At 34.5% G+C, this 144,179-nt stretch overlaps 4 protein-coding genes and 1 long non-coding RNA gene across 11 annotated transcripts in view; 2 read left to right on the forward strand and 3 right to left on the reverse strand.

The window, feature by feature from the left end:
* LOC101896726 (cyclin-Y) overlaps positions 1–4,387 on the reverse strand; it is a 5,505-nt gene extending 1,118 nt beyond the window's left edge. The window contains exons 1-4 of the mRNA XM_005190330.4: positions 3,913–4,387; positions 1,659–2,614; positions 1,192–1,595; positions 1–233 (exon numbers count right to left, since the gene is read on the reverse strand). The exon at positions 1–233 is cut by the window's left edge and continues 1,118 nt beyond it. Of these exons, the coding sequence (XP_005190387.1) occupies positions 1,213–1,595; positions 1,659–2,382 (1,107 nt within the window). The 5' untranslated portion in view covers positions 2,383–2,614; positions 3,913–4,387 and the 3' untranslated portion in view covers positions 1–233; positions 1,192–1,212. The remainder of the gene's footprint in view (positions 234–1,191; positions 1,596–1,658; positions 2,615–3,912) is intronic.
* A 625-nt stretch (positions 4,388–5,012) lies between these two features.
* Positions 5,013–5,627, forward strand: LOC131802053 (uncharacterized). The gene is made up of 2 exons (XR_009342022.1): positions 5,013–5,300; positions 5,372–5,627. It is a non-coding gene; the product is annotated as an uncharacterized LOC131802053 (long non-coding RNA).
* Positions 5,628–15,084: 9,457 nt separating this feature from the next.
* Positions 15,085–84,202, reverse strand: LOC101897534 (dual specificity calcium/calmodulin-dependent 3',5'-cyclic nucleotide phosphodiesterase 1). Of its 3 annotated transcripts, none has more exons than XM_059121337.1 (8): positions 83,576–84,202; positions 42,824–43,144; positions 39,105–39,633; positions 37,610–37,723; positions 32,548–33,030; positions 17,647–17,896; positions 16,383–17,574; positions 15,085–16,197 (listed from the first exon to the last, which is right to left on the reverse strand). In XM_059121337.1, the coding sequence occupies exons 1-8, from the start codon at positions 83,985–83,987 to the stop codon at positions 16,136–16,138; spliced, it is 3,363 nt and encodes a 1,120-aa protein (XP_058977320.1). In that variant the 5' UTR covers positions 83,988–84,202; the 3' UTR covers positions 15,085–16,135. The 3 variants fall into 3 exon arrangements, with proteins under 3 accessions (XP_058977320.1, XP_058977321.1, XP_058977322.1); XM_059121338.1 differs by lacking the exon at positions 32,548–33,030 and adding an exon at positions 36,639–36,701 and having other exon boundaries at positions 83,576–84,200; XM_059121339.1 differs by lacking the exon at positions 32,548–33,030 and having other exon boundaries at positions 83,576–84,199.
* Positions 27,010–29,027, reverse strand: LOC131802015 (polycomb protein esc). The gene is made up of 4 exons (XM_059121344.1): positions 28,845–29,027; positions 28,656–28,777; positions 28,426–28,597; positions 27,010–28,362 (listed from the first exon to the last, which is right to left on the reverse strand). The coding sequence occupies exons 1-4, from the start codon at positions 28,917–28,919 to the stop codon at positions 27,445–27,447; spliced, it is 1,287 nt and encodes a 428-aa protein (XP_058977327.1). The 5' UTR covers positions 28,920–29,027; the 3' UTR covers positions 27,010–27,444.
* Positions 32,338–67,770, forward strand: LOC101898798 (maltase 2). 5 transcript variants are annotated; one of them, XM_059121342.1, is made up of 9 exons: positions 32,338–32,475; positions 64,800–64,961; positions 65,026–65,363; positions 65,429–65,716; positions 65,778–66,164; positions 66,218–66,368; positions 66,427–66,622; positions 67,201–67,344; positions 67,481–67,770. In XM_059121342.1, exons 2-9 carry the CDS (start codon positions 64,811–64,813, stop codon positions 67,554–67,556), a joined length of 1,731 nt encoding a protein of 576 aa, XP_058977325.1. In that variant the 5' UTR covers positions 32,338–32,475; positions 64,800–64,810; the 3' UTR covers positions 67,557–67,770. The 5 variants fall into 5 exon arrangements, with proteins under 5 accessions (XP_058977325.1, XP_058977326.1, XP_058977324.1 ...); XM_059121343.1 differs by having other exon boundaries at positions 32,357–32,475; positions 64,797–64,961; XM_059121341.1 differs by lacking the exon at positions 32,338–32,475 and adding an exon at positions 50,998–51,181.
* Positions 84,203–144,179: the final 59,977 nt, after the last annotated feature.

Below are 144,179 nucleotides of genomic sequence, written 5' to 3' on the forward strand. Positions count from 1 at the left end.
TGATAGTAATTTCATGTGTACTTCTCTACTTTAAAACGTTTCGCTATTGAATTAATACGTATTAATAATATTCAGTTTTGTGTTCAGCAGCATTTTGCTAAGCAAACGCTTTAATATCGAAGAAAATTGTTATGTGCACACAAAAAAAGAATATTTAATTTTGGCAATTAGTTTCCGTTTCATTTTCAAATAGTTTGCAAACCTCAAATGTTGCATCAAAACCATTGTCGAACCTGTAAAATAAATATAAGGTAAGATTAAACAATGTTAAAAATTGTATTATTTGAAGAATAAAATTGCAAGTATGAAATAAGATATTATATTTATTTTTTCTTTTTTTGCAAAAACACATTGAAAATCTCATACCACTTCCATTATCACTAATAGTTAAATTTATCGTGATTGGACATATATCACATAGCATTACACTTTAAAGGGATCAGCTCATTTTGTGTGCATATATAATTTTATATTGTTACAAATTGGCCCCATTTTGCTGTGGAAGAAGCTGTCAGTCTGTCTGGAGAGCAAGTTTCAAATTTTTCAATCGAACAATTAACAGGCCATAACATTGTGTCCATATCAGATCATTTTATGATTATGGATAAACTAAATAGCTATGTCAGACTACATAATAACAATTTGATGCACTCCGCTTACAGTCTGCCGACCGTTAAGGGTTCTAATAACCCCTAATTAACCCTTTCAGTGTTTTTGTCAAATATATTTGACATTTAAAAGTACTCTCTTTCTTTGCCATTTTTTGTTTTTCTTACGAACCGTTAGTTTTGATATTTTTTAATAACAGACACGTTCGCTATTTAAAAATATTGCAGTTATATTCTATTAGTTTCGTTTTCGAATTTCTGAGCACATTTTAGTAAATTAGTACGGAATTTCAGATTTTTATCTCGACAAAAATTTTCATTGACACTGAAAGGGTTAAAAGATTTTAATACAAATTGACAGAAAAATTGTCATGTTGTGGAAATACTGGAGCCAACATATATACAGCTCTGCAGGCCTGACGGAAATATTCAGAAAATAACATCTGTTTTTGGATTGTAAAAATATTCCACTAGTCCTAGAGATATTTAGATCTCAATTCTAGATTACAGTGAAGTGTACAATGAACTATAATGTTACAATTAATATACATAGATTCGGGCTTTTTTATTGCATTATACTTACATCTTAATAGACTAATAAAAATCACGATAAAATAGCTACACTACGCCTAGGTCCACCTTGGCTTATGTTGTCCATAGACGACCATTTCTTAATGCCATTCTTCAAAGCTTCTGCTGTAACCTTATCTTGCATTACTCGTGACATTGCTTCCAGTTTCTGTGCCCTCTCTTTGGACAGAGGCTCAGTGGGAAATGACAGTTCATTGGCTTCGGCCAGAGTTCGCAAGTCAAAGTAGTACTTGGCATATACTGATGATGGAACATTGATGTTAAATTGCAAAAGTTCTAAGAATTGCCTTTCCAGCTCATTCATATCCTCCACGGTAATGTCTTTAAGGATTTGACAGTAGTCTACGTTCCATACCGCTTGATCATCCCATACCTTGGAGGCCAGCAGAATGGCGCCTAAAACGAAAATGAAAGTAAAATAAGTAAACAAAAAATGTGAAGCACACTTTAGATGCATACCCAAAACCATGCGCTTCCAATTGCAAGGAGCTATATCCAGTTCTGCATAAGTTAACAGACGTTCCAAGTAGACTAGAGTTATGATGGCACACTCAGCAGTTAACTGGGCCGCATTGAATAGAGTACGTACAAACTTATATATTTGTCTGTGTTCGGGATTGTGCGAATCATAATCATTGGGAACGGGATCATGTGTCAAGGGATGTAGTTTCTCATCAAAAATATCTAGACGTCTGTCAAATTGACGATTTTTTATGTGATAATAAATGGCTAGAGAAACACATTTGACGGTGTTCTTTAAATTCGGTTGGGACACTGTACTGTCATCCAAGTATATCGTGGAACACGAAGAAGACTTTTTCAAGCCACCGGAAGAATTGTGCTGTGCTATTTGGTGCTGAGATCGTTTGCGTGTAATGCCCCCGTTTTCCACTTTTGAGCGTTCGAGAAACATTGTGGCTGCGGTAGGGTCAACAGAAGGGTCTTCTTCTCCCTCTGTCGCCTCGCGCTCTGATATATGCTGTAGAGTTTGTGAATTGTCCACCATTTCTGGATTGTGGTGTATGGCAGCGGTAGATGCTGTGTGAACTACACCATCTGTTAGATGATGTTGCGAGGTGTGTTGGTGTATATGATGACGTTCCTCATAGACGGGCGGTATATCTTTGGACTTTCGGTCCGATTGTGGACTCGAGTAGGCACAACATGAATTTTTATTACCCATTTTAATGTGTAATCTGTAGCTTTATGTAGTTGTTGTGGTAGTATTTCAGATGTGTTCGTAATACTAAGGATTTAAATAAGTTTTCGATTTTCTTTTTAAAGTTATATCTTAATAGAAGTATTCTGGACTAATAAATGCAATCAATGTCTTTCTTGTTCTCTTTTTTGATGTCAACGAATTCCACTGGACATATACGTGGCGTCTTCTCTTTATTCACACGTGATTAGTGGTTCTAAAAAACAGTAGAATAATAATTATTACATTTTAAAATAAATATAAACATACAAGGAATATTAGTTAGGTCCAAAATATTAATATAAATATACTACAACTACTTTAAACCATAGTATTTTGTTCCTTCGTATTTCATACTACGTTTGACATTCTCAACCTTTTTGTAAAGATACAGTTTTTTTACTACAACCAATCCCTGTATTTCCGTAGTTTCCTATTTATTTGTGTGAACCAAACAGTATTACGAGTTTAATATGCCACCAAACTCTTATCCGAGTTATAGAGTTTAACGTTACAAAGAGTGAATACGTATCCTTATGCAAGCTTAACAAGTTTAATGACTTTGTTCATACATTTTTTAAAGATCTTATCAAAGACAGCTATTTAAAGGAACCTCATAAGTAGCATTCGCTCCTCATAATTACAATCAACCGATAATTTAAATAACTGTATATTGATACAAATGGACTTAGCGACATTCTGCTGAACCACTGGCGTCATAGAATATGTTTACATGAATGGAGATAACTTTATACAGTTTGAATGGGTTACTCGGCGAACATACTTGTAAACAGTAGCAGCTACACACAGCCACACAATTAATTTTAAAAGACTCGCCGACTACCTACTTTTTATGGCATTTCCTTTATATGCTGGAGACAGCAACACTTACAATATATAATCTGCTACTCCAACCGTTCACCCACTTGTGATCAGATGTTTTAAGATGCACAGATGCAGACACAAAAGAGAAAGAACAGAGAAACCAAGTACCAGCAAAGTTAGGTCAACATTGCACACTTACATTAACAATATGTGGAAAGCAACAGAACAGTTGTGGCCACGCAAATAGCTGCAGTTGCTGCAGAATTTTAACTTACATTTATTCTGCTCAAATATAAATTTTAGTTGTTTTAGGAGGCAGTCCTCTGTGCAGGCAGACGTGACTGTCATTAGAAGATTGAAATGGATCGAAAACCATGATATCAATGTACCAATTGATTAACCAATTTTTATAAAGATAGAACAAGCATATATTTAAGCCTCCCTAAACTCTTTTCTTTTGAATGAACGTAACAGCGGCAGAATACGTGTTGTACTGAGACCTTGTCTTAGAGTGTGTACATAACAAGATCAACAAATGGCTGGCACTAACAAATTTGATAAGAATTTCATAATTAAATAATGGAATTAAACAAATATTTATTCATGGGGTACCACGTTGAGCAGAAAACCTGAACACAATGTCATTAGAGAAATTTGCAATTCGCTGGAAAAAGAACATGTGAAACTTACCAGTCACCAAATTTTGTCATCGCTTGTAGGCTTAACCCAACGTCGCCGTCGCCTATGTACATATGTATTTATTATTTGGGTGGGGGTGGGGCGTCTGAACGGTACTAGAATATGATTATTTGGCGGAGGAGTGTAGAATATTTAAAAATTGCAGAACTCAACAACTAGACGATGTTTCTCTCAATGAAAAACAGCTTCTTGGTAATAATCCAGCCTTGTAGGTTGTAACATTTACAGTTTGTTTTCTAAGATTGTTGTAGCTCTTCAATGGTCTCAAGTCGGACACCCACTGATTATTACCCTTTTATATTTTTTACACAGATTTATATCGAGCCATAATATATGCCTTTGATATTACCGACTACTCATGGCGTTTTATACAATCATTTAGTTATTTTTTGAAAATTCTCGTTGAAAAACTATTCTTCGCTTATTTTGTCTTTGGTATTTTTTCTTCGATTCTAGCGGTGTCAAATTAGCGATGAAAAGTCGATAACATTCGCAAAATACATCGCAGATCGCATTGCCAACTATAATAATAATCGGATTTGCGATTATCGATTATTAAACTTACTGGCAGCACCTAAAATTTAAGGTACGTTTACAGCACTGAGGGCTAGCCCCTCTGGATTTAATACATTTAGTTGATTAATCCAAAAATTATTCAATCCCGTCGAAAAACAATCACATGATTGCATGACTTTATCTTCCTAACACTCATTTATAATAGATTCATTGGGTTAACCTAGTGCGTTTAAATACACCCTTAGGAGGATATAAATGCCGGTCATCTGATGTTTTGTAACATATACATAATTATGCATTATAAAAATAATATAGTGATTATTCACATTGGTGACCTTCTGCAAGGAAAGTGATACCTCTTCCAATGTATTATAAGGGGCAAAATAAATTTGGTCTGTTCCAGAACTGCATGAATATTAAAGTTTTTACTACTATAAACGAATTTCCCTTAATGATAACGAAAAAAATTTCAAAACTTGTAGATTCTGGCAGGTTCTGGAACAGAGCTATAGTAAGTATTTGTTTACTGGGAAAATTTCCCCAGTAAGAATTATCCAGTAACAGCAACTCATGGTAGAAATACCAGGTAGCAACATAGGCGAAAATTACAACAAAGCAACTTTTTTAGAAACTTGATATGTCAAAGTTTTAACCAGGGCGAATTTATTTGAAGTATAAAATTTGGGGCAAATTGGTTTGCACCAATCAGAACTCTTCATTCTGAAACATTGGATAAGTTTATTTTTGTTTATTCATATGTATATATTAGTTGAGATTAGTATATTTTTTAACATATAAACTGAAAATACTACAATAACTGGAAGTGTATACGTATTATACCATCAGTCATATCGCTAGAGAAGGTCTGTATAAATTCATATGACCAAAATGTATCTGATCGAAATAACGCCTCTTTCGACGAAATCCGTTTCAGGACATTTGGAGGCGCCCCGTCCGTCTGTATTGCTGGTGCGTACGATAGCTGTAGAATGGATCATCATCCAAACATAGTGCATCGCAAAACTCTTAACAAACATAATGCGGAGATGGGCAATGTCGTCCCACTCCTTCCGGTTCCTCCCTCACGACATTTTTAACAGCACAGAATCCAGTGCGAAAATACAAAATATATGTTATGTTATCACTTATTTTGTATTCTCTTAATAAAATAAATAATTCTCCTTGTAGCATTAGATATAGGTTTTTAAGAAATGTGTAAAGATTCCAAGTTATCCTTTTGTATTAGAATTAGGGTTGATGCTTTGCCATTAAAAGTGAGTAAATAATAAATGTACATATATGCGTGGAACTTGTGAATTTAAACCTGTGTGTAACTACGGTGGATCTATCGGAATTGTGTACAATATAAAGGTCCCCACTGTATTTTAATGATCTTAGTCACATTTACCCACGGAATTGTTTCAAATTTGGTATTTTTAAAACTTGCAGTAGATAGAAATCCACTTAGTATAAATATGTCTATATAGGTTCCTGTTTTGGTATGACTCCAATGTAACGGTTCCACACACTTTATTGGTATTTGAAATCTTTAACTGCATTCTCCTACCGATCTCAGTCGTATTTGTAGTTTAAAGTGGAACATGTTTGAATCCAGATACTTTTTGTATAAAAATGTTTTCTTAGGTAATGGTGGAGGGTATTCAAAGCTCGGCCCGGCCGAACTTAATGTTTTTATACCCTCAGCCATATGGCTAAAGAGGGTATATATCATTTGATACGGTCAAAACGTGCCTAGCCGAAATAACGGTTTTAGACCCTAGGTCTCTTTGAACCAAATCCGTTTCAGGACATTTGGAGTCGATCTAGCGATGTCTGTCCGTCCGTCTGTCTGGCTGGTGCGCACGATAACTCTCGAAGGGAGCATCCGATTCGGTCCTAACTTGGTACATCGTAGTATTTTTGTAAAACTTAGATCGAGTTAGGAGATGGGCAATATCGGTCTACTCCTCCTGGTACCTCCCCCACAAAAGGTCAACATTTTCATTGAAAATAATTTACCGCATATAAAGATAACGGATTGTGGGATTTTCTTCAAACTTTGCAAATCGTAATATTTGCATTACCCCAAGATTGGGTGGGAGAATGGACAAGATTGGACTACTCCTTCTAGTACCTCCCCCACAAAGGGCCCAAATTTGGAACAATTAAAATGCTCATAGAATGCAAAATATACATCGGATTCTAATTAAATTTCACACATACTAATAATTTTATCTTTACAATGTCTGGAGTAAATATGGAGTGTTGCCGGTCATTCCTTTTGGTACCTCCCCCACAAAGGGCCGGAAGCGTGCAGACATATGGCATTTGAAATATCCTCCCACTCCCACTCTACTCTGCTATTGGTCTCCAGTTTTTTGATTTGGCCTTTGCTAAATATGTTTTTCAATGACTTTAGTGCCGAATTCGCCTTCAGGAGTTGCAATTCCAAATCTTTGACTTGGTTTTGGAGCTTCCTTAGAACTTTTACATAATTCTCCGAAACAAAAATTACTGAGCTATAAGCAAAATTATATAAACGAATAATTATAGAAATACGGAGTATCAGGAGGTACATGTACCTACCATGGAAGACTTAATGTGTGTGTGTGTGGAGATGTCCAAACAATGCTTACTCTATTTGTGTTTCGGCATCTTTCATTAATGGTTCTGTGATATGGTAGGGCATAACAATTTCTTTGTCATTTTTATTTATTCCAGCCTCACACTGAAGCATCCCGACTTCTTTGCATTGGGCTCCGCTATATATACACCGTATTTTATATATTTAATGTATATTCTCACTTCTAGCAAATACGTACCCTGGACATTTCTTTTTTGAACCACCAGAATAGAATTGATACATCTCTGGTACAGCGCATGGTAATAATTTCATTCTGCAACTTATGCCCGTTATATACTTTGGGTTGAAGTGATGAGAACATATTTTGGCGTTTGGGTTTAAAGTGATCCCACAAATCGCACTCCACTTCAACCTCTTCGTCTCTTCCTTGGGTACATTGAAAAATGTTGCTTGTCGTTCACTATCCTTTCTTTTGCAAACAGCACAGCACCTCAAATTCTGTTTTTTTATTTGAATTATATCACAAAATTTGATTTTTATATTTTTGTGTTTATTTTTTCCTCTATGATGTTTGAATTTCTGTTATGTATTTATACGGCGAATTCGAATTACAACAACTTGTTTGACATATCAAGTTGACTACAGCTGGCCTGAAAGGGTTACCTTGTAATTCTACCATGCAGCAACTGTTCAATACTCAGTTCTTTTGTAAACAATCTATTTCTGAAGGAAAAAGCTCTTGAATTTATCAACAAAAATGGACAAATAAAACGTAAGTAAAGATGAAAAAAAAAAAAAATAAATAAAGAGTGGATGATGATATTTGGTTCACTTAGGAGAACACCATCACCCACGCTTATATCATTTGGAGATCCAGGAAAAATAGGTATTTGTTGCAGACGGTTATTATTAATTTTTCGTAATGAAAATATAAAAACAATAAACTGCATAAACATATTTATGTTGTTAAGATTTGCTCCAAAGTTGTTTTTATCGAGCAGCTGTTACCTTACAAATGTTCGAAAAAATTCGAAATGCTGTCCGTTTATTTTTTGCATTTTTTCTCTCTCGAGAGAAAGTCGTATTTTTTTTTGTAACTTCTTAGTAAATGTTACTGTCAAACTATACAGGTATATTCACAGTGGAACTGGGTGCTGTAAAAAGGGCCATAGTCCAAGCCAAACAATATATAAAGACCCTCCAAAACAAAAGAAGATTCTAAACTGATATGACAGTGTAAGATCGTCGTTTTCGCCGATAAGATGGTGCAAGAAGCATTGATTAGTACTCATATAGCAGAGACGCCCTGTTTTCATTTCGTCTTACAATATTGACAGTCTTCGTCCAAGGATTAACTTAAATCCAGATTTATGTAGATCCGATTGTATCTTTCTAGCCCGACTCAGGATTGGCAAATGCTTATTTAACACTCGCTACTATTTTGAAAATACAATTCCAGCTCGATGTTCGATCTGTGGTGCGCTTATGAACGTTGAACATATTCTAGTAGAATGTCATTACTCTGCAATCAATTTGGGCATCAGATAAATACTCGATTTCATATCCCTAGAAAATACAATGCTTTCTGTGGTCAGCTTATCAAAGTTGAAAATATTCTAGTAGAATGTCAAAACTCTGCAATCAATTTTGGTTTCAAAAATTCTCGATTGTTCCACTAAAGTGTTTTTACATGGATCCGTTCAGCACTAAATATTCTTAATGTTCGTGATATCTAATTCAGATTCATACAATTTGTATGTTGTAATTCTAACTACATAGAATTTTATAAGACACTTGTTCATATAAAAAAAATACCATACGCATAATGTCGTCTATGTTGTTTCAGGGGAATGAGTGCAAATATTGAAGTCACTCAATCCTAAAGTATTAAAAATATCAACAACTGAAGAATATTTCATATATTCCAGAATAAAATATAACTGTAAATTACGTGATGCGCAAATAATCAAAATTAACTTTCCGTTGTCACTCCGAAAATCATCAGTAAAAGATTTTTTGCGATATTCTAAATTGAATCTTCTTTGCCATAACTATTCAACTTGGGTCTGATTACGGTCTGCTTTTATAGTCAGTGTGTCATCTTAAGTTAAAGACTAATTTTAAGTCATTGATTTTTTTCCATGTGATTTGCGTTTTGAAAATTAAGCTACAGTTTGACAATATTATTTTTATACCTTCCACCAGAGTATGGAGGGTATATTAAGTTTGTCAATCGGTTTGTATCACCTCGAAATATAAATTGTATTAGTATATATATTCTTGATAAGTCCGTCTGTGAAAATCGCTATAGATTCTGAACAAATTAAAGTAGGTAGATTAATTTTAATTTTAAAATTGCCCATACAGGTCCACACCTTCGTATAACTTTCATATAACAGTTCCTCTAAATATTCGGTACTTTGATGATTTTAGCTACGTTTTTTCACCAGTTTCTGTGGCTTTAGAGGTCAACTGTACCTGCAGATATTCGGATATGGAGTAGGATACTAAATGTTCAGTCCGGCCGAACTTAGCTGCTTTTTTAACTCGTTTTAATTGTCAAATAAAAGTCTTTCCAACGTTTGTTTTTATTTTATAAGTAAGTAGTTTTATTATTTTTATTTATTATTCTTTTGGATTTATTATGTATGTATAGTAAATATATAAGTATATGGATATAATAAATGTCTTTTTATTATTTTTTGAGATTTCAGTTGTTAATAATGATTTATATTAGCAATTTGTAGAACGATTCACTTTGTCATGGTGAGTTTCGAATAAATATATAAGTTTATTAAATTCTTAATGTAGCTTTTGTTGTTTGTTGCTGCAAATGTATTTGTGGAAATACATTATAAGTATCTTAAATAATAATTTTGCCTTTTTTTGTAAATAAAAAAATGAAAACTTGAGAAACGTTAGGTGAGGATATGAAAATTTTTACATGGTTAGGAAATTTGGTTGTTGATAGGTGCGTTGATTTGTTTCTATGTTTGCATACATGTATACTATTTTGTGTCATTATAGGATTATTTCTACATTGTTAGTGTATATGTATATTTTTTATTTTTTAAATATTTGTTATTTTTCTTCTTTTTTATTATATATTAAGTTTGTATTTACTTTAATATAATCTAGTTTGTTTCCTTGTTGTTGCTGTTATTCATAAACCAACTAATTTTAAATGATTGCTTTCTTTTCAATGTATTTATTTTTAATTTTTTTTTTTAATTTTGTCGTTTTGTAATCTAGTTGCTGTCTTTGTTTATTTTTTTTGCAGCAGCAGCATTTTATAATTTAAATTAAGCTTATTTTCAACTAATAGTTTTCTACTAAAACTACACATTACATTGTTTGCTTTTGTGTATGCTACAGATTACTTGAATATTAATTAATATTTATTGCAACATGTTTCATTATGCATTCAATTTATATCTATTTTCTTTAATTTGCTTTAAATATAAAGTAACGATATGCGTCAACAGAGCAAAAAATAAAATTGATAGATTTTAGTGTTGCTTGTAGAAGTTTTAAAGAATCAAAAATCAACAATTATTACAAAGTGTAAGTTTGGAACGGCACAAAAATATTCAAAGTAGCGATTTTGTTGTTCTTGTGTATGTTGGAATAGGTATTCAACAGTTTTTTTATTTTTCTTATTATTTTCACAGTCGTAGAGGCACTGAGTGCAGAGAAATAAAAAAGTATTGGACGACAGATGGACAAATGTTAAAGATGGTTTAATATTTTGGATGCGCTTTCCTCAATAGGTTTTTATTATGCATACAAATGTTTGTCGGCGAGTTTTTTTAACATTTCCTGAATATGAAATAAAAAAAGAATAAAAAATCGGTGGCTCTATAATCAGAATAAAAATAGCTTACCCTGTTTGTTTTTAATGTAATAATGTGGCTATTATAGGGGTATCAAAAATGTCATTCTTTTTATCAGTGAAAAAAGATATATTTTTTGTCAAGTTGGAATTCACGACGCTATTTTTTTAATTAAGATGGATATTTACTTTTCTCATTACGAAGAAGCTAATATTTATTCTGGGAACTACGACAGCGAATTTCTTCTATAGCTGACATTAATGAATCATTTGTAATGAAAACAATATCATATTATGAATGCTTATACTCAGTTGTTCTTAAACACTCGAAAAAGAACACGAGCCAAATGCAGTCTATCGAATTCGACTAGAATCAGATTAAATTAAACAAATTGTAACGAGTTAAAAAAATTGCCGTCGAATTTAAAAAACTTTAAAATCATTGGATAAAACAGGAATTTCAACTGTCAGTTCCATTGCTTATCGTCAAATCTGGAATTCAGTGGATTTCATTTGAATTGACAGTTGAAATCCACTGGATTTGTCACACATACATCACATAGATCTTGTAAATCAGACATTCATAGATTAATGTGCCGCATCCACCCACTATTAAATGTGCTGACCAACCGACAACTTTCTCCATTGACTTGTGTGCTTGACAAGTAAGACAACAATTGCTATTTCAAATCTTGAATTGGAAATTGCAAAAAAAATGGCATAGCTATTAGCTTCTCGCATCCACCCACTATTAAGTGTGCTGACCAACCGACAACTTTCTCCATTGACTTGTGTGCTTGACAAGTAAGACAACAATTGCTATTTCAAATCTTGAATTGAAAATTGCCAAAAAATGGCAAAGCTATTAGCTTCTTGTAGGGTCATTTGGCACTTTGAATTTTCCATCGAACTAACAAATTAAAATTATTAATCTTATTCTTCCTCGTAGACGGAATTTCGGTGATCGGATACAGAACCTAAACTAAAAGCGAAGGTTTCAATTTTCATCGATTGGGAAATATTAAGCCTTGCAGGACTTATAAAAGATTTCTTTCTCATCATATAGCATCCTCTGGAATCTTGGACAATCGGGAATGTTTTTCACGAAAATTGTTACTTTAAGTATTTATATACGTCAATTGAAAATATCGACAAACAAGAGTATACAGGAATCTTGTGTTTTCTATTTAAATAATCTTTAACCATTTGCATATCTCATGGGTCGTCAATGTTCTGTTTTGTTTTTGTTTGCTTGTAAAACCAATATTATTTGTTGATGGTTTTGCTATTACTGTATTAATATATCCAATATAGTTCTGTCCATCCATTGTTCAGTAGGATGTTGCGTGCAGTGTTGTTGTTTGTTTTGTTTTTCTTCTTTTTAAAATAAATTGTAGTAGATATTTGTTTTATATTAGTTATATTTGATGCTCGTTTTAACAGTGTTGTTGGTAATGTTTTGCAATACATATATGTATGTATTATTTTTTAAATATAGTTTAAATCGAGTGTGTATTTCATTTGTTTTTACTACCTTAATAAAGCTATGATCCCAATTTCAGCTGATATTATGGTACCTTACTGCTAAGTATATTTACCATTGCTCTGATTAAAACTGAATGTGGGTTCGAAAAACATTAGGAAATAAATTAACATTGTTCCAATGCATGTTTTGCTCCTATTATATTCTTTCTATTTGATCGTAAAATGTGAGTTTGTCTAATTTTATTTAATGTTTACTACATAAATGTTTGTGGCGTTTTCGGCCTGCGAAATACGTTCCTACTCCAATATACTGAAAAGAATGGTCAATTTAACAGAAATAAAGTTTAAATAGATTGTTCAGAGCAATGGTAAACCTTAAAAGACTGGTCCCGCTATCAGACATTTTAAAAAACGTTTTTATTTCTAAACACTTTGTGTGTATTCTCAATTGAGTTGATAACTGTAAAAACCAAAGGATCAACATAACCAGTTTGTAACAAAAAATTCATTCTTCGACACATTCATTCATACGACCAACCAACCTATAAACCTGATTCAAAATTTATATAAAAATAAATAACAATCCTCGATTTTTCTTTCATTCTTTCATTCATTCCATTTTGTAATAGTAAATAGAGTTATAGGCTATATAATAAATAGTTTTCTTAGCATGTAGTATTGTATTTGTGTTCTTTTCAGTTTCCTAATTAAATAGTTAAGATTCGAGAAGGGGAAATTTGCAATAACAAATAAAATTGTTCTTTATTAAAAAAAAAAAAAAACAGAAAAATAATCCAAGTTTAGCATAGATAGAGGCAAAGACAGTCAAACTTATTTACAATTGTTGTAGAATAGAATAAAGACAATCAGTTTTTAGGTACATTTTCATTGTGGAAATCACTTTCAGTGTATGTTTTAATAGTTAGGCATGTATATGTCAATTTATTGTTGTTTTGTTTTCCTTTCTTGCTTTATACACAGTGTGCTTAGGTTAATATATTTTACACATATTATACGCACAGAAATCATTATTTTGCAAGCCAAAGGATAACATGTTATTGTTTGCTTCTTCTTCTTATAAATACAAGTCAAAGGATCACATGTTATTGTTTGCTTCTTCTTCTTATAAATACATTAAATTAAATTGCATTTAAAAAGGAGTTATTTTAAAACCTTGTGATATTGTTTTATTGGACGCTGTAAGCATTTTCAAATACTATGTATGGCGAATCTTTTAATAAAAAAACAAGTGACGAAAATATACAATAAAAAAATAAAAAAATTAGTTGCTTTGGAACAAAATTCATTAATGTTAAATTTCATATCATTTAAGAAAAAGACAAAGGTATCCCAACTGAATTTATTAAAAAAAAAACATTTAATTCATAAAAAGATATTCATTGTGCATCCAAATGTTAAGCTCGAAAATTTTTCGGTCTTGAATATAAAATACAAACTAAACTTTTTAAATATGTGAAAGTCGGGGTAATATGTTTTTATTTTGTTCTTACTACGATGAAACATTTACTTTTTCGATTCCTACTTCAGTAAAAACAGATTCTGAAATGCCGAAAAAATTCAGCGTATTAACCAGGTTGGTATACGAAAATATTAGTAATAATTTTTTTTATTGTAATATTAATATTTCGTATGCGTATTGATGGTACACTAAGGAGGTAAAACAGTTTCGTTAAACTGCTAAAATACGGTTGTTCTTTCGATTTATTTGATATTTTTCTCATTTTTGGAATGAGTTAAAAGCACTTTCAAATATTGTATCCAAACTGTTTAATAATTCACTTCCCTGGGAAAAATAGCTAACATTTTTAAATTTAAATTGTAAGTATTTTATTATCAACACAAGTTAAACAAAATTGTCACACGTTGGGCACGCTCACCAAAAATTGTAATCAGCAGATAGTCATTCAATTCCTTTTTATTGTACCTTGTGGGTATCCATGAAACATTCATTACAAGTTAGGACAGGGCAATTAAATTTGATTATCATAAGAAATGTTTGAATTTAAGTGATTTATCTGACCTACCTTTTAATTATTGTACTATGGCGTACCTATTCATTTTTTATTAAATAAATACAACAATTTTCAAAGACATTTAGCTTTTAATTTATTCTTTGCAGAATATGTATAAATAATGTGAAAGGTGTTCCTGTTCAATCGTAATTTTGAAATCTTGCTTTTTTGGTCTGGTTCAAGTATTTATAAAAACGTTACATTAAAAAAGTTGTTGCGAATAATTGATTCTGCTAGGAAGAGGTTATTAGCCTCGAACAACCAGAATGTATGTTGAACCTAGAAGAACCACAAGATTACATTTGGTTCTAAAGTCTTATTTCGTCAAATATGCTTTTAAAACATGCAACAATTGATTTGTTTATATTAATTTTTTTCTCACATTTCTTAAATTGAGAAAAACACAAAACCTGTGTGACATGTTGGGGTTTATGGTATAATTATTTAAAGATAACTGCATGTGCTGACGTTTTGTTGAAAGTAATATAATTAAAAAAAATACGTTTTCTGAATGAGTCTTGCCCTTAATGCCCAGGAATATTTAATTTGTGGTCTTAGTTGTGGGACTCAGTATTTGGTGAACGTAATTTCCAAATGATATTAGTAAATATTATTTACAACCAACATTTTTTTCTTGTTTCAAATTGTTGTACAACAACAACACCATGGTAGGACTTATACCACACATTTAAATCCGCAATAGAAAGGCAATATTGTTTTTCCAAAAATTGGTTAATTTATTCCCCATTTAAATTTGAACTACATTTTAATTGCTCCCCCTTTTATTCAAAACAATGAACACATATACACGTGGTGTGTGTGTGTTTTGACAGAATATGGGCACAAAAAAGTGATATTTTAAAGGTAGTTTTATTCTACCATTAGTTATTGTACCATGGGTATAACTGTAGAGTTTGCCTTTAGTACCAACCAAAAGATGTTGTCCCTTTCCAGTGTAACATTTAGGAGTGCTTCACAAATCTTTGAGATATAAAGAAAAACGTGTAACATATTATTCCATACAATAACACGTAAAAAAATAATAATTCTAAACAAATCAAAAATATTAACAATTTTGGCCTAAATTTATTTTAATGTTTATATAATAACAAAAAAATTGTACCAACAAAAAAAGCTTATGTTTACCTCATTGTAACAGACATAGCAGCATAAAATTTGATATAAATCTTAACAAAAATTGATTATCTCAACTTAGGATTACTTTGATATAATTGCGAATAATTATTTCTGCGGTATATTCTAATGTTTATAATATGTGTACATACGCGTACATATATATTTTTCTTTTATGTAATATTTACAAAATTCTTTGTTTCCAAAAAATAACATACACAGGAAAATACATACTCATGTTTAAATATATTTTTTATTTAATTCAAGCGTAATCATGTGGTGTTTTTGTTTGACGTTTTTTTTTTTTTTTTTTGTAAATAAGTTTATCTTTTTAAAATATATATGTATGTATTTTTATTTTGTTTGGGTTACTTATCTTTGTGAATGTATTAATAGTTAGTCCTTATAGCAATTTTGTAAAATTAGGTTGAATAACTTGCTGTTCTTATGGCTTTCTTTTCAGGGTCCTTTTAGTAAGTTGTAGAATTTAGTATTACTTAGTATTACTTAATTTGTATTTTAATAATATATTTGAGCTTTCATCCAAATGTATTTTTGCTTAAACTTCAAAGTTCATACGATGGACGTATCGGTTATCATTTTCCTTTAAGTTTGTCTATGATCCGGTTTTTAGTCCTCAGATTTTTTATCAGATTCTTCTAATGCGGCTGCAGCTGCTCTGGCTTCTGCATCTGTAAAAATTAGTAAGAATTAATTGTTGTTCTTGGAAAAAAATATCTCAGAAACGGAATAGAATTTTTTATTGAGATTAGAAAATAGCTCAATTTATTCTCTTCCATTTTACATTTCTGGAAAATCTAAAAGTTTTTCCTTTTCACTTCAAAGAAAAAAATACAGATTTTCTTATGGGACGTACCTTTAATGGCTTGTTCCTTCCATATTTTCTTATTGTCAGTTAGACACGCAACCCAGGGTTTACGAATCGTAAATTTATGTTTAAATGCAGTTGCAGCTGATGAACTCGATCCGCCACCGCTGACAACTCCCTTACTTTGCGTTGCCACTGGCTGTGTGGAGTTGTTAGCATCTTCGGAAGATTTATTCTCATTGTCTTCGGTTATTGCTTCGCAGGTTGGACGATTTTTCAAATTACTTCGACTCGTACTACCCGTTGATGGGGGACCGTCAACGGGCACATCGCCAGCATCTATACTTGCATTGACGTTCTTGCACATCGGAGCTATTGGTGCCAAAACATGCTCCAACATATCCGCCATGACAGACATACTAGGATCCACAATGAAATCGATAAAACCAATCTGTGATTCGGCCACCAAAGTGTTATTACGATCGCACAAGGGGCTGAATGGCAGGCCCAATTCCCTTTCAAGATCACCCTGGCGGAAGAATTCCTCCAGCAACAACATCGTCCAGCGATGATGGAGATTCCAACGTTTGGCAGGATGCGAAATGTCACAACAGTGGAGGACCAGGGCCAAAGCCTTAGACTTATCAACAGTAGCCTCATTGAGTGTGAGTAGATTTTTCATGTTTTTCAGTTGCTGAAAGTGGAAGGACATGTCGGTGGATAGCACCATGTCGATGACGAGTGTTCTCAGTTCGCGGTACTCCTCTCGTGATAAATTCGAAAGCACATTGCAGTCATCATCTTTTAGCAAACGAAACGCGGCGCTTATGTGATGATTTTCCAAGACCGCGCGGTCATTGTACAACAAGGCGGTCTCCGAGCCGGACATCACGTGGAAATTGTTGGTCGTTCCTGTGTGTTCGTAGTCATGGATGAGAGCCGCCAACAGGGTGGCAAATATTTCGAGATCTGTTAGCCAGTTCATTAGGCCCGTTTGGCACAGCATGTGGTGGACCGTTTGGGTGACATCTGCCGCGTGCAAGTTATTGTGATATGGATTGCGATAGCGGCAGTAGCCCTCCTCGATTCGATTTAAAAATATTTCCAGGGTAGCGGGTGCAATTTTGAACTTGTGAATTATGCCGTATCGGTTGAGCAAGTCATAGCCAATGTATTTGACAGGTTGGCCATTGGCAGCCTCTGCCAAAGCGAATACATCAAAACACCAGTCGTCCAATGTCTAAATTTTACCAAAGAAAAAATTCCATTTACATCTGTTCGTTAAACATAATCCGACATTATTTCTCCTTACCTTCAGCACTTTGACCACCTCTGGAGGAAAAGTCATAAGCGCAGTACTTGAAACTCGTCGATAAATGCGGTCCACAAAAATACCAGCCCGTATGGCATGTGCCACTGAACGAAACTTGGGTTTCTCATCGGTTTTCTTACGCGTGGTAGCCAACTGCCGCGTAAATGTGGATGCCAACCATTCCCGCACCTCTGGCGGGACAGCATCCGGCTGCACTTCGGACAGTTCATCGTCTTCATCGGCGAGGCGTCTATAGGGTTTCAAGGACAATTGGTGGGATATTTTGGGAGTTTTAGAAGGACAAAGGAGAAATAAAAATCACAATTATTAGTATTTCGTTGCAAGATTTGTTCTAACGAAAATCCAAAAACAAAAACTCGAACGGAAAAATTTAAAGGTTTTTCAACAAACTTAGCGGTAAATACAAAAAATAAAATGCTAGGATCTAATTTAGGAAAGCAAAAGCCTAAATAAAGTTCAAAATTCTTTTAACAGAGAAACAAAATCAAATGAAATTAGAAAGTCTTGTTATGTTTAGGGAGTGCGCTAATTTCTGTAATTTTTTTTGTTGGCTTAATACAGGCAAGTTAGTGGTGTTGGGGTTTGGTAGTTCGGTTAGTGGAATTGTGCATCATAATTATGTGTGAGTGTTTATTGTTATTGAGTATAGCGTATGTATGTGAAATGTGAGTATTGGTAAGTATGCAAAGTGCAGAAATGTGTTATCGGTATGTGTTTGCAAAGCGGAACTACGCAGAAGTATAAGTTATATCAACGAATTCAATCTCAATGAATTAAGAGTTCACTACTCCAAATTTGTGAGTCGTTGACAGAGAGGTTGCATTGATTTCAGTTTTCTTTTTCTTGTAAGAGTTTGCGGTATGATTAGTTTTCCATCAGTATTTACAATAAATCTAATTAATACTAAAAAGGAAACCAGAGGAAAAACGTATGTCGGCATTGGCATTCACTACATATTGTCTACATTTCATGCGTATGTAATTCTATATTAACATTAAACTGAAGATTCCGATGTTATTGTTATCTAAATTTGCATTGAAAATGAGAAGTAGAACCCGAAAGACACCACATACCCGCCATTGTGTCACACGTTCCGTCGTTACTAAAGCGTTACATTTGGCATATTTGATGTGGATGGTCTTCAAAGCAGCGAACGAAAATAAACTATATGAACAGTATGCAATCGTATCGTTCTGTATTTTCTCGAAGTAGGAAACGAAACAAAATCGATATTAAGATAACGGGACTTGTTGTTAAGTTGTACTGTTTGCGTTGGTGAGTGGAAACGAAAACAAAGCAACATTAGACAAAACAATATTAGAAACGAAGCAGTACAATATAAATACATTGCAAACGTTTCCCTGTATATTAACTCATTCTAAATAATGTACAAAGTAATATTAAGTTAAATCCATCGCATTTTATTTATTTATTTGTACATCATACAACGAAAAGAGGCACAAAAAACAATATTTACAATGACAGCTCTTAATGTTCCAGTCATCGTTTTGCACGGCAAACGTTTGGAAATGTTTCATGGCGACTCGTTTGCAAACGATACATCTCGGCAACCCACAGCCGAATTACATTAAGGCAATCGTATTGTTTGTGTATTTCTGTCATTGAAATATTTGTGGTTCTGTTTTGTTTGGAGTTCAGAACGATGAAAAAATTTAATAGTTTGTGACTTCGTGTGAGCCGTACGATATTCGTATCGTTTGTTTTCGTTCGCTGATTCAAAGCCTGTATTCTGGTATGCATTTCTTAAAAATATGCAACCCTTGTAACCACTTCGCGCCAAAATCGCTTGGCATATGTGAAAAACGTCGAATAATGGTGTGTAAATTTAAGCTACCGATTATGTTTTAGTACCGATTTTTGAGTAATAATTACTTCTAAATATTCTCTTCTGGAGCCGGTAACTGGAGCTCAGCTACCCTACTCCGTTTAAATAGCTTTTAAGATATAATATGGAGTAATTTAGCATCGATAATTGAGTTATGACAATCTTGATATCTTACGCTTACATTTTTAATAAACCAATCGCTTTAAGACAGATAATATAAAAATGTGTCAATTAGGGCAAAGTCATTAATTAATGTTTCTATTAAAAAAAATTGTCTCATTGATATCAACAACGGATATTGATAAAACTTTAAAGACATTTGAATTGTATATGAGGAATGATAAAAGAAGGCGTGTTCCGAACATAAATTAATATAGAGTACATATTACTCGTTTACTCAAAGAATGGCATAACTCAAAAATTCCGTTTTTGGAATTAAATGTGTTTTCTCGAAATTGCATTTTTTAAGATGTGACACCCTTTGAGTATGTGAGCGATAGGTGCGTAAAGTTAGACCCAAAGAAAATTTCTTAAATTTGCTATTATTTTGAATTAATTATTAAGAGTATGTTGTTCTAGGGAAGATGAAATTAATTCATTTGTTCTTAATATTTTTAATTGTAATTTTAAATTTCCGAAAAGCAAAAATAAATAAGTAAAGATTCACTTCTTGCTTATATACTTTTTTGTTTGATTTAGAAGGCATCAGCCTTTGTAAACCAGCACTATCCAGTAATAAACAAACCCAATAGAATATTGAAAAATGTCAAAAAGTTAGATTAAAATTTTATGGGGTCAGCATCACTTAATCATATCCCATGATAAAAGGAGTAAGTAAGTAATTTTTAAAGACGAAACTATTTTGTGCAAAAGTTGGCCTTATTTAGTAAAAAGGTTTCACGACAGTATGCGTATTTCCATGTGATTCAGTCCTTGCTTTATAAAAAAATGTCCCTAAATTAAAACAAGTCCCTAACATGACAATTGACATGCCTAATTATCCAACCATGGACCATGGAAAGACTATAGGTAGACGCATCGAAACAGCTGCTGGGACAATGAACTGTAAAATCAATTTTGGAATTAAAAATGTTGAATGTTGCTGATTGAATGAAAAATTATTTAAATTTGTAAAAAATGTTGAAAAAACGCGAATTATAATCGTATAAGGAAACATATTAAAATCTACTTATATTAGAAAAAACATTTACATTTTTTTGAAATATCAATGCTCCCAATCGTTTATGCATCTACCTGTATTTTTCTACCATGTATCCAACCATAAATCGAGCAAAATAGTTCACCATAAAATAGAGGAAAAATTGAGCCAACAATTAAATACATCCAGACTGGCTTTTAAGAGCGAATTTGTAAACTATATAAAACTATATATATCTACAGATTCGAATCAAAAACAAAATAAAATAGTAAATGTTAACATTTCAAATTCAACATTCATAAAGTTAAAGATGGGATATATTTACTGTCTTTGTTTCATGTAATACGCTTTTTTGAAATAGTGTCAAATGTGGCGGCTTCTTTTATTCTTTTTTCCTATGATACTCCTCTAAATTTGTCTAAAAAATATTTTATATACACCCTTTTTAAAAAGCTATAAAAATAAACACTTTTCTTTTTTGATCATTGCTCTGTTATCCGATCCTATTGAAATAATCACAACTGCAATGATACCTTTACGGGATCATTTGGCCCTGTTTATTTTAATTATCACATATTACATATGTATTACCTGGTGGCATATCAGACATATTACGCGGCTGTCCCAAATAGACAGAATCGTTCAAAATTATTACCTCTTTTTCATTCATTTGTAAAAACAGTGCATTTGTTGCTTCACAACACTCACTTGATCTAAATATTTCTATTTTTCATTCAACAATGTTGTAATGAATTTCATCATTATTAATATGCATTTGACTACGGTGTTACGGGTTAAGGGAATACAAAACATTACTATTTGTGCAGATCTTTCTACGAATTCGTAAACAATTTTTTAACACTTTCCTTATGTCATCGAAATACAACATTTAGGATATAAGAAACTTCAACGTAGTCTTGAAGCAAGCGCAAACACACACAAACAGAATTCAACAAAGGCTCCGCTGGAAACTTGAATCCAATTGGAACATATATTGAGAAATCAGAAGGATTGCACACCTTTTTTTGGACTCCTTAGCTCGATACTGAATTATGAACTGAATTAATTCCACGGTAATTATACTGTTGCGACTATTTTCACGTCTTAAGCGACTCATGACGCTTCTGCACGAAAATCTTTTCAATATTTAAGTCGTATGTTCAGATTACTGACAGATTGAGATATTCACATTGGATAAAAACTGGTATGAGTGTCTTGAGTAGATCAAAATTTGTATCTATTTGTCACGCATTTCCACGCACTCATTATCCACAAGTGACAATTGCAAATTCGTATTTTATGTTCACATAAGACTGCACGTATGTATATAAGGGACGTTTTAGGATGTTATGTTTCGTACAACCGTTGATGGCATTAGACGCGACTCAATAGTCCGAAGTTACAATTTAAACTAAATGCTGGCAAAAAATTTAACTTCATGAACCATCCATCCATTTATCCATCTCTCGAAATGTCCACCAGTTTAGTTTATTTCTTTCGATGGTAATTAAAGAAAAACATTTTCCCACTCCCGCTGCCCCATTCAACGTTTTACCTAGGCGTCCGTTATTGTCTGTTACTCTTTCAGTGGCGCAAATTTGTTTCGTTTTTGCTGCAATACTTTGGCTAGCTCACGCTATTGCGATTAACGTTATAAATTTGTTTCTATAAGGATTCCATAAGAAAAGGATATCAATTATGTTGCCACTACGAGAACGAAATTTAGTACAAGTATTGCCTTTCGTACATACATATACAGAAGACGGTATCATCCATTTGTTAGTGTGGCTGCTTTGGCATTTTGGGCCATAAACACCAACTAACCACCAACATCAACAAATAAAAGAAATGCTATCGAGTCATGAAATGTCATCCGAAATCCTAAAAGCAAATAAATTTTTATTGTTCCTTAGGTAGCGTTGTTGTCGTTCTTGTTATTATTGCTGGTACTAACAATTGCTATGGCTTTTCCATTAATTGGCTGTGAGTTCTAGCCACAACAACAGCAATGAATGATAATCTCGAGAACAGATAGAAAAACACCTGAAAATGTTGGGGTATTTCTTCCATTTGACCCAAAGTTTTTTATCTTCACTTCACAAATGCAAATAGGTACATACACACAAACAAATATTGTATGAGCACAAGTAACCCTCGAAGGACAAACCACTGGCTGTTTGGGTAGCCATTTATGGGATTTGCATGTCAGGAGTTAAGTTTTGCTATTCCAATTTTTGGAAAAAAATTAAACATTTTAAGCAAACCGTTATATTATTTCCTAAGCTGACACAGACACCCTTAAAACATCAAAACTAGGCCAATCGAAACTACAACACGAATTACTTATAGAAATGTCTAACCAAGTGTTTTTTTTTAATTTCGATCATCTATGGCGTTTCATTTACAAATTCAATTCAAACGATGACATTATCCAAACGGTTATGGTGGAATAAGAGTAAGAAACCCACGAACGTTTTATTAATGATGCATGATGATTCAACCAATCCCAAGATATTTTTCATCTAAGGAGCATCCAATGTCAATGGTAGCAAAAATAACATTTATTTTTATGTCTACATAAAATTTTCTCGGATAATAAGAACAATGTCCGACATGCCAATGTAACGTTATTCCTTAATGATGCTGAACATTAAACGAATATGAAATAATGTTGCTAGAAGAGTACTATTCAGTTACACAATTTCATTATTTTTTATTACGACGCTCGATTCTGTATTATTAACTCACTCTTTTAGGATAACTCACGGTACATTCATATTAATATAGAACAAAATTACTCAACAAATTCTAAATAACAGTTTTGATCATTACGCCTATAAGCAAGCATGTATCATGTATCAACATTAATTATAGTCCAGTCCCAATAGCAATATATAAGTTATGATAAAAAATGCCTTGGTTTTTGTATGTTGGTAGGCTTGAGCTGTTTTATTCTCGGTTTGTGTGGCTTTAAATATGGTATGCTAGATCGAGAAAATCAAAGTAAAATATCGGAGATTATAGTCCCAGAACGACCGTTAAAAATATTTTCCTTTATTAAAATTTAAACAATTTCGGTCACAAGATTCTGTCCAGCTGAAAGCCCATGTATATGCAGATATTTAGTCAATGAGATTTCTATAGAGATGATGCTAAATTAATAGCAACCACAAAATATTTAAGAGATAGATGCCAATTTACACAACCTTAAGAAACTCATTTCAAATTTCACATGAAGGTACATAAATGTCTACCATTTCAAATAGCTAGGCTAGCCTGTCACAGCTTAATATTCATTAAGGGCAAACATGACGTATGTTCGGTAACATAATATTAATATACCACATACAGAAGTGTTTTGTATCATATTTGGGAAAATTGCGATTGTACATTTATTAATAAATGTAAACATACTACACCATTATTCGCATACACAATGTAAGTATATTCTGATGTGTTTTCCTATGCATTGGGTAGCAACATCATTCTACAATGACAGGAATTTTAGGAACTAGGTTAGCCTCACTCCGCCCCTAAACATACAAACCAACACAATAAGGGCATTGTAATTTGAATGAGTATCCACCGCGATGATAATAAAATGCGAACTTTTATTTGGTTACTATGAAACGACTTCCTCCCACCAGTCGCACTAACGATTCAAATTGCCGATTTTAGGTCAATTTCGCAATGGCCAAAATCATGTTATCACCGACTGTGGTTGTTAGGGCAGAGTGAAGGTGGCCTGTAATGGATACCACTGGGCATGGACTGAAACAGTAGTGGTATCAGTTCAATGTATGTATTGATGTTGCCGTGACTATGAATTGATAGATAGATAGATTGCCTTTAAAAAGACAAATGATAAGTTAAAGACGATTCGTGGCGCGAATACGACATGAAAATGTTCGCAATTTCTGGACGAGTTCCTGTGTTATTATTCATTTCTGTTATACCGATTCAAGGACTATAAGGACAAAACTGATGATTGATTATAACCCCACGAAAATAATGGGCAAATTTGACAAATTTGAAGGGAGAACAATACCAAAGTGAAGTCAGACATAAAATTAATATGAACGTACTTCGTCAGGCTTTGTAACAAAACTTGTTAACATTTCGTACACATCATGACCTTCAAATTGACCAAACAATTTTCAAATACAATCCAACAAATACCGTTGAGCTTGCTAAAGTCATTAGTTCAGTTTCGGATATTTTGACTTGAGTATTTTTAAATTTACATTTCTCTATTTGGGGTTTAATAAAGAAACCAAAAATCTCTCATTATAATATGGAATTTATCTAGCATTGCTAACAAGATGTGCTTAAATTAAATAATTAAACGAAATTCGGATCAGCGTAACTATATGTAGGTACATGTTACACACAACAATTGTTTTTTTTTTATATAAAAACACAATCACATTATCTTTGTAGATATGAACACATATAATGAAAAGTATTTGTCTTAGTTAATTTTACCGACGTTTATAACTCGTCAACTGGTCTAGTTATAAATTGTTGTTTACATACATTTTATTTATCCCGTATTGCAGCGATGGCGTCGGTTCTTGCTGCAGCATTTCTATTCTATATTAATTCGAACAATCAACAAATCAAAACATTTTAAAGACACAAAATCGCTTTGCGAACCTTCGTATTTGATCGTCGTCCATTCACATGTGCGATCACAGTCAATGATTTAAAAGTTACTAATTTATTTTTTGCCATAACAGTTTGGAACCCTTTTGAATATGTTGTGTGTTGTTTATACATTCCGACGCACAGACCCATAGCCTAATATCTAATATTTTAAGTAAAAACGCTTTTTGTTTTTTTATTCAAACAAACACAGGTATTGTTCGCTTGATAAAGTCAATACAACTGATATGGGGTTTTTAGGAGAGCCATGCCATGTACTGGGACACAGGTTTTTATTTGTAGATCATATAGTGTCTCCAGTTTTTGACTAAGACGAAACAATGTGATGTTGCTTTTGCCAAATACATACGCACCCACAAAGATATATAGATTTTTTTGTTTATTTTTTAAATAATTGATTGCTACAATCAGCGTTTACACAGCCTTGTTTAATAGACGCCTGTCTACGAAGTATTATCAGTTCGATAAAGTGGCCAAGTCTTTAAAATTAATTGAAGTATTAAAAAATGATTTCAAGTTATTCTTCGATTTGTCGGTATTCTTTAAAAAAAATAAATAGTGACGTCAGGTGTTCTCCAGTCACGGTTCGTCATTACCAATTTATCAAAGTAATTCTTGTGAATAATTCTATACGGATCATAAACAACACAAAAAACTATGCATTATTGCTGTCATTTTGATATTTCTGTTTATTTTTAGAAATATTTCTGTGCTGTACTAATACAGAAATTTTTCTTCGACAATTAATTTTGCAAACCTGCAAATTTTACCGCCTAGCCTGAGTTTGTTAAATGGTTTATTAATGTACTTAATGTGAAAAACAATTCTCAACATAAACATTTCTAACTACCCAGAGTCTACCATTCGATCGAATGGGTATGAATGTCATTTGAAACCTGTTATAAATGTGACCGAGTGTTAATAGATACGAAAATGGGAAACCAACATTTAACATTTTGCGAACATATACACCCCTCCATTACACTGCAACCCAAAAATACCAATCAAAGTATACAAATTAATATATGTACTTAAAAATAAATAACATATTTACATACACAGACTCTACAATCGAATTGATTAGTTACTATATCCTAGTGCTGTCCATAGAATTCGTTCATTTTCTAATCATATTACAGCTGAATGTGTTTGACACCCTCTACTCGTTAACATAGTTTTACCACTTAAATGTTTATGTTAATAACATTTTGACTTAAAACATATCTTGAGTGCAGCACATCGATCAGATGAAATCTTTCGATTTGATTTTTCTATTATAAACACACAACAATGAGAACGACAAATATACTACATCTATATATATTACTATGTATACACACATCTCACAGCTATTGGATGGAAGACCAAACAAGGAGAATACTTTAAATGTAACCAACCCCAGTGGATAATTATTATTGTTAAAGTTGTTTCTGTCGTTGTTGTTATTGGACTCGTGTTGTTGGTGTTGTACAGATACGTGGTGTCGGCTACGTCTATTCGCCATGGTAACACTCAAGGAGGCACTGGAGTAGGATAATGTAGTGGAGGACGCAGAAGAACATCTACTAGAATATTAAAGGGAACAAGTACAAATACAAGCATACAATAACAAGGATATGCTACCATAACAAAACTAGTAACGCAAGTCACACACAAATAATTAAAAAAATACTTTCAATTTAACATAGAAATGCATAATTTAATTTACATAGATACATGTTTAATGTAAAATAATTTGTCGTCTGTTAGAAACTAACTCATCATGGATTAGAGATTAGTAGATTTTTTCTTACAATAAACTGTCGTTATTTCATAAATATTCTTAAATATCAACCAACAAATCTTAAAGTTAGATTAAAAAAATAACACAACTGTTTAACTAATGTTAAAAGACGATGTTTTTAATGTGCGGATTTTAACGACCGGCTTTAAATAATGCTTATTTCCGATGTCATTCCGAAATCAGAATTAAATATATGAATAGGATTTAAGTCATTTATAGAAATATTTAACAAAAATTGGTGGATAGAAAAACAACTTTTTATTTTAATTATATTTTATATAATAAAACATAACTTATATAAAACATGTGAAATGAATGTATGTATTATGGTGTGTGTACTTCTGCATTTCTCCGATTCCAACGCCACACTGTGCCGTCATCGCATACCCATACCAGTACTGTTGCATCACGAGAAAATGCAGTCTGTCTCACAATTGAAGTGCATCGAATATTATTCAGGGTGCTGGAATGTGTGTGTCTAGGGTCCGATGGATCCAGTTCCCATACATACACTTTGCCATATTGGTTGCCCAAAGCTACAATCTTGTGCCAAGGGTTAAAGCCAAAACGTACAAACCATATTTCACACTCATCGTAATTGAATTCACTAATGATTGTACACGAAGGATCGTTTGGCTTTAGCTGAGACAGCGTTTGGTGTAACTGTCCCGGTTTCCAACATACTATTGAATTTTCGCATGACTTTGAGAGGACGAAATCTCCAAACCATTGTACACAATCCACATAGTTGCGGTGAATGTCTCTTGTAGAAAATTCTGGAAAATGTTGCATAATTGTAGGAAACGGTAGCTGGGATTTATTCGGATTGAAGGTGCGGGACATTTCAATTTTGTCTTTAAATTCGGGCGTGTCAATGCGCCACAGTTTTAAAGAATGGTCCATGCCACTGGACATTATACGCTCTCCACGTAAATCAAAGTCTATCGATAGTACCTCATCTCGATGACCCTCCACACCACCAAAAATTGCTATACACACATGCGTTTGTATGTTCCACAACCGTATGGCATGATCTTTGCTGCCTGAGAGCAAGAGATTCGCTTGTCTTGGATGAAACTTCAGTTCGTTGATAGCCTGCCCATGGCCCACATAATTTCCCACCGATTCATTTCTATGTATGTCAATTACGCGAATAACACCACGATAACCAGCCGTGGCCAATAGGGGAGCTGATGTTTTCAAATCATAAGACCAACTGCATGTGTAAAAAACTTCATCAGGCTGAAAAATTAATAGACTGAAAGTGTGAAACGGCAAATATTAGAATGCTAAACCAAAACATACATCAGGATCTGCATAGCACATGATTAGTTTTAAGCCACCTTTGCGTGGACATTCATAAATGTTGCAACGATTACTGCCCGCTGTGGCAAACACCATTGGTTGATCCTTACCCAACAGGTGATTGAAAGACACACCGAAAATAGCCTGTCCATGATCTTCTTTTAAATGACAGCTAAGAGAAACAAAGTTATTAGTTTATATGAAAACTAAGAATAACGATTGAAATATACTCGTATTTATACGCCGGTCTTTTCGCTTTTGATTTACTATGACCCCGACTTTGTCTGCGTCCACGAGAGCCAGGGGACTTGCTGCGCGAGGTAGTGCTTGTTGCGACACTTGCTGTATCATCCTAATGGAGTGGAAATATTCCCGAGAATTAAATTTTTTAGATGCTTTTGCGAATGATCAGAACTTACTATTGATTCATTATCACTGTTTTCTGCTTTTGTATTCTCTTTTGGTGATTGTTTATCGGCCTTAACTTTTGACATGACTTGATACCAACAATATAGTACGCACAACTATTTATAAATGATTTCTTGTTTTTTTGCACAACACTCAAAATATAAACAAACAAATGACAGAAAAAGGCGCGCCAAATTATCGAGAAGGGATCTATAAATCGGCATAACAAAATAGAATGATTGATAAAAATTAGGGTAAACGATAAATGTTAAGAATCCGAAGTCGGCTGGGTTTGGTGTGCCAGCAATTGGGTTACACACTATCAAACAAACACGGCGTTTACGTCAGTCAATTTATACCATCGCTGTTTGCGAAATCGTGTTAGACGAAATCTCAAGAAAAAAAATTAAAAAGCGAACAACATCTTCCAGCACATTTGTACGATAACATTCATTTTATAGTATGGTATAATATAGAAATTCTTACCAAAATGGTTGCGTACGATTTTATTTATTGTTTGTTTTAAACTATGCATATAAACAATAAAATAATCATCAATATCATGGTACAATGCATTCAAGGTAGGGCAGAACCATGGTACAATGAAGAGAAGGTAGGTCAACTTTGAAAAAATTGCAAGTATAGAGGTCTACCTGTTTGGCTTGTAATGTCAGAATTAGTATCAAAACAATAAAAAATCAAACAGCTTGTTGCATTTATTTTGAATAAATAATTGAAAATCGCGATAAGTGAATGAAAGGTCAACACTTCTTTTCGAAATCATGTACTATATATCTCTAAAGGATTATTTCGCTACAAAAACTCTAGATTTTGTCGATGCATGCGTTGAAATGAACATTTTTAAAACCCCCGAATTTGAATTTTTTCTGAACAATTTTTTTGTTATTGAAAAGAAAATACATACATAAACAAATATAGATGACATATTAGGCCAAGAAAATAAAAAAATTAAAATCATGGTACAATGAATTCAAGGTAGGGCAGAACTACCATATGATTTAAATTTTTTTATTTTTCTGGCTTAATATGTCAATTTCATTTGCTTATGTGTGCGTCTTCTTTTCAATAATAAAAAATTGTTCAGAAAATATTCAAATTCGGGTGTTTTCAAAATGCTTATTGCAACGAATGCATCGACAAAATCTACAATTTTTGTCCATAAGAGATATATAGAACATGATATTGAAAAGAAATTTTGACCATTCATTCAGTTTTCGCGGTTTTAAATTATTTATTCAAAATCAATGCAACAAGTTGTTTGCTTTTTTATTGTTTTGTAATTTATTCAAAGTTAGCCTACCTTGTCTTCATTGTACCATGATCAATATGTTTGTAATCATGGTACAATGCATGGTACAATGATATATGATACAATATGATTTTATTTTTTTATTTTCTTGGCTTAATATGTCATCTTTATTTGTTTATGCATTGTACCATTGTACCATGTGTTTATGTATGTGTTTTCTTTTCAATAACAGAAAATATTCAAATTCGGGTGTTTTCAAAATGTTTATTTCAACGTATACATCGACAAAATCTAGATTTTTTGTAGCGAAATAATCCTTCAGAGATATATAGTACATGATTTTGAAAAGAAGTGTTGGCCTTTCATTCAGTTATCGCGTTTTTCAATTATTTATTCAAAATAAATGCAACAAGTTGTTTGATTTTTTATTGTTTTGATACTAATTCTGACATTTCAAGCCAAACAGGTAGACCTCTATACTTGCAATTTTTTCAAAGTTGGCCTACCTTCTCTTCATTGTACCATGGTACAATGTAGGCTAACTTTGAACAAAATTGCAAGTATAGAGGTCTACCTGTCTGGCTTGTATTGTTAGAATTACTAACAAAACAATCAAAAAACCAAACAACTTGATGCATTAAATTTGAATTTCAATATTTTCTGAACAATTGTCTTATTATTGAAAAAAATACACACACAAAAAAATAATGATGACATATTAAGCCAAGAAAATAAAATGATTAAAATTATATGTTATCATAGTCCTACCTTGATTTATTGTATTATGTTTGTAATAATGTAAATATCTAATTTTTTGTCAAAAGTTTTTTAAGTTTGGTTGATTTGCATAGATTTATGGTCCTTGCGAATTTGGGTAATACGACCGTACAAAAATGGTTGATTATGGGGAAAAGGTGGGTGTATGCAACGCAACCATTTTGGTAGAAACCGAATACTGGTCTAAACAGCTTTTTTACAATCACGGGTTTTCAAATTGGAAAAATGCAAAGCCAGAGTCTTGTAAATTTAAATTTATTAATAACAATTGCAACAAGTTGTATTGTTTATATAACACTTTTTTCCACATTATTCTAATTTAAGAGTAAACCGCACAAAATTGTATATGTTTTCATTAAAAGCTAAATGTATATTAAAACTAAACTTCCGTGGTCTTCTCTCCAAAATTCTTAGCAATAATTAATTCGCTATTCAATTTTAGAAAATTTCACTTTACCAGCCATTTACACGAGACAAATAGTCTTGAATCAGAGTGGTATTTTAAATAATCGGTCTGTTCCAAAACTGCAAGAAAGTAAAAGTTTTTACTGCGATAACCGATTTTCCCTTTATGATATCTAAAAATGCAAAGCTAGTAGATTCTTGCAAGTACTGGAACAGAGCAAATAAAAACCCTAATCAATTTTTTTAAATGAAAGAAAAGGATAGTAAAGGATTAATGAATATTTAAACAAATAGAATTTGTAAGTGTACATTCATAGTCATACCCTTCACATTCCTGGTCAACATTAAATTCTATGCCGATATAGCTATGCTCGTATGTCTGTTGAAATTTTGCACAGACATTGATATCGTTCCTGGGATGAAACCAACATTTATGTATAGTTTCCATATAACGGTTTCTCCTGATTTTCAGTATTTTGGTTTCCGCTTCAATTCCCAACCAATTAACTGCAATTCGATTAGATTCTTTGTGTGTGGACTAGCTCCTCTCACAAAGGTATAGTGGCTATAGTCTACTTATTTATAGAATTTTAAGGATATCCGATATTGCGATGAGTCAAGTTGCCACATGGTAGTTTTTACAACTGATTTGTGTAAGCTTTTGAACTCAATTTTCTTTTTGTAAACGCAGGATTAAAAATAACATTAAATACACATACAAATCAATATCAATTAATAATAATATATCTTTTATTCAAATATATATGTGTAGTTTATGTAGTAGGTATGTCCTTTAGTTTAACCAACAGTCAGATATAGATTTTCATGCCGTTTGCGATCCATTTGTTGCACTAGTTCAAAATATTTTAAATACATACATACAAACATACATACATATATAGGAATGTTAAAAACGCTGAAATCGCTAAAAGGCATGCACATTGCTTCAAAAGGTGAAGAATTTTATTTACAAAAGAGCGTTTGGTAAGTAAGAGAGAGACAAGGGACAGACAGTTAATAGACAAAAAGAGATCAGTCAGTACAAGAGAAGAAAATTGTTTCAGACAAGAACAGTCGGCAGGTTTTATTTGTTGCGCTCTAGTTCGGTGTTGTTCTTTGTGGTTTCTTGTTAAGAAAGTGTAGCTGGAGGAGGAGAAAACAATAAAAAAAGAATACAAACCAAACATAAGGTAAAATACCAAAATACTTATTCAACTAAAATAACTTAGTATAGGTATGTAAAGAGGTAGCAATTTATGTACGTTTTGTTTGTCGACATGGATCTCGCCCAGACCGGTGTTCTCAGACGTTTTTGCCTTTGAATGGTTGCTTTGTTACTACAACTGCTACTGCTAACAGTACTGTTATTCTGAGGATTGGCTGTTGGGGCGGCGGTGGATGTGGACTTGTTCTCTTCGGCATCTCTTGGCTGCTGTGCATCGGTGGCCGGCGGGCCTGTTGGCCCGCTATGCGTTTGTGGTGCTAGACATGCTCCCTTTGTCCGACTGTCTATGCTAATTTGATTGTTAGATTCATCGTCGCCGGATGCAGGCGTTCTTCCCGGTTCCTCTGTTCTCAGAGAGCATTGACTCTGATCGGTATTGTTGTTATCACTGGATGCCACCGCTGTCGTTTCGCCCCCCGCTGTCCTGGAAGATGTGTGTTGTTGATTGTGCGTATGCTGATGCTCTTGGCATTCAACATTTTTGCAGTTGCCATTACATCGCCCGGCTTTAGGATCTTCTCTGTTTTGCATGTCATAATAGATCAACATAGCATTAAACAGTCGAAAAATAACAGTAAATTCAGCATTTAGCAGAGCAGTAAGGAGCAACCGCAATGTAACGAGCGTATTTTTTAATTGAAAGGCAAACCAATTCATAAAATTCACATTATGGTTGAGAAAAAGATGCGGCAATAAAATATAAGATACAGATAAAATAAAAGAAATTTTCAATTAACATTATTTTCTTTAACTCCTTGGTGATTTAACCATAAATGTGTTGCTAATGGTGAATGTATGTTAGATATATGATTGCTGAAATTGTGGATGCGAGAAATATATTTTGGCGCTTTAGCAAGCTCTCAGCCTCTTACGTTTTAAATTTGTAATCGATTTAGTAATTGAATATATGAAACACTTGTGGACGCACAGTTTTTAGAAATTAGAAATTAATCTACCTCTTTTTTTAATGTTATAGTACTTGCAGTAAGCGATATAAGTTTAGAAATGATGCACTTATATTTTCGAATTCCCTACCAATTATCGTAAAATGGTACTCGAATTATTAGTGTGTCGAGCAAAACCTAATCATTAGCTTCGTATGTGGTATGAAAAAATGCTATTTCTAAGTTTATTTTTATCTTCGGTTTTCACTCCAAAATTAAATGAAATATATATATATTTTTAACTTTTATATATACTAACTGGACGCACAGTTTTTAGATTTGAAATTAATCGACCTCTTTTTTTAATGTTATAGTACTTGCAGTAAGCGATATAAGTTTAGAAATGATGCACTTATATTTTCGAATTCCCTACCAATTATCGTAAAATGGTACTCGAATTATTAGTGTGTCGAGCAAAACCTAATCATTACCTTCGTATGTGGTATGAAAAAATGCTATTTCTACGTTTATTTTTATCTTCAGTTTTCACTCCAAAATTACATGAAATATATATATTTTTAACTTTTATATATACTTATTTAGAATAAACAATAAAATAACTGGAACTGGATATATCATATTAGTACCAATTGAATAGCATTCCCTCTTAACATTAAGGTGCTACTGTAGAGGGTGAGATGAAAAAACTGCAAGTAACTTCAGACTGCTGTCATTTCTAAGCCACTCGTTCGAAAGCTGTTAAAATTATTTCATTGACAGCTCATCATATTGTTTACAAGCGTACAAAAGCATTTTGGTGAGGTTCTTTATACTTGGTTGGAAAACCACAAGTGGCTATCGCTAGAGCACTCCAGCATCTAAAAGTGAATAAATCTTTTGTGTCTCGCACCATCGCTCGTTACCGTGATAGTGGTAGCGCAGCCCGACGTTAAGGAAGTGGACGGAAGAAAACAGCAACACTAGCAGAAAGCGACTTGAGTCGTAGTGGCCGAAACATGGCTCGAGAGCTGAACATATCGCAATATCCCATTCGACAAATATTGAAAAATGAGCTCGGGGTAAAGCCCTTGAAATTCCAGAAAGCGCAAAACTTACAGCGCAACAGAAAGAAAATAGAAACAAAAGAGCTAGAGAGTTACTTCGCTTGGCCGAAAGTGGTGAACTGCCGAATTTGGTTTTCTCCGATGAGAAAACATTCGTTGTCCAGCAGTTTGTAAACAAACAAAATGATCGTGTTTACTTGCCAAAGAGGTCAGCTGAAAATGTGCACGCAAACAATTAGGCCGCAGACCTTGGACAGCACAATCGCACTCAGCACGCGCACCCAAGAGGGTTCCTCACTTCATTTCCAGCGCACAATGGCCACCAAAATCTCCAGATACCAATCCGTATTGTGTCTGGAGTATTTTGGAAAGCAAGGTTGGCACTAAAAAATACCAAAGTGTCGATCACTTCAAGCAAACGATTCGCCGGCAATGGGCCAAAGCACGACAGAGTAACATTCGGGCAGCGTATGACGGTTTCATTGGCCTTTAAAAGCCATAATTCGCGATCTTTCATGTAATTGTGAAAAATATGAATTTAAAATAAAATGTTGTTGGAATGCTATTCAATTAAGCGACAGTATGTATCTTCTTTGCCCTTTAAAGGGTATAAGTAATTAATTCGACACATTTATATACATGTACAAACAAACATATGCATTTTAATAGGCATATCCTTTATTTATTTATGCAAAGTGTTTTGGGCTTGGAAAACGATAAAATGCTGTTGCTTGTTGTTTGAATAAATAAACTAACCTCAGAATAGGATACAACAAGTACCATAAAGCACTGTGTATTTCAAAAATTCTCAGAATGATTACAGACCTACTTTGGAACTATAAACACAATTGGAGTCTCATATAAATATTCCCAAATCTAAAGACTGATTTGAACAGATCTATTTAAGTAAACCATGATATATACCTGAATGTTCAAAATAATAGCACTTTTATTTACTGTGGCATATTCAAAATATTTCTATTGTATATTGAATATAGCCAAAACGTATCGCATATCTATCGAACATATAGTTATATATGTAGTTACTCTGAATTAAGCCGAGTTTTCAGTTTTCCGTTATTAGGTAAATCGAAATTAGATAGATTTTGTTTAATGATGAGTACAGATTGAGTAGAAATAGTGAAAGAGAAATTTAAAAATGTGGAAAAGTTAACAGACTTCTCTTTTGTATTCAAATTCATGTGCGCGTAAAATACACCAAAAAAATGGAAAAAAATACATTAATAATTTAGTTGCTGATATTAGTCTATTATTCCATATTTGATAAAAAAAAAAACAATTCCACCAAAATATGTTGGTGCTCCACTAGACGCTACTTACACATTTGTTTCTCTCTCCCTCTTTTCTTCTTGAAACAACTAAATCAGAACTTATGATACTACAAATAGCATTACATTTACACACAGACAAATGTATAGATTTATAAAACTAGATTCACAAGCAACACACACTTACATATCTATATAGCCATACACTGTATGTGTGTGTATATGGACTTGATAAACTGAAATACATATATACGAGACTTTGTTGATACACATTTATATTTATATATAATATAGTGAGAGAGAGAGAGAGAGAGAGGTGAAATCAGTAGGAGGAGACGGACTTATTCCTTTGATAACACGCAGCTAAAATTCATAAGTAAATTGGGGAATACAAACATCACAACACAGCAATTGGAGGAAATTGAGATTGTGGAAAACTCAAACCAATCATCATTATCTATCCATATGGAAAATGGGAAATACAGGACACTGGGTTTCAGAGCATTTAGGCAAAATGAGAGGCGTTTTAGCATTTATGATTAGAAGTTTGAAATTATGATACCCCGAACGGGGGGAACAGGAACGATAAATGGGCGAATGGATGAATGAATGAATGTATGATGCTGATGAGAACGTATTTATATGCTCCATGTATGTAACACAAATTCAGAACATGCCCTAGGATAAGTTAGAAAGTCGAATGAGTTTTGTGCGGCCGAAGACGAAAATGTGGCACGCACAGCTAGCTTTTTGTGGGACAAGGAGACTGGGAAACAAATGGTGATAGCGAGTGGGATGAGCTAAAAGTCACGGCAATGAGTCAACAGAAAGGGACAATTGAAACAAAACATTGTTAGAATGTGGCCAATACCACATCGCACTCAAACTTACTCTTCGCATTCAATCGATGCACTGGAATTTTGCCTCATTTTGGATTTACCTGACGTGGGACTTCTGTTCAGAGTTTTTGTTCGATTGGTTTTTATTCGATCGTGGGCGATGAGGAGAGAAAACAAAAATTAAAATTAAATCAAAATGAAAACAATGTCTAAACTAAAAAACGTAGAACAACAACAACAACATGTTGTACATGAAACACTAAAAGCAACATTGGCAGACATCGAATTGGCGGATCAGAACACAATGTATGTTGGAATGTTTGTCTAATGGCCCGAAGGACAGGCCAGATAGCAAGTCAACCAACCAAATGGAAACTATTTATTAGCTTAGGAGTACATCAAGGGTAGATTCAATAACTCGCGCAATGACATTTCGACACAGATGATGAGCAAAGCGTTATGTACAACCAAATGATGTTTGAGTGTTATGACGCAAACAATAATTGCTGATGTCTCGCTCAGAACTTCAATGGTTAAGAGGCTAACATTTAACTTGATGGTAATGGTAATGCCGATGAAAAGTGTGTACGGGTCTCGGGGACATGAAGAGATGGGAGAGAGAGAGAGAAAAACATTGTCTGATTAGTTTCATGTGGATTAGTAGATCCGGATGCTGGTGTTATTTGTTGATGCTGCAAACCATGATTATATCTACCCATAAAAGCGTTACCTCACCATTCAATTTCCAATTTTAACTTCGTTAATGCATCACTGGCTTTCAAGTGACTGTTATCACAACGAACTAACGTTCTAAGAAACTAGAAAATTATTTATTTGCTCGCTATGGTAGCATGGGCTGCTGCTGTTTAACTCATGATCGCCGCTAGTTGCCTTAGATCATTTTCTACAGTTTTAGGTTAGCGTACACAGGCTTGTCGGCAGCGGAATCAGCCGCACGCATAAAAATGCATCTTTGTGAAATAAACATTGAGTTGCGCTGCTCTTTAGCGAAACAATACTTACTTGGACTCGTCGATGAAAACTGCTTCCAGGACCCGAGCTGCATAATGCAGATTCTTTTGCAGAACATCGGCAGATATTTCGCCGGTGCTGAGCATACGCAGAAGATAGCGTAATCTGGAAGAGAAATAAATGATTAGATTACAAGAACAAATAACATAGTAATTACATTAAGTAATACAACTTATTAGTCGCCGTCGATTCAATTTGTTAAAAATGCCGATTTTGACTGGACTGACCCGGATGAAAAACTAAAACCCTTGTTCAAATTCTTTCAAAAGCCAATAGTCGAATTCTGTAACATGAAATCACATTTCGAGCTAAAAGTTTAAATAAAAGTCGACAGGACTGTTTTTATACCCTACACCACATAGTGGTAAGGGTATTATGTCTTTGTGCATTTGTTTGTAACATGGAGAAGGAAGCGAGATAGACCCATATTTACTTTTGGGAATCTTCATAGAAATACTTTCTGAGTTGATTTGTGCATGTCAGTCCGTCCGCCCGTCTTTCCATATATTTTTGCGAAAAAATGCAGGTCGCATTTATTGTATTTCTGTGTTTGTCCCAAGGGCGAACCCAATTGAAATTGATGAGAATTAGATATAGCTCCCAAAAATATCTATCTTTAACCGATTTTGGGTTAATTCTGCACCAAATGGCCATTATCAGTCCAAATGACCTGGATTTTGGCAAATTTGACCGAATTCAGCCCAGAAACCAGTACTTCAAACATTGGTGAAAATCGGTTCAGATATAGCTATAGATTCCATATATATATGTTTCATTCTATTTGGTGTTTAAGTCCAACACATTCGTAATGTGCACTCCACAGAAATGATATATGATACCGGACATCACATACAGCCCAGAAATACCTTTGCCAAATTTTATCAAGATCAGTTCAGATTTGTGTATACCTTTGATATACATCTTCATCCGATTTTACATATTCATACATATTTATATTTCATATTTAACCGAATTTTTCCATTTGGTAAAACTCGATCTATCTATTGCTCCAATAAATATTTTTTAATATAATTCTTATCGAAGTCATATTATGCACTATACAGCAATGTTATTGGGTCCTTCTATTGTTCAAATTTGTTGAAAATCGATTCAGAGTCGGAAATTGTGATATGCATTTAAATAAGGTTCATAGTTGGTATGATCTACTTTACATAAATTTCCAATATAAACTTTTTTGTTACAGGAGCTCTACTAAATACGCATGATGATGTAGGCTATAATAAAGTTGGTCCGCCCTACTTTTGGCCTGTCCTTACTGTTTTTTTTATCGGCATGATAGTTTAAATGATACAGATACGCACTGCAAGACATGCCCATAAAATATAGATTTATATTTTCCTCTATATTTTGCTGCGATCTATTTTATTGGTTTCAACTCTTTTCCTATTCACTATTTACTATTCAGATTCCTTGTATAGCACATGTCACTATATAAAAATTAAACAAAACGTCCAGTTTTTCTTACCTCAGTGCAGCCTTGTCACAGGCATCTGGTGTATCGACAGCTGGTAAATTTTCTGTGGCCAAATCGAGATTGGCTTTGGCCGACCCGAGTGCCGACGTACTTTCATCCGTGGACATATTCGATTCGGAAACATTTTCATCCGGGATAGTGTCGGTGGCTGTAGGTGGCATGGGTGCTATATTGCTCGTGTTCGGTGATGTGGGTAACATTTTTGCTGAGGGAGATGATTGTTGTGTTGTAGTCTGGAATAGTTGAGCGTTGTGTGTTAAGGTGGCTTGTGCTGAGGAATAGGTTTGTTCTTGGGTAAAGCTAGACGACGACGATTCGTTGAGGCGATTGTCGTGCTGGGGTGCGGTTGCAGTATTGGCGGGATGTTTTCCTACAGATTCATCTGCTAGAAACGAGCCTCTGGCAGACGACGATGGAGTTGGAGTAGACGAGAGTTGTTGTTGATATAAATGCTGTGATTCAAGTTGAGTAAAACTTTTGCGGCTATTCGAACGGCGAACTATAGTGAGAGCCCCGTGTCCTGAAAAATAATGAAAAGTAGAATACATTTATAAGATTTTTTTATTGAAGAGAAAACAGAGCAAGAGAAGACAACGATGTTTCAGAAAAGAATTTTAAATTTATGAGCAAAGGGCAGCTGCAAAAATGGCCCAAACATGAGTGAAGAAGGAGGTAAAAGAGTTTGTTTTTGTATCTGCTTTGGCTGTCCCAAAAATGTTAGACTCCCATATGGACACAATTACGGTTATGGGTGCATCTCGTATTTTTCATTTTATCAGATTCAGATTTCGATGCGATAGTAAACATATTAAAACTGAGGTAGCAAAAGGAGACGACTATTTTTATAAATTGAAAATCACGTCAGTTTTGTAAATTTCTGAAGGAATTTAATCGTTCCCGATTTAGGGATTTTAAGATAGGAGGGATTGCTGTCCTTAAGAAATACTAAAACAACTTACTGTAAGCTATTTAAATTCCTCAGCTACTACATTTTAGACTAAACTGGGAGTGATATATTCCAGCTTATAGTTCAGGAGGCCACACTAATTCTGCTAATTTGTTCAACTACTTATTAGAGTATAAGAAACATCCGTACCTAATTATGGTTCTTAGCATAACAATTGCAATTATTTCTTCTATACTGTCTATATGCATATGAAATATTGGTAGAACATTCACATTGATTTAGGGAATGAAGTTTGGGAACTAATCTAATTATTCTTCTCATCTTTCAGTTGACTTACTTAACTTTTTCTATTTTCTTATGGCTTAATAAAAAAAGTGTGTCATAAACTAATGTATTTTTTTTAAAGCGAAACACCTCGGACTTGGCCTTGTGAGTCTTTTGCACCAATGTTATCACTGGTTTTGTTATGAACTTCCACATTTATAGGAAAAAATACTATAGTTCGTTATTGTATTGCCGTACAACAAAAAGACAATCAATCGAAGTACAGGTTCCAAATGCGGCCATCTAATTGGCGCCGGGGGCTGGGATCGTTGCACAATATTCTATTGGGTAAAGAATTCATCATTTTCCATTGTCTTAATCCGCTTCTGGGTTTCCCAATAGGTTCATTTACTAACGAAAATGTGTATGCGGTACGGCAACACACATACACACCGCACACACATGTGTCGAGCACAAGGACTGGTGAGTCATGTAAACTCCATAAAGGATTCTGTTTTATTATGAATCGATGATTTTCTTTGTAACGCCTGAATTAAGAGAAGGCAGACAGACAAATGTTTACTAAGCCTATTTACTCGAAATCAATTTCGAAATTTGTTATACAAATATGGAACTGACAGGTCCCCATAACAATGAAAGGATTCAATCGCAATCAGTTATGCAAAATTGTTTTTATTTCTTCTGAGAAATTCAAGGTTGAGAAATTCTACCCATAATTCGATAAGAGTAAACAACAATTTTTTTTTTTATTTTGGATGAAAAAATGATTTGGGACTGTAGTTACCGTTTATAGTATTCGACAATTTGGCAATCATAGTTACATAGATAGATTTTACATTATTATTATTTTATGTAATGTATAATGTATATGTATATGTAATGTATAACTCAGTTTTCCTAAGTGACAACTGTTCCATTTGAGATACCAAAAAAATACAGATGGGCGGACTGACATCGCTAAATTGGCTCTAATGTCTTACGACTGATTTTTTAAACAGATCCTTTATTTGGATAAATCACATTTTGGCCATATCAAATTACACAAGCCATATGTAATAATATAGCCACTAAATATGTGAGGGATGCCTTACAAAGCTAGACCCTGAAAGGTTAAAGGTGCTTAAAACCCTAGCTCGTTTTTATACCCCACCACACTATGTGTTGGAGGTATTAAAAGTTCGATTAGGCCAACAATTATGTAACACCTCGAAATATTGGTCCTGCACATAGGAAACTATATATGGATCTTCCGACATTGCCGAGCTGAGTTGATCTATGTATGTTCCTCCGTCCACCTGTCCACGTTAATTTACAGGTCCCAATTATGGCCCGATCATCACGAAATTAAGCATGGAGATGAGTTTAGGATCCGAATAGAAGTATATTGTTTTTGTAGATGATTGCAATATGTTTAGGGGTTGAAATGGACCAAAAAGAGAAAAAAATCCTGATTGCTCCTGACTTGCTCTACAAGCCATAATTATAAACCAATAGACACGGATTTTTTCATGGAGTTATGTTTAGGCCTTCGTAAAAGTCTACCAATTTGGACGGTCATTGGACAATATTTAGCGGGTAAAATAAACCATAACTTTTATGACAAAAATATGACAAATAAATACACGGCGAAATCACAAATTCATTAAAAGGCCACTTCTGACCATTACAGTGATGCTGATAGCCAAGATATATAGCAAAATAGTTACGATTTATATGTAACGCAAATTGATCTCAGTTATTCAGCTTATAAGTCAAGAACCGCTGGACTGATTTTCGAAGAAAAGGATAAAAATAAGAAAATCGCGTAAAAATATGTCAATAAAAAGTGAATATTTTTTTGCTGCATTTTTCAATTTTTGCCATCCTATTTATCGCATGCGATTTTTCCAATTTGACTTACAATTTTGAATTGTACATTTTCTAAGATTTTTCTGCAACCCGCAACACTATGTGTTGAGGATATTTTGTACAGGTCGCAATTATCGTCCGATCCTCACGAAATTTTGCATGAAGGTAGGGTTAGGGTCAGAATCAAAGCTTGTTGTATTTGAAAATGTACATCTAGGGGTTCAAAAGGACCGAAAAATTAAAATTGTTCTGATTCTACAGTCCCTCTTCAGGTCACAATTGACAAACTAGACGGCACGGAATTTTGCATGAGGAGAGAGTTAAGGACGGAGAAGAAGGCTAGCATTTGAATGACCATTGGATTATATTAAGCTGTAAAATGGAACACAACTTTCTTGTGAATTTTTTTTGAATACCTATCAAGACGACGAAGGGCATAAATATTGGGCAAATGTCCCCGGTCAAAAACTAAAGGTAACATCTGTGTAGGGCTCTATGACATTATTTCAAAAACGAAATGGATTGGGACATAAGGGGGTTTCCAAAATATTGTAGTGTTGTAGGGTATCACATGGTCGGCCCCGCACGACTGTAGACTTTGCTTAATTGTTTATTTTGGGATAGTTCAAAAATGTCATCACCTTCATTTATGTGACCTACTAATACTTACTTGCAACTTGACCATTGATTGAAGAGACAATGCTGTTATTTGTAATGGAGAAATTTACACTTTCCGATTGGCCATCAGCACTGGGAGGACTTGAGATCTTGGAGAAATCTTGAGTATTGTTATTGCCACAAGTTGTTGTACTACCTCCGGCAGAACCACCTGGTATTGCTTGTGTACTGGAACTACAATCGGATGGATTGCTGGACGCACTACCAGTTTGCAAGGAACAACCAACGCCACCGCTATTAATGTTACCACTTCCAACACCGCTCGAGCAAGATGAATCCTCCCGTTTGGGTATATTTTCTGGTGTACTGGCAACTGTAAATATAAAATTAAGAAAAAAAATCAAAATTACTCGGCTGTCTATAATACTTTATGATCTAAAAAATATCCGAAATTCTTAATGGATAAATAGTATTATATTTTGTTTTTGTTGTTATTGTGCAGTGTTCATAGTAACGCCCCAAATTACATGGTCGTAGCATATGTTGCCATCATTAAAGGACTTTCAATTAAATCTATGAACCATCAACCACCATCATTGGCCGTAGATACCACAAGGGGTGGGGAGGCGATGTATTTTCTCATTTCCTTAAAGGACAAAAAGCCACAGGTTTAGGGTCATTGAAAATTAATAACAAAGAATCCTCCTACGAAGCCACTTAGAAGAAAGGAAGGATATGGTTAACTGAATCTAATGGTGAGACGAGGGCAATTTCAAGAGCGATTGTAAAGGAAAATTACCCTGAAAATAGGTTTTCATAGAGACATTCAATGCACCTGTTGTTGTGTTTCCAACAAAAGGGTTTGCAAAATACAAATTCATTTATGACTTGGAAGCATTGTGTTGGATAAGAGGAAACAAATGTAACATGAACTCAAAATGGGGGATTAGCTTCAATACAATGAAATCTGGAAATTATATAAGGAATAACTTCTTGTAGGACGGATGGGGAAACTGGTTATTGTTGTATTCTGAATGCTATACTGGGAACAAGTCAATTTCACGGCATCGGGTTTCTTTTAAATTTTGCAAAATTTGAAAGGAACGAAGAATGAAGCATTTTAATGGTTAACCCATGATGAGTACTTCTATATTGAGGGTTTAACTGCTGCTGCTGCTTGGAATAAACTGAAGTTCAGCACAAATCCATTTTTGAGATTATACAAAGATGGCGTTAAATTTGGATCGAAATTTGTATATCTTCTGTTAATACTACAATAATATGAGGTAGATTAATAAAAAGAATACAACTCTGCAATGCCCATATAATTCATGCAACAAAATCCATTGAACACATATAACTTTGACAGAAGGTACTTTAAAATGTTTGTATGCTAAAATTGCAATAGCTAATTTTTACAAAATTATTACAACACTATTACAACAATTTAACAAAGTTGCACACGGAATTCGAGTTTTAGGTAGGGATTTACGTTATCAAAAGCTAAAACCAAAAGTACAGTCCATTTTGTTAGAAAGTGCCGCTGGGATGTTTAATATAATGATGATTGGGTAGTGTAATTATATGTAGACAAACCCGACCTGTATTGAAATTTTTGTGCGGATTATATCAGAGAGTGGGCAGATAGTCGTATATATTTAAATCAAATCAGCTGATGGGATCTTCGACATATATTTCTAGGTGTTGAAAACTATGATATCTCCTTTTATTGTAGACGGTGGACATTGGAGTCTGAATCGTTTATTGAGTTTGTACACACCCTAAAATATCTAAAAACCCAATAAGGTAAAGCCTTGTAAAAATGTGGAAGGATTTTTTCAGAGTTATATTTTATTTTTAAAGATAAATGAAAAATTACATTAAGGAAATGAAACTTTGGGTGTTTATTTTTTCATATCATATTTGTATGACAAAAACCAAATACAGATTACAAATCCTGTGGCAAAGCGTAGCGCAGAGGATGGCGTTAGTATACAGGCTGAGATGAAAAAACTGCAACCAATTTTAGACTACTGTCATTTCTAAGCCACAGCCATAAAATTATTCTAGTGACAGATTATTATATTGTTTACAAGCGTACAAAAGCTTCGTTGAGATTTTCCAGAAAAAAAGTTATTCCTGATGGAATTCAAGCGTGATAGTGTGATTTCTTTATATTTGGTTGGAAAACCACAAGTGGTTATTGTTAGAGCACTCCAGCATTTAAATGTGAATACATTTATTGTGTCTCGTACCATCGCTCGTTACCGTCATACTGGTACCTTAGCCCGACTCCAAGGAAGTGAAATCAACAGAAATGGTTCGAAAAGTAAAGAAGCGACATTAACGAAACCCGCGTCGCAGTGGCCAAAAAATTGCTCGTGAGCTGAACATATCGCAACATTCCATTCGGCAAATATTGAAAAAATGAGCTCGGGGTAAAGCTATTGAAATTCCAAAAAGTGCAAGAACTTAACCATAACTGAAAGACAATAGACCCAAAAGAGTCGCTTTGCTTGGCCGAAAGTGGTAAACTGTCGAATTTGGCAGTTTGTACACAAACAAAATGATCGTCTTTACTTGCCAAAGAGGCATCAGAATAAATGTCGAAAATATTCTGGAGGGTGTATTAAATGGACATTTCAATAGGACTCAGCACCATCGCATTCAGCACCCGCCACCCAAGAATGGTTACAAAAAGAGGTTCCTCGCTTCATTTCCAGCTCACAATGGCCACCAAAATCTCCGGAGACCAATCCGTTGGACTACTGTATCTGGAGTATTTTGGAAAGCAAGGTTGGCACTAAAAATACCAAAGTGCCGATCACCTCAAGCAAGCGCTTCGTCGAGAATGGGCCCAAATACCGCAGAGCAACATTCGGGCAGCGTGTGACGGTTTCACTTCAAACAAATCTAAACTTATTATAGAATTTGATGCTATTTCGGACATTTGTTGCTTTTATTCAACAAAATTTTAAAAAAAATGTAAGAATTATGGCGTTTGACTTTGTTGCAGTTTTTTTATCTCACCCTGCATATTTGAATTCAATGCTGAACTGGATTGACCATCATTCAATCACTGATTTTAGGTCAGTGAACTAGAATGAATCACGTGGCTACGAATGACCTACGCACTTTTAGATGTATGGTTATTTATATATTTATCCTAATATGGACACTAAGTCCCAACGTTGTCTGGAACTGGGAAATAAATAATCTGTTGTATTAAATTTATTTATTAACACAAATTTTTAGCAACATCTTGCCTCTCTAATACGTATGTTCCTATGCGTTTGCTGGGGTTTTGGAGCAAGGCATTTCCTAAGAATAACTTCGTTACAAATATTCCATCTGGAGATATCGAGTACATGCCACAACATTCCTTCTCTTTTGTGAAATTGATCGAATTGATGTTTCGCAGTATTTTTGTCTATGTCAATGATTCATACCTTAATTTTTTATCTGCATGCACTGTGTGGTTGAATGAATCATACCGAAGTTCGAAGCTTGTGCACACTTTCTGTGATTGCTGTGCTAAATTCTAATCGGGGTACTTAAGGCCGATAGTGATTTGGAGTTACCATAGAAAACAAGCTACGTGTTAATATTTCATGATTGATATCTTTGTCAGTCCTCTGGGCTGTACTATAATAACGGTAAATATTTGACAGATAAGAAGACCAATACATACGAAAATTGGTAAATTTTTATTGTATATTCACCTACAAAATTATTAATAAATATACATTATGATTTTTTCCCAGCTAAATTGTTTTATTAAACAAAATCGGATTCTCTCTAGGCATTCGTGAAGAAAATTATGCATTTTGCTTATCAGCATGAATTGGTTTGCTGGGTTAGTGCCATGCACTGTTGTTTATTATTCTGTGGCCTTAATCATTTCTAACCAATATAAGTCCAACAATGCTATTTTTTAAATAAAATATATGACCATGTTGTTATTGTTTTTGTTTCGTAAAACCTTCCTTATCACATTCACGCTCGACAGCCAAAAAACCCACAGAATTTCCAACGTAAACTGTTTTGGAGTTGTTTATAACCAGGAAAATGTCGCTCTTAGCCATTCAGTTTATTGAAGTATTCGGTGTTGTAAACACTCGGAATTACAGGAGAAAATGAAATTATTCGCCGTGTTTGCCCTGGTCCTAATGGCCTTGCTGGCTTTTGCTTCGGCTGATTATCGTGTGGCCGGCCTTGACAGCGAAACTGAAGCTGATGGTGAAGTCTGCAAGTGTGCCCGTATTTTGGACCCCGTCTGTGCTACCGATTCTCAAACCTATCCAAATTCTTGTGAATTTTTGTGTGCCCAAAAGAAGTTGGCCCGCAGAGGAAGAAGCATTGGTTTAGCACATGCCGGTAGCTGTTAATGTTGGCAGTCGATAGTTTTCATGAAACGGAACGAATTTAAATTGGCCAGATTGTATTTATCAAATTTTATATTTTTCTAAAAAAATAACAAAACCATTCCAAGGTGATTATCTCAAGTGTTTCATTTCCGATATCACGGTGTTTTTACTGAGATTTCTGTCTAAATGTGATATGCTGTTGATAATTATTATAGACTTTTCTAGGAAATTACTGGAAATTCCATTATTGATATAGCTGCGTAAAATTAAACGTTTTGTGGTTGCGGAAAATATGCTTGGCAAGCCATTTGAGTTACGCATTTATTTCGAAGGAAAGACTATTTCATAGAGTTTTCCCAGTTTTTATTAATAGAAATCTGGTCCGTTTTTTATGATTATTCCCAAGTGAATAACGACAAATGAATCTTGGAATATTAGTGTAGGAAAAAAATATAGATGCATAACAGAGACCTGTTAAAATTAAATACTCTATTATAGAGCAGAGAGATGTATAAAATAAGAACACCTGACTCAAAGAGAATCTGCTTTCGGGGCCCTAAAATACACTCGGAAGGTTTTCCTGAAAGCAATTCTCCACCCCCACAGACTTTGTTTTTGATTTGGTTTTCTTGCATACTGCCATTGCCATTTATTTATGGTACCAAACAAAATTTAATGCGTTGCTGGCAAATTTGATTTGAAATAAACAAACTACACAATTCGATCCATAAACTCATTTGTACGCATACGCTTGTTTTATTTTAGAGTTTGGACAACGACATTCAATTGGTAAACTTTTAATTTTTGTCATTCAATATTGTGTGGATAATTCAATGAGCAAATAATTATAAATTATTTTTATTTGGAATTAGTTCGAATTGGGCGACAATTCAGAAACCAATAAATGTTACTTGTGGTTGTCTATAAGTGCGTGTGTACAATTAAGAGAGCATTTGATTAAATTGCAATTTATTTTGGTATTTCAACTCATATCCTCATGTTGGAAAACATGTTAAAATGAAATTAAATCGTTTCGAACCTAAAGCCTTAAAAATGTTACAGTTTGGCGGGTACTGGAGGGGGAGGGGTTAGAGGAAAATTGTTTGTAGTAAATCATAATATTGGGATTAAAACTGAATATTTTTCCGCAGGAACAAGTGAGTGGGTAGAACTGGAATCTGAGGAATAATTGGCATCTACATCTTTCAGCTATAAACACCTTCTTCCCCATAAAATACCTTGCCTTCCAGCAAATCTTTCCCTTCCAAAGATGGATGAGATGAATCAGAAAGATTTGATCATAAATTCCAAATTTAATACTTTGTGAATTTACAAGGTTTTAACATTGTCAGCATTCTATCTCGAAGAAGGTTCCGTTATATGGGAGCTATATCAGATACTGGATCTATACAGAACTATGCCAAATAATGGCCCTATATTGAATTGTTTTTTAAGCCGAGAATTAGGCATGTTCTCGGCATACAAACTTCAGAGAAACTCGGAAGGAGGCCAATGCCTAAAAGCGGACACAATGTCAACTATTGTGCCAAATTAAAGAGCTGTACATCGAATAATGTGACGGACGGACTTCAGTAAAACGATCTAGGATCTTATGGTGACCAAGAAATTCTGTTATTCATCTGGGTATCCATCAACAATTCGATTCTATTTGTGGCAACGAAATTAGATACATTTTAGAAGTCCTAGGTGATAAACATATACTTCTGGGCAGAATGCTCTAATGAAATTATATTTCAAGTTAAATCACAATTTTAGGTATAATCAAATAAGAGGGTAGACAAATTTAAAATATATTCAATTGAATTGTATCAAAATTCGTCGACTTTGAATCAGTAATTGATATTTGCGAAAGCTAAATGAAAAGATATGACTTTAATAAGAATTATATTAAAAACAAATTATTGGGGCAACAGACATATCGAACCAAGTTTCACCAAATGGAAAAATTCGATTGAATATGAAAAAATCGATCCTGATATCGGATAAGATATGTATGGGAGCTATATCCAAATCTGATCCAATCTCGATATAATTTGCCAGGGACGTATGTGATATATGGTAACAAAGATCATTGTTGTGGAGTCAGATGAAACATATACCGATTTTCACCAAATTTGATGTACTTGCTTCTAGACTTAATTCAGTCGGATGTGCCAAAATTCATGTCATTTGGACTGATATTGGCCATTTGGTGCATAAATTACCCGAAATCGGTTGAATATATGTATGGGAGCTATATCTAAATTCTCACTAATTTCAAAAGGGCCAAACAATATTGTTTGGGAAATTTCATCTGGATCGTATAATAAATGCGATCTGCATTTTGTTCACGGACGGACTGGCATATGTATAAATCGACTCAGAGAGTAATTCTATGAAGATTCTCAAAAGTAACTATGGGTCTATCTCGCTTCCTTTTTCATATTAAAAACAAATGTACAAAGACATAATACCCTTACCACCATGTGGTGTGGGGTTAAAAAAAAGGTTTTTGTTAATTTTTCACTAAAAACGAATTTGGATGCACATAACAATGAGAGTCGTAATAACTATTCCTTTTAAATAAAACTTCGTAAAAATAAAAATTCATCACCACAATATGAAAACACAATAGATTTGATTACATCTGATTTATTTGTTTACGTAAAAATCACAATTAATATTCATTTTTTTATTGCCAATAATGTTCTTAATTTGGAGAAAATACACTTTCTTTATCCACTGGTCGGTATCTCCTTAGCATGGGCCAGAACGTGCCAAACCCAAACTGCGTCCACTGCGTTCCACTTCACGTTTCGAACACTCGAATTCGCAGCGGTTCGAATAGGTCACCAAATTGGAGCCACAGACAGGGTCATAGTTGCGTGGACATGGGCACAATTCCGCACTGGCAGGTTGTGTGTTGAAGGCGCAGATCGCCAAGACCAAAGCTAAGATAAGATGTAGGAACTTCATTTCGCTTTTGTTCACTCTCTGGGTATCTTCAGCGTTTCGAATATGCGAGCTAACTAACTCATGGAAGAGCCAAACCACAGGCGATTGTTTTCCTTGATAATCGATATCTGTCGTTGTTGAAATAGTACTGCGCCGCCGAGCGTATTGACGTGTCTATCTTATCTTGTGGTGATTTTGAAACTTACTCGTACATATGTATGCGATCATTCATAGAGCGAAGGGGTATTTTGGTTCTGTTGTATCATTTGGATTGACATTGCGGGGTAGAACCTTGCGTGTGAGGGTATGGAACATTTCTGGTGGTTGGGCTTAATTACGATTTTTGTTGTTTTTATTGTCTGCATCCCTTTACCCCCGACTAGCATTAGACTTCTACTTCTTTTTCTATTTTCTATAAAATCGGGGACTTTTGCTAGGTATTTATGTATGCATTCACCGCATTTGATTTTAATAAAAGTGTCATTTCCATATTGTTGCCGATAATGTGTGAAAAGTGCCCGCAAAATTCTTTTGAAATGATAATGAAGTCGTGTTATTGTTAGTGACTTTGAATCGGTGGCTAGAGCGATAGTTTGAGTGACTCAAATGTTGACGTGAATTTTTTTAAACATGCGGGTATTTGATAAGGAGTTTGCAGTTGAGTGCATTTCATGGGGTTGTTCATTTTCTGTAGTTTTTAAATGAGTGTTTTGGAGCAGTTTTTTATTCTCTTGTTCTACCATAATCTAGAAAAATTTTAACTCAAATTTGTGCAGATATGGTAGGAATAGTGTAGTACTACTATATACTATATACTTCCATTGAATATGTTCGAATAAAGTTTGTAAACTAGGCAGCTCATTTTAAATGCCTTTCTGAACTTTAAAATTTTTAATAATGTTGATAGCTTTCGTTCATTTTCGAAAAGTTTTTATATGTTAGTGTTTTCATAATCATTCTTTAGTGAATTTTTTGATTTAATGTCACTGGCAATTGTACTGTTTGAGCCGACACCAATAAATTCTCAATGAACTTACAATATTGGCGCAATTCTGTAATGAACAGGAAAATGTCCAACCAAATGAGAGGTAATGTGATATTTGTATACCCTCCACCATTGTATGGAAGGTATATTAATTTAGTCATTCCGTTTGTGACATATCGAAATATACATTTTAGACCCCACAAAGTGTACAGGTGAGATGAAAAAACTGCAACTAACTTCAGACTGCTGTCATGTCCGACAGCTGTTAAAATTATTCCAGTAACAACTCATTATATTGGCTGGAAAACCACAAGTGGCTATCGTTAGAGCACTCCAGCATTTAAATGTGAATAAATCTTTTGTGTCTCGTACCATCGCGCGTTACTGTGATATTGGTAGCGTAGCACGACGTCAAGGAAGTTGCCGGAAGAAAACAGCAACATCAGCACAAATGGTTCGAAAAGTAAAGAAGTGCCTTGATCGAAACCCTCGTCGAAGTAGCCGAAAAATGGCTTGTGAGCTGAACATATCGCAATATTTCATTCGGCCAATATTGAAAAATGAGCTCGGGGTAAAGCCATTGAAATTTCAAAAAGTGCAAGAACTTACAAACAAACAAAATGATCTTGTTTATTTACCAGAGAGGTCAGCTGAAAATGTGCACCTCTGTTGGCCACCAGAACTCAAGCGCCTGCCATGGTGATGGTGTGGGCCGCCATAACAGCCGATGGTCGCTCTTCGCTCGTATTAAACGACCGTGGCATCAGAATAAATGCCGAATATTATCGTGAAAATATTCTGTATCAAGGTGTGGGGCACGCAAACATCGCACTCAGCACGCGCCACCCACGAATGTTTACAAAATGTGGTTCCTCGCTTTATTTCCAGCGCACAATGGCCACGAAAATCTCCGGATACCAATCCGTGGGACTATTGTTTCAAGATTACCACTAAAAAATACCAAAATGTCGATCATCTCAAGCAAGCACTTCGCCGGGAATGGGCCAAAATGCCGCAGAGCAACATTCGGGCAGCGTGTGACGGTTTAATTAGCCGTTTGAAGGCCATAATTCGTGCCAAAGGTGACCAATTCGAACAAATCTAAACTTATTCTAACATTTGATGCTATTTCCGACATTTTTTGCTTCCATTCAAAAATTAAATTTAAAAAAATGTAAAAATTATGGCGTTTGACTTTGTTGCAGTTTTTTTAACTCACCCTGTAGACATTGATTGTTCGGTTGTTTAACAAAAACTAAGAGAAATTGGACCTAAATATTATATACAATTACAATTCCGATTCATTTTTTATGTAATCCCCATAACAACAAAGACATGTCATGGGACATGTCATATTGCACATTTTCCAAAAACACCACCCTCCCATTGGTCCGCCTCTGCACACTTTACACCGAATGAATACGACTTCAACACATACTCGTAATGAGCACTTAAATTTCAATTTGACTCAATCGATTTGAAAAGTCTCTCTTTTGATTGTTGTCATTCTCTTTAAAGTAGAAGATATGAATATTTGTCTGCCTTAAATGCAAATATTCTCGCTTCGAAATATTTTATGGGAAGAACGTGCGCCTACGTCTGCCAAATAAGCCAATTGTTTTACGACATTGAATTGCTTTTTTGGAAAGCCTGTTAATGACGGCTACACCTGATTATCTTTTCATTGATAGCAAATTAAAATAAAATGCGTTTAATAATGAAGAAAATTTGATACTGTGACTGTTATGGAAAATTCTAGAAAAATATATTATTTTTGCTTACAAATGAAAATTTGATATTTAATTTCCATTTCGTTTGCAAAAAAAAAAAACTAATTGATTATGTAAAATTTTGTGGTGAATATATTATGAATCAATTATGAACGTACAATGTATGTAATTGGATATTGAATGACATATGATGTACTTCAACTTGAATTATTAGCTTTTAATTAATTAACATATGTAAATAGGCTGAACAGAGATGGAGAGAGAGAGAGAGAGAATTGTTTATTTAATAAGCCAGTAAGTATCGAAGGCAGTTGGTCTCAGTCACGGACTATTGAAAGAATGGGAGTGAAGGAGAGGTGCGAATTATTTTCTTTTCTCTCTAACAACAATTACGCATTGTAAACAATTAAACAAATAAAATATTGTCAATGTTGCGTTTTGTGACCCGATAACAATTTATTGGAAGAAGTATGGAACTTCGACTAAAGTGTTTAGTTAACGTAACAACGCAAGAACATGTCAAAAATTTATTTCAATACTATCAGTGCTTGAGACAAAAAGGTAAATAAGCAAAGGTGATATTTTTGGCCTTTAAACATGCGGTGTAAAAAGTGCAAAACAATAATGGGATAACTAATGCATTTTTAGTTCATTAGCTGGACTGTGACATTTAACATTTAATCCTGCTGGGTTCTTTGTGTTCGTATGCTACGTTTCGGTATAACCACCATATGAAGGTACTGTTCGATAATCGTTATTTTTTTTAAGTTTCTAAGTCATACTACGACTAAAATGACTGTATTTTATTTCTTATTCTTATTGCAAGAAAAAAGTGTAGGTTCACTTTCCGATTTAGCGCCCATTAAACGTTATCGTGTGCTTTTCGGTTTAACCCAAATTTTTTAATGAATTTTAGTTTGACTTACAGTTTTAAACCCCGCTCGAATATTTAGTCTTGATAGTATTTATTGCCATAGATTCTCTTTTCCCCGTGGTGGATGTTATTTAGAGATTGGTCCGGCCGAAAAAACCGCAACTTTGACAACATTGAATCTGTCTCTGTATCTTTGGCGTTTTGTTTGCTCAAAACAAAAAAATACTCAGAGCAAATAAACAATTTGAATAAAAAACACATAAACTCTAGTTTCGGAAATTCAGTTTCAGTTCAGCGTTATCATTGAACACACGTTTGTCTTCAAGTAGCGAACAACCTTACTTCAGTCTTATTCTGTCATCTCCGTTACGAACTAGTGAAAATGAAATATTTCAGCGTTTTGCTGTTTTTCATCCTAAGCCTGAGTGCCCTGATGAGTCTTACTCAGGCCATTTATTGCCCCTGTGATTTGAAAAACAAGAAGCCTGTCTGTGGTTCGAATGGAATTACTTATGTCAATCGCTGCGAATTCGAGTGCACCCAGCGTGAATACCGAAAGTTGGGACGTGTTCTCAACAGCGTCAAAGATGCTCCATGTTAGATATCGAGTTCTTTGATTGAAATACTTGTCGAATTCAAATCTGTAGTTCATTAAATGAGGCTCTATCAGAGCAAAACAAAATAAATGCAATATTCGATGAAAACTTAAAATGTGTTTTGTTGTTTTGCTAAACTTGATAGCTGAATGACCTTGGCTCGTTATTGTCGTTTATTCTGGGTGTTGAAGTAACATTAAAAAGTAAAGTGAAGATGCGAAAAAATAGAAATACTTATTATTGGCAAAATGATTGTTTAAAATATGAATGACTTAATTTCTGTTCAGTACTCTTTGAAGGTGATCACAACAAAAAACAGTCTGAATGACTCTTTCTGTAAACACAGAAGCTGTTGTGATTCACAGTGTAAACATTTTAAATAGATAATATTTTTTTATCAGTTTGTCTTCTTTTCGGGGCATTCTAATTTTTTGTGTAAGAGAAGAGTTAGAAAAAGTGATTGAAGATCGGTATGTGGATGATAAGAATAACATAATTATTGTACGAAAAATATACAATTTGGGTCCTACCATTTTAAAAACGTTTTATAGAATCTAAGATTCCCCCAGATCTGTAGATTTGCTGTGTGGTGAAGGTGAACAGTTAACAATCATTTAAAATTTATAGCATTTCAATTTGTGACAATTTTTCAGAAAAAATTAACGCATAAAACATGGTAACATCCAACAAAGTAAAAAAAAGAGTTAGTTCGGCCGTGTCGAATCTGAATTAATCTAAATTTAAACGTGTCTCACTTTAAACTATAACTACCAGTAAGGCCGTTTGGACAATGCCATTAAACTTTTCAAAAAACCATAAAGTGGGTGAGGCCGTTATATGGGGGCTTACCAAAACGGGAACCCATAAAGGAAATTTTATATTTGAAGGATTGTCATCTAATAAATCTTCTTAAATATCAAATTTGAAACAATTTCGTGGGTAAATGTGATTAGGATTATCAAAATACCGAATATTGGTCTAATCGTTATATGTGCGTTATAGGAAAACGTGGACCCAAATATTAAATCTTCGGGCACCGGAACTGAAACATACTATACTACTATACTATAAACTACAAATACCAATTTTTAGACAAAGCCGTGAAAAACGTGAAACATGACGAATATTTAGGGACAAAGTTAATATACCCTCCTTTTCAAGGTGGAAGTTATAAATGTGTACCGAAAATGTAAGACTTACTGAAGCTCCCATTCAGCACTGACCCTCATTTTATATCCATCACCATAGTATGTAGCTCCTCGAAATATTTACTTTAGACACCACAAAGTATTTTTTGATCAGATTTTTATACCATGTCCGTATGAAGTGGTCTATATTGGTGCAAGTTTTGATATCGCCCCACATTTTATAGAAGTTTCTGCTGAAAATTTCTGTACTTTAAATACTTTTTGATTGCTTTGGAAATTACTTCTTGCAAAAAATTATCAGTAAAAGTATATTCGCTTCTGTGTAAGCGCACCACCCGTTAAGTTACTTTACTATTCTTCATTTTTAAAGGATACGAAACTTTAAGTATTGTTTCATTTTCTATATAGTGTTACTTCCGATTATTCTACATTTTTATCTACCAGTTTTGTCGGTAAATGAATCTCGCTCGAATATTGAAACTCGATATTATTATTTTTAAAATGTTTTCCTCATAGCTCAAGGTATCAACGTTTCGGGTCGGCCGAGCTTACCTTCTTCTTATACCCTCCACCTCACATACATAGTATGGAGAGTACATAAAGTTCGTAATTCCGTTTGTAACTTATCGAAATAATAATTTTAGACCTAGCAAGGTGCATACATTCTTGATCAGCGTAAAATTCTAAGACGATTTAGCCCTGTCCGTCGGTCCGTCTGCTGTAAATACGCTAGAGTCAAAAGGAGGTCAAGTTCGAAGATGGGCTATATCGGTCCACGATATCGTATAGCCTCCATATAAAGGTACCCCCCCGATATTCGGTGTTTTGATGATTTTAGCGACATTAATCACCGGAGTTGCTTCGAATTTAGAGTTCTTAATGGGAACTACAGTCTTTGACAGAAAATTGTTTGTGAAGGTCCATGGCCTTCGTATTGACCTTATATATCAGTACTTTCCTATATTCGGTATTTTGGACGATTTTAGGTATATTATTCACCGTATAGTATAATATTCACCGAAATTGTTTGAAATTTCGTATTTGAAGTTCCTAATATGTACTACATCCTGTGACAGAAAATTGTCTATGCAGGTCTTCGTATACAACTTTAACACCCAAAATTACGGCATTTTGATGACTTTAGCTTCATTATTTACCGGTTTTTTTCAAGTTTCGTATTTGAATATTGTGATGGTTTATGACAAAAGTTGCTTATGTACGACAACGTCTTCGTATAGAGCTCAATATAACAGCTTTATTCGGTATTTTTAAGATTTTAAAAGAATTTTTAACGGATTTTTTTTAATATCAAAATTCGTTCCAAATGGTTGAGGGTAATTAAAGTTCGGCTCAGCTGAACTTACTGCTTTTTTGCTTGTTACTTATTAGGATTTCTTAGACATTTTTCCAAACATTAGTAGTTAATTCATGTTTCATTTTCTTAGAGGACATAAATCCTTCCCGCAGAAAATTTTCTTCGGTACAGCAAAAATTTTCGATATAGGTCCACGTTTCGACTAAGGTACCGCCTGATTTTTACGGTATTTAAATACCTAACCACATTCTGGTAATGTAACAGTAATTTGGCATTACGAATATATTTTCAACATGAGTCGAAGTAAATAATGACACTTAAATAATGAGCACTTTCAAAGTACCAAAAAGTGGTATTTTGGTACTTTGAAAGTGCTAGCCTATCTTTTACAGATTTTTGGGAGATATAAGATTAAAATAAACAAATAATTACAGCGTAGTGTACCATTATTCAGATGATGATATATGATTTAAAATTTTAGATATGTGCATAATGCTGTATCACAAAAATCCGCAATCCTCATTAATAAAGAGTTAGTCTTTGGGGACATTTGTGGTCAAACAATACCTAACATTTCAATAAAAGGTGGCAATTTCCTTGATTATATGCCCATTGTGTACCAAAATTAATTTGGAGAAAAAGAACCCCGGTGAAAAATATTTCTCGAGAAGCATTTGTTCTACTTTTTTAAATGTTTCTTTTTTTCGAAATTATCAAAACGTAAAAAGTTGTTTACTGAAACAACGCAAAAAACCTATTGAGTTGAAATTTACGTTCTTAATTCAGACCCCATGGAAATGATTACATTTTGCCACTATTGATACTTTTGTCTGTTTGTTTGTTTCCCGTTTTTCTTCTTCGAGCGATGAATGGGCAGCGACTCGCAACAAATCAAAAGCTAAGCAGATTTTACTAATTAGTGATATTTCCTCTTTGAAATTATTTTCATTATTTCAAGCGGGCAATAAACAATTCTATTAAAATATAAATTAAGCCAGCTACGGAGGAGAGGCTGGAAAGGTTGCTAGTAGGCGTACGAAGGCTTCACGGAATCTTACAAGTTTAGGCAGAGGAAAATTATTATTCAGGCTTGGTTTTCATTTCAAAGTTTTTTCTTTTTTATTTTTCTGAAAGAAAATCAACTCATTCACTTGGTGAATGGGAAACCATAAAACATTTTTGTGGCGTTTTCTCCTGTCTTTGTTTTTTTGATTCTTAAGTTGTGAATACCGAATTGAAACCAATATAATCTACCTTTTATTACGTCTTCAATGTCTACAGCATTGCCACAAACGGTTTGAGTAGCACATCTCCCTTTTCTAGCGATGCTAAAAAGGGTCATAGAAGCGAAATTATAATGCATGAAATAAACATATCTGAAGGATACATCTTTTAGCAGCAATGCCACCTACCCACCACCTATCGTTCGTTCGTTGGTTACCAAATATGTAAATGAGTTTTTTTTTCGTGAATTCCTTCATACGCTAAGACCTTTCTGCGAAAGCTATAAAGATAGAATTTGCGTTAACAAATTTCCAGCTTAAACGAAAACAGATAATAAAACAGTGGCATGGGAGTTTCGAACTTGGAATGGGGTCTCTTAAACCACGCCGAATATTTACATATTTAGGCTTTTGAGGAACGGCAGAGTATATCAAGATTTTTGGTATTTGCTTTCGAATTAATAAAAGATGTCATTGATGGTGTAAAGCGTGTACCTGAATTAATAATATTTCTGACAATAAAAAATATTGTACATTTATTTTAAGCAATTTGCATATGTATATAACCGAGACTGTGGGCTTTTTGTTTGTTTTTAGGCATTTGATTTGAATAATTTGTTGTTTTCAGTTGGAATAATAAAATTAAAAATAAATAAGAGGAAAAATTATCTTTAGAATATATATAATTTTTGAAGACCTTAATGTATCTAATACTGTCCAATTAAAGTAGAAGCTTAAACACTTGTTTACAAAGCATTCCATATATTTATATCGGGTGGTAGGTTATCGGGAAATAACCACAATAGCTTAGTTTCTTTACTTTTGTACCCTACAACACTATGAGTGAGGGGTATTATAAGGTTGATTGGGTCAAAAATTATGTATTGGTCCCCGACATAGGAAACTATATATGGAACTTCCCATCACGTCGAGCTGAGTCGATCTAGCTATATGTCCGTCCGTCCGACTGTCCATTGCAATTTGCAATCACTCTATAGGTCGCCCATATGGCCCGATTCTCAAGAAATTGAAAATGGAGGTGGGGTTAGGGTCAGGATAGAAGCCTATTGTTCTTGGAGATGAACCAAATGAATCAAAAACAGAAAAAATTCCTGATTTTGCTATTGCTCTACTGGCCATATTTATAAACCAATCGGAATTTTGAATAGAGTTAGTGTTTAGAGCTGGGCAGAAGCCTACAATTTTGGACGGTCATCGGACAATATTTAGCGGGTAAAATGGACCATAACTTTTATGTGAAAAAATATAACATTTCCACCAAACCGCACAAATACATTATACTAATAGCCAAGATATAGGGTACACTCCAAATAAGATACAATCTATATGTACACGAATTCATTAGTTTTTCTGCTTATAAGTCAAAAATCGATGGACCGATTTTGACAATTCTCACCAATTCGGAATGGTCGGTTGCTAGAAAAAGATAAAATCTAAGAAAATCGTGCAAAAATATGCCAATAAAAAGTGAACATTTCTTTGTCAAAATTGTTATCGCATCCGATTTTTTCATATTTGGACCTACAATTTTGATTTGTAAATTTTTTAATATTTTCTACGGTTAACAATTAAAAACCAATCCATACAAAATTTTGCATGATGAGAGAGTTAAGGGAAAGTCTAGCATTTTTGAAATTGATTTTTTTGTAAAATTGTTTCGAATCAAAAATGGGTGTGGACCTAAGGAGGTTTTCCCATATATTGTAGTGTTGTAACTCAGTCCGAGGGAACTTTTTCAGAACGTTAAAGTACTAAAAGTCGACCAGAAATCGGCAATAATGCCGCTACATTTTAATCGTCCAAATTTGTCTATTTAAAAAATTTCGCCACATAAGAACATAAACAAAACCCTTAAACGTGGCTGCATTTATTTGTCGATTAAGTGTACAATTTTCTAGGAAAAAGTCAATGGTCAATGGTGTAGATTTTTGCATGTAAAAGAATAAGTCTTGTGTCTACGTATTGCATATTTTCAAAATACCTGACCGGATACCGTTCGATATTGCTCACAATTTCATGTTAACTCTCACAAATATTGGTGGCATATTTTTAATGCTTTTTATAAACGTCCATTCGTCTGGCCTTTACGCAATTGCAATCTAATATTAACCAAAGACTTACACCTTTCCGTATGGTGACAAAAATATTTCCCAGATATCAAAAATTTCCCACACTTTCAAATCCTATATCATTCGCATGAATGTTCATTCATACGTATATATGTAAGTATAAAAAGTACTGTGTGAATTTTTTGTCTATTGTAAATGTTGACTTTGTTGCCTACATATTTCAAAGAGAGAATGTCACAAAACGAATGTGTGAAAGCGTTTAGTAAATTCCATTTCCAGTTTTTCAATTTGACAAAATACGTGTAAAGATTCCAAGAATTTATATATTACACATTTTCCTTGCGAGGAACATTCATACACATTGGATTCCGGTTATATCATCGGTATTATGCTTTAATGCCATTCTCCAGGGAATAACTATAAATTCGATTAAAGCTGCCATTCCTCAAGGATGATAAGAGTTTTGCACAGCGAATTCGAACAAGGCATGGGTATTTGCCAGTGCCGTAAGGGGCAGTTGTTTTTTTTTTCAACTAAAATGTAAGGACACATATTAAAATGTTCAAATTTAAAATAAAAAAAAACGTTTTTAAATTTCGTCTAGTGGCTACTAATCTTATAATAAAAAAGGAAAAACTCGAAAAAGAGAGAAGAATTTTTTAATAAAATATTTATGCAAATGTTATCTGCTATTTTCATAGCCCTTAACGAATTTCGGAATGAAGTCAGCTGTGTTTAAATAAAACAACATTAAAAAAATTTTCAATTCCTGACATCGTCAATTGGAATATATTGTATTCGCAAACATTGTGAAATATATTAAAGAAGATGTGTGTGTGCGTATCATGTGGGTGTTACAGAGGTGTTTCGGTTTACAATTCATTTTAACGACGAAGGTTTTTTGTTTATAACAACTCTGTTGCAGTTTTATTATCCGGCAGTGGCATAAAACGCCTTTCTCGCTTAGATGCATTTTCATTATTGAAAACAACCAACCAACAAACAAACCAGCTAACTAACAAACTTCAATGGGATTTTTTTATTTGTGCCTGTGGTTGAAACATCATCAGGACGAGATTGTAACATGACCCACAAGGTCGTGCATGAATACGTGGTTATATACAGATACATACGTTTATGTCTATCTATACATGCGCGAGAGAGGAGTTAACTCTGACTTTTACTTTCAACCCAGGACTTTTATTGGTGAATTTTTTTGCTGAGGAGATTTTGTTTTATATCTCTGTTTCACAGAACTGTTGTTAAGGACTCCTTTATTCTGAGTATTTCAGCAACATCAGCAAAACTGCTATTTTATTTCTGTACAGATTAAGGAGTAAAGTTGCTATATGTTGGATGTTGTATGATTTTTATAGCATTGATGGTCATTGTCTATTACGAGGTCTTTCTGATAATTGATGGAAGAGTAATAAAAAAAAGTCACTAAGAGAAATTTCTCCAAAACTATTTTGTAAAAAAATGAGGGATTCACCTCCCCACAATTACGCTCGCCAACAAACTAAAATTATTATTGAATGCAAATCAGAAGCTTTATTAAATCGACAACGACTTGAAGCAAAAAAAAAAAAAAAATTGCTTCTATAGTCCTTGCCAAATGCTCCTCACCCATCTCATCTCAATTACAATTGTCTAAATGAATCGAAGAAAACGGCGTAAATCTATTCAATTTACAGTTTAATCTTTTGTTGATTGTAAAGCATACTTTTAGGCATGTCATCTACAGTGTAATATGTGCAGTGGAAATAACGTCGAACTGTACTAGTTTTACACATTGGATTTAAGGGTAGTAAACATAAATAGTAAATTTATACTATTGAAGATTAACCCACTTGGTTATTAGATCCAATGGGTTAAACTTGTGTGTTTAGATCAGCACTACTCAAACCCGTGTGCTTGCATATGAGTCCAAAAAAGAGATTATTTAAGAGATTCATTTCAATTGTTTTCAAACTTGGGTGTTATTTAAATTTATTAATAATGCGAATTATTACAAAAATATATAAATTGAGTTTAAACATTGGATTTTTGCTGATTTAAAAAAAAAAAACTAAGAGAAATTGGAGTGGTGAGCGAGGTCTGATTTTTGAGCTTCGCTGGTTTAGATACACCCTTAGGTGGATAACAAACAAAAACAAAGCTAATATGGAGATAATTGAAGTTGAAACAAAAGTTTCAGACAGTCAGCAACGTCTGCAAGGAAAATAATGTATCTTCAAATGTTTTATTATTGTTTGAATACAAAATGTAAAGAACACGCGGAAAACTTTGCGGGCTTGGAGTGTACCGCAGTACTAATGGCAGTACACACCGATACTTTCCGCTAACTTGTAGATTCCGCTCCGGAATTACAATTAATCCTGTCGTATGGAGGGCTAGTTTTGAATGAAAATCTGATTAAATAAATCCGGAAAAAAATAAATCCTGACGACATGGATAAAATCTGTATAAAATTTTGTATAAAAAAATATAAATAATATGAATAATGGGTTAACCTACTTTATGAAAATTTAATAATTTTTTTTGAACAAAAATTTAAGATATAAAACTGTGCCATTTTTATACCCTACACCATACATAGTATGGAGAGTATATTAAGTTCGTCATTCCGTTTGTAAGTCATCAAAATAATAATTTTAGACATATAAAAGTATATTATCTTGATCAGCGCAACATTCTAAGACGATTAAGACCTATGCATCCGGTAGTCTGTTGTAATAACGTTAGAGTCAAAACGAATAAGGATAGGAAGCTAAAGGTTTGCACAGATAAGTCTTTTGTCTGTAGACAACATACACATACAGTACCTCCCTATATTCCGAGCTTTGAAGATTTTAGCTACATTATTCATGGACTATGGCTTATGACAAAAGTTGCCTATGCAGGTCCACGTCTTCGTATAGACCCTTGATAGAAGAATACAGGTAGATGCATCATCGATTGGGAACATTGATATGTCAAAATTTTTTAAATGTTCTTTCATATATAAGTAGATTTTTATACTTTTTCTTATACGACGTCTTTCGGAGGATATTATAATTTTCCGTTTTAAACAATTTTTAAATAATTTTCATTCAACATTTTCAATTCTAAAATTGGTTTGACAGTTCATTGTCCAGCAGCTGTGTCGATGCGTCTACCTATATTCTTTTACCAGGTATAGACCCCAATATACCGGATATATTCTGCAGTTTTAAGATTTTAACAGAATTTTCAACAGATTTTTTTCTGAAAATTTCAAAATTTGATACAAATGGTGTAGGGTATTCAATGTTCTGCCCGGCCGAATCTACTACTTTTTTACTTGTTTAACATAATTATTGGATGAATAAGAAGAAAATTAAAATTTGCTGCACAAAAATGATTTGGAATTCGTACTAATAATAATAATAATTCGTACTTTAAATAACGAAAGAGCTGAAAGTACGGAACATTGTACCTTTGAGATTGACCGATCGAAAAAGGAGAGACTTTGTACTATTTTTGAGACTTTGTACTTCAACAAAAATCAACCATAACCCTTGGGTCTTCCGAACCGTACCGAATATTTAAATAGCGCTAAGTACTGTACTACCAAAAGTCAATGAATGTGATGAATTCCGAGTTTTGGTGGAAGTTATATAAAGTAGCGGATTCCAAATATGACGTGCTAAAAAAAGTTATAAATAAGTCACCATTGTTGTGAGACGTTTGGAATTATTTTTTATACGAAGAAAAATAAATGAAATGCTAAATCTATGGAATATGGAATGCCACTGTGTCTAAATGAAATAAAAAGTCCAAAAAAGGATACGCAACACATTTTTTTTGAGAATGCAATAAATAAGTCAACAACAATAGTGGAATTCCAGCATATAAATTTGACCAGTTTTATTTCGAATTTAATTGTTATTGATGAATTAATTAATTTTTAAATAATTAGTCATCCCATTTTTTTTTTGTAAATAACTGTAGTATCTAAATTAAAATGGATATAAAAGAATTGAAATACATATATATATAATGGGAAACAAATTGGATAAAGGACGTCACATATTCGCATGCAAAACTATTTTGAAGAAAATGATTAATTGGATTTTATGACATCGTTAGTCGATATGATGAAATAGAGACATTTACCCTTTGGCTGATATTAACACAGGCCGGATCGTTTACACACCACAGAATGTTTTCAATTGAACAAAACAGTCACATTGAATTGCAGCTAACATTTGGTTCAGCCTGTCGATGAGTCCGCTCCCTTAATCTGAAAGTTGTTTTTATATTTGGCCACATGACAAACACGCCACACTTTGTTGAATGGGCGAGCAACGAAAAATTCTCTGAGTAGTTTGTAGCGTGTTTGGGAAAGTGTTGTCAGTCGCACAATCTCACACATCGTCACATACAATTAAAGCGATTAATTAAACTAATATTGGAGATAGCAGATCTGTTTTTTTTTTTAATGAAAATCTCAACGAAATAATTGTGCAAAAAAAGTGTGGAAAATCAATGGAATAATTAGTGAAAAACTCAGCGAAATGAGGTGCATTTTTAATATTTAAGCATCAATGCAAATTGCAATAGGGTTCAGTTGTGACCCGTGAATATGCCGAAGCGAAACATAAAGCGTACAAGAAAAGAGAATAGAAAGAAAACAGAATCGTTCAGTTGTAGAGAATCGTGCGGACATTCGGTGGAAATGTTTTCATTTAAATATTTCTCTTTTTTGTTCGTCGCCTTAGTAGCTCTTCAAACAATGGCGGCGTTAGCATCAGCAGAGAGCAGTGAAGAAGCGAGCAATGCTGTTGGGGACATCGACAATGAATGGTGGAAAACGGCAGTGTTCTATCAAATCTATCCAAGATCGTTTATGGACAGCAACGATGATGGCATCGGTGACCTGAGAGGTATTGTGTGTTCGACGATCTGTTACAATTGAAGGCTAATATCTGTGTGTTTGTGTTTTTAAAGGCGTTTTGTCGAAATTAAGCTATCTAGCGGAAACAGGTATAACTGCCACCTGGCTGAGTCCCATTTTCCAATCACCAATGATTGATTTTGGCTATGACATCTCCGACTTTAAAGCTATACACGAGGAGTATGGCACAATGGAAGATTTTGAGGAATTGATTGCTGAAGCGAATCGTTTGAATATCAAAATCATTTTGGATTTTGTACCCAACCATTCGTCGGACCAGTGCGAATGGTTCATTAAATCTGCAGCTAGGGAGGAAGGTTATGAGGATTTTTACGTTTGGGCAGATGGTCATATAAACGAGGATGGCGAAATGGAACCACCAAATAATTGGGTAAATACAAGGCAGTTTTATAAATATATTTGAGTCATACTTGTTCTGACATGACAAATTCGTAGCAATCGGTATTTTATGGTTCAGCATGGACTTGGCATCCTGAACGGGGACAATATTATTATCACCAGTTTACGGCCGAACAGCCAGATTTAAATTATCGCAACAGTAAAGTGGTCGAAGCTATGGACGATGTTATCACCTTTTGGTTGGACAAGGGTGTCAGTGGATTCCGCGTTGATGCGGTCAATCACCTATTTGAGGATCCGGAATTAAGAGATGAGCCGCTGAGCGGCAAAACACAAGATAAATCCTCACATCTTTATACTGAACACATCTATACAAAAGATTTGGTAAGGTTTGCCAATTTGACCATTACCGATTATCCAATTGAATGCAAGAATATCATTTAAGCCCGAGGTGTATGACATGTTGTATCACTGGCGTAACCTGCTCGACGAGTACACTGAAAAGCATGGAGGTCCTGCCCGCATAATGATGACAGAAGCCTATGCCGATCTTAAATTTTTAATGGATTATTACGAGAATGCGGATGGTTCCAAAGGTCCTCATTTCCCGTTTAATTTCTTCTTGCTTACCGACATTTCTCAAACATCGGATGCCAGAGATTATGTTTTCAATATCCAAAAGTGGTTGACATATATGCCCCGGAACCATGTTGCCAATTGGGTGATGAGTAATCATGATAATCCACGCATAGCTTCAAGGTTGGGAGTTGACAGTGTTGATGCCATGAATATGCTGTTAATGACTCTCCCGGGCGTGGCTGTGACATACAATGTGAGTATTTATGGAAAACTTGTGATGAGGTCGTTTTAATGTTTTTTGTGCAGGGCGATGAAATCGGAATGCAAGATTTTCGTGATATAAGCTGGGAAGATACGGTTGATCCACCGGCACGCAACGTTGGTCCGGATAAATATAAGGAAGTCTCCAGGGACCCAGTACGTACTCCTTTCCAATGGAGCGGCGAGAAAAATGCAGGTTAGTTAGAGGGAAATAGATTTTGGATTTTGTTTTTAATTATCAATTTCGTTATCAGGTTTCTCCAATGCCGATAAGACATGGCTACCTGTCCATCCCAACTATGAGGAACTTAATTTGGAAATTCAAAAATCGTTGGAGAAAAGTCATTATAGTGTTTACAAGGATCTCATCGAATTGAGAAAACTGCCAGTAATGGAACAAGGACGAACGGCATTAGAGGTCATTTCTCGAAACGTATTTACTGTAACAAGGTAATTATAGGTTTCCTTAGAGTATAGACAAATCTAATTGAAGGTATAAAAAGGTGAACAATGTGTTTGGAAATGTTGCGAAATATTTACTGAGAAACCTGTAGTGCTATTCGTGCACTCGTTAACGACAGATTTGACAAAAAACAAACATCGATATTAAATTTTTCTATTTACTTTTAATTTTTATAATTAAAGAAATCTGCCGGTAAATTAGCGACGTAAATGAAATATTCGCTAAATTCTTTAAATGGAAATAATGTTATATTCTTTAATTTTACTGTTACGATAAAATTTGCGCTTGAAAAAAGTAAGTAATTTTTGTCGATAAAGACGAAAATTAGAGTTTCAAATTGTTATTTTGTAGTAAATGACCTGAACACACATATGTCACCCGACTTATACCAAATTCCATAATACTTTACTGTTTAAATCAAGTTATTGAAGCTTTAAAAATTTAGTATTCTTTATGATAATATCTTCCTATTTTCAAAAACACTCCTTTGTCTTTTAACGCTTAAAATATTTATATTTTTATTTTATAAAAAATATTATTTATAATAATGTTAATTATTTTTTAGATCCCTCAAGGGCCACTCATCGATTTTAACAATTATCAACACCAGTGACGAAGAACAAATGGTGAATTTACTAGAGGTTCTGGATGAAGACATTAAACAGTTGACTGTTCTTGTATCCGGCGTTAATTCCATTTATGACAAAGGGTAAATATGGCTACTTACATAAATTAAAAAACAAACACACATATATCCTCACATCAATCAATTTGATCATTCACTCGAAAATATTATCTATTCTCCTTCTTGCCTCATTTTGCTTATCTTCTTTGTACGCTTTCAGGACTGAAATACCCCAAGAAGACTTTGAACACTTCATACTGACGCCACAGGAAGCTCTTGTTTGCATGATTGAATAATCACCAGTCCATATTCCCCTTTCCGTCTACAATTTCCTCCTTCTGACCGACCCAGCAGCGAATAAGAGAAACTGACAAGTACCTCCCTCGATAAACACCGGCCAAAAATTAACGGGGCGGGGAGGCTGGCGTATTTACACATAACGTTAATTCATAATAAACAAAACGAAGAAACAGAAGAAGAAAAAAGAAAATATTAAGCTCAGACAGTATACTTTCTGCTAGTTTTTCTTCATCGCTAATTACTTATGAATGTGGCCAAGCAGTGAGCGGGGTTCACGTCTGGCAAGGGTGGGCATTATCTGACAGCGGTAATAATAGAATAATGCTCTTAAGGGAATTTCCCCGGGGATTCTTTATTGAATATTAAAAAGTGTGCAAATGCAAGGGATTACAAACACGCAAACGGCCATCGTCAACGAAATGGAATGGCAATTAAAACGTTTCTCTATAAAATAATAATCATATCTAAAAAAAAAAACAAGTCATCAACTTAACCGGGCGGCCCGTGCATGTGGAAACATGTGGATGCTCTCCTGCCATCTTGTTCGCTTCAGCTCATAAAATATTCAGAATTTCCTACGGTAGGCCACTAATTAGTTGTACTGGCGAAACTGACCTCTGCTGGCCAAAATTGTGGCCCAGTGGTTTTTGTGGTAGCTTGACCGCATTGTAATTAACTAAATATTGAAGTTGTGGTCATTTTAATGGAATGCCGGCAAGGTAGAAGGTTTGTCGCATCAAAGGAATATTTTCATACATTTATTTAATTAGCTGAATTCATTTGAATTGCGCAGTCGGTGGACAAAAAAACGAATGTATTGTGTTTTTATGAAAGCTATAAAGTTGATTGATTTGAAATTGTTTTCAAAGAATGTCGATTTCACGGCAAAAAAAGGAATAATCAAATGAATGTAACTCCTATTGTGAAATAATGAAAAAATGGAGTTTCTTAATTGGTGGTGGGGGAGTGGTGTTTTTTTTTCTTTTTTGTAAAAATGCGATTATTGGAATATTTACGTCTTCCACAAAATCGCTATTTATGCGTTTGTCATCCTTCTTGAAAATATTTATATTTTGTGCGGAGCCAAAGTCGAATTGATGATAAATGCCCGGAATTCCACAAAAGCATTATATCGTTCTTTGTTTTTCTTTTAAATCGCCTTTTTTGCATATGATATAACTGTAAAAAAGACACTAGCTTATATTTCCCCATTCTTTACGTGAGATATGGCAGGTAACTATGGCATTGGTATTTGTTCAAGTAAATTTCTTTTTATAAGTATTTTAAGGAGTGGAGCGCTATATGTTTTTTTCATATTATGGTAGGGTAGGCGTTTACACGGTATGTTTTAAACAACTCGTCCTAAAACAAAAAACTTGTATTAAGGACTATATTTTTTGTTTGCTTTTGCATTTAGGTGATACATGATTTATGTCACCTTTCATTGTGTCTGAGAAAAAAATCACTGATTTTGTAGCTACTCTATACGTCCCAATTATAGATCAATCGACGCGGATTTTTGCATGGGAATATAGTTTAGGGCTAGGCAGAAGCCTACCAATTTGGGTGTTCATCGGATAATATTTAGCGGGTAAAATATACCATTTAAATTTTATGAAGAAAAATACGAAAATGTCCACATATAAATCAAGAACCCCTGGACGGATTTTAACTATTTTCACCAAATTGCAATGGGTTTTTTGACAGAAAAGGATAAAATCTAAGAAAATCGTAAAAATATGCCAATACAACACTGTGTGTTGAGGGTATTATATTCAGGCCGCAGCTAGCGTTTGTTCCTCACGAAATTTTGCATCGAGGTAGGGTTAGGATCAGAGCTTATTGTTTTGAAGGCGTTCAAATGGACCAAAAAATTATTTTTTCTGTCTCTCTACAGGTCACAATCAAAAACTAAACGACACAGAATTTTTTATGAGCAGAGAGTTAAGAACAGGGTAGAAGTCAAGCATTTTGAATGACTATTGGGTTATATTTGACGAGTAACATTGACCGTATCTTATATGTGATATTGTTTTGAATACCAATCAGCACGACAGAGAAGGGTAAATATAGGGCAAATGCCCGGTCAAAAACCAAAGGTTTTTTCGTGCAGAACTGTATGGAATTTTTTAAAAGATAAACTGAATTGGATTTGAGCCTAAGGGGTATCACATGGTCGGCCCGCACTACTACCTTTGTTTACTTGTTTTAAATGTCATTTTTGAAGCCATCAGCTACTCTAATGCGAAAGTCAATGAAATTGTACTCTTGGATTTTAGCAACCTTGATTTATATCCACAAATTCCGTTTGTAATGCGCCATACCTCTAGTGGCAGAACATATCTATATAGCACTCATGAAAGGCACCTTCAGGTTTTCAGCATAGGATTTTAGCTACATTGTCAACGATAGATGTTTGAATTTAGTTTCCTCGTAATAGACGCTGTAGCTGTATGTAGGTTAACCTTTTGGTATAGCGCCAAGTAGGTGCTCTTAATGGATCTCTTCCGAAAATGCCACTTTGCTTAAATAACAAATAATGCATGACTTTGATCTATTATCCCATGAAAGGATCAATATTCACTCATGCAGCAAGAAATTATAATATTCAAGGTATGAAAAATGACAATATATTGTGAACAGTTTTGGTCTGAAATCCGGAGGTAAAAATCTTAACTGTCACTGGTCAGAGGGCTATGATATTTCACAGCAATATAATAAAACTATAAAGTTATTGTTATTTAAATATATATATAACAATAATATTTCAAGATATCGAACTGCTCGTCTTGCTTTTGGGTTTGTCATTTAGATAGAAGTCTATTAAATATTTGGCACAATTTCACAATTATTTGTAGAATTAAAATTCATTCTTGTATAAAAAAGTAATTGAAATTTGATTCTAAATGCGTGTACGACAACAGACGTGTCCACTTGCAAAGCCATCGACGCCAAAATCTGCCCCGGACACGTCCTTGATAATTGGCCGCCTCCATTTGGAGAAGGAAGTTATGTTTTTGACAATTGTCAATATTTAATTATACGCATCGGTTTGTTCAGTTGATGGAATAAATGGAAGCAGACAGCTGCTGGAATTAATTTTCTATGATTTTAAGTTTTTTGTTCAAAGTTTCATAGCTCGGCTTCAATAGAAGTTTAATTTGTTTGTGACATAAACAGATACTAAAGACGATTCGTTATTAATACAGCTAAGCTAAATTCATCGGAAAAGAGATCGAATATCAAATTAACATTTCCCCAACGAAAACAATTAACATTAAAATTTCATAGGCATTTATCGCAAGTTTGCTATGACGAATGAGTGACATCCGCATTCATTAGCCGCCACCACCACCATATGCCACGCGACCCTGAGAAATGTTTTCCTAATTCGAGATAGGAAATACGGCATTATTAATACATTATCTTGAATTATCTAAACTACAACAAAAACAACGAAAACTCCAAATGGACAGGTCTCTCGTTGCCAGCAACTCAACTGTTCCCAATAGCGATGCGACGACATCAAAGCTCCTGACAAATAAAGTCATCAGCCTGACCATAGCAGCCCACCAAGGCATTGTCTGTCAAATACCAAAAGCCATGTCAGCGTAAGTATTTTGACTTTTCACTTTGCAGTTTTGAAATGTTAAAAGTTTTTTTTTTGTATTTGACTTTTGCGTCCTTTTGCAGAGAGCGCCGAGCCATGGTGCGAACCATTGTGAAGTTGGCTAATGTAATTTTGGTCGGGCTTTTATTCTACAAATTATGGAATAACAAATGGACAAAACTGAATTTCAACAAAGAAGCAATATTTTGAGGAGGGAGAGGTCAAAGTGTGAATCAACAGCAACTAATGAAAATATAATTAACTCGACTGTTCTGTTCTTTAAAGAAATTTAAAATGTAAATAGATTTTAGTGGATGAAAGTTAATCAAGTCAGAGATCAGTGGACTTGTTGTGAATTGGTTTCATGCAAATTATTTGTAACTGCCTAATTAAAAAAAATCTCAATATAAATAATCATGGAAATTCTCCGTAATTATGAGATTTTTTAGTTAAAAAAGAAGAATGGTATTCAGTTATTTAAACAGCACCGGCACAGGTTCAAAAACTTTACCCGATTTGAGCATTTCTATTCCTTTTACCAACTCAACCACTGGATACTTCTTGTTATTGTTGCGGCTCGTGTTGTTTCAATTCCAACTAAAAGATATTCCAGCATCTGGAATTATTCCCTGGCACACATTTTAATCCAGCCACAAGACAGCATGGCGACTGTCTCGAATCAGTGTCGAGTATTTGTGCCCCCTTGTAAAAGTTTTCCATTTCCTTACAGGTGGTTGTTTTTCCAGCCTAAGATTTTGTTTGTTGTCAGAGATAATAAAAACCCAATTATAAATGAGAAAGAAAAACATCTCCAAGAATTTCCTTTCTTCGGAATCCGAAGGATGAGATGGAATCAAATGAACACCTCGGCGAAGCTGTGTTTATAATCCGCACAAGTTGCTTTGTAATCTTTTGAGTTTCTATTGAATCTCATTTAGACGTTTTGAGAGCCACCTCCACTGCCGGGGAAAATATTCAGTGGCGTTCTCAGATTGTCGGGTGGCTATGACGATAATGTGTTTTCGTATTTCATTCCTTGAAGTGCCTGGGAAATAACTATGAAGTACTCGTGGATGTATGACTAGGCAAAGGTAGTTGTAGTTGTCTGTACAGCGGCAACATTTTGATAGCAGGCATTATCGCTCCGAACAAATCAAGGGAAACAGAAATTGACTCGGTGTAAAATTGCATGAAAACTTAACGAGAAAATATTTCCGATGAATGACTTGTGAAAACAGCATTAGCAGCAGCAGTAACAACAACAGCTACAGCAACTCCCATGCAAGTCTGGAAAACATCCTCATTTGTGATGTGATGCCAATTCGCCCCACATCCATGACCGCCCACACTGGCTGATGTGAACGGATACAATTTTGTTACAGTCCCTTGAAAATACAAGTGGAAAGTGGAAAATGCGCATTCATCAATGTTCGATGTTATTGTGTTGTTGCCATTTCCGTAGATCCATAATGGAAATGTTTGCCATCTACCGTTGGCTTTGTTTCGGCTGCCATCTACCACTCCAATCCCGTTTGCCTCGGGGTTTGTTATAATGGCAAGAATCCATTTAAAATCAGTTTAATATTCATTCCCACTCGAATGGCAATATTAGAAATATTTGTGTGTTGGATTAAGAGATTGGTTTCTGTGGTTGCGAACACAAGCACGGTCCATTAAACCAGAATTAGAAATTGTCACTGCCTAGGAATGTTCAATATAATTTTATCATTTTGGTTTTCTTTGGCTAAAAAGCATCTTCAATTTGACACAGCATTGGGGATTGTTGTTCGAAAATTCGATATAAAAAATAAATTGAAAAAAATAAAGTGTTTTAATGGATATCTTGGAATTGGGGTTGAAAATTTTTCTAAGTCACCTAATTTACAAATAACGTCAAATTCGGCAGTATAGAATTATGTATGCCATTCATCAGCTAAGAAAATTACAATGTGGACAAATCGAAATTCATCGAGATTCCTAAAATTTGAGAATAGCGCCGTATTTTCGATGTGGGTATTTGTAAACGTATGAAGGTGGCATGGAGGCCCGTGTCCTACGGCACTGCACTGACAATTTAAGTTTTACTATTGGGCCACATTCCTGCCTGTAAATACTTGGCCATATAGTTTTTCGCCGTTTACAACACAAATGACTAATTCCAGTCTATTCGGCAGGAAAGTGTAGGCTATTTCAAGAATCTTAAAGAAACAAGTTTAACAAAATTAGATTTTTAATATTAATATTTCAAAATATCGTATTGCAGCCACTTCGTTGTCTAAAGAAAGTGTTCATAACTTCCTCGAACCTAAAAACCAAATTTAACTAATTTTGTTGAACAATTTATCTAAATTCGTTAAAATACCTTAAATCCGGTTATACCCAATAGTGAAATTATTAAACCACATTTGATTGAAAATGGGGGTGTTACATTCAGGGTACTATACCTATATGGGAGCAGACATAACCAAATTCAAAACCAATTAGCCTGGACATAATACACTTTTTCCCAAAGTTTAAAGCTTTACAAAAATAAGGTGACCTCTATCTTGATTTCAATTGACAAGAAGGCGTGCGTGGTTAAATAGGATTAGCATTTTATGTTGATAAAGAATATATAAATTTTATGAGATCTAAGTCGAGAATTTCAAGATATAAGAAACGGACATTTGAAAATTTGAAATCCCCCTTTCATATGGAGACCTCGAAAACCTTCGTTTAATAATTCAGTATTCATGTTCAGCGTCTCTAACCTCTACTGAAAATTTTTTCAATGTTTTCAGGTGAATTTGATAATGGAATCCGCCGACATTTTTACAAAATTTAACACAATTTATTTATTTGATCATTCATGACATTTCAACGCTACATGTGTTCTTCTATATTAAAGGGTTGCAATTTTTTCAGACTTTCTCCTTTACTAACAATTAAATAGGTGATGTGGAAAACGATTGTTTAAATCACGAAGGCCCCCATTGAGTTTTAAAACACAATACAGAATCTGTTAATTTCAGTGCAAAATATAGTCATTTTCGTTGTGTCAAACACACGGCCTTTCAAAATCATAAAACATTAGCTAGGAAATTGCCTGACTGCTCTGTTGGCATATAGACAGACGTGGGGCCACAAAACCAACTTGCCGTTCCTAGACCTATTCGTTACAAAATTCAACGACTCTATAATTTTTTACATGACATTTTTGTGTCGCACTCACCCACACACATGCACACACTTGCCCCAACACAGAGTGCTCATGTTCTATTTGGAAATTTATGTATGCCGCCCGGAGGCACAACCAACCGGTTTTGTCATCATTTGGGCGCCTAACAAATCCCAACCACAACTATGTTGTGCTCTGTGCTATTCCATGTATTTTAGAGCTTGGAAAAGGAGGAGTGCGGAAATTGTGGAAACATGTTTAGTTCCGATTCATAGACTTTCTCCTCCTGCTCCCCCAGCGGATGATGTGTCTTGTTGTTGTACAATTGTTGTTCTGTTTGCTAGTGGGGTTATTGCTGCCATTGTCGTTCCCGTACTGATAGTGTTGGAACTATTCATTCCTAATAACTGTGTGCTGCTGTCGAGGTAGTGGTAATGACTGCTGTAGTTAGTTTTCAAGGATTTTCAAAGGTTGCATGGAGAAATAACAACGAAAAAAAAAACATCAAACTAAAATTTAATAAAACTTAATATTTGTCAGGCAATGCCATAGCGAATCTGTGCTCAACTTTGACAATTGCAATTACTTTTCTGATGTGAAATAAATGAAAGAATGTTTAATTTTCGAATTAATGTTAATTCAATGTTCCGGGGAATTGTTTAAAGGATAAGAAAGTGAAGAACTTTTCTAAATGATTGTAAATAATAAAAAATACTCAAGACAATTGGTGTAAACAAATGTAGAACCACTATTACCAGCAGTGTAAGTTGGGCAATATTCCATTCGCCAAATATTGAAAAATTAGCTCGGGGTAAAGCCATAGAAATTCCAAAAAGTGCAAGAACTTACACCGCAACAGAAAGAAAATAGACTCCAAAGGGATAAAGAGTTGCTTCGCTTGGCCGAAAGTGGTGAATTGCCGAATTTGGTTTTCTCTGACGAGAAAACATTCGTTGTCCAGCATTTTGTAAACAAACAAAATAATCGTGTTTTCTTGCCAAGGAGGTCAGCTGAAAATGTCCACCTTCAGTTGGCCACCAGAACTCAAGCGCCGACCATGGTGATGGTGTGGGCCGCCATAACAGCCGATGGTCGCTCTCCGCTCGTATTAATCGACCGTGGCATAAGAACAAATGCCGAATATTATCGCAAAAATATTCTAGAGGGTGTATTAAAGCCTTGGGCACACAAACATTTTGGCCGCCGACCTTGGACATTCCAACAGGACTCAGCATGCGCCACCCAAGAATGGTTACAAAATGAGTTTCCTCGTTTCATTTCCAGGGCACAATGGCCACCAAAATCTCCGGATACCAATCCGTTCGACTATTGTGTCTGGAGTATTTTGGAAATCAAGGATGGCACTAAAAATACCAAAGTATCGATTACCTCAAGCAAATGCTTCGCCGGGAATGGGGCAAAATACCGCAGGGCAACATAGGGGCAGAATGTGACGATTTCATTGGCCGTTTCAAGGTCATAGTTCGTTCCAAAGGTGACCAATTCGAACAAATCTAAACGTATTCTAAAATGTCATGCTATTTCCGAAAATTATGGCGTTTGACTTTGTTGCAGTTTTTTTTATCTTACTCAGTATATTGACAATAATTCCTCATAATTTCTTCTTTCATTTATAATTTTTAGTTATTTTCTAAAATTAATTTAAAAAGTTTCCTTTTTTGAAGGAGGGTGTTCTTACTTTTTGAAAAATCCAACAGGTGAGCGTAATGGGTTAAGTACTCATTCGTATCAGTAATTATTTAAATACAAGCTTACTAACGTTTAACTTTCACAATATCAGGTTAAAGCAATTATGTACTTCCAATAGTACCACTAAAGTGTTGATATGTACTCTTTGGTCAGAGTAATTCATTGCATAGTAATGGGGAGAACATGTTATTTTGCCTTCTAGACAATGAATTGAATATTGAAATGTGTTCAATTTTGAAGATATTATCCACTTTTACCTGTAATCAGGTTATAAAAGAATTGGAAGTTCGGTTTCGCAAAAATTTCGTCTAAATCAAATTCGACCTTTTGTTGTAAAATTGAGTTATTGTTGCCTTAAACCTTGTTTTAAAGGATCACTGTAGAATTCAATTTGTGAATCAATTGAGTCCTTTAATAGTGACGCTATCCGCTGTCCTCCGCAAAAACCTGTGCCGTACTTAAGTAACCTTGCTTTCGCACACTTAAATCGTTTTCCGCAATCTGCAACATCATTTATCCACCATGCTGTACAAAAAATAAATTGTATTATTTTGTTGCAGAGTCCTTTGTTCCTGCTGCATGACCATTTGTCATGATGCATTTCAGTTTCCGTTTCGTTGTCTGGCAGCAGGGCAGGCAGGCTGGCTGGCAGGGTTGAGTGAGTACTGCTGCCGTGGCCATAACCGGACATACATATCGCTGTCCTGTATCTTGAAATGCTCACTGAAATGGCCATTTATATTTCAAAATGATAAACGACTTTAACCACTCTCTCTTTATGTTTTAAATAAGGAGCAGATCTCAAAGAACATGAAAAGCAAACATAATGTTATGCGAACGTCTGTATGGACGGACGTTAGGATGGTGGGACACAGCGTTTATGGTCTGTAAACACTTAAAGTTTAAGTACAATTGACATATGGATTTAATTTGACACATCACATGACAGTAGAAACAAATGAGAATGTGGCAAACAGTTTAATCTCTTTCGGTTTGTTTTGAAATATATATTTTAGAAAAATATTGAATGAATATGAAATGTGGGATAGAATTTATACATATATAAGTGGAACATAATTGAAGAGTTAACTTAAAATAGTAATTTTGTAAGTGCATTGTGAAGTATTATCGAATGAGTTGGGTGGATTTTTTCTTTCGTGTGAAATGTTAATGGATTAGTCCAATACCATCTTATACCAAATATTAGTGTAATTTATAAAGCATATTATTAACTGAAAACTGTTTATTTCAAACTTAACTGCTTCGTAGAATATAGAAACTAACAAATTGTAAGATATATTACGATTTTACTTTTCTTTTTTTCTCTGTTAATAGAGTTCTTCTTTGATTCTACTGCTCATTTGGTCAATTGCTGTTCCAATGACAAAAAAGTTAAGTTAAGAAATTTTAAAACTTCATTTTCTCCAATGGAATTTTACTATAATCTCTATTTTCAAATTTAAATAAAAATATCATCATCAGTTCTAGCAGCAATTCAACGCACAAAAAGCTTCAACCTTTCACGAACTTTAAAACCCAACTGCAATCGGTGCTTTCTTTATGATCTCAATCTCCCATATATGGTTTTTTCTTCACAACCAAAACTATCACACCCACACAAGCCAGCACGTAGACACGACGTGGTGGCGGTAGAGCGACAAAATTGCATTTCACAATTTTCGTTGTGCCACTCATTCTCTTTTTGCAAAAAGTTTTATACAAATTATTTCATTGTTTTTCCGATTTAGTACAACTTTATTGCTTATCATAAAAAGCAACCAACAAAAAATTCTATTCCATTGTTCTATTGTGCATTCTGTTGTGTTTTTGTTGTTTGTTTTGTTTTGGATTCTCTATTCCATTCTCCGAAATCTGCACTTTATTTGAACTCAGATTTTGAATGCGTGTGCAGTAAAAGTACGTTTCATTGTGCTGAAAATTGCGATAGTGTATCGCCCCGTATTTATGAGAATTTTCCTTTTGTTCTCTGCTAACACCGAAGTAACCACAATTCAGTTGTTGGATGCCAGTGATAAGATTTTTTTGTTTGGTATGGCAATACCGAATTTAAGTTAATTTTTTCTGCAATCATCAAAATGTTCAGGAATTAAAGAGATAATTGGAATATACTCACATCAATCGAACAAAAATTGATTACATTTGCAAAAATGTTTGAATTAATTGCACTTTGTGTTGACTGCTTGTTTGCTGATTATTCAGATAAACTTTCTGGGCTAAAGAGGAAATCTCGAATGATTGTATAAAGGCTTCTTTCGAATTAAATACAAAGTTGCTGCATTATCTATCTGTAGTATTTAATTAAGCTCTGTGAAATCAATTTTCCTAAAGCTCTTAGTGCAAAATGTGAAATTATGTTGGATGCAAAAAGAGTAGTTTTATCAAAAATTGAAGTGATTTCGAACTACATACATTTGTTTAAAAGTAATGATGACATTTTCAGTGGCTTACTATATCAGAGATCCATTAAATATCGCATCAAAATTAGTGATGGCAAAAGAGAAGAATAATCGATTAATGAATCATATGATTTATCGAAACGATATATAATTATTTTAGCAAAAATTGAAAGTTTAATAAATAAAAATATATTATCTAATTTTCAATTTTTCTTTCAATATAATAAAAAAGAATTATTGGATTAGTACAGTTTTTAAAGGTTAAGGTTTTCCGTTATTATTGCACCGGTTTTAGAAAAAGTCTTTCTTATGTTACAGATGTACCAATCAAAAAACAATATAGGTATGTATGATAATCGACAGGGTAGACCGATTTCAGTTCCTCCCATTCGTCTATTACGTTGCTGAACGTACATGCATTTATAACAATGGTTTCAGTTCTAGGCTTTTCGTCGTCAGCAGTCAATGCTCAATAAAAACACCTGGCGATCGGCGACGAATCTTGAATTCTAGTTCAATTAATCTAACTATAATTCACGATGCAATTGCACTGTTTATTGCAGGACAATAATCGTGTTGCCAGTGTTGCAATTAATCGTGTCATCGATAGTGTTAGGTCACTTTGGTGGTAATCCCTTTTCAAAGAACTGGATAGTCAACATTCTGCAGAACAGAGTTATAAATGTTGCAATGGGTAAAGTATTCCGCCAAATGTGACTAAGTGTGGCATGTAATGCTGCAAGACTAAAAGCTTTAGGAATTCTGCAAAACTGATCGTATGTATATGTTCTAAGTAATTATATGTTCTAAATAACTGGCTGCAGCACCAATCAATGTCGATCGATCAGACATTTGATACCGATGCCAACAAAAAAAAGCTGTAACTTCGGAAGGGGCGAACTTAGAATACACTCCAACATGTGGAACGATTTTGGAATTTTTCAAAAAAATAAAATCCGTTAAAAATTGTCTTCAAATCTTAAAAATACTGAATGTAGCCGTTATATTTGGGTTTATACGAAGACGTGAACCGGTATGAGCAAGTTTTGTCATAAGCCATTACAATATTCAAATGTCAAACTTAAAAAAAAAATCGGTGAATAATGAAGCTAAAATCATGAAAAAATATAGGGAGTTTTCCATTATATGGGGGCTATACGAAAACGTGGACCTGCACACAATTTTCTGTCACAGGCTGAATTATTCATTACGAACTTCAAATACCAAATTTGAAACAATTCAGGTGAATAATGTCGCTCAAATCACCAAATTACCGAAAATAGGGAGGTATAGAAATAAAATGTAAAGAGGAACTTTTTTAGGCCGTTGTTATTTGGATATAGGCAAATAAAATAAAACTAAATGTTCTTCCACCGAACTCCGAAAGATGTCAGTCACAACTTCGGTGGGAGTCATAATAATAACCATCTTAAACTCTACATTTAAGGCAAGTACAAACCTGTGATACCTTCGAAACATATCGTATATTAATAGAACGCCAAAAGTAAAACACATTCGATAGATCTTTATTGACGGAACGTGTCAACACTTATCTCGGCACTATTGGATCACTAGTCTTCTTGACATAAAACATTAACATCTTTCAAAATCCCACAAAATTATCACTGCCGCTTTTGCCGAAACGAAGAAATGGCTTCCGAAAATAGCATTGCATAAAAGCTCTGAAAGGTCTCTAAACCGTTTGCTTTAGTGTCAACATTTGGAACTGCGAGAAATAAATTTTCCCTACAATATTATTATTTCTGAAATGATTACGAATATAAATATGGAATTTTCCACTCATGGAAAACCTGAATTCGGATTAAAAATTTGACACAAATATTATTGTTCAGTCACATGTAGAAGTAGTCCTTTGAATTTCGATGTAAGGATGATTATACAGTGCTCTTTAATGAGATGTCCTTCGTCGTCCACATAGACAAACATTTGTTTGGAGAGCTGACATGTTTGTTCCATTTAATTTATATAAAGATACAAATATGACCTATTAACATTTCAGGTTTAATTAATGGTGATGCACTTATCAGCGAATTGAGGGATATATGGAAACCTCCTTCAGTCTCTTTTTTTAATATAAAAGTTTTCTAAATTCTCATTTACGGGTGTTTAATTTTTAAGTAGGCAATTTGACATCCGGTTATCGAATTGCCACGATAGTTCCTTATCTTACAAACAAGAAAATGCATTTCTTTCAGTACGATTTAAATTGACTTTCCTACCCCTTCACTAGTCGTAATTTTCAACTATAATTTGCATAACAAGTTGGTACGTATACTTAAAAAAAACTAATCTCTAACCGCCCCAATGACATAATCCGATTTGCAAATAAGAACATAATATGATTATTAATATTCATGAATTACCTATTAAGAATTTCATTTGAAAGCGATTAACATAATGCGAGCGAGAACTCATTGTTTGCTCCGCAATGTTTCACAAATTGCTGTAACATACTGTCTGTATGACCATTAAGTTGTATTGACAACAGTTTGGCTTTTGTTGAAACAGATACATGTCTGTATGTACGTAATTGCACAGACACATTCACATGTACGTGATGCCATTAAAAGTGTCCACAATGTTATTATCTTTTCTGGTTACACTCGGTCAAACGAGGTCCTTAGTGGTCGCCATTGTATTAAGACATTAAAGAGATACTTTTAATTAATAAATGACATGTTCCGGCGAATCCCTCGACACTGCGGCGATTCCATGCACCACTGACAACCAGCGTTTTATTACATTCATATGGTCATAATTGTGTCATTATCATAATTTTTTGTCTTTGTTTCCTTCTCTTGCTTTCTCGTGTCATTGTTGTAAGGGATAGAGGCAAAAGCAAAACAAATATTGTAAAAAGGCCAAGGGGTGGAGAGGCGGGTGAAGGACTTACCCTCCCCTCCTCCCCCCTACTACGTCTCCGGTATACTTCAGGATTCCGAATTGTTTGTTTTCTTTGTCTTAGCAAAGTAAAAATTCTTAAGTAGACAAAATTCCTGTTTGCCCAGCATTTGAGTGCAAAGAACACATCGAGGGCTTTGCCTTAAAAGGGTTGGTTTCCGTGTGTTTACCCAGGCCTCATGTGTCAGAGTAGACGTTGCCATTGGCATAATATACGTTTATGTTAGGTCACAGGCACCACAGAACACCACAAAAAAACTTTCCTAAACGTGTAACGTTTGTTGGTACTTTTGCTGGTCGGTTGTAACATAAAATCCGCCACCGACTCAGAACAAGGCAACAGTGGCCATTGTGGGCCACATTAAATGCCGAGCAGAAGAAGGTCTTTAATAAAACAGCCATAATAGTGTCATTCGAGATAACATTTTTTTCCAGGAGACAAGCATTGGTTGGCTTGTAACACGGATCCTTTAAAATGTCGCCAACTCTATTATTTACGATGGCCAAAGGACAACTTAAAGAGCACGAAAACTAAAACAAAAACAATGCGTCCACCAACAAATGCCTGAGCAGGCTTGCAAATGTTTATTTGAGAAAGGACTTTTTGTTCTATCGAGTAGCAGAAGAGGGGACGCCGTAGAGTCAACACTTACAAATGACCTTTTCATTTAAAATTCATAATTGTGAGCAGAGGAAAATGAAAAGATTTTTATATTATAAGAAAAAAATGACGAAGGACATAACGAATTACTTACATTTGTGGTGTCATAACATTCATGGGTTTGGGCAGAAGTGAAAAAAAACTTACCTACAAAGAGAAGAAAATAAAAAGATATGAAATTATTAAAAATATTTTATTATTTGAACAAGTGCTACTTTTAAATAAATCTTCCCGCAAGACGTTTTTATTAATTTGTCCTACTGTGCCTGAATTTCGTAGAAATTTCAAAAGTTGAAATTAATTTTACCTCATTATGCCTGCCAGCAGAATTGCATAATTAATTACCACTAAATTCTGTGTTCGTGTATTAGTGCGTGTGTGTGCCTGCCTGCCTCAGCTAAATTACAGAATTATCCTAATGCCCCGCACTGACGAGTACATAATTACATGCGTTACTAAGCTCGACAGTTCATAATCACCCGCATTAAAGGATTTGTTAGTATTGTTGCTGCAGCTCTCTGTTGTTGTCGCTGGGTATGTCAGGCGAATGGCGGTGTTAATTTTGCTATCAAATTCTAATAATGGCCACACGAAAACAATTATCCTTTCTAATTATGGCCAGTAATGGTTTTGATATACAAACATAGATACATACATACATACATGCATATGTATGTCGAGGACAATGAAAATGTGTAAATTAAATTACATAACAAGATCATATTTTTGGGAAGAATTGATGTCAGGAAGTATAAATCGGAATTTTATGGATTTTGTCGTGTCATTATTTTCTTTTTTTAAATTATTCTAACTTTCTTTGTTTTAAAAGTTTTAAATGTTAAGTCATTTTTTAACCTGTATTCTGAAATTCGGAAAGTGGTGAACTGCCGAATTTGGTTTTCTCTCTCGCCGATGAGAAAACATTCGTTGTCCAGCAGTTTGTAAACAAACAAAATGATCGTCTTTACTTGCTAAAGAGGCCAGCTGAAAATGTGCACCTTCGGTTGTCCACCAGTGATCGTGTGGACCGCCATAACAGCCGATGGTCGCTTCCCGCTCGTATTATTCGACCGTGGCATCGGAATAAATGCCGAATATTATCGCGAAAATATTCTGGAGGGTGTAGAGAAACAAGCAATTAAAATTCCTTTCATATTGACCCATTTGTGTTATTACTATTTACATTTATTTTTTGTATCAGTACTTCGTAGTACTTCGGAAGTATAATTTTCTCTTCGAAATTGAACTCAAATTTAAAATATTGTCATATCAATGAAAATATGCAACACCATTTTGTTAATAACTTTTAATTGGAATCTGAAAATCTATTTTGATTTATAAATTTTGAGATCTTCATTATTCAAAAGTGCATATTTCGACGTGAGTTCTTAGTGACTAATTGTTTTTTAATTGAAATATGGGATGATATCCTTTGAAATCCAGAGGTTATTTGTCCAAAAAAGAGTTTATTACATATTTTAAAATAAAATCCTTTAGAGCCACCAAAAAAATATTTTGATCCCACCGTTCATACTTACCAATTACGTATGAATATCCGTCTAAAGTCAAGACACATTTACGTGTCGTTGCGCCAACACTGCATGGCAGGCGCATTGATCGACCCATTATTGACTTGGCCAATGAGTTTTGACTGTTCGGACTTGTTTCGTCGTAGTTAAGGCTTTCACGACGTGGAGTATTTTCACCGTTATTCTCAAATTCATTTGCACCACCTACAGCCCCTGTACTCATGACACCGTCCGATGAATGATCACGCGGCGAACGAGACTCTGTGTCGATGTTATTACGCGAACGCGACCGTTTGTGACTTACAATGACATCAGAGCAAATTGCCGATGAATTGCCATCACCGAGGGAATTTCTAGATTGTATGCCATCTAAAGTCTGAGGTTTTTCCGGACGCGTCACAGAATCCATTTTATCTGTCATTTTCTCTGAAAAGGGTTTTCGGGTCTCAGAGTTTCTTGGCGGCAGATGTCAGTTAAATGGTTTTTATGTTAATTTTTAACGGGTCATTTTTCGACGTCAGACGAGAACGAATTAGTGAGGAATTTTAACGAATCGAATGTCTTTATACCATTGCTGTCGACCACACCTGATGAAGTCTTTATTTTTTACTAATTTTTCAGTCTTTTTAAAATGTTTTTAATTTGTTTGGGAGTTTTAACTAAAAATAATAAACTTAAATTATGACATAGTGCAATTAAATTAAGAAAAATATATATTATTTTTTTTTATAAAAATGTACAGAAAGCGGAATTGAGCTGCCTAATTTGTCTGAAGAATATAATATACACCATTTGAAATACATAGTTCGCTTGGCACAAGAATTCCGCATATGATTTTTTCCTTTTACAAAAACAGTCTGAAATTTACAATTCCAAGCTATTTTCATGTGGTGGGTGTTAAAGCGTTGACTAAAATTGAAAATGAATAACAAAAACCAGAGATTTGTTTCAAGTCTCATGAATGTTAGAATAGATAGATAGAAAAAAATAAAACTATGACGCTCACAAGTGAAAGGATAATATTTGAATTCATAATCGCACACCTACAGCTACAACTTCCACTTTGTGATCGCGAACATGTGTCGGCGTAAATATGCGCATATACATACACACACAAACAATGAAATCAGTCAAGTGTATGTTAATCATTGTAGAGAATTTGCATAACAAGGGCCTGTGATAAAGGGAGGGGATGTTTGGTTACGGTGGAGCGAGCCAACCGATTTTTTATAGGTTTTCACATAACTAAATATATTCCAAAATAAAATAAGGACATTTAGTTAAAAAATGGAACACACAGTTGTTGTTCCGTTTCGTGCCATGCCATTAACTCTTTATTTTCGGATTTCGTTTTCCCCTTCCATTCGTTGTCTACTGCTCAAGGGTCAGGACGGAATCATTAACATAAAGGTCAGACAAACAAATTGTAAACTTTTACATTATTGATTGGCAAGAGTTGTTTTCAAAGATTACCAAAAAAGATGAAGTAGCTTTTGATTTTATGATGCGTTGTAGACATTTCAAATAATTGCTATGGACTAAAAACTTTGGAAAAAGTTTGGGTCAGAAGAGAGAAACAGTTTTAAAGATTGTTGCAAAAGTTGAACGAATTGAATTGTGTATTTTATTTTGTAGAACTTTAAAGCTCGTGGAAAAAATCCCAAAATTAATGACGGAAAATACGTTCTGGAGTGTGCGGAAATAAAACTACTAGAATAAAAAGTTTCAAGTTCAAAATATCCAGTATTATAAATTCTCAAATTATTTGCCATACAATTTGGAAGCATACTCTTCACATGGATCCTTTTACCTTTTTCAAACAGCTGCAAGAGGCTGAATGTACTAAATCAGCAGGGAAGTCAGGTAAAGCTGAAAATATCAGCTATGTAGAATTTTCGTTGCACATATTCAAACACTAAGAAAATCGGTGGTATTACAAATCTTTGTAAATGCCGGGCACTTTTCGGTATACTGGAAATTCGTATATTAAAATGACGATTCAATCATATAAAGAGGATCCCATTTCAATACGAATCCCTTGTTTTTAAGGATTGAAATTAATGGTGCATTTAAATATTATTTTCACATATATTTCTAATATCACACGCCAATTTTTTATTTCTTTTTTGTAAGAAAATATGAACCCAAGACTGAAGCTAGCATCAATCAAAAGAGGAGTATTGTTTTTATGAGGTACGAGTATATATTACAGTAACATAAAGTCTGAAATCTTTCAAAATAAAGTCACCACATTAAAATGTAACCGTTTACTTTTGAAGTTAATAAAAACTTGTTTGTGAGGACTTTATTTCATTCTCGAATCTTTGGTGTCCGCACCAGAAAAATACCGATTTTCAACTCCAGTAACTGTATATTGTCTCAAGTGCGCTGAATAGCCCCTAAAAACGATATACACTTAAGACCAAGAGCTTATTAAATAGAATTTGTTTCCCTTTTAACCTAACAATAAACTTTTATTGGGTTAACAAATAAAAATACAGAAATCTTGTTTTTTTTTGTGTTCACAAGTTACAGATTTGACCTCCTTTGGGGAATATGCACCACTGTGCCCTTTGCTCTATAGAAAATAATCAAAAAGAAAGACACATCTGCACATTTAGTTAGACACACACCCACATACACGCTTACACACAAGCACACACACATCGAACCACCACTTGTACACGAACACTTTGTGTCTTCTGCGACTATAGTTCGGTTGGTTGTAAAGGATTCGAGCGTTTTCACCATAAAATATGTTTACAACTATTAAACGACGGTCGAATGCTAACAAAGCTGAACTGAGCCGAACAGGGCTGCAGCATGTATTTTGGAAATGTTCCAATTTTCGTTAAATCTATATGTATATTATCCATCTATCTCTCTCTATATATAAAACCAGTAGTCTACGTGCCATTTAAGGAAAATCGATAAATTTAAATAGAAAAATATTTTCATTTTTCTTTTACCTAAGCTAATATGCATCCCCTCGTATGCACTGCTGCGTTCCCAGCTTTATAGCGAGGTGGGGCGAGGGGGTCGTTTATGATTCCAAGTCTGCTGTAGAATATTCCCCCGAGTGTACTTCCTTCAACTTGTAGTGGTACGTGAGGTATGAGGACAGCAGACCGAGTGAATCGAGGTGACATTGTCGTCATTGTCTCCGCACACACAAAATCGAAAGTTTTACATTTTTCACTGGCACAGAATTTCATTGGAGATCTAACTCCTGCTCCACGCCAGAACGTACAGTTTCTTGGCAATTCTCTTTTTGTTCGATGTTTTCCCCAGGTCTTTCAAGTAGAAGAATAAATACGAAATTCAAAAAGATTGCCACGTAATGCTACCGAGTTACAGGGCGGGTGCGGGTGCGGGTGCATGAGGTGTGCGTGTGTGTAAGTGTTGAACTATCACACAGACTTGTGTTCGAAAGACATGCAAGATAGTGACTGACTAACAGACTGACTGGCATGAATTATTAAATTTGTACATATTTTTTAATTTCTTTCGTTCACATAATTGCCGAGAAGACGTTTTATCTTCCAAAGGGACCATTTTACTAATCCAATTTGTACATTTTGTTTTAAGGTACATCTAAATGTGGATGGAAAGGACACGTTAACACTGTTGACAAATATAAAGTTTCAAAAGAAAATATATTTGGCATTGACCCGAGACAGAGACACTTCAAACGAATCACTCAAATGACGTCTTCTTTTTTCGAATATGAATTTGTTGTGTCTGTGATTGTATCCTTATCAAAGGATAACGAGTATCACAAATATCACATATATTTGGTTTTAATTGGTGTATAAAAACGAAAAGGATTGTGAACTGAGGAATTAGATGTGATTTATTTTGCAACACATTATTATATGACAATTAATAACGGGAGACGTTTATGGTTATGAGATGGATAGGACGTAGAATGACTTTTCTTAAATAACTACCCTATATAGAATGTCGGTGTATGTGTTTGATATCTCAGTAACAAGCTGCACTTTCTACGTTTTGAAAGGTCAATTACATTTACTGTTATACCAATTCAAATAAGACCTTTGGAACATTTTGAAATATTCGTCGAATGCCCCATATAGTATATAGCAGCCTACAATGTTTAGTTAAATTAATAATGCCAGTACCTATTTATGCCCTTCTGTCGGGAATCTAGATAGAGGTTACCATGGCACAATTACAGAAGATAGAACAAAGCTATCTCCTAAATACATATTTTTTCTTTTGGTGCTCCCATTCTGTCAATACATACACAGTTTGTATATATATGTGTGTATTGTTTTGATTAAAAAAGAAAATGATTTGAAATTATTTCAAATTAAGAGACAACGGAAAGGCATGTTTTGCACGTTAACAGGCAACAAAATGTATAATTTTGTGTTAAACAATCTTTTCCAATTATCTTGGATGCATTTTTTATCTGACACAATGTTGTTTATATTCGGCATTTGGAAGGTTTCAGCCAAAATTTCCAATCAAAATGTGAGTACTTTGATGTTGTATAGTTTTTGGTCTTTAATAGTTTTAAATAGATATATATTAAATTGAGATCTATTCTATTTTTCCTAGCGATTTCTGCCCGTCTGTCTGGTGAGAACTATAAATCTCGACGCGTGTATCGGAATTTGGAACAAGGTAAAATTTCTATAAAACTTCGAGCTTGGATATGGGCCTATTTTCCCACAAGAAGTCAAGATTTAAACAAGTAAGCAAAGACTATAGCCGTGTGGGGTCGTCCATGTGTTACCCTACACTAATACAATATGTTGGAAGCCTCCTAATTTGGAAGATTTCGTCTTTAAAATGATGTCGTGGAGCCCTGCCCTGATGCTCCCCTTAGCTTTTTCATTTTTGACGATTGCGACCTGTATATAATACCCTGTAGAAAAACTTTATAAAGAACACAATTCAAAATTGTAAGTCAAATTGAAAAAATCGCATGCGATAAAAAATTTAACAAAAATTGATCATATCATCGCGATTTTCTTAGATTTAATACTTTTCTTGCAAGACCATTTCGAATCTAACAGAATTGCGAAAATCTATCCCGCGGTTCTTGACTTATAAGCGAATAATGTGACTTTTTAATTTATTTTTTACTTGACAGGGTTCGTAATTTTTATATAGAGTTTATAGTTTATTTTACCCGGTAAAGATTGCACGATGACCGTCCAAACTTCAAACTCTAAGTCCATGTAAAATTCCGCGTCGATTGGTTTATAATTTTAGCAAAATCAGGATTTTTTCTGTTTTTGGTCTATTTCATCGCAAAAACAATAGGCTTCTATTCTAATCCGAACCCCAACTCCATTTTCAATTTCGTGAGAATCGGGCCATAACGCCCACTTGTAGCGTGATTACAAATTAACATGGACAAATAGACGGACATACATAGCTAGATCGACTCAGATCGGCTAGAAAGGAAGATCCATATTTACATTACTATGTTGGAGGCCAATATTTCGGCCCAATCAAACTTATAATACCGGCAACACATAGTGTCGTAGGGTATAAAAAAAATTAATAATAATTTATCTCATAAAAATTGAAGGGTATAACTAATTTCATTCAAACTTTTCATATCTTAATTTTAGAACTTCTTTAAGTCGATGATAAAATAAACGAAATCGATTTACTCCTTGTGATACCTGTCCCGCAATGACTCAATGGGTTTATGGTATGTCCAAAAAGAGGAACACAGACTTAATTTTTAACGTGTTTTACAATAAAATAATTTTTCACACGTTGGAGAGTAAAAAATGTTCGGCCTGGCCGAACTTAAAGTAGTTTATACTGCCTAGTTCTTACTTCTCACACTCGAAATAATCAATGTTTTTGAATGTCATTTTTATGCAATTGGGTTTATAAACAGCATTTGCATTTAAATTGAACCTTAATCGACGGTCATTGAAAAGCGAAATCTATGCAAATAAAGGCGACTCTTACCCTGGCGTAAAATATATTTGAACATAGTTTCGAAATCATGTTTGCCTTTGTTCCCTAGTATTTATGCAGTTGCCTTTCTTCAACAAAGAAAAAGATAGATATTGAGGTCGGAGTGGCTTTAATATGTATCTCTTTCTTTGTTATTTTTCCTAAGCAGCAACAAAAGTTACTTTAGCCTTAAATACAACTAAATTGAATATATTTAAATTAAGTTGTTGTTTTTGTTGTCTTTCAATAAAAGAAGAGGTCAGAAATGACTTTTCTTGCTTGCCAAGCTAAGAAAACACAATCATTTCAGCAGCAAATGAGAAAATTATATTCATCTTCATTTCCAAGGCTCCACTTTGTATTTTCACACCCAGCGCGAAGCGGAGCAAACAAAGACAAATTTCCCAAGTTATATAAATCCTTAAGCACATTTAAAGTGTTTTATTAAAAAGTTCAGCAGCAGCAGGAGCAGCGATGCTGGCGGCACCGCCATGCGATTGTTAACATTTTCGGGTTTTGTTTATGATCCCTTTTATATCGTTTGTTTTCTTTATGAATGTTATTTGCTACTTTGAGACTCTTAAATGTAATCGCCTTTTAAGAGACGGGTGTTTTTTTATATTATATTTATGAAACGAAACAATGTACGGCGTCTTTATGTGGTACATTATAGTCATGGTGAATGGGACGGATTGCAGAACACAATAGAGTTTTGAAATGGGGTTTTAATTGCACTAAGAGTTCAATGAAACGTTAAATATAAGTTTGGGTTTCTTTATGTTGACTAGGGGGTATGTATTGTGAGGTTAACAAGTTACACGTTTGGGTCAAATAACGAGGCCAATAGTAGATAATAATATAATATTCTCAGTCGAAAAAATTATAGAAAATAAAAATTTGGTGGTCACTATCCGTTGTTATAATCTTGTCTTACTGAATAATAAGCTATGGATGTTTTTATAATATTTAAAGAACGCTAAATTGGAAAAATAGTTTAATTTCGATAATAACTAAGGAAGGCTCTAAATATCCTTTTGTTTCACACATATCTATATAAAATTAAATCTATATAAAAAATCTATATAAAATTTTTGGCGGGACACTTATTTATAATTTTTCTTTAAACCGGTATCTCAATATATTAAACATTCGTCTTTTCTCTTCCAAAATAATTTATGGTTTATTAAATTGTTTAAATATAACACCCATTTTTTTATTAAAATATGAATTCCTGCGAATAAAAATCAAAGTTTCTCAAAACAATATTCTTTCTTTAAAGGCTCTTCAAAAAATATTTTTAAGAAATTCCACGTATCAAAGGCTCTTTAAAAAGTCTGGTAAGCCCTTTAAAATATAAAAAAACAGATATAAAAATAAAAAAGCAACAAAGTATTTCTCACTGTGCATAGAGAGGTAAAGAGAAATTTTCAATATTTTTTATTTTCTACACACACATAATCACAAAATAATTTTGAATTTCTCTGCCTAGCCCTGATTTAAATTAACATCACTTAGGTTGCAAAACGTATATTATCTTTGGATGAATACTCCATTTGAAAATGTTTTGTAAAACAATTTCATGTATCGTGATATATGTTTTTTATACAGAGCACTATCTCATACAATTGAAGATAATTCAGTAATTATATTTGTAATTGCATTGTATTCGTGTTTAATCTGATAAGCCTGCAACTCCATTCCAAGTATGCCCTAATTCTGTTCCATGTCGAACGAAAACATATTTTCATATCAACTGAATGTATGAATAAATAATTGTCCATAATTCTTATGGGGTGCGTATGTGTACCGTCAATAAAAACAATCATACGTCACATTGGTCAAGTGTTTCAAACGGCAATAATCATACGTCACCCTAGACATTTACATTTTTTTTGTGAATTTGTATTAAAAATACATTCGAGTCAATTCTCCCCCACAGGTTCATTTATCAATGACCCATAAATACAAATGTTGCTGTCATTAATGCCCCATACATAATTTGTGTTTATTATTAATGCCGTTATGACGGCCAAAGCAATAAACATGGCCAATTATCATTTCAAATTTCATTACGTTCATTGTTTTTGTTTTATTATTTATACAAATAATATACAAAACATGAGCATAAATTGCTCTCTCGGTGTGGGAGTATGTGAACATGTGTGTTCTATTAGAATTAGCAGCAGGAGGTCATATGCTTATTATTGGCTATTGGCGTTTATTAGGTGTTTTCAACAAAAGTTTTTTTTTTTTGTTTGACAGAATAAAATATAATTGGGAAATAAAACAATTAATTATATTATATAGCTAAGAAATTGAGCTAATCATATCAAAAGCTAGTTATGATTTATAGCCATCGGATGTTGAATAAATTTCAATCAAATCAATTCGATTGGGGTTTCATATGAATATTCCGAAGTTTAAACAATTTCACGTCAATCACTGCAGAATTATTGCAATGCCTTTGAGGCAACATTTTGCACAGTTTCATTCCAATAGCATTTTTGAAAAGAGCTCAGCATGAAATGACCACAAAACATCAATCAATTGCAATGCAATTCCATTCTTCACAAATATTGATTTTTGGAAGTTTGCAATGAAATGAAATTGGATACAAATTCCATGAATTGGTTAAATTTTTCAAGCATCTGAATGCACAATGTATTCATGAAGCACTCCCCCTTGGATTTCTTGGAACAGAAAATAAGTTTGCTTAATTGGTGCTTTGAAAGGAAATTAATACCCTTTAATGCCCTATGAAAATCAATGATTTTCGGAATTGAAAAGTGATAGCATGGAATATTCGTAGGAAATATTTCTGTTAATACTGAGTATACCTGATTAACAACTTCGCAATATTTAGCCCTGGAGTAGTTGAATGTGATATTACAGGTAGTTTATTGTTAAAATTGTGTTTTGCCATCACGATAAGAATGAGCTATTTTTTTTGCATCTTAGTTAAATGCATTAATTTCCAATTACTTCTCATATGTTTTACTGCAAAAACTTCTGAGTCAGTACTATTTTCCAAAGCACGGGCTTTGTAGGCTATCCACATAGAATATGCCTGATGGGCTGATTATCCAACGGCGGAACGCATCACACAGTGGTGAGTGTGTGAAAAAGTCTCCTAGTCATTCCTTTTTATAACCTCAGCCATATGACTTGCTTCATCGAAATAACGGTTTTAGACCCTGGGCTTCTTCGGACAAAATCCGTTTCTGGACGTTTTTAGTCGATCTAGGGATGTCCGTCCGTCTGTCTGGATTGTGCCCACGATAACTCTCGACGGGAGTATCTGAATGAGAAGAGAAAACCAACCGAATGGTTAGGCTGTTGATTCAATTCTTTGTATCCGGCTCGAAGGACCAATGATTGAGAAGAGAAAACCAACCGAACGGTTAGGGTGCTATTTCAATTCTGTTTTTATTTAAAATATTTGTTCCTTACGTACTACTGAAACTAATCTAACTTAACCTAGTCGCAGCCACACAATTGTTCTTATCTATTCTAATATTGAATGGAGAACATTGCAGGGCTGCTTTACATTTCATTCAAGTGATCTTGTGCATCTACTGAGCGCATCGATATCTGTGCTTGTGGGTCATAACCTTTATTATCTGACACATTATCGTATGCGTCAGCGCACAAGATCACCGAATTGTTCACATGTGGTATTTTATGGCGGCTGGGAAATATGTAATTTTTGAATATTTATTGTTTATTGCTAGTTTTTCCCAGCGCCTCAACCGCACTCAAAAGTATGTACAAAGTATTTTGTACAGTATCCAATTTGGTTCAAACCTGTTACATCGTAATACTACTATCAAACTTAGATCGAGTTCGGAGATGGACAATATCGGTCTACTTTATTATTAATTATAGGAGAGAATTGTTTCTGTTCATAAGAATTCTTCTGAAGATGGCTAGATAGATAAAGAGAGATTTTGACTTAATTAATATTGCAGCATCAATTAAACAAAACATTAGACTTAAAAATGAACCATGATAGAATCATATCCGACGACGGTATATATATTCGGCGGACAAAATATTTCGAAAATTTTCCCCGATCGTCGAATATTCACATCTATTGTCACAAAAATTATTTATCCAAGGTTTGGGGAAATTTCCATACTTCAAGGACATCTCTCGTCCTTGTAACATAATTACTGATATAATGCTAATCTTATTTCTTTGCCGAATATTGCATGCAAAATTGGAACAACAAATGACAAGAAATTGAAATTGGACTATGGTTCTGCGTTATTTTGCTACACGACATCGCAATTCATGTTGACATACAACCAGACCTTAGCTACGGACCAATGTCGTTTGCAATTTAGTCCAGGAATAAATATGTTTGTATGTATGTCTCTATTTACAGCTTATGCTGGTTTCGTTGTCATTGTCATTATTTCGTGCCGAACTGTTATGGAATGCCGCGATGCTTGTTTCGTTTCGTTTCATTTCGAAACGTATATAAATAGTAGGGAAATAGGATATTTTTGTGTTTCCTACAAACCTATATTTGTTTACATCAGAAATAACGGATACAGAAGAGAAAACATCTCGCCAATGGCAAAAGACAAAAAGTATACACACGCACACACACATTCTACCGCATGCAAACGTAGGAGACGAACAACATCCTTGATGACGACCCCATGGCGCCACCAGTAATGGTTGTACAAAAGCTAAATAAACAATTAAAATGTTATTTACCAAACGGCTAAATGTGTATGTATGTATGTCTGCTGTGTATGTATGTGTGTGTGTTCTTGTGTGCACAGAGTTTAACGAAGCAAAGCTCAACTCAGCTGCTATACGGCATAACGAGTCGCCTCGACTTGCCTAACATCGTTGTTCTTGTTCCCTAGCATGACAAGGAGACGAGTATTTATTTCACAGCGTTGAAGTGGTGGAGACCAACTGTAAAATTCCTCCGTCGTTGGAATATCTTCGGTGACCCACTCCGGTTCTCTGCGGTGCGGGAGTTGAGAGTTTACGGCGTTCTCTTTTGACTTTACGTAATCATAGCTCTTGGGTGTCAGTAGAAGTAGTAGTGGCTGGATGTAATTGCTGTTGTTATTGTTGGTGTTGTTATTTGAATGAATTTGAATTTATTTGCCCTGGTGTATCTCTGCTGAGTGTTGGCGAACAATAAATTGTGGCTATATATCATTGGGCATTTTTTTTGTTCTGCAATTCATTTTTTATTTATTTCATCAGAGTTTCATAAAAATGTTTAAACCCTTTTGCAAAACGAGTTTTTTGGAATCTACATTTTGTTATTTTAATTTTAAATGTCAGACTGTGCAGGCGGTCAAAATTAAGCAGTTTCTGTTAAAAATATTTAAAAAAATCGGAAAGAATAGAGAATTGTACGAGAACTGTGATTTGGGTAATAACTATATCCTTATTTCATTTTATGTTTAGCCGACTTTTGACTACTTAATTACGTTGATTTCTACGGGAACCTTTAAAAAATGTTTGGATCACTTCAAATTTAGTTTTTCCAAATTTAATCTTAACCTATTTCACAAAAATTATTTACATTTAATATTTGTGAACAGCTTTGGAAATATTGATGTGCTCAATAAAAATAATAATACATCGAATCGACAAAATATACGGCAATAAAACTTTTCCATTCAAACTTTTGTTTTGTTTGGCTATATCTATTTTCAAAAATCTGTACGTATGTATGTGCAAGTGTATGTGTGTTAGCAATTCGTTACAATTGTTACTGTGAATAATGAGTTGAACGACTTGGAAACTATTCTGTGATGACGGAAACTGAGCGATGTATAAGCGAACAGCATGAATAGATATGCGAGGAAGATAATGGAGTGAAAGTTTCGCCACTTGCAATCCACAGAAGGATAAAGTTTCGTTCACATTTCAACGCTCTCTCGTTAGTTGCTATAAAAGTTCAGATTATTACAGAGTTGTGTAAACTTTTGCTAATATTTTCTTTATCGATGAAGATGATGATTATGGGCGAAGTAAGTTCTGAAGATAACGATCAATTGGTAATCTGAAGAAAAGAAAAAATGCTTATTTTCAAAACTTTTCACAAATATTTTTTGTAAACATGGCAAAACATAATTTTTTTGTTTAACAATAAAGTGGAGATGTGTTAAAGGCTTGTCAGATTTTTTGTTATAGATTTGGTAGATTTAATAATATTTCTGCAATTTTCTTTGCCGGTACTAACCATTGATTTTGTTTGTCCAAAATTTAACTTTGGGATATCGTATTGCCTAAGGTATTTTAAATAAGTTTTTCACCTATTTTCAGTCTATGCTGTTATATTCGATACAGGTTGAAATAGCAGATGACCACATAAAGGACATGTTCCTATACGAACGGTAACTACCAATGAGGTATCCCTAATTCACACACACATGCCAATCACGTAAAAGGTTTTAAACTGGACTAGCGTATCCGGTGAAAGTTACAGATTAAAACCGTACTTGGGGACGAAATTATCATTTCACCTCAATTATTCTAATATAAAAAAGCTGAAATATAAAAATAATATAATAATGGATACATTATTACATATGCATTTTAGAAGAGAAATATTTGATAACATATGTTTAATTATGTCCTATATGTTTAGTCCGCTTGTTCCGATGTACAAATAGTCCTTCGTTCTTCAAGGTCGAAATTTTTGTATTAGCAATTTAATTTTGCACATTTTTCAGTCTCTTAGTGATGGTTCGGCAATTGACCTATCAAGTAGGAGGACAAGGCCATTTTATACGGAAATGTTTTCCAATTGAAAGTTTTGGCAAAAATTGTTCGAAAGTTATGGCCGGAATTATGAAATACATTGTCATTTTGCACCACGGTCTACACAATATGTAAATATCCTGCAAAACTTACACACACACATACAAGTGCATATTTTAAACGTTCTAATCCAATACCGTGCAACGATATAAAAGACCGAAACAATTTTGCAATTTTGTGGCGGCTAGATTGTAAATGGCAGTGATTATTTTGACCCATTAATATGCAATCGCCAGGAGGGTTGACTGACACAGAACAGAACAGTACGGAGCTGAGCAGAATAAAAATGCAAATGAACCTGGTCGTTGGCTGGATAGACAGAAATGAATTTTTGTTTTTGTAAATAGCGAGTAGTAAATAAAAAAAGAAAGCCTATAAGTTATATAAAAAGAGGATACGTAACGTCTACTTTAGAATTTTCCACCCAGACGTGCGGGGCCATGGAATGTGCCAATGGATATTTTCTTTATGTTTATTCAGACCTCAAACAACATATGATGCGCCTAATTTGTAATGCAAATTCTGACAAAAAAATATTGCAAGTGATGAGGAAAACATTTGTGTCTATATTTACCTAAAACGAAGAAAATGTATTTTCTGTACATAATTCATAGAGGAGAATTTTGGGTTAGAAGAAGTGGGTGAAAAAATATTTTGTATACAAATGTCTGTATCTATGGGTGTAGAAAAGTGAATTAATTGTCTTGAAATTAGAATTTGATTCTGTGTGGAATTAAATTTCACTTTAAGTAGATTAAACAGTAATGTAGATATATTATTATATTGGCATAAGTAATTTTTGATGAAGCGCAATGGAACGTTTCCATGTCAAACGTTGAGGGAGACGGGCATAGTGACAGACAAAACAACACATACATAGACAGATAACATTGCACAAGGATACTGTATATAAAGTTGAATTATGTAACTATCAATGGTGTCACCCATGGTATATTAAGGAAGTAAAATATTGTCAATTAACATTTGCTGGGTATGGAGAACAAATTTTTTTTCAATTAAAATTTTGCTAAGAAAAATTGGAAAATATACGATAAACATTTTTCTGATGCCCCTAATTGTGTGTGACGAAAAATCGTGATATTCTTGCTATACGAATAAATAATTTTCGAAGAATATCGCCCATGTCTAGTCGAGTATTTTGATTATTATATTTCATTTGTTGCATTAACCGAATTTCCTGGGAATGTTATTCATATGTATTTGTAAAGAAACAAATTCAAATTGCAATGCTGTTGACATTATCTGTGGGCTGGTTTTATTTTAGTGTAATTCTCAAATTTCCTCTCAACCTTCCTTTTCGTTGTTATTTTGTAAAATCATTCGACGTCTGACGGTTGGGTGGGTGTAATTTTCCAAAGTATTCATGATATGTTTTTTTTTTTAATTTATATTTTGGGGGAATCGGTATTCCACAATAACATGGTCTTGATGAAATTTTAATTAAAATTGCAATTTCAATGGAAAACATTGGTATAGATTTACAAAACTCTCACCAGAAAAAATGATACAGGTTGTGTAGAATTTTTGTGAAAGTTACAATGGCGAAAATTTACAAAATACGTAAGAAATGTATCTTGATGCACTCACAGATTACTTTGTAGACGTTATTGTAAGGATTTTTTTTATTCATGACCTAGAAAATTAAATATGGATCCTCAATTATTGCATGAATGGTGAAATATAATTAAAACATTTAACATTGCCTTTCCTGCACAAACGACTAAACGTTGAATTAGAGAATGAGAATACTTACTATTTTAGTATATATGAGACACCAATTTTACACTATGTATAACCGAAGCATATTAATATGAATATTGAGATTTTGTATAGTTAAATGTGAAATTGGTTGAAACAGTAGGTCAAGCTGTATATACCTTTTTATACCTTACTTTTGCTAAATGTATTTCAATTCAAATTAGATATATCTTTGATATGTACAGATTAGAATGTTAATCACTCTTGTAGGGTTTCGATGCAGTATTCATTAATGTAAGCTAATATAAACTGAACTAATATTAATTATATTTTACAGCCTTATTTTGATAATGAATTATATAATGCATTTTCATATCGATATATACTGTGTGAGATCAAAAAAACTGAAAAAAAACTTCAGACTACTGTCATTTCTAAGCCACTCGTCCGACAATTGTTAAAATCATTCCAGTGACAGCTCAATATATTGTTTACAAGGGTACAAAAGCATTTTGGTGAGAATTTTCCAGAAAAAAGTTATTCGTGATGGAATTCAAGCGTGATATATATATTATATTTGGCTGGAAAACCACAAGTGGCTATCGTTAGAGCACTCCAACATTTAAATGGGAATTAATCTTTTGTGTCTCGTACCATCGCTCCTTGCTGTGATACTGATAGCATAGACCGACGTCAAGGAAGTGGACGGAAGAAAACAGCAACATCAGCAGAAATGGTTCGAAAAGTAAGAAGCGACTTGATCGAAACCCGCGTCGCAGTGACCGAAAAATGGGTCGTGAGCTGAACATATTCCATTCGGCAGATATTGAAAAATGAGCTTACCCCGGTACCTCCAAATTATCGTTATTTTGAGGGATTTAGCCCAATTTTTCGACGGATTTTTCTAAACGTTGGTATTTGTAGTTCATAATGGTTTTTAGCTCCGATGGCAGAACATTGAATGTTTAGTTCCCCTTTTTCCTATAGCGCATATGTAAGGGTACCTTCATAGTGGGTTCTTTTGATTCATAATAGGTTCTACAACCGGTGTCAAAACATTGGCCAGTTTTGAATAATTTTTATAAAAATTGTTTTTTTTTACCTAATTTTGGAGGGTATTAAAAGTTTGACCTGGCCGAACATTACGTCTTTTTACTTGTTATAATTACAACAATTATTTTTACAATGATATCGGATTGTAGACATGTTGTTAGCGGTAGGTAAAAGGATATTGCAGGACGATAGTCCACTGTCCTATTTTTTTGTCATAGCGTTATGACATAGCATGAGAATTTTATAAGACCTTTCCACCAAATTTTTGATTCTCTACGATATAATTTTTGAGCTTGGATCGAAATCGATCCTAGACATTGAATTTTCCCCGACTTTGGCTAGAAACTCCGACTTTCCACATGAAGTGGGATTAAACTCAGATATGGACTAAGACACAGTACCCAACTGGGTATGGACTAAGACATAATACTCAACTCCTGATACACCTACTCCTTATTAGGTTCAACCTTGGCGCCTGTGAAATATATCACGCTTCTAGTTTACCTTGTAGCGTTGACAAGTTACCATTGTTGCATAGATACATTCCTAGAACCACCAAATTGACTTTACAAGGAGTCCAATATCAAATCCCTTCTTCCAAAAATGCTAATTTGAGCTATCTACGTGTATGTTCTCTTGCATTCTTCCATTGTGCATTGACCATTGTAATTCTAAGGACAAAGGCCATTCCTCAGCTGTGAAATGCATTCAACCATCACTGTTTACTTCTGCAGTGATGCGCAGCGTTTGTGGAAAGGAGAAACAAATAACCGAGCAAACACCAACATATTCAAAGCATCAACCGCCAATCAATCGACCAGCCAAACAGTCAGGCAACCAAGCAACCGTCCCAGAGCAATTATCCTTTGATGTAGTCACTCAACACACTTAGACTATTCGTTGCGATGTCCTGGCGAAGATAATGTCGGTTTGCATGTACAGACAATTAGGCCACCCACACTGGCCAATATCCCCGGCCTGAGAGCAACGCCGACTGGGTGTACAAATACGACTCTTTGCAATAACTTGGAATTTCCATTCGATTTAACTTCAACACATCGTTGTTGTCGTAGCTGTAGTACAACAACTACAACAGCAGCGGAAGCTAGCATAATATTTTGCAAACATTTACTTGTTTCTCTTGTAGGACATCCGTTTGTGGATCCGTCCGTTGGTCCTTTCTAACGATTTGCTGCTAATAACATTCAAGTATTCATGCTTGCATGCCTCTTCATATGGACATGTGTATGCGAGTGTGTATGTATGTTTGTGTTTCGTTTTAAAGGATACTGTCGAAGCTGTTGTTACTCGTACTACTACTACTGCTATTATTGTAATTTTCGTTGTTGGTTTTGTTGCGATTGCATTCTACAGGCGAGAATGGAATTAATAGAATAATTGCTTCCCCACTGCTGCTAAGCAGAATTCTTGCATGTGAGTAAATAATAGCTTCCACTTCTCCAATTACTGTGTGGATACAAAACATTTTTGCTCCACATTCAGTTGGCCTAATGTAAAAGTGATTGTTGTTGGGCATGCATTTGATTTATCGATTTTCGAGATCAGGACTCTGTGGACACGAGGGGATTAAAACTGACATGTGTGAAATGTTAGAAGCTTAAGTTTGTCAAACAATAAAATGATACCCTATAATTTGCATTAACCAATTATATCGGAAACACTGGCAGGATTGTGCTGTAGGACATAGATAAACAAACTGGAATGTTGGTATGTTAAATAATCTTAAACAGATTTACATGTCATTTTCTGAATTTGTATATTATGTTTAAATATATAAAAGCTGTTTGATACCCAACACATTCTGCTACGGAAAAAACTTGAACAATAAATCTGAGCTGATATTGATAAATATTTTCAGAAATATTTGCAGTATTCTTGTACCGAGTATTATTGATATTAGGAATATATTACGCATTTCAGATCCAGATTAAAAGTCAGATTGACTACAAACATATACAGCGTACCATTGTTATTACCGTGATACTGGTAGCGTAGACGACGTCAAGGATGTGGACGGAAGAAACAGCAACATCAGCAGAAATGGTTCGAAAAATGGGTCGTGAGCTGAACATATCGCAATATTCCATTCGGCAAATATTGAAAAATTGTGGTAATGCCATTGAAATTCCAAAAAGTGCACCGCAACAGAAAGAAAATAGACTCAAAAGAGCTAAAGAGTTGCTTCGCTTGGCCGAAAATGGTGAACTGCCGGATTTGTTTTTTTTGCCGGATTTGGTTTTTCCTGGCCCAGCTGTTTGTAAACAAACAAAATGATCATGTTTACTTGCCAAAGAGGTCAGCTGAAAATGTGCAACTTCGGTTGGCCACCAGAAGTCAAGCGCCGGCCATGGTGATGGTGTGGGCCTCCCCACCCGACGGTCGCTCTCCGTTCGTATTAATCGCGAAAATATTCTGGAAGGTGTATTAAAGCCTGGGGCACGCAAAACTTTTGGGCCGCAGACCTCAGCACCATCGCACTCAGCGGCACCCAAGAATGGTTACAAAATGAGGTTCCTCGCTTCATTTCCAGCGCACAATGGCCACCAAAATCTTCGGATACCAATCCGTTAGAGTATTTTTGAAAACAAGGTTGGCACTAAAAAATACCAAAGTGTCGATCACCTCAAGCAAGGGTTTCTTTGGACGTTTGAAGGCCATAATTCGTGCCAAAGGTGAGTAATTCGAACAAATCTAAACTTATTCTAAAATTTGATGCTATTTCCGAGATTTTTGCTTTAATTCAATAAAAATAAAAAAAATTAAAAATTATGGCGTTTGACTTTGCAAACATTTTACTTTTTTACAATATAGATTTTACTATTTTGTCCCTAAAAATATTAATTAAATAACTTGTTAATACTGCTTCTTTGGCCATTTTATTTCATAAAGGCAATACAAAATCCAAATCCATGCTGTAAGGGAAAAATTGTACCCGAACATTATTTTATCAGTTTACATTCATATACATTGATAAACATAGTCTGGAAAAAATATTGTTTGCTTTTGAATATGTTTTTCAATTTTCCAAAGAATTGATTTTTCCATTGATTTACATATGCAAGAATAAAAAGAGAAGTTAAGCATATTTCAGGTGGCACTTTTTATGCTTAGTATCTTTAAGGGATACAAACAAAATTTACAAAAAAAAAAAAAAAAAAAAGATTCCTATAATCGTTCTAGTAACCTCAATATGTATACTTCAGTAAATTCCTCCTTTCCTATTCACTGAACAAACAAATATATATTCTGTTCCTAATTTCATTTCTGGATAAAGAATTTTGTTTCAAAGTTTCAAAGGAAATTCTTCAACCCATAAAGCATTTCCACAGAGTCCATTGAGAATTTACACATGAGATCTTTTAAATATTCATGAATTGATTTTCAATTCGAGTTTGGAAAAATCATTGACTCGATATTAAAATAAACAAAATCGAAAATGTCTTAAATTTTGTGGAAAAGCGAACGACCAAAAGCTTAGCATCGAAGAAAAATTAAATGAAATTCGTGTATAATGCATAAGCACACACACACACTTATGTATGTATGGTTGAGTATTGAAATTACTTACGGAGACAAATACATACACTCATATATGTGTGTGTGTGTCGCATGTGAAAATGTACCATATGGAAATGACAACATTGCACCCCGCCACACTCTCTCAGAGGGTGATGGCAGAAAAAGTCAGTTGATGGGAAAAATAATCATACGAACTTTATTACGATAACACAAATAAAGTTATTTGATGAAAAATTGTTTACAAAATAATCACTCAGACATAACTGCCGCTCATTGGACCTGTACATAAGCTGGTACGCTCGAAGAGAAATGTTATTTCGAAGAGAAATTTCAGTTTACGATAATGAATGAAATAAAACTATGCCAGATATGCAACTGAGCCCAACATTGATTATGAATCTCAAAACAAAGGGTAATATTGGCTTGTGAATTTTCGATTTTAATATAGACAATATGGCAAGTGTCTTCCTTTTACATTTTTAATGCATCTATGGTATTTTTTTTCTATAGGATGAATATATTTTGCATGTAAATAAAAGAAAATATTGTAGAGCTTGTAAAATTATTTTCAATGATTTTGTAAAAAAATACTCTGTTAAAAATTCCAAATAACTAAACTTTCCAAACAATTTGTTTTATATTCTCTCGTAATTTTGCATTTCTCTGGCTGTTGTTATTTTTTTTAAACTACTAAGAAATTCCACTGTGACTTGAGATTTTTCATATTTGCCAGAACTTTTTTCGAATGTGGAATACAACAACAGCAAAAAAAGTAATAAGAAAGTTATGGAACTTGTCTTAAATATGCATCTGTTATGTGAACAACAGCAAACAGACGGCAAAACTTAATTAAAACATTTTTAACGGGAGTCATCATTCCGCCATTAGGGCCAACGGAATATCCTAAGTGGTGCGGATACCCAGCCCCGATCCTTGTGAAAAGCCGCAGTACAACTGCAATTATTTCAAACATTTAATGGGGAAAGTTGTAAATTAGAGCGAAATATTTAATTTTTAATCGCCATTGTTTAGCTGAGTACAAATTCTTTGTCGTTTTTTTAGAGTTGTTTAGTGCCGCTGTACACGCAAAAGCCGCAATAAATGAGTTTGTGCTGGCATTTTCTGTTTGTGCCACACAGACCGCACAATATATCATTGCATACACTGAACAGACACAGACACACACACACACACTTACTTGCAACTATTCAGTTCAATATGTCTCTATGCGCGGGAATGTAAACTGGCTTTGATGCCACATTCCAAATAAAAGTTTAACCACAAATTTTAATGTGAAATATTGGTAAGTAACAAACACCCGGACAAACAAACAAAAAGTCTAACTGCCAATGATGGCGCATGCAACGTTTTTTTGCTATCGCCACTACTACTACTACAATTGCTAAATGAATGCATTCAATATGACAGGTTGATGTCTATACGAGGGCTGTGATATGAAGCCATTTTGGTTAGACTGCGACTTCAGGTTAAATTTTGAGATGACTTAGTCTGCAGTCCGCAAATAATGTTAATGGTAGGGTATAAAGGGTATTAACATTTTTCTTTTTTTAACCCTTAAAAATAATCAATTAAGGCCATACAGGGTGAGAAAAAAACCGCAACAAAGTCAAACGCCGTAACTTTTACATTTTCTTATTAAATTTTTTGAATGAAAGCAAAAAATGTCGGAAACAGGATCCAATTTTAGAATAAGTTTAGATTTGTTCGAATTGGTCACCTTTGGCACGAATTATGGCCTTCAAACGGCAAATGAAACCGACACAAGCTGCCCGAATGTTGCTCTGCGGTATATTGGCCTATTCCCGGCGAAGCGCTTGCTTGAGATGATCGCCACTGGTATTTTTTGTGCCAACCTTGCTTTCAAAAATACTCCAAACACAATAGTCCAATGGGTTGGTATTCGGAGATTTTGGTGATCACTTTGCGTTGGAAATGAAGCGAGGAACCTCATTTTGAAACCATTCTTGGGTGGCGAGTGCAATGGTGCTGAGTCCTGTTGGAATGTCTAAGGGACAAACGGGTAAAATGTTTGCGTGCTCAAGGCTTTAATACACCCTCCAGAATATTTTCGCGATAATATTCGGCATATATTCTGATGCCACGGTCGATTAATACGAGCGGAGAGCGACCATCGGCTGTTATGGCGGCCCACGCCATCACCAACCCAAGCACCTTAATAGCCGCATGCATTTTTTAACACCGGTATTCGATAATAAATATAGTCTATAAATATCTTGCCCGAATTTTGTCGAATGCAGTTCAAATTTATTTCCATCTATTTTGATGTAAATTATATACCAGTCGTGACATGTTTGTCCAATTATATTGCATTTTTGATCATACGATCACATTTTCACCTGAACAAACTGTGTCAAGTTAAGACCAAATAGATTCACATATAGCTCTTCTAAGGAGATTTTTTAGATTTTACATAGACATGACATTATTTTCAAACCATTGCGCAAAAATGCCTTATTCAGTGGTCTCCACATAGCTTCATGAAGTATCCCCTACAAATGTAAAACATCGGTGTAAATTCCAGCCATTGCTTGTGTGAACCGAAAATGTGGGGTAGAAAATGTATTTTAGAGATGAAAGGTCTGGAATGACGTTAATCGTTCGGTTAGGATTTTCTTTAAGATTTATAACTTATTTTGTTATACAAACGATTATTTTCGAACGTTTATCGTTTGGTATAGGATTGTATCCGAAATACAACAAAATATTTTATAATTCATATTTTCTTAGAAGGGGTATAAAATAATTCCAAGGATTATTTTCCGCCTTCTATACATTTTAATTTCGAAAAATTGTATCTTATCTCACATTACTTGTATTTCTGTTTTTGAAGTCAAGGGCAAATAGTACATTTAAATAATAGAGTTCTGAAAAATATGCTATGTAATCTGCAAAAATATATATATATATCGATTTCATGAGGCACTTCACGGTTAGAAGCAAAAAAATCATCACACCCTGGTGTTGACCCCAATATTATGTTACAGTGTTATTGCCGCCACCACTCTCAACCTCTAAAATATTATAAACCCATTAAACACCCGTCGTTTTTTTTTTCTAACCATGGTGTTAATATTTATTACAAATATTTGTAATTTATATATAACTTCAAGAACGAACCAAGTTTTTATGATAAATCTTCTAAATAGTTTCTGTTCTGTTTTCATACAATTCACCCGTCCATTTATTTTTTTTTAATTCCATTAAATTTTTGTCACTTTCCATCAGTCACTGGCGCCGTTAATGCTTTTATAAATATAATAGTGTTAAGCTTATCAATTTGAAAACACTCACGTAAACGTTGAGCTGTCAAATGGTGTTAGTTTGTTAAACGTTCATCATTATTGTCACATCGATTGATAGCTGCAGAGAAACAAAAAAACAACGACTGAACTGCAAACACTTTAAACTTGGAAAACGTCAGGACACCAGTGACTGTTACAAAAGGCATTTGTATGTGTCAGAAGGTACATGCACACATATGGAGGTGTGCATGTATGTGTGAGTTCGGGTATTGTCAAATATTTACAGGGACAACAGAACGGAAGCAAACAATTCCTTAGCATATTTACAACGTTAACGAAAAGAAAGGAAGCTGCTGACAAGGAAGTCTTGGGATAACCACATGGAAAGGGTTATTAAATAAGAACACCTTTGTATTTGAAGGTAGTAAGTTGTTTGACAATAGACAGGAATGTCCATAAGCGAGATAGTGCTATGACTACGATTTTGTGTTTTATGATTCTATTTCAAATTTCCGATCGCCTTTAGCATCCCTCTGTCATAACCCTCTAATAATGTTCTCTCATATGACGGATATAAAAAGGAATAAAAATAAAATATATGTTAATAAGATAAGAAGAAATTGTGTTGCCAGGTGCTAAAAGCATTATTATTTTTATCTTTATTTTTTTGAAGCGATGTTATCACAAACCAAGTCATAACACGACAAAAAGTCATTTAACACACTTTTTGGCCTCCATAAATGCTATTAAATTCTATGGCATACTTATAGGCCCTCTTCCAACTTTGGTTGTCTGCCAAACACACAAGAGTGGCATCAGGTGAGATTGTTCATCAACTTTGTATAAATTTTCGGCTGGTGGCTTTCTCTGGTTTTCGGTTGTTTTTCGAAAAATCTTTTTAATCTTAACTTAATAATAAATGAAATGTGCAAAGCCTTTTTATTAACTGATAATCAAATGTAAGCATAAATATATACATTAAAAGGAATGGTGAAAGAGAGAGGGAGATTGGTGGCTGGAGGCGGGCCCAAAGTTGATGAGTTCGCAGATGTAAAAGTTTGATTAAAAACGTTCTTGGAAGGGAATTTGAAATCATTTGTTGAACAATTCTCTTCAGCCTTCATGTGGGAGGGGGGATGAAATATATGCGGTAAGAAGAGAATAAATTGGTTATGGTGGGCATAAGGTTTATTTGGGTTTCGTGGTAAATAGGAGTTGTAGAACTTAAAAGCCAACATTAATATTTGGTAAGTTGTTTTTTTTTTTTGTTTTATAAAAATAACATTTTAGTGGGCTGGAACATGTAAATTTATTTGTGATAAAATTATACAGCGGTGAGGGAAACATTTAAATGAATAGTATTTAAGACTGGAAAAATAATGTTACGCTTTTACTTTGTTATGATTGACTCAAATTTTCTTTTTCATTGAGAACTTTCCATAGAAAGTGAAAAATATTGGTACCAAGGTACAGTGTAACAAAGTTGTGAACACATTCGAAAATCCATTAAAACTTCCTCACATGAATTATTGATTTGAAATATTTTCCATTACTTGGAGTAATTTTTAATCCAAATTACTAACACCAACTAAGATATGTATATGTGTTCCTTAATTGTGTTAATATTCGCACACACTCACTTCATTCAGCTGTGGCTTCTATCAAATTGGCTTAGCTATCTTCCACATATTTCTATCCTCAAAGTTCGTGGTATTTTCCAAACACTGGGAAAATTTCTATTCAGATATAGAGATTTCGTTGGAGCACAACTAATATAGTGCTACCATATATTTCTCACTTTAGACAGCTACAACGAGACGACGACAACGATGTAGAAGTAGAAGAAGCATTGACTGTTCAATAGATGTCACATAAACTGACTAAAGGACGTGCAAGGAATTCACAAGTAAATGATGTTCCATTGATTCCTTTGGACAAATAATGTTTCTCTCGTTTCCATCGGCAGACGAGGTGGGGAAGGAGAGCGGAGATGAAACTACAAAAGAACATCTTTTAGTGCAAATCAAGGTCATTCTTGGCGTATTGGCGTGTGCTTAGTTCGGTTATTTTGCCAATGTTTAAAAACAAACACTCTATTTCGGTTAAATGTTATTCTACGACTTTTTTTTCTTTTCGGACGCCAGTGTCGACTTAAAAGAGCTTGTGTTGATGATAGCGACATCAAATGTATTTTTATTGTAAGCTAAAGTGGCCTGGTGCCATTGTTGGCGAGACCAACAACTCAAGGACTCTAGGAGAAATAAACCATTCATCTTTTGGATGAAACACATTTACAAAATGAAAAAAAAAATGTATATCCCCTCCATTCGAAAATTGTGTGTGTAAATATTTACGCTGTTCGAGGAGAGAAGAAGGAGCACTGAAAGAAGGCCAAGCGATGTTAAATGGATACTCTTCATTAAGAGGTAATAATCCTTTAAAGAGGTTTTAATTAATTGACTAAATCAATAAAGTAGAGAGCTCTAATTGAAAACAATTGAACAAAATGCCGAGCCCATAAACTTACTACCGAAATCTCCAATCTGCTTTCTTAAAAAAATTTAAATGCGTTGGTTTATATTAAAGATGTCAAAGCTAGCAAAGAACTGATGGCAATATCGATCCATATTTTCATTTGAAAGTCTATAGCGACTGATAGGTATTGTAATCGATATGATATAGCGCCTGCTTGAAAGCTTGTTATCTTTCAAAATATAAGTCTAACGCTAAACGTTACAAATTTAACATTTTAAAAATCTTTCACGTGTTTAATTCTAAAAAATATTTAAGATTAAAAAATATCAAAAACCAATATGAAAAATGTAAACTAATGGACAAATACATTCCTTGTATGGGTGTTTTGAGGAAAAACGTTGGGGCATCATACTTTTTTAATTATCCTACAAAACTGTTACTAATAATATGACAAAAAGTCGACCAAAAAGGGCTAAACCATTGGTAGGAACTTAGTGCTTATGACATGTACATGTTAAAAGTAGAGAAGTTACTCGTGTATTTAATAAGCCCTAGTGCTTAATTATACTATTTCTTAATTTTAAGTTATAAATTTGACGAATAAATTCAATACACATCAGAAATAGTTACCTTATATATTATAAACTCATATAGTTGGACAAAATCGTACCTTTTGTCAAATTGGTTTTTAAAACGGCAGCGAAAGTATATGTAGCTTTGTTCATTTCATAGTGATATTAATATCAAAAATGTACAATTCTAGCTCTTTCCCAGCTCTATGTACCAAATTTAGTACTTTTCGTACCCGTTATACACGTTTCAACTTTGTAATATACTACGTGTACAGAGGATATATTTTCCCCGATTTCTACGAATTGACTTGAAAAATAAAATTAAAATTTCGAAAGTAGTAAGAATTTGATATCAAGCATTTTCGATGATCAGTAATGTGTAACTAGACCTCCTTTTTGGCAATCATCATCTTTGATATCAAATATTTTGCTGGGACTGTGTAAGTGTGTGTGTGCTCGTTCCCAAATTACTCGTCCAAGTAATGAAGCCAATTCACTGGACAAAGACAAACTTTTGAGCGCAAAGAAATTACAAAGGTGTTTCCTGTCGCTGTCGGTCTGCTTGTCAACGTTGCTCTCGATATGTGCCTGGTGTGCCAAAGTAATTGAATAAAATGTTCCTGTGAAAGTTGTTAGCAGGCTGTCATTACCATCCCCTACAGGTTATGGATGAGGTTTTTTTTATTTTGTTCTTTGCGTTTCAAGGTGTAGCAAAGTGGCGCTGAGCAAAATATATTATTTATGAGTGTGTGTGTGTGTATGTGCATGTGTGGATATGGTCTTATTGATTTCTAACTCTATTACTGGCTAATTTCGAAATAGTTCGTGTTAGATTTAAGGAATTGAGTTTTCTTGTGCAATCCAATCCAATCCGTTTGTCATGCACGTACATGTCTGGCTTAGCCCACATTTTACGTGACAATGGCCCACAACATGGACATTCTTTCTCACTTCTCTTTTTAATTTTAAAAATCCTTTGTTGTGCTCTTGAGAGATTTCCCATGGAGCATCACAGCTATCTTAAAAGTGATTCATTTGTGGGCCGTACCCACACCACTTAAGTTACTCACTCCCACTTAATTCGATTTCGTCTTTCTTTGATGTTATTGTTTATCTTCCGGTGCTGACAAACGATGTCAATGCCAATTAATGACTTTTTGAATAACATCAAAGTCCTTTTGCCATCATTCATTCATACCACGATCTTAAAGGACTAAATTAAATGGAATAAAAAGATGTTGTTGCCAACATTTGCTCTCCGTTTAGGAAACTTTAAATGAAAACTTGCGATTTAAATGCCATCAAATTGTGATCGCTTAGTCATTGTGGCAACATTATTTAAAAGGGAAAACTTTTCGTGAAGACTTTGAATGGATTTGAGTCATGTTGGCCCAGTCGAATTTGGGTTCCTAATTGTTACACTTTGCAAAATGTTGCCACAATTTGAAGTAATTATAATGAAGTTGTGGATCCCTTCTACTGTCTAAACAGTTTTTGTTACCAAAACAACTGAAGTTGAAATAAAACTTTTTTTGGGTTCTCAATAAGGTTGCTAGGCTTTACAACAACCCCGAAAAAAAAACTATACTAAACTTTCGAACACCGTCATGAATATGTCGACGTCAAAACAATGGCAACGAAAAAAAACTTTGTCCTTAAAGGGAAAATTGCGCAAAAACATTCGAGTTCTTTTTTGTCGGGTGACATTTGCAACTTGTTTCGGTTAATTCTTCCCAGTTTTGGGTGGTGGGAGGTGGAGCAAGTACAATTGGAACAGATCCAAACGTTAGTAGACATCAAATATTCGTAGTGCAAATAAAGCCACCAAACAACAATGGAAAATATGTTTTTGGCTCTTTTTTCTGCGCGTTTTCTCGCCTGACTAGTTTCGCATGCATTAAAGGTTTCACATTTCATTGCCCAGCACCGGAATCGTAGAATAATGGAGGTCGACTAAAATACAATTTTTTTTACAAGGCTTAACAATGGGGTCCTTATTGGAGGAATGTAGCCATAGGGTATTTTAATACAAAAACCATGAATTTAAGGTCATAGGTCAAATTTATAAATTTTTATAATTTCTGCGATATAAGAAAGAATTTCGATTATTATTATTATTTTTTTGTTTAATTTTATTTTTTTAATACATTTACTATTTTTAAAGAAACAAAAAAGAAAAGCATACAATTTTGGATTTTCAATGTTTTACTGCCAAACATGAATGTTATACTACCATGACTCCAACGATATATCGCTTAAAGTTTTCGAGAAATTAATGTAACTTCTCTAGAAATTTACAAAACTTCAATTTTCAGAATGTCTTTAGCAGCAAGTCCATTCCTGAAAATATTTTGACCTAATACCTAGGCTCTCCTACTCTTAATATGTTTTATATTGGATGGAAATATTTTAGATATGGGTGATGGAAAATTTGTGTGGTCCATAAAAATTGATTTCCGAATCGCTGGATAGCGCTTTTTATATAGCTTTCTTCATATACAACATTGGGAAATAAAATAAAAGAGCGCATTAAAAATAAATCCGATTCCAATTATATATTTAATAAAATTTTATTGCCATGTAATTTCCGCTATTTGTTGTATGGCGAACGTGTTTCTCGAATTTGGGAAAACCCATGCTTAAGAATAATTTTATTTTTAAAATTTTAACCTTTTAAATATAGATTTTATCACAAACAACAACTCTTTTTTTATTTCATTAATTGGCTGTCAGATACATTTTCAGAGCAGAAGTACCAAAATAAAACGATTCAGGAATAGCTGCTATTTTTAATACATATTTGATAGCCTGTCATGAAAATGGGAAACATTATTTATTTTAAATATTTTGTTTCTGTTTTTCTTTATTCTTAAAACCACGAAATCCCCTTCGAGTTCAATCTGAATAAGACAAATTTATTGTGCAAAAAGAAACACCCCCACTCACGGGGATGGGGGTACCTTCTCCCAAATGCGTATACATTTTTAAAGTCAGGCAGATTATTTTATTTTCGTGTCAGCAGCATGGCTGGAGGTGCTCTATGCCATGAAACTGAGAATTCATACAAATGTGAAGTAACTGTGTCAGGTATGTATGTGTGTATGTATAAATGAATCTACCTTAACTCCTTCGCACTTTAGGGGTTTGTATACGTTGAAGTTTTGAGGCCAAAAGCTAACGCAATTCTTTTCATAGCCAATCCAAAACGCAGGTGAGTGATACACCCACAATTCTGGATTATTTCTTTACAAATGCTCGCTGCCTGATTCGAAATTGTATTCGAGATTCGTTCGTTGTTGTCAGTTTTTCGATCTGCCAAAAGGTCGTTAGAAACATGAATTGAAAACGTCGAAATGAAAAGGGAAACTGTTTCCTGGTATAAACGACGCATCAAATCTATGCTCTGCCATACATTCGGTATTGGGAATACAATGAAAGCAAACAATGAACTCAAACAACAACGAAAAATGGGAACACGTCGAAAAAGTTGTATCAATAAATCGGAATAACAACACCGCCACAAAGCCAGTAGAGTGGGAACATAAAGGGCGCCCGAAGATTTAAGCAATAAGACTAATGGTGAATGCCATTTTTCAGTTACAACTTGATTTCTAATGGAGTCTTAATTAAGTCCCAACAATGCGAGAAGAAATCTTATGGAACAAATGGTATCTATGTTTGAAATTTCAGTAGATTTACTGTCGAAGTCGGAAGTCCTGCACATTCTGTGCGATTCACAACATGTTAACCATCTAACCCCCTTATGCGGTTCTCCATTTTTTTTGTTTTCCATTCAAATTTTAATACTGGTTCCAAACTGGAAAAAACAAAACGCGTTGAAAATTAACCACGATTAGAAAAAGAAATGGCTCGTGAAATGTATGCCTGTTTCCTTCTATTCCTTCAAGTATTTTGGAAATGTTTGAAAAATTAACCTATAATAATAATAACCGAATGAAGTACATTTATATGTACACACATGTATGTGTGTGAACCACAAGAAAACCTTTAGAGAAGAGCTTAAATTAAGTTTTCTTTAGTCAGTTGTAACTTAAAAATGCGTACTTTTTTCTCACAGAAAATAACATCTTTCTGTTAGCAAGGAAACACAATTGTGTCATATCACAAACGCTGAAAACATCAGAGCTATTATTGTATCACAGTGCAAACTATGTGGTCTGGTGTGGTACTGGCGTACTAACAGAGTTATTTCAGCTCACAAGGATGAATGGCAGGCAACACCACTGAGTTGAGTCATTTAAAAACTTGGTAAATGTTCAAGTGATGTCTGCTCTATGCAAATATGTGTGTTAATAGATCACAGAGGACTTGCTCCGCTCCTAAGTGTCGCCCTAGAGATGCACTGACATACAAACACAAATGAGTTTGTTGTGTTGCTAAAGTCGAACACACACGGGCACACAATGATAAATAAACAGACAAGTACATTTCACACAAATGGTATTTAAATGGCTTTATAAATATGTAAGCATGGTTTGAAACAAACACACACACACGATTACATATAAACACCGCAAGCACTCTCTCTCACACTCACACAGAGCTTGTGTGTAAGTGCGTACATTTGTCAACTGTTAATAGCAATGTGACAAATGTCATGACACTACCACAAACGGCAGGGCACATAACAAGACCAAACAGTCAGCCAGTCAGTCATTGCCCAGAAAATATGTCAACATCATAAATTTCGAAATGATTCAAGTACAAATTCTAAAACGTGCAAGAATTCCAAATGGAATGACTTAATAGACAACATTTGTTGTAACCACCGCCGCCACCTTCCGCCTGGCCTGGTCTGACCCGACTGTGTGCCTCCGTTGTCGGAGAACAACAAAAACAATAAACAGGGGCTCAGCATACATACCATGGCGTAGACAATGAAGGACTTAGTGAAGTTAGAAATAAAAGGATGTAAAATTAAAAGTCATTTACTTGAGTGGAATACACCAACAACAACCCATCCATGTCCGGGAAAACGAAATAAAAAATACAAAAAACTCATTTCAAGGATTGATTTCGTTGACTAGCTGAGCGAATGTGTGTGTGTGTGGGCTAAACCCTATTTGTAGCCACTGGAAACATTACGATGTGCGGGTGTGTCAAACTGTGGGATTATATGCCATGTCCACGGCCAATGCTGGATTACATTCCCTACCCAATTTTTGTTTTTGCCTCAGAATCCCTCTTTATTAGGACCGAAAAAAAGGTCATGATCAAGTTTGTTTTAATTTTTGTGCTTTGCGCTTGACAAATATTTATGTTACGAATGACTTTAAATGAATTTTATTCAACGCGTTCGAAAAAAGAACAGAAATAAAAAGCCCTCCCTCCATCTGGCGAAAAAAAAAAATTTACAACAAAAAAGGAGTCCACCGAGCAACAATCAAACAAACAAACAAACATTGTAGCCCATTAATTATGCACTTAGACCTTTCGGATTGTGGCTAGCTGCAAGTGAAATAACTCATAATGGATTTTAGTAATTTTTTAAGCATTTTTTTTTCGACATACCTACGTTCGTAGTTTTTATTTATTGACGTGAATTTTATGTGCGTATGTATGTCGACATTCGTAAAATATAAATAATTATGACATTTGTTTGTTTTCAGGGTAATTTTAATAGCACTTGAATTGTAGTAGCTGTGTGCACTAATTTGTATTTGTTATTTAATTACTTTCGGTGTTGGAGAATTTACAATGCTTTTGGTAGTAATGAGTCGTTACTACACTGTCTAATATACATTTATAAATACATTCTATTATGAGTAATACTTATATATATATATATATATATATATATTTATATATTTAATTTATATATATTTAATATTTAGGGGGCAATTTAATTAAGGACACACCATTTGTAGAATGCTATCTGATAATTCAAAACAGCTTTAAGTTGATTTGAAATAAAGTTAAATACCAAAAGCGATTTCTGAAATGGCGTATTTATAATACTAATAGAAAACAAAATAGACTAGGATCAGAGTCGACCAAAATGAGACCGAACGCTAATGCATGTGTATGAGAAAAAGAGAGTGAATTTATAGGAAAAGAGAATTTATTGTTTGGTGATTCAAAGCTACTGAAATAAAAATCTTGTTCAACTCGCTATGCATGCCGAATGCTTTCCCCCTATGAATACTCGAAGAACTTTGAAAACTTCAGGCTTCACTCATTTTTGAAAGTTTATTTAGAAATTAAAGATGATTCCATTTGAACTATAAACAAGTAACCATGCAATCATATGTTCAGAAATTTTTTTTTTAAATAATTAATTTGACATCATCTCATTGTCAAAATTTATGTTTGCAAATCCATTATACATACACAAATCAGAGATGGGAATCTGTTTTCTGTGCAGTGAAAATTGACAAGTTAAATTACCGAAAATGAAGAGATGGATATGCTTATTTGAAATGACTTTACCTTCTTAATTTTGCCATGCAAGTAATAAGAGCTGTTTATAAATACTTTAATTAGTATTTTTTTCCGATATTATACATTTGTTTTTACGTCTTGCTAAACAAAACAGTAAAAGTATTTATAATAAATACAAATAGATATAAAAACAAAACGTCAAAGTTTTCCATATGGAAAAATTTCCGCGATACAAAGTAGTGGCGTCATATGAAGCTCCATATTTATATGCCGTATTTTTGTTATTATTGAAAGAACCTTAAAACGAATCGAAACGAAGACTAACTTATTGATCTAAAATTTGTTCAGAAAACGGTTAGCTCAATTTAAAACACACACCCACCATTACCCGGTTTTCATTGGCTAAGCGGCATGCATATTCGGCGTGGATGGCTTACAAAGGCTGTGCAGAGATAAGTAGAATTTAATTCGAAGCTGCACCAAAAATAAATAAAAAATATTTTCGGAAAGTAGACGGTAATAACAGACGCATTTCCTATGACCAACAAATAAAAAAATTAAAAAAAGAAACGATAAAATGTGACGTTTTATCTTTTAACGCCCAGATTAATTAACTTAACATAAGAGTCAAGCTCAGTCAAAAATAAAAAAAATTGAGGACCCTTCTCAATTCCCTATTCGGAAATTAATACTTCAAAATATTTCCATAAGTCCCGAGATTTAGTTGTCGAGTGGTATGTGTGAGTATTCCATTGCAAATTGTGGTTAAAATGGTCCCAATATTGAATATGGCATTGTTTTTATTTGCATAACCATCCCGAATTCCATATTTCAAATTTGAAATAATTCTGTAAAAAACATAGCGTAAATCATACAAATACCGAATAAAGAGATCTTACCAAAAACATGTACCTACATACATGAATAACTCCTTCAAAGGGTGTTTCCAGACATACCCATTTTCAATAGTAAAAATATACACCTGAGTAAAGTTATATCAACCTACTTCATTTCGATCAAAAGCTAGAGTGATTTCCACAAACGGACAAACTTAATATACTCTATCGGAGGGAATAACAAGTAAACAAGTATTTTAGTTCGGCTGACCCGAACTTTTTATACCCTCCACCATTTGTTACTCGTGTAATAATATGTCTGCCGAAATTTCAGTTTTCGAGGGGTATGCGTCACTTCTATTATTAGTAAAATCTAATTCAAATTTCAAACAGTTCTGTAAAAAAGTTGGCTACAACCATAAATACAGAATATCGAAATTGTTCAAAATATCGAATATCCGGAGGCACCCTTATATGGGTGATATACGAAAAAGAGGATCTATATAGACAAAGTTCTACCGCAGGAGACATAGTTCTACCATTACAAACTCTTAAACCAAATTTTAAATTATTTCGTTAGAGAGTAAAGCTAAAATCATCAAAAAACTGAAAATCGGGGGGCTCCGTTATATGGGGGCTATACGATATCCTGGACAATTCTCTTTCAGGAAGTAAAGTATTTAGAAGGAATTCCTTGTGTGAATTTTCAGACAATTCCACTGAAAATTTTCGCTATAAACATCAAAATACAGAATATCGGGAGTTACCGTTATAAGGGGGATATACGATATCGTATTGATGGTGTGGGCCACCAAAACAGCCGATGGTCGCTCTCCACTCATATTAATCGACCGTGGCGTGAAAATAAATGCCGAAAATAATCGCGAAAATAATCTGGAGGGTGTATTAAAGCCTTGGGCACGCAAACATTTTGGCCACAGACCTTAGACATTCCGACAGGACTCAGCACCATCGCACTTTGCACGCGAAAATATTCTGGAGGGTGTATTAAAGCCTTGGGTACGCAAACATTTTGGCCGCAGACCTTGGACATTCCGATAGGACTCAGCACCATCGCACTTTGCACGCGCCACCCAAGAATGGTTTCATTTCCAGCGCAAAATGGCCTCCAAAATCACCGGATACCAATCCGTTGGACTAATGTGTCTGGAGTATCTTGGAAAGTGTCCATCAACTCAAGCAAGCGCTTCGCCGGGAGTGGACCAAAATACCGCAGAGCAACATTCGGGCAGCGTGTGATGATTTCATTAACCGTTTGAAGGTCATAATTCGTGCCAAAAGTGGCCAATTAGAACCAAAAACTTATTTTAAAATTTGATGATATTTCCGACATTTTTTGCTTTCATTCAATAAAATTTAAAAAAATGTAAAAATTATGGCGTTTGACTTTGTAACAGTTTTTTATCTCACCCTGTATATATAATTTGTTAGGTCTGAAATTATTATTTCGATGAGTTACAAACGGAATGACGAACTTAATAAACCCTCCATACTATTTATGTTTGGAGGGTATAAAAATTATCTGAATTGCAGTCAATCTCAATTTTGGTGAGTGCTCGTGTTCCCCTAAATTGTGGAATTGTTTTATTTACTTTTCTGTGCTCTTGAAGCACCAACGCATTTCATAACAAATGAAGTCAATTTCACCAACACCATCATAAATTGAACATAAGAAAGAAGTTAATAAAAATCTCCATGGAATAATAAATTTGAAACATTTTCCTATTTGCAAGATTAGATTCGTTTGCACAGCTTAACAACTGTTGTTTTATGAGCTAGACCAGACCATAACATTTATTCTACCACCTCAAATTGTTGTTGTTCTTGTACTTGTTCTGCTACCATCCAACATTCATTAGCAGTTGCTTCTGGGAATTTATACAGGTTTTAACAACTCATCAATAACTAACGAAATAATGAACGAAAATGCGTTAATCATGTTGTGGACAGGAATTCTTCCAATTCCATGTCTTTCTTTTCAATCTTTCGCTCCTCCATTTGTTCTGGGCTCACTTAACAGCTTGTTGCTAAACTTTGCGCTTGAAAAAATAAATCCCTGTGGGCCAGATGATGAGTTTACCAACCGTTACAAATTCCATTAGAAATAATGGTAGAAGACGAGCGATATCATCTGTCAATTGGTACCAATAACTCGGCGACTAACAAATTTATGGCGATAATAAAATAAAGTTGCCGGGCAAAAGTTTTTGCAACACAAATCAAATGGCTGGGAAGAGTTATGACCGAAAGATTAAATGTCAGTAGACGTTATTCGCCGCTCTACCTTCTTCGGCAGCTCGTTGGCATTAGTCCGTCGTTACTTGCTAATCGAAGTGTAAGGTTAAAGCCAGCGAAATGGAAAGTTTCGGCGAGAGGTGCAAACGATTTTTTGGTAAGAGGTTCGGCTCTGTTAGTATCACATTTATTTAACATTATTTTGAGTTTCTGTTCCAATTGCAAACGGATGTGATTTCTATAAAAATCAATGTTGAAATGTAATTGAAGATCGCCTAATAAAAAATATTAAGCCGGTGACAAACCTAGGGAAACTATAATGAACTCCCTTGACATTGGTGTAGCGCACATTAAATTCACCAGATAAATACAAATATTTATTAATTAACACAGATGCCACAAAAATGTTAATAAAACCATTTGGAAGTAAATACGAAAGCGAAGCAACAGCGAGAAAGAGACAGGTGTTTAAAAAGTGCTGGCTTCGGCCGCATGGATCGCGTCATAAAAAGATTTTTATTGGAAAATAAACACATCGAAGTGTTAAGTGAAAACGAAATGACTCTTCCCAATCGAATGAATGGCCACAGAGCAATGATTGAATTGTTTATTTTCCAACCAAAACGATGGCCTTTGGCTCGACTGTCAAACGATGCTAGCGAACGCAAATCGCCACAAACTGACCGATATCTGTTTTGGACTTCAAAAGAATCAAAGTTGTTTTCTCTCCTTTTTTTTGGACACAGGCCTGCCATTGATCGGTCACCGGACATACGGTATTTATATGGAAGATAAATGTTTAGAGGCCAGTAATTTATATAGCCGATGAAAAAGAAAAACAATTCGTTGTTGAAAAAAAAAAACGATTTGACTGGAGTTTTTTTTTCTGTTCTCAAAATTTACAATTTCCACTGTTGTTGTTATGTTTTTGGCTAATAGAGAACATTGTTGACTTAATTGTTGATACACATGCTAGGCATTCGACCAGACGCAGTTGTTGTTGTTGCCGTTGTTGTCATTTGGTGTTCTTGTTCAGCCGAGTAAATTAAACATATTTTTGTCAAAAGCCATAAAACGACTTTGTGACGTTTGTATGACTGTGTTTTTGTTTTGTGTTTCGGCTTGTTGTTGTGGTTTTGTATGTGATTTTTTTGCTTTCGATTTCTCATGTTGTTCTATGTTGTTTAACAAATCAAATGCACATAAATTCCAAACGTATCATTGTAGTAGCGTTAGTGATGCCAGAAGCTACACAACAACACAACGAGACAAGCAAAATGCGTAAAGCAATACTGGTGTTAACACCGGTTAGAAATAATTGTGGAACAAGTTTAGTGCAGTGCATTTTATGGCTGAAACAATTCGAGAACAGCAAAACATTGGGCGTTGCAAAGTAAAATTTAAGTTTGATATAACTTTTCTAACAAAAGGAAGGGGATCTCTCTAAAACTCATTAAAAGCTAGTGAAAAGTCCTTAAGTTACACCGATCCGAACTTTTGATACCCACCAATGTAAGGAAAATGGAACTTGTGAAAATAGAAGCACCGAGAGTTAGTATTTAGGCGAGTTCAATTTAAAACTACAAAAATCAGTGAAATGGATATGAAAACATGGTAAAAATCTTCAGAGTGGCCAGTATGAGTCTATTGTTTTTACGAGGAGGTTATTGACCTTTTTAAAATGAGATATGCTAATTGAAAGTTATTTCGACCATAAATTGCTGGGCTGTGAAGGCGAATCAATTTTACTTTGACTTCGACTACAGTCCAATTTTTTCACGACACCGATTCCGTTGTTTGTTCTCGGTCGTCCCTAAACACGGTCAGATTTAGATATATTTCACACATTATATCCGTTTCTTCTAAAAATATGCACATTGGGTTAAATTCAACATAGAAGTAGGTAAGCCATCATTCCCTCCCGATATCAAAGATATGTTTTACGTTGCATTTAAGTAATACGCCCTTACATAAATTAGCAAAGCAAAGCTATTGGTTACATCCTACACTTTTAATGAGATATGTGAACATTTTTAGAAAATGTTGAAATGTGTGTGAGTTACCAGATATAGTCGACCGAAGTATTCTATTTTCATGCTTCGCCTAAAAAAGATAAAAATATATATCATATTGATATGTACTTAGTCTGAATGGAATCGGATGTTAATTTCGCGTTTTATGAGCCTCTGGGATATTCAAAATTTTGACCCTTGTGGAAGAAGAAGAAGTGGACCGATATATTCCATATTCACAGTAGATCTTGGGCTAAGAAAAATATTGTGATGTGTGTAATTTGAAGACAATCGGACTCTTACACCACAGCACTGACCTAGCACTGATACAAATGTTAGGCTTTGCAAGGTTACTGTGCAGTAAAATATATATTTCTTTTGGAAATTTTGACCTTTTGTGGGTAAGGTACCAGTAGGAGAGGACTGATATTGCCCATCTCCGAACTCGATCTTAGTTTGATAATAATATTACGATGTACCAAGTTTGGACCAAATCGGATACTCCCTTTGAGAGTTATCGTGCGCACTCGTCAACAAATCCAATTTCATAAATTCTTCTCTCACCCCGACAGAACCACAGTGCATTGGGGGCCACAAATGTGTGTAATTGTTATAAAGTGTTTGAATCACAATACACGAAACTGATAAAAAAGCTTAAAAATAAAATAAACTTTTTGAGCAGGCAGACTGGCGGACGACCGGTCGGAAGAACGGACAAATACTCTTGGACCATGTATCATTGCAATTGTTTTCTGTATTGGGTTTTCGTTTCGTTGATTGTCAAACGTCATCTGTGTCCGCTTGGTAAATGCCATGCGAGAACTGCGAGATGATGTTGTTAAGAGCCAACCAATGATCGTCCGTCCGTCCATCAGTCGTTCTGTCGGTTGGTTTGCTGGCGGGAGGTGTTTAATTCGGTTGGTTGAAAATGCGTGCTTTCGCATTCGATTTTATTTGAGTTGAAGATTGACTGTAAATTCGCATGGCCAGATGAATGGACGAATGTTGAGGTTGAGTTGTTGTTGTGTTTTATTGCTGTTTTTGTTTAATTTTTAACTATTTGTCAGCTTGTAAAAAACAGCATTCTTGTTTCGTAGCTTGTTTATTTTTTGTTTTTGTTGTTGGTTTTTCGGTGATTTTCTTGTTGTACTCTACAGTAGTGAGTTGTGGCCAAGCCACATTTCAAATGTCTGTAGCATTTTGAAGTCTTATTTTTACAAAATTTGTTTTGTATTTATTACATGTCGGTATGCAGTTCGTTTCAAAGTTCTATTGTTTCGAAAATGTCAAAATTCGAGTGGAAAATTTGATCTTATAAAATATTTGAATTGATTAGTTTTTGAATTAGTTGCGACTTTACAGCCAAATCGAGGGGCTGAACTAATTATGTTTTACTCCGTTTTTGTGCTACTGTAGGGATTTTGATTTTTTCATTCCCAGTTTTTTTCAACATGATTTTTTGGTGCACTAAATTTTGAATTTGTCCTAAAATAGTTTCTGCTGCGACAATTATTTTTATTGCCGCGCCATGGTATAATAGTGCCCCAAAAATACAAATTCGTTAAAACCAATATTCTAAGCACAAAATAAAATCTGATATCGGTAATAGCTTCCGCTAAATTGTTATTCTTTTTTTTTTTTTCAAAAAATTTGCAAAAAGGACAATGTGAAATTATTTTCCCTCACAATCCAGTTCAGGCGACAGGTGGCGTAGGCAACCGCACTGTCGGTGCCGTCGAGCTTGGCCTTTCTTGTTATTTGGTTCGTTATCTGATTGAAATTGCTGGTTGGCTGGTTAGTTAGTTTTCAATTTAAACTTGACTGATTTCTGTTCGGCTCAATGGAGTATGTGATGTGTGTGTGTGAGTGTGTGCGTTTCTGTTCGGTGGCAAAGTGTTTGCCATTGCAAATTATAAGCACGTACGAATCGAACAACGTTTGGATTTCAGTTTCGGTGCGGTAAATGATCACAGCTATCATATTTGGCATTATTAATGGTTTATGGTTTTTCTTTAATTTCTGTTACGCTATGCAATGAAGCTGCATGTGTGTGTGTGTGTGTGTGCATGTGAGTTTATCTGTGCATTCTCTTGCATCCACAACAAGTGTTAATGCGATCAAAACCGAATGCGAGGTGGCGTCTCTGAGCTATAATGGCAGTGCATTTCTTTTAATCGTTCTTTACTGCTGGCCTACATTTGCGAACTTTTAGAGTAAGTCTCTGGAATGAGATGCCATTAAAATTTAATTAAAGTTATCGACAGCAAAGCGAACAGCAACTACAACAACAAAAACGTTTTGTGAAGCAAAGCCTTCCCATTACTTTAATTTATGTAAAGAAACGCCCTGGTATTTTTTGAGATAAATCTTGACATCATCCATGATCCGAACAAAATTCGAATGTCCATTGCCATCGGTATGTTAAGCAGCAACACGTCAAGGGTATTTCGGTAGGTAGTTCGCAAACTAATGAAAGTCCATAAATCAGTGCATCCATTGCACCTTACACCGGCAGTATCGGAGGAGGGGCACGACAAAGGGAAAGGGTTGACACTGGGTGGGTGATCGATCACATGAGTTGCATAAATGCCCTAAGAGTAACGAGTTTCACCTTGCCGTTGATATATTGTCCAATTGTTGTGCTGTGCTGTATGTGTGTGTGTTTGTCATCGTCGTTTTAATGAGTTTACATTATTGAAAACTTGTTTTTCCACTAAATTCATCAACATCATCGACACGGCGTAACAGCAGCAGAATTGCCAACATTATCATCATTGCCATCAATGAGGCCGCAACAACTTTGACAGAGCCCCAAAAAAAAATTCGATTCAGTTAATGATTTTCAAGTGCCCTTTTTTGTGGCGTATTGATATCTACCGAGTCTTATTGCTTTCTTTGATTTTCTCAATACAGTAGTGTATCGATTAGATAGCAGTATATTGAAAATATAATATATGTTGATCTAAAATACTTTGGGGGCATTTAAGGTTCGTTTCTACCTGCGATATATACGTATCGGCTTATATCAAGTGTGAAAAATTAAGTAACAATAGCGACGGAAACAGGGGCTCTGGGTCCAGGGGCCATTTCTATGTACTTATTTTGTAGTAATTTTGGCCATTTTAATTTTGATTCTTGCCAAATGATTTTCTGCATTTCAAAAATAGGTGGGCTGGAACATCCACGGATAAATAGCTGAGCGAGTCCTTTTTCAGCCTGTATATGTATACACTTTCGATGCATCTACTCAAATACAATTTCAAACCAGTAAGGAAAGCTCAAAAGTCGGGCGGGGCCGACTATATGATACCCTACACCACTATGCATATTTAGTAGAGCTCTCGTAAAAAGGTTTATACAGGGCATTTCAGAGCTCTATGAGATATTTGGTACAAAATCAAAATCTATCTAATTCTTTACGAACTATAGCTATCCCTGAACCGGGTTTCTCCAAATTTTACGTATTAGCTTCTAGACTGAATTCGGTCTTATGTACGAAAATTCAGGTGATTTGGGCTGATATTGACCATTTAGTGCACATTTAACCCGAAATCGGATGAAGATATATATGGGAGCTATATCCAAATCTGAACCGATTTCGATAACATTTAAAACAGCTATTCCTGTGCTCCATCTAATACCTGGCACCAAATATCACGGTTGTGGAGTGAATATTACGAATGTATGGGACTAAAACACTAAATCGGATGAAACATATATATGGTTGCTATATCTATATCTGAACCGATTTTCACTAAATTTGATATACTTGCTTCTAGGCTGAATTTGGTCAAATATACTAAAATTCAGTCCATTTGGACTTATATCGGCCATTTGGTGCACAATTAACCCGAAATCGGATGAAGATATATATGGGAGCTATATCCAAATCTGAACCGATTTCGATAAAATTACAAACAGCTATTTCTGGGCTGTATCTTATATCTGGTACCAAATATCATTCTTGTGGAGTGCATATTACGAATGTGAGAGGCTTAAACACCAAATCGGATAAAACATATATATGGGAGCTATAGCTGTTTCTGAACCGATTTTCTCCAAATTTGTTGTATTTGCTTTAAGGCTAATCTCGGTCACATGTGCCAAAATTCGGACCATTTGGGCTGATATTGGCCATTTGGTGGTCAATTAACCCGAAATCGGATGAAGACATATATGGGAGCTATATCCAAATCTGAACCGATTTCGATAAAATTTAAAACAGCTATTTCTGTGCTCCATCTAATACCTGGTACCAAATATCACGGTTGTGGAGTGCATAGTAGGAATGTGAGGGACTTAAAGATCAAATCGGATGAAAGATATATATGGGAGCTATAGCTATATCTGAACCGATTTTCTCCAAATTTGATATACTTGCTTCTAGGCCGAACTCGGTTGGGTGTGCCAAAATTCAGGTAATTTGGACTGATAGTGGACATTTTGTGCTCATTTAACCCGAAATCGGATGAAGATATATATGGGAGCTATATCTAAATTTGATCCGATTCTCACCAATTTCAATAGGGTTCGTCCTTGGGCCAAAAAAATATTGTTTGGAAAATTTCATTTCAATCGGATAAAAAATGCGACCTGCATTTTGTTCACAAGAATACATGGACAGACGGACGGACATGCGTAAATCGACTCAGAAAGTGATTCTATGAAGGTTCTCAAAAGTAACTATGGGTCTATCTCGTTTCCTTCTCCATGTTACAAACAAATGCACAAAGACATAATACCCTTACCACTATGTGGTGTAGGGTATAAAAATCCCATTCCAAGAATCGATTCAAGAATTAAATCTATTATCCCTTTTATTTTTTACCCTCCGCCATAGTATCGAGGGTATATTGAATTTGTCATTCCGTTTGTAACATCTCGAAATGGGGTCTAAAAACCCAACAGCATTAAATTCGATGCAAGTCTGTCTCCCATTTTGTTCGCCTGTGGAAGTCACTCCGAACAAAATTAAGTAGGTTGATACAATGTGTTTTTGGTCTGAAGGACTTTTGGTATTGAAAATGGCTGTAACTGTGACGGCAGATTTAAGATTTTTTGGTTGTTTTAGTCGCAAATTTAATCCGAATTTGCTGTAAATTGGCATTTAGTACGTAGAAAAATTCCTTTCAGTGACCTGTACATACTTTTTGTATAGACCCCATATAACGGACCCTCCAGCTATTCGGTATTTTGATGAATTGTGTCACAGTTCTCACCGGAATCGTTTCAAATTTGGTATTTGATGTTCGTAATTGGTACTATTTCTTATGATAGAAAAAAATTCCTGTACAGATCCACTGAATCGTAAAGGTCGAATATTAAGGTACCTCCCCATATTAGGTAATTCGATGTTTATACCCTCAGCCATATGGCTACAGAGGGTATATATCATTTGATAGGCCAAAACGTTCCTCATCGAAATAACGGGTTTACACCCTAGGTCTGTTTGGACCAAATTCCACATTCGGAGTCGATCTAGGGGTGTCCGTCCATCTGTCTGTCGGTCTGGTTGTGGTCCAAACTTGGTACTTCGTAATATTATTATCAAACTTTCAAACTATAACTTTACAAATCATAATATTTGCATCAGTGCCAAGTCAGGTGGGAAAATGGACAATACATTTTCGGTCCACTCCATCCCCACCAAGGTTCAAAATTTTGAATAATTATAACTCTTCTAAAATATGATGTAAGAGTCCGATTATCTTCGAATTACAAACATTACAAAATTTTAATAAACCAAGGTCTGTTGGGAAGATGCAATAAATCGGTCCACTGCTTCTGGTACCTCCCCCACATGGGGTCAAAACTTTGAATATCCATGAAGCTCATAAACACGAAATTAACATCCGATTCTAGTCTGACTTGGCTCATATCAATATTTCCATTAACACAGATCTATGATAAAGATGGGACCATTTCTACCTCCTCCACATGGGGTTCAAGTGAAGAAACTCTAACTAAAGCAAACTGGTTTTAAACCAGCAAATAACAAGTAGTATCCTTAAAATCTCGCTATGTACTTTGCCAAGAGTATCTAACAACAATTACCCACATCCAACCATGGGCTTTGGCGGCAGGTCGTGTATGTGTGCATATGGAGTGCTCTTTAATAGTCCACAGCTGTAGTGGCCCCTCACACAAGAAGTGCGCCGATGTTAATTTCATAATTCATTATTTATTGCCTGCCCCCAACTCTTCAGGAAAGAAACACTTTTTAGATTGTAAATAATGTTAACGATGCCCTTTGGCGTTAATTATACGTTTTAGCCGAAACGGGGAAAAAATGATGCGTGTGCGATTTTGCTTAATCGTTCTTTGATAAACATTTTGGCGCTGCTTTTGTTGTTGTTCGCTGTTGCTGTTCGTAGCAACAATCGCGTTTAATTTTGCATATGAAGCCGGTTGCTGGCTACAAAGGTGCGCTTCCCCATGCCAGCGCAGTGTTTGTCGGCATTGATTTACTTTCTTGTAATATTTAATTTTTATGTCATCAATTTTGCTCTCAGGCAAGGTAGACATGATTAATTTTTAGCCAGCGAACAGGGAATAATGTCAATAACATTCGCTCGAAGATGATAAGCTAAAGGTGGATATATCAAATTTCAGCGGATTTCAATGGGGAAAAGGAATAACTTAATTTATTTTAGCGACAGATTAAACTGTCAAATCCATGCGGTCATGAGATACAAGTTAATTAAAAACGAATGTTTAGCGGTTTTCCTGAATATTCAGTAGCTGAATATTATTAGATGAATGATTCTAGGGAAAATAAACCCTAGGTTCAATACTAAGAAGAAGAATAAATATACGAATGTGGTAAGGCAAGAGAAAAATGTCCTTGGGCAAAATAAAACAAGCCGCATTGACTCCGCTGCCACTATGTCTTCTGCAAAAAGGGGTGAAATTAAATCAAAACTAATATCGAAATATGCCCAGCTACCGACAATATAATTTTGGTTATGTGGAATTGTTATTTCAACGACCTTGTTATTAATTATTCCAGCTAGTAAAGACACACAAAATATAAACATAATAACTTTTGATATAATTGATAATGTCACTGGCTGTGAAAATGGTGGAGGGAGGTAATTTATATTTGGGGTTTGTGGGTTTGCCGTAACCCATCGACAGCAAACCGCATGGAAGACGACTCAGCCACAATGTATTTCAATTAAGTTTTGTATCTGATTTTAGTAATCACAGGATAACAATGGCATTGAAGAAGTAGAGAAAGCAGGAGAAGAACCACGTCAACCATAAAGTCAGACTGCCTTGTATATTTTTACGGAAGGTTTGTGACTAGAACTTCTTTATGGCAAGGAAATATAACAAATGCCCAAGGAAAACAAACAAAGTTGCCAAAAAATTGTGTATGTATGTGTGTGGGTGGTAACACGAAACCGCAACCAAATGTTTCAAACATCCATTAAACTCGAACGAAAACATAAGATGGTTTGGTGGCTTATGGCCACCATAAAAAGCTAATCGGAAACCGACGACATTATGTTAGTCATTGTTGTGTTCTATTTATTGCTTGGAGAGGATGGGAATAGAAGTAGCCAGTTAGCAGCTATAAACAGACTGAAATGAAGGAAATTGTCTTGAGGACAGTCGTTTTGTACTTCTTGAAGTGTAAACAGTACTCAAATGGAGCGTGGATTACGCACTTACTGGTTTACTGATTTATAGTCACGTGGCGTTAGTGCCTGGTATATCTCCATCCTCAATCTTGCCCCCCATGTAAAATGCACACATACCCACACACATTTCATCTTGTCAAATGTATGCCAACAACAATATATCACGACGGTATTACATCTTTTTCGAAGCTGCCTGTTGAGGTTATTAAAAAATAATAAAATGATAATAAAAGTTATTTTCATTATTTGTTTTGTGATAAACAACGCTTTTGCATTCTACCCTCCGTGATTGAATGCTGAAGTATCTCGGATTGTTTCCCACGGCCTCAGTAATGTTTTGATTGTTTTTTTTGCGCACAATAAAAACAGAATTTATTAATCATTACAAATCAATGTGAATGGCAAATAAACGCAACATTATTGTTTTTAAATTAAAATAACAATATCAGCATCGGCATGTAAATGTGAGTAGGTATGTAAAGCAGATTGCTTGTAAAATAAAATTGCAATGTGGAGGTAGGTAAGGGTTTTATCGATTATTTGCCATACGAACGAAAAGAGTCTGGATAAGTAATACGAATCCCGAATTTCTTCTGTAAGGAATATTAAAGTTTGAAAATCAGAAGATTTGTGTTATATATGCTTATAAAAGCGAGGTAAGCATCCGATTTACTTCATTTCTACTAAAACAAGATGTGGTGTAAAGATGATAGATATCGGTCCACCACCTCTGGAAACTTAGAATTCATTATTTCAATTCAATATTCATAACTTGTGAACCAGGTGAACGATTCTTTTCAAACTTGGTATGTCTCCTTTTTTTTCTCAACCAGAGATCTGAGTGAATATGGAATTTATTGGCCAGCTCCATCTGGCACCCCTCCTGCAACAGTTCAACATTTGGATTATTCGTATAAAATAAGAAATAAATGTTCGAATTTGACACAAATCAATATTTTAACAGTATTAGAGGAAATGGAATACTTCGGTCCATTATATCCGGTACATCATACATATTTCAACAATTTACAAATATTATCAAATATCTCATAAAATGTGAAGGAAATAGTCGAAATATTGGCAACTTCCTTCGGAACCTCCCCCCACAAAGGCTCAACCTTATTAAAAATCACAACGCAAGGCTGAGGGTACGCATCTGTTGGCAATATCAACAGATACTCTTTAAATTGTTATATTATTTTTAAGTCTGACTATTTTAAAATAAGAAAAACCTATTCCAAACCTATTCTAAATTCATATGCTAAGAAATATTATGCCTCCGACGCCTTTAAAGCATAAATAAACATCAAATTCCCAATTTTAGAAGGTAATGGAAAGAGAATAACAGGGAGATGTCATGCACCTATAATTCCTCGTTGGTTAAAAGGGCTCCCCAGGCACATTTCTGAAGAGGGGCGTTTATTGATAAGTCGTATTTTGTATTTTGTTACTTGTAATAGAGATAATGAATATTTGAATTGAATTCTAGCAAATCGTGTTTGAAATTGAGTGTTTGTAATTCTTGTAACCATATACTTTTCCCAAAGATCTAAAAAATATAATCATTTTTTGCTATTTTTTTGGTAATGACTAGTTCAATGCACTTGGAGTCTGAGTTTAAGTTCGGTGCAATTGCTATTTTGGAGCATTTATACAGGGTGAGATAAAAAGACTGCAACAAAGTAAAACGTCATTATTTCTACATTTGTGTCGTGTCGGAAAAAGCATCAAATTTTAGAATTAGTTTATATTTGTTTGAATTGGTCACCACTGTCGCTGTCCGAATGTTGTTCTGCAGTATTTTGGCCAATTCCCGGCGAAGCGATTGCTTGAGGTGATCGACACTTTGCTATTTTGTAGTGTCAACCTTGCTTTCCAAAATGGCCATTGTGCACTGGAAATGAAGCACTGGAAATGAAGCGAGGAACCTTATTTTGTAATCAATCTTAGGTGGCGCGTGCTGAGAGTGATTTTTGCGTGCCCAAGGCTTTAATACACACTCCTGAATATTTTCGCGATAATATTCGGCATTTATTCTGATGCCATGGTCGATTAATACGAGTGGAGTGTGACCATCGGCTGTTATGGCGGCCCACATCGTCACCATGGCCGGCGCTTGAGTTCTGATGGCCAACCAAAGGTGCACATTTACAGCTGACCTCTTTGGCAAGTAAACACGATCATTTTGTTTGTTTACAAACTGCAGGAAAATTAATGTGTTCTCATCGGAGAAAACGTATTTCGTCAATTCACCACTTTCGGCCAAGCGAAGCAACTCTTTAGCTCTTTTGAGTCTATTTTCGTTCTGTTGCGGTGTAAGTTCTTGCACTTTTTGGAATTTTAATGGCCTTACACCGATCTCATTTGTCAATATTTGTCAATGGAATATTGTGATATGTTCAGCTCATGAGCCATTTTTCGGCCACTGCGACGCGTGTTTCAATCAAGTCGCTTCTTTACTTTTCTTACCATTTCTGCTGATGTTGCTGTTTTCTTCCGTCCACTTACTTGACGTCGGGTTATGCTACCAGTATCACGGTAACGAGCGATGGTACGAGACACAAAAGATTAATTAATTTTTTTCTGGAAAATTCTCACCAAAATGCTTTTGGACGCTTTTAAACAATATTATGAGCTGTCACTGGAATAATATTAACAGCTGTCGGACAAGTGGCTTAGAAATGACAGCAGTCTGAAATTGGTTGTAGATTTTTCAGCTCACCCTGTATGTTGGTACGTATATACGGCAAAAGGGGGGAATGTTTATTTTATTATGAAAATAGATGTCACCATAAATGGAACGGAATGGTACAAACCTAAATTACTTAAAAAACACATTGGGTTGTGGACGGTTGTTGCATCCAATAACTGGATGGAGAATCACTCATCGCCAGTGAAAACGACAGTATGCATGACAGTCACATAATGTTTTTTTCCTATCTCTGCCTTACCCCCTGGTAAAAATTACCATCCAATATCCATCCAATTACCACCACAATAATGGGATTAAGCCTAACCATTTTGTATCTGCCGTTAAATATACAAACTCCGAGGCCATTGTCACCAAAAACATATTATTGAGCAAATAGGGGAAATGTTGGTTCCCTAAATCAAGTTGTAGTTACACCACACCTTCATAAATCAGAGAGGAGCTCAATTTTTAATTTTACAAATATATTGTTTTATTTTCCACTCATTCATTCATTTTAATATTGTACTATGGAATTAACACCTTATTTAACACATTAGGACAGATGTGAAAATGAATAACTGTCTTGAAAAAATGTGTTTATTTACGCAAGAAATCTAGGCTTATTGTTGCGATATACACATCTTTATTGATTCTACGTGTCGAAACAATTAGTTGACCAACTGTATGCTCAGATTTTCCACTTAATCTTTTCGAATGGAAAAATGTCACAAATTAAGAATTATTTAAAATTTTTGTAAGAAACGCCGATTTAGTTCTTTGGGAGAATAATAAGAAGACATTTATTATTATTCTCTCTGTGGTTCAATAATTCATCAGCGTCAATCAATTTCATCAAAAAGCACGACCAAAAAATTCTGTATGTTTTACATCAATTATGATTGATACTAAATTAATTTATTTAGAATTTATTTAGACAAATATTTAATTTCCCAATCAGAAATAAATTCCCTTTCGTCAAATACTACTAAGTAGGGTATCAAATTTCCGGTTTCATCACTTTCTACGTCTCAAAGGTATTTTATGGATTTTTTTGAATGCATTTTAAATCAACGCCATAACTTTTGTCATTAATTTTAAGCACAGATTCCAGTTTCAAATAATAAAAAAGAAACAACTATGCAAAATAAAAATAAAAACCACAACTAAAACGGTGTTTATGGCAACAAATAACAAAATTAGATAAAAACAAACTGTTAACATTTAAAAGAAAAACAACAACTAAAATATTGTTACTTAAAACATGATCACACTTTTGTTGAAAAATGATTTATTATATTTTCAAACATTATTCAAAATATCAATTCCATTTACTTGATTTTTACGATTTTCAATTTGCTTTTTAAGAATTCACAAATTAGTTGATGTATTTCTTTATTTATTTATTTATTTTGTTGTTTTCTGGCATTTTTCAATTTAGTATTTTCTGATAGTTTTGTTGCTTTGTTTCAATATGCATTCGGGCAAAAATATTCGATTATTTAGTGAATTGTTTGTTGTGCATTAAGTCATGCGGTTTTGCGTTTGTTTATTTTTTGTTTTTGTTTATTTGCGATACGTTCGGAACGATTACGTTACGGATATACGAGTTTTTTCTTTTGGTTTGTTTGTTTATATTTATTTTTGTTTATCGGACATTACGTGCCCGCGACCGTCGCGGCGATTTATCGCGACCCAACTGGTGGGGTCAGGCGTCCGTCCGATTGACCGACCCCGTGTGAATGTAACCGTACACGGTTCACAACGAAAGGTACCAACCACAGCTGGTGAGCGTTGAACCACGACCGCGATTTGCCAAAAAAGAAACACTAACGCGCCGAGATAACCCGCTGAAGATGAATGAAGGCTTTGATTTGTTTTCTTTTTTGCCTAACCGTTAAAAGCGTCCGCACGTTTTGCCTTCATGGGATAAACTGGATTTTCGGAGTTTGCCAAAACGTAGAAGCGAAAAGACAACAAACAGAAAAGCGAAAACATTCACACGTACACACACACACAGACACTGGCAATGATACGCCAGCAGACCTCATGCATGTACAGACGTATCTGAAAATCAACTGACTGGTTGGCTGAAAACAGTCGCAGCCACACAAAATTCTGTTCTGTGCGAACAGAACAGACATCGAAGAGCAGCAGCACCACCAGCATGCAGAACCACCAACAGCCGACCCCAATGACAGCTGTAAACAACACTAGAGCCTCCTTTCCTCATGCTGCGTGGAGAGTGCGGAGAGGCACTAATATGGAAATTTGAAATATTTATTCTCAACTATGAGCGAAGACAACAACGATAGGAAAAACAAATATAAGCACCCATACCAATTAATTTTTGGGGGTCTAATCACCTGAATGCGAAAGCAGGTGCTACAACAACGCCAGACCTTTGCCAGACATCAACCTCCAACCCCAATGGTAGTTCAACATTTTCTCTCACTAGCTCTCTCTCATTCTTTATTTTCCAAAGAGAGCATCAACGTTTGTTTTGATTTCTGATTTGCGGAGGTGTCCACATTTTGTCATCTTTAAATACTTTTCATTGTGGCGTCTAAAAATACGTTTCGGTTTAGTTGTTTTTGTTTTTCGGTGATCGCTTAAACAAAACACATATATATTTTTTTTTGTGGAAAATGCCGTTAATTTTCAAATTCAGACAAATCATGCATTTGCTTTCGTTTTCATTTGGCCCATTGCCCCTGGTTGGAGACAAACACACACCGCCACAGCCACCCACTTAACCACATGCATTCGCTGTGCTGTGTTTACCTTCCCCGAGAGCAATGGTCGTGTGTCTCATCACTTGTGAGAGCGCGCACATCAATTCGGAGTACGAAAGAAATCACGTCACAACATGTTGTTGTTGGTGTTGTCATTGCTCTTCTGTCCTCAACAATCTGTATCTGTTCGAATGAAGCACATGTGAACCACAATGCGATACATTGTCAAAGGTCTGCTAATGTTAAAAAGCTTTTATTTATCTTGTTTCATGTAAATTAACAGAAGCAGAGCTTTCTGGTGGCTACACAGAGAAAAGTTCATTTACATTTTATGATGGACGATTATTTCCATATACAGTTGCGAAACAAATAATAGTACCTCAATATAAATAGTCATTGTGGTGCTATGACTTGTATTATTCAAAATCGAAATTTTACTCTTACATGATTGAAATGTCATTAGTTTGCAAGCGAACATCTATACTGGTCAGAACTTAAGAGGGTCAATTTGATAATATTTTATGCTTTTTCGATTGAATAAAAGAAAAAGGAGTAAAAAATATGAGTCGGTTTTGCCGACAGATGAACAGAACATATATATTAACTTGCGTTATGATTATTGAAGTTTTTAACCATTTATGGGGGAGGTTCCGAAAAAGTTGGCCAATTTCGTATCTCACCTAAGTCTGATACAAATATTACAAGGTGCTACATTTGGCCTATATCAACTACTTCCTGTACTGCATATGAGATATTTGATAATTTTTGTAAAATGTACAAATATGATCGAAGCATTCCAATTCGTCTAATACTTATCATTTAATACTGATTCATATTGGGATGTACAAAATTTAATCGGCATTATAATTATTCATAGGGTTAAACCATTGTTAGGAATGTACCGGTAGGAGTGAACAACCACCAGATCTTGTTGGTGGAAATATTGGAATGTGTGAAGTTTGAACGGAATTGGATGCTTGATTCGCGTTCTATCTTCATGGCTATAAAAAATTGAACGGTTGTGGGGCAGGTACCAAAAGGAGCAGACGAATACATCCCATTTTCACAACAGATCTTGTGTTGATAGAAATGTTGAAAAGTGCGGAGTTTAAAAAAAATCGAAGGCTCATTTCGTGTTTTAGTAGCTTCATTGCTATTAAATTTTGGCACGTTATGAGGTAGGTACAAGAGGTAGACCGATATATTCCATATTCACATCAGATGATGTCTTTATAAAAATGTTTAGAATTGTGAAATTTGAAGACAATCGGATTTTTATTTCACATTTTATAAGATTTAAAATTATTCCATATTTGACCCTTTGTACTTGATGAAGAGCAACGATTTTGTCCACCTGGCCTAAACTGCCACAAATATTGGGATTTGCACAATATCAAATGATCCTTTCTTTATACCCTACACCACATAGTGGTAAGGGTATTATGTCTTTGTGCATTTGTTTGTAACAGGCAAAAAGAAACTAGATAGAACCATAGTTCCTTTTGATGATCTGCATAGAATCACATTCTGAGTCGATTTATGCATGTCCGTTCGTCTGTCCATGTATTTTTGAAAACAAAGTACAGTTCGCATTTATTGCCTTATCCGGATGAAATTTTGCACCAATCATTTGTTTGGTCCAAGGACGAACTATATTGAAATTGGAGATAATCGGTCAAAATTTAGATATAGCTCCCATATATATTTTCGTCCGATTTGCCTTTTATTGTGCACCAAACGCGTAATGGAATTTTGCACATACAGCCAAATTAAGCGTGAAAATAAGTATGCCAAATCGGTTCAGATATAGCTATAGCTCCCATATATATTGTTCATCCGATTTGTTATTTTTGTCCTCCGCAGCCGCAATATGCACTCTGTAACAACGATATTCAGGGAAATATATCAAATAAAGCTCAGAAATATCTTTCCCAAAGTTTATCGAGATCGGTTCAGATTTGGATATAGCTCCCATATAAAATATACAAAAGCTTTGGCGTATTTAGTCCTTTGAACTTTAAATTATAATTATAATCATAGCGTGTTTGATTGAATTCTCCCATAAAAACTTTTAATTGTTATGTGGAGCTTAGCAAATTAGCAGTGGTGTTGGATATCATAAAGACGGCCCCGCCCGACTTTAGGACTTTCTTTACTGGTTTTCTATTGAGTAAATTCTTTCTTTGACAATTTTGAATTTTTTGAGGTGTGTGTGGGGGGGGGGGGGGGGGGTGAGGTACACAAAGAAGTGCACCGATCTTGCCCATCTCCGAACTCGATCTAAGTTTGACAATATATTGAAATGTACAAAGTTTTGAACAAAACAGATACTCCCTTCGAGAGTTATCGTGACTCCAAATGTCCCTAAACGGATTTGGTCTAAAGAGACCTGGGGTCTAAACTCGTTATTTCGTCATTTTGTCATAAATCAATTGGTACATAGTTAACAACGTTAGCAAAAGTGAAATGGGCTAAAAATTGTTCACAGTATGAGAAAAAATAAAAAACCAGGAGGAATTATAAATGAGGCATTGATTTTTCCAGGCATTGACTTTTGACTTTCCATGCAATATGTCTCTCTGGCTATCCGAAGAAATTATAACAAAAGAGAATAAAACTCGCCGAAAAATAATTTCCTGGACAATTCTTAAAAGAAAAGTAAACAATATACAGACTGTAATTAATAAAGACGTTCCCATTTAGGCATGTATCGCTTTGTCAATCTGCTATTTTCTCTCTGTGTATCTGGGCAAATAAAAAAGCTTTCGTCCAGTTAACAACATAACTCTCAAGTAATGTAATGTTTCCGAATTTGGAGTGGAGAGTAAAGGTGCGTATTGCCTAGTGTTTACTTTTAGGCGTATGCGAATTAGCGACTCTGCTTAACGCTTGCAATAAATGTGGCCCACAACAAACAGACAAACAGAGAGGCAAAACAGTCAACAGGTTGATGTGATGATGCTGGCCAATGTAGGTAGGTATGTACATAAATCGTCTGCAGAAGCAGCGGAAATGCTATGCCACCCGAAGTGAGTGGTGAAGGAGAAAAAACTTCAAGGATGAGTTATACAAGTCGTCTGGCAACACGCAAACATATTGACAAAATATATATGTCTCAATCATATGTGTTTATACTTACAAAGGACCTTGTTTGCCTTGTGAATTCGATAATGTTTTTCGCAATTAAAAACATAATCGTTAATTAATGCAGAATAAAATTCAGAGCGATTTGTAAGCATTTTGTCGATTTTACAACTGCTTTGGAAATGAATGAAAATTTCACAGTTCAAATGTTTTCTCATTTCAATTGATAGAGCAAAGTCCTTCGATTTTTCCAGTTATTTTTGAAAAGTTGAAAGTGATGTTAGCATAAGCACCTCTTGAAATCGGAACGGGTACACATGAATATAACAGTGCTAAAAATGTGGGTGTGTAAATCCAATGGAGTGGGAGAAAGAAAATTGTAGAATTGTAGCTCTCCGCTTGACTTGCTCTATTATCAACTTGAAGACTGCAATACAACGACTAGAAGAAAGGCTCCGAGTTTCCGTGGAAATGAATTCCTAGGTTTTGTTAGTCTAAACTGTTTGGAAGCAACAAGGAATATCGATAGGTAATATGCCATCTATATCAAGGAGAATTTGGAGTATCTACGTTGGCTTAAATTGCCAGTAGAGATGCGAATAAAATGGTGGACTGTCAAAATGTACATCAGAGGTTCGAACGAGATTATCGATTTGCTGCGACTCAGAACAAAAAGATTTTCATTGCAATAACTGGATTGACTTATTTGAGAATTAATGATATGAGAAATGATTTGCAAATATGAAGACTCTAAATCTGTCGACAGCATGTGGTATGATAAGCCAAGCTGAACCTATAATTTTTTGAAGTTAATTGGAGTTCCAGAGTTATAACTTATTTACTGCTGTTTATTTTAGAGAATATTGGTATATAGGTGTGTAATATGACACTATGCCAGTTGGCCATGCAGCTCAGGCAAGCAGAAACTTTCACACAAGCGTTTATGGGAATAAACTCAAAATTTAAGTTTATGATAACATTTCTCATTATTCGTTATCAATATCAGAATATTAATTGGATCATAAATATATATTAATTTGCACAGATATGAACCTAACTAGCTATTGCAGTAAACATGGGTTCTGTACATTAATGATAATATTCGAATTACTAGACTATAAAATCTGGTGTCTGATCACCAATTATTTGCTTATGGGCGTAGAAAAAAAGATACGAATTGTGATGACAGAAAGCCATAACGTTCGATATTTGTGTCATGTTTTTCGGAATTTGCAAAAACGACAAATGCGTTTGGCATTTAGCGAGTGACACTTTATCCGCCACAATTCAGTGGGTACAGCATTTTCCACTTGCCCGTCTGACGTCAGTGCATAAAATCTCGTTTACAGTCATGCATGTCATGAGGAAAGAACTGGACGGGAGCGGAGTGGAGGTCTGTGTGTTCGGCATGTATTTCTCTAACGGTATTGACAGTCATATGACATATTGATAAAAATTACAAATACCCAAATGGAACGAACAAAAAAACTAACTGTTTGCAGTTCAAGTGTGAAGAATTTTGTTGGAAATCGCTGGCACATTGTGATGGACAGTTTTAGGCTGAACTGTCTTCCAGTTTAATTTGATTGCATTTAGTGATTTTTAGATATTCGAAACTGATTGGTTTTGGGGCAACAGTTTTTTTTTTATTTTTTATTAAAAGTTGTTGGCGCGTTGGCATGCCTTAAGTCATTGTTTAGGGAGTGGAAGTTTTGTGACAGCGAATAAGTTTGAGAAAATTAAATAAATATTAATAACAAAAATGTAATAGATAAAAAATATCCTATTTGTTTAATATACATAGAAATTTATTTATTAAATATAGTTCAATGAGCGCTAAAAGCCATTTTGGCGCTGAGGCATTATTGTAATTGAAACTAATTATTATCGAATAAAACAAGTAAAATAGTATCAGTCAGTTTTGCCGACAGATGTATACCCTCAGTCTTGAGATATGAACGTGACAGATTTGGACTATATCGACTACTTCTTGTACTTTATATGAGATATGTGGACATTTTCGGAAAATGGAAATATACGTCAGGTAACAGATATAGCGGACCGAAGTATTCCATTTTCATACTTCATCTAATACAGATAAAATAATAAAATCATCTTCACAACAAATCTTGTGTTAGAAATAATGTCTGTATGTGGGAATTTTGAGGAGATGGATGGATGCATTTGGATGCTTTTTTCGAATCCCTTGAGCGTTTTGTTTTTAAAATCTTGAATCCTATGTGGGGAGGTACCAGAAAAATGGTCCGATCTCTATCATCTTAAGATGGAGTGGACCGATATTGTCCATTTTCACATTTGACCTAGCACTGACGCAAATATTAAGATTTGCAAAGTTGGAGCAAAATCGGATTATCGTTTCTCTTTCTGTGCAAAAAATATTTTTTTTTGAAAATTTCGACCTTTTGTGGCAGAGGTACCAGAAGGAGTGGACCGATATTGCCCATCTCTGAACTCGATATAAGTTTGACAAAAATATTACGTTGTACCAAGTTTAGGCCAAATCGGATACTCCCTTCGAGAGTTATCGTGCGCACCAGCCAGACAGACAGATGTGCGGACGGACATCGATCGACATAGATCGACTCCAAATGTTCTGAAACGTATTTGGTCGAAAGAGACCTAGGCTCTAAATCCGTTATTTCGACTAGGCACGTTTTGACCGTATCAAATGATATATACCCTCTGTGGCCAAATGGCTGAGGGTATAAAACCTATAAAAAAGTACACTAGATCTATTGTTGGCGGAAGTATAGCATTGTGCGAAATTACAATAAATAACAGTGAATTATTTTGCATTTTATGAAAATGAAAGTGTTTACTCTTTGTGGGGGAAGTACCTTAAGGAGATATTTAGATTATATATAGTTGACAAAAATATTGAGACATACGAAGTTTGAAGAAAATCGTCGAATAATTCTAGTTCTTTGTGAGAGAGAAGAAATATACGAATTATAGTATATTTATGGTTGGTAGAAATATTGAAACATATAAAGTTTGAAGAAAATCACTAAGTCGATTCGCGTGTTATTAAATTTTAATCGATTATAACCTTCAATCGATTAAAATTTTTACCCTCTGTGAAAAGATGGTCTGTTCTATTCTATCCTCATATAAAGTTAGTGTTGGTAGAAGTACTCTGAACAAAATCGAATAATCATTGTTCTTTCTTTAAGGTAAATTATTTCCTTTGAATATTTTGATCTTTTGTCGGTGGTACCATATAATCGAAGACCGAAGCGAAAAAATTTGAAACAATTCTGGAAAACTATGTAGCTAAATCATCAAAATACCGAATAAGGAGATACCAATATTTAGGAACAATACGAATAGGTGGACCTGTTGAGGAACTTCAAATGCGAAAGTTCAAACAATCCGGTGAAAAATGTCACTTTAATTCGAGGTGTTACACACGGAATGACAAACTTAATATACCCTCCATAATATGGCGGAGAGTATAAAAAGGCAGTCGACCTATAACATCTTAGCTGCAAATCTACTTGTACTATCAGATATATTGGAATGTGTGAACTTTAAAGACACGTGTCATATATCAACATTACACACTATACAAATTTTATTCACACGTCGTTATAGAAAAATGCTGAATCCTTGCGAGAAATGCATTGATAGTTCTTCTTTTTGGCATCTGACCTGTGTGAATTACTATCTAAGTTTGCGAAGTTTGAACTATATCTGTTATATCTTACGTTATACCATTTTGGAAATCCTGGTATTTTGTGGGTTCGGCACAAGACAAACTTTTACCACTCTCTCCCCCTCTTCGAATGTTATAATCCCCACTTAACATGCAGCGAATAAAATCATGTATGTATATCATCTGTGCCCATATGGCTTCAAAAATATTCTCACGGAGTTTCGAACATCATTTTTAAGTATTGCATAATTGCGATGAATTACATTGCTAAGAAATTAGTTTTATAGCAAAAAAAAGGTTGATTTTTTAAAGCATTGCTTACCTGAAAAGTTCTGATCCTTTTCTCCCGTTTTAAATTGCACATAAATTCGTTTTATTCCTGATCGTTTTTTATGAATAATTGTTGAACACAAATAATGAATTTTTGATAATTTGTTTCAGAGGTAATTCACATTTCTGTTTATTTCTTAGATAAATGTGCGTCCGTTTATCTATTTAACGTTCACATTTAAACACTTTGACTGCCGAAACGATATTAAATTCCTGCAAACTTTAACCAGCCGTTCAAGCTGAGATTTATCACCAGCTTTTGGATTTTTAGACCAACAGCAGCAACAACAATGAGTGACTGCTTTTTACACAACGTACGCACGCACCGCCAAGAAAACTGCCAGCACTGAGACAGAAGTTGGGTTGTTTTGGCTTTTCTGCTTTCTGTGTGACCACCACCACCACCACTGGCTCAACCGCAATTGTCCCAGAGTAGAACGATTAGAAAAAAAATGATAATTGCTGGAAGTTCCAAAAGTTTCAAGCGTTCTGTTGGGTATACGAAATTTGGTTGAGAATGACAAAACATTTCTGTTCTGCTTTTGTTTGGCCAGTGGTTTTAGTTTTGATAAAATTTAAATTGTCCTAGAATTGCATATGATAGTTGATAGTTGTACTAACTGAGATTATTTGTTGGTTTGTAATAGTGGAAGTTTTAAGCGTTTTTTGGGTGCAGCGAGCCGAGACATTGAATGAAAATGGGAAAACAACGGCAACACTCTTGCATTCATTGTACCCAAGATAGAACATTTAACAATAGCTGAGAATGCATTATACTTGTTTTGATTAAAGATGAAATTAAATAACATAATGAAGTCGTGGAAAAAGGATTGATAGGGCAATAACATGAAATGATTAAGATGAAAAAAGTAAACAATCTTAAGTTCGGCCAGCCGGAACTTTCAATTACCCCCAATATGAGATAAGGGCAACATTTATAAAAAAGTATATGGATTCTATATTCGAACATGTCCGTTTTAAACTTGCAGTCAAAATATCAGTAGGTATCGTTATATGGGGACTATGGTAACACATTGACCTGTATAGACAATGTTCTGCAACCGGAGGTAGGTAATGGGGTCTGGAGATGTTATGTATGATGTATCTATGCTGGAGGGTATAATTATGAGAAATGTTATTTGGCTTTTTAATAACTAAGTAATTTGCGAATATGGTATTTTTTAAATGTGACACACAGTGCTCTCTGGTAATCAGCTGATACCACACGTTTTTTTTTTCTGTGCGCAAATACAATTTTTTTGAAAAGTAAAATATTAAAAACTTTTTATTCAATTACGTAAAATTAATTGCCTATGGCAACTAAAAATATAAAACGAAGATCGAAGTTTGTTGGAAACAATCCACGGTTTAAATATCCAAGAACTTCAACAGCTCTAGATTCGTCCAATCGTTACAAAGCCCTCGATACAGATGATATGGACACATCTGGTGATGAGGAAGGCGAAATCTCAACCCGGAAAGAAAAGTTTCCCCCTATAGTGGTCGACGAAGAAACCAGTTTCACGAAGGTAATTGCACTAATGGGATCCCAATATAAATTCAAACGAATGTCCATCGGAACAAAGGTTACTTCTAGTTCCTTATTGTTGTACGAAGAAGCAATCAAAAAACTCACTCAACACGGCAGTAAATTCTATACTCACGATCTGAGAAATAACAAGTGTTTTAAACTGGTTGTCTTCGGCCTTCCGAGACGTGATTCTAAATCGATAATAGAAGAATTTAAATACACTCATAACATAGTCCCTGAAAGTGTGAAAGAAATAAATACGACCCGCTCCAGCGCGGACGACGCAATTTATATGTTAGAATTCGACCGTAACCAAGTGTCAAAGAAGGAAATACGCAAAATACGATATATTTTTGGAATCAGTATTAAGTGGAGAAACCCAATTAAAGGCAACAAAGGTCCCACGTTTTGTAAAAAGTGTTCAATGTATGGGCACGGTTCTAAAAACTGTCACCGATCAGCGGTATGTTCTGTATGCGCTGGAAACCATGATTCATCTGTCTGCACTCTCAATAAAACGCAGCATGAGGGCCCTGTGGTGTATAAATGTTTTAATTGTTCGAAGAAGAACTTAAAAAATGTGAACCATAAAGCAGACGACCCCAAGTGCCCTTGCAGACAAGAATATTTAGAAATGCGAAGGAGAATAACATCACGATCAGTTCCTGGTACCCAAAGGCGAAATGTTGATCAGTTCTGTTTTGATACAAACGAATTTCCCGAAGTTGGGCACAACAACAAAGGCACTTCAAATCAATCAGCTGTTGATTTAACAACAGATATGAATAGACCGCGTGTTAGACCAGCCACAGCAGGTGCACACACAACACATGCTTCTTCAGCTGATCAACGAACAGCTGGTAATCGTATTCTTTACTCCAGCATTCTAAGCAATAATAAGCATGCTGATGATACTGACGATTTATCGAACGACAAGTTGTTAGACATATATTTCGAAGCTGTCGATGCTCTACAAAAGTGTAGAAATAAATATGATAAGCTACGAGTTCTAGGTATGATGTTGCGTCATGCATTATAATTCATACAACATTAATGAGATTCATGTTATGCATTGGAACTGTCAGGGCATAACGACTAATTCAGCAAAAATGCAACTAGATAATTTTTTGCGTCAAAAACAAATTGACATATTTCTTCTAAACGAGACATTTCTCAAACCTCACCATAAATTTAAAATTAGGGGTTATAAAATTTATCGAAACGACCGTCGGTCGCATGGCGGTGGAGTAATGGTAGGGATTAAGCAAACCATTAAACATGAACTAATTACAAAAGATAAATTGTATGCCTCCGAAAGTTTAAGCATTTCTCTCCAAATAAGCGGCAGAAATACTATAATTACATCAGTCTATGTTCCACAATACAAATCAACATTTAAAGAAGATTTGATTACGCTGTCTAATAAAACAAATGATGTATTTATATTTGGCGATCTTAATGCGCAGCATAAAAGTTGGAATTGCTCAAATAATAATGCCGCCGGAAATATTCTTTTTAATTACCAAAACCAGACAAATCTATATGTCTACTATCCTCCAAATCCAACACGATTCGGACAAAATTCTACTCCAACAACACCATCAACCGTCGATATCTTAATATCTAATTCATCTTTACCAATATCTGATATAGAGACTCATCCAGATGCACTAATTTCTGATCATGTGCCTATTACTTACCATATTTATGGTTCGATTGCAGTTAGCGAAAATAAATTTCCTTTGTACCATCTAGCAGATTGGCCTGCAATAAGAACACGGGTGGATAGTGAAATTAGGTCACAAATTCTCACAGAAGATATCGGTGAATCCTCTTTGGAAAAATTAATAAATATATTAAAGGCTGTTAATGACCTAATTCCATATAAAACCCCAAAACCATATTTAAATAAGATATCCAACCTCTCTATAAGCCTAATTAGACAGCGAAAAACTATTTTGCGTAAATATCAAAGGACAACCGATCCGTTACGCAGGAACATGCTAAAAACCATTATGAAGCA

Source organism: Musca domestica, unplaced genomic scaffold, assembly GCF_030504385.1.
Source record: "Musca domestica strain aabys unplaced genomic scaffold, Musca_domestica.polishedcontigs.V.1.1 19, whole genome shotgun sequence".
NCBI lineage: Eukaryota > Metazoa > Arthropoda > Insecta > Diptera > Muscidae > Musca > Musca domestica.

What these genes read in the sequence shown, in the direction of transcription:
- LOC101897534 (XM_059121337.1), bottom strand. Translation starts at nt 83,987, where the DNA reads ATGACAGATAAAATGGATTCTGTGACGCGTCCGGAAAAACCTCAGACT. An exon ending in TCCATGTCGACAAACAAAAC is followed by an intron (nt 17,897 to 32,547) that starts GTACATAAATTG and finishes GAAACCCTATAG; the next exon opens with ACGCCTCGCCGATGAAGACG. An exon ending in GAAGGAACAAGCCATTAAAG is followed by an intron (nt 16,198 to 16,382) that starts GTACGTCCCATA and finishes TAATTTTTACAG; the next exon opens with ATGCAGAAGCCAGAGCAGCT.
- LOC101898798 (XM_020038650.2), top strand. Translation starts at nt 64,661, where the DNA reads ATGCCGAAGCGAAACATAAAGCGTACAAGAAAAGAGAATAGAAAGAAA. An exon ending in ACATCTATACAAAAGATTTG is followed by an intron (nt 65,717 to 65,777) that starts GTAAGGTTTGCC and finishes ATATCATTTAAG; the next exon opens with CCCGAGGTGTATGACATGTT. An exon ending in AATTCCATTTATGACAAAGG is followed by an intron (nt 67,345 to 67,480) that starts GTAAATATGGCT and finishes GTACGCTTTCAG; the next exon opens with GACTGAAATACCCCAAGAAG.
- LOC131802015 (XM_059121344.1), bottom strand. Translation starts at nt 28,919, where the DNA reads ATGTCAAAAGTTAAGGCCGATAAACAATCACCAAAAGAGAATACAAAA. An exon ending in AGACCGGCGTATAAATACGA is followed by an intron (nt 28,598 to 28,655) that starts GTATATTTCAAT and finishes TGTTTCTCTTAG; the next exon opens with CTGTCATTTAAAAGAAGATC. An exon ending in TGTGCTATGCAGATCCTGAT is followed by an intron (nt 28,363 to 28,425) that starts GTATGTTTTGGT and finishes TTAATTTTTCAG; the next exon opens with CCTGATGAAGTTTTTTACAC.